This window comes from Pezoporus flaviventris, unplaced genomic scaffold (assembly GCF_033815535.1).
Source record: "Pezoporus flaviventris isolate CSIRO_AGI_PZ_B2104156 unplaced genomic scaffold, CSIRO_AGI_Pfla_v1 ptg000213l, whole genome shotgun sequence".
Taxonomy (NCBI): Eukaryota; Metazoa; Chordata; class Aves; order Psittaciformes; family Psittacidae; genus Pezoporus; species Pezoporus flaviventris.
Window position 1 is genome coordinate 7,490,789 of NW_026892761.1, and position 107,685 is coordinate 7,598,473.

The following is a 107,685-nucleotide window of genomic DNA, read 5'->3' on the forward strand; positions in this document are numbered from 1 at the left end:
CCTTTGCTATGAGTCCACATTTTTCTTGTCTGCTATACACATTTATGCTGTATAGTAAAAAGAGGAGGAAGGTGTTTAAATGATCAGTGGGGGACAGTGGCAAAATATAAAACTCGGTCTGCATCATGAACTTACATACTGCAATCGCACGCTGCAGCAGGAAGGTTGCCAGTGCATTTGCTGTGTGTTATCTGACTTCAAGATCAGCCATTCAGCTGCATACAGAGGACTATTGATAAGCAGTTGCTATGGACAATCATCAAATAAGCAGAAATATTTTTAAACTGCATCAGTGCGCCTTCTGATTTGAAAAGCCCTTAATGTTGTTTGATACTCTAGTTAAAATCCAGCAAGAGAAAAGTTTATGTATGTCACCTATTCGGGGATTTTTTTTTCTCTGAATGGCTTTTTGGTTTGTTTTAAATTTCCCCTACACTTTACAGGTTGGATCAGGAAAAATTAAATGGTCTTTTTTGGTACGTCCACAGCTTGAATGCTGTGAAACCAGCAGACACATTTCGTCTGTTCTTTGACTCAGCTGCAGCAAAGAACTCCTGACAGGCAACTTCTGTCCTGAGGATTTCTTTTAAATTGTCAAAACCATCAGATTGCATTAAAAATCCATACTATACATCAGATTTTGGTGCACTGGCAGTTTTAAAACAGTCCAAAGTAGCTAATTTGAGGCATGTGAGCCAGTTGAAGCCCTATACAAGTGTTGTATACTACAATCAAGAATTCCTCTGAGCAGAAGTCCTTTCAGCTAGTTCAGCCTCAGTTTTCTCTCTGTAGAAGTCAGCAATAAAAAAAAAGCCATTTTCACCTCTGCAGGCACTGTGGTACCTTGCCATTCCTACTCTGTGCAGCTCACAATATAAGCACCAGGATGAGACACTTTTTGGTGCTGGGATACAGGGAACTGACTCATTTTGTGACAGAAGGTTCAAATCTCACAAAGAAGACCAGCTTATTCTGGTGCTGTTGGTAGGTGTTAGCAGTACTTCCAGGGGAAAGAGAAGCAGCAAATCCCCCCCAAGCTGTGTTATTAATACCAGTTTGGGATGCGCAGTCAGGAAAGGCTCTGCGCTGGTTCTGGATCTAGGCTTGGTTAAATCAAGAGATTGGAGCTGGTCTTATGAAATTCAGATTTCTGTTTAAGATACAAGATTATAGCTAAGCCTACCTAGGTCAGGTGTTATGGAAAGTCTAATGCTACTGTCTCCCACTCTAAAACTGAAGACTTTGCAAAATTTAAGTACCAGCTTTTAGTGGTACAAAATACATTATTCTCAACACTCCTGAAATGATTTCTGTTCAACCAAGTGCTCTGCAGGGTTTGTGCGAGATCTTTCTGCACTATTGGGGAACAAATTATGCAGCTGCCCTTCTGGTCTGCTGTATTCATACAACCTAATTCCTGCTGTGAGCATGTGGGCACGTTGGTACTCAGCAAAATTTACTGTGAAACAACTGAAAACAGGGTAGTTCCACTGCATTTCCTAGAACAGAGCTCAGGCTCTGCACTCTTAAAAATATCAGCATTCCTCATTTACAAAACCAGGAAAGATTACTATGTTTTTCCTACAATATTATTGCTATCTTCTACTGTACATTGTTTATCCACTCATGATGCCTTTTTATCACACTGTGGTAGTAATGCCACACCAAAATGTTATAAACTTGCTAGCTGTACAACTGCAGATGGCAGCGGTTATCCTTTACTGTGATAAGCATGTGCCAGTACAGTATATTCTAACACATGAAGCAGAACATAACAAACATACTAACTCACATGGAAATTTAACCTTCTGAGAAATTGCTGGTAGCTTTGCAAAGCTAAAGAAACAAGGTGAATATAAGTAAGTGTGTATTTTTTTCTGGAACATACAGCTTCTGTAACATGCAATTGATGACTTCTGTAAGATGCAATTATTTTCCTCTGCAGCCTGTGTGGTTAAATGCTACAGCTGCTAAATGAGACAAGTTACAAGCCAATAGTAAGTTCTATAGGTAAAGAAACAGCAACAATTCATCAGAGAGAAAATAAGGTGTGCTCATACAATGCCTAAACATTAATGAGGATCAATCATAAACTCTTTGAATTGACTGGGACTCCTATATAGTAACCTCTGTTTTATCTGGGTTTATTTTACCTTGGGACAGGTGTTACAGCTGCTGAATTGTTCTCTTCACTGGTTCTTTGTGAGCACCCCTCTCCTTCACACTCCTATCCAGTCTGACAAGAAAAATGAAGAAAACTCCTGGATTCAGCTGACATCTACTGTTTGAAATCCTGATCACAGTGCTCAGAGTCAGAGAAAAATGGCTTTTGATCCCAGGTTGGATAAAGGCTCAGCAAGCTTGGGTTGCCTCAGTTTCCTACAGCAATAAAATGTCTTAAAAGGGCTTTGAGACCTGGAGGGCAAGTCATTGTTAGTGAACCGCAAATTGGTGTTATTCTTTTATAGAATATATTACTCTTTCTTCCCCCATTTCCCACCCCACCCAAATAAGCACTAAGATATAACCTCGCTTGCTTTGTGCTGTGTTCAGGAGTGACATATCCCTTCTCCCTTATTACTAAGATAGATTGATGTAGACAGATATTTTGCAGCAGGCTTGAAGAGTTTCCTCAGACAGATGCTCTGTTACATGAGAACAATACGATCTTTGGACGAAAGGAAGGGTGTCCTTCTCAATGTTTACAGAGAGAGGTGGCAAGTTGCTTAGTCAAGGCTGTCAGCTTGATGCCAATACATTGTTCCTTGCATTGAATCGGTGCCTTGAGATGAAGAGTTAAGGAAACAGGAGGTTGCAGGGGCATTGGAAGGATCTAAGAGGTCAGTTATGGAAGGATTCAGTAAAAGTTGTCTCACAGATCTCTTCTTCTATGTTTGATTTCTGGCAGGGAGTCCAGAAAATTCCTTCCTGATAATTTCATTAACTGTGAAATAAAAGAAGACAAAGAAATATTAGAGCGCTTTCCAAATCACAAGAAGTAAAAGCAATCCTTGGGCAGTTTGCTGTTCAGCTGAAAACATCCCTTCTGTATTTATAACATAACTTTATTAAAACCAAAAACTTTTAGTCCTGTTTACTCAGACTACATATTTTTGGAAGGCACAGGAGAAAGAGCAGAGAGAGGGGGTTTACGCTGTGTTCTGCATGCTTCGAGTACCATAAAAACACAACTGAGAAGCTGTACCATGTCTCCAGTACATGCTACATCCCTTATGTACACAACGCCTTCCCTCTTTCACAGACACTTCCTTTACACAACGTAAAAAGGGAAAACCTGCAAGTCTCTGAGCACTTTAACATCTTCAGTAGGCTGAAATAAAAATATTTTGAAAAGAAAAAGGCCAGGTTTGGAGAAAATAAAATGGACAGTGATGAAAATACAAAGATTGAAATTCAGGTGGAAAAGTGGCTTTTTTGTGGTTTTCTTGTTTGGTTGGTTTTTAAATATTGCTATAGACTCTGTTCACTCTACATTTTTATTACAGTTTGTTTGCAGACTGTAGCATAAGCAAACTTCCATGCACCACTGTCATACCGAGAGGCTTGTTAATAAAGCTCCAGAGAAGACACTGAAGAACTCTGTTTAAAAAATCAGAACAATAGTACATGTTAACTACAACAGCCATTCTCTCCTTTCACACTTACTCGCCTAAAGCATCCTCTGGTACCTCCTGGAACAGCAAATCTCTCTCTAGGCTGCAATTCCACTAGGAGAGACCTAGAACATGGGTATTTTTATTCAGGAACATCAGAACTGCCTGTTTTGGGGCTCCATCTCACATGCAGCTCCTTGGTGCTGTACTCACCAAGGGGGTCCACAGTTTGGAAACTGTTTCTCTACTATAACAAATTTGCCTTAAAACCAGAAGACCAAATTTTCTAAGGTTTCAGGCCCCAGATTTAAACGATTTCTTCCTGCTGATATTTAAGGGCTAAGACAAGGACTAACTCCAACCAAAGCTGACCCTCACCCAAGACTGATTCATCCTCAGGTTAGCTCTAGGACTCCTCCATATTTAGGCCCATATCTAACAAATGTTTAAGAAAAAAATTCACATAATATTTCACCACTTCCCACTATTAAAAGAAATGGTGGCCAATCTCTTATTGTCTCTGGGAAGGGAGAACACATGTATTGGTTTTTAATAGTTCTGACTAGTAGTTTGAAGTCTCCCTCCACTCTACATGCAATGTCATTTATCTCGGACAAAGTAAATTCTATGTGTTATGCAGAGCTCCATCTCATCGCTGTATGGATGTCTGCTGAGGTGGGCTGTACTCCTCAAGGACTAAGTATTCACACACATCATGGCTAGGTGCTTGCTTGATGGGGGGACAGGGAGCCTGCATATCCAGGTATGCTAAATTCTCTTGAAAGGACCTTGTAGCCTGTGACACGCATTTTCCATCCCTCCATGGTCAAAAATCCCACTGTTAACAGCCCAGAGTTTAGCTCTTTCTAATTCCAGCCTCTTGGAAAGGACATGGATGAAAAAGAATGGCTGAGAGCAGAACTCCTGTCTTCTCCTGCTGCCCAGCTTTCTACCTACCACAATCACCTACAGGCTTCTATGAGCCTTTTGGGTGAATTCTTGCTAATAAAGCGTGTTATGTGGGGTGTTTGGTGTGCTGCTGCTCTGCAGTGCAAGCAAGCAACCAGCGGGAGGTGAGGTTGGTCCACTTTCAGGCAAAACCCGTCCTTCAGCTCAGTCAGAAGAGCTTCCTGTTTGCTCTACCCAGGAAATGAGAGGAGCAGGTCTTCAATGGAAATTTTTCACAGCCTCAGCTAAAAATAGCAGTGAGGTAAAAGAAGTGGGCACCCACTCTTACAGGGTCATTTCCTTTCTAAAGACAAGTGGGCTGAGACTGCAGGCTGATCTATTTATCGACACGTTTGTTTGAGCAGCCAGCGTGCCAGAAGTGCAGTGTGTGACTGAATACATTTCATTTAACACAGCCACCACTGGTGAAATACCAGAGCCAACAGTCATCTTTGTCTAGGAAGGGTTAACTAGTAAGTGAAAAATGAGCAGGTAATTAAATGGAGTTACCATTAATTACCACAGCCTTTTGAGGGGCCTGGTTTTGGTGCAGTTTCTCAGCCTGAGCTTTAGACAAAGTGAAATCCATCATGCAGCAACAGTAGACCACAAGCCTGGAGCCCAGCTGGTGCAGGGACCTTCTCTTGCTGGCTCCAGGCAGGTTAGATGGTGTGGTGAAAGGCTTACTCAGCCCGCAAACTTCACTTTCCCTCCTGCATGCTGCATGGGAGGTCAGCAGTGGGTTTTGTGGGCTGAAGTTATAGGGGTACTACGGTCTGAAAAGAGCTGAAGAGTTGCGTGGGAACTGTACGAAACATTAACCCCATAGATGGGCCACAGGACCATGCTCGAGCACAGCCAGGCTCTCTCTGGGCAAGCTCTTACAGGCAGCAAATTGGGTTTTTGTTGTAACCATTTGAATAAACAGAGCTTCCTGTGTCAGTAGGCCCGAACATCCTGCAGTCATCCTGAATTTCACCTAAAGCCAAGTGGTGAGGGAGTTTAGTGGAGTTTAAGCTGGGCAACACTAGTCTGGGAGCTCTAAGGGAAAGATGTGGAAGTCAATGATTGTCCCAACACAAAAAGTCCTAATCTACAACCAGAGCCTCTAAATCTAATGAATATATAAACATAACAGGAATGGATCCCAAGGCAAGTATCTCTCTCACATCTTGGAATCACCTCCAGACCAAGTCTAGTGAAATCACACATCTTTGGAGATCTGCTCCAGATCCAGGTGTAATCTCAGTGACTTGGGCTTCAAAAGCAGATTGAACAAAATCAGTACTCTGAGACATATCTAAACTTCAGAGGAAGCTGAGCTCATGTGCTAAACTTGCTATACTGAACTCCCACCTATCTTTGTTGGTAGCATGGTTAAAATGTATCCCAAGTATCAGTTCTCATTATTTGCTCATTGCTACCTGAGAAGAAATGGAGATGATGTGATTAATAAATAAAATATTGTTATTTAAGGTGCCTGGCATGTGGCAGCTCTAGAGCACAGAGCTATTGGTCTATTTAATGATAGAACCGATTAAATGGAGCCATGAGGACATATGAAAAGATAATGAAAGATTAAATCATAAAAAAGGATATTGAAACTACAGCGGACCAAGGAAATGCCTAGTGAGGCCTGAATCTCTTCAGCATATCCTCTGTTAGATACTGCTGTTGTATAAATATTACAACAGCCCTGGTGCTTGGAGATCCCCAAGTTAACTGAATGCAAGGGGCTGGCTGAAATCATGGGAGAATGTCTGCATTCTACTAATCACTCATCTTTGATGGGTTAGAGTCAGTCTCTCAGGCTCCAGTCCTCAAAGACATTTAAGACTCTAATTCACATCCTCTCAGATAGAAATCTGGAGCGGATTCACTTGCGGGATGATAGTGGGTTGTATTAAATACCGAGCTTCGACTAGTAGTCCAGAGACAGAAAACAGCCTCCAATTTTAGCTGGCAATGAGTCAGGCTCCTTGTAATTGATTATATATCCGCACACACACTCATCAGCATGCATGCACACACATTCACACACGCATCGGAATAACGACTTCACTAGCGCTATTCCACATGTATGTCTGGAGTAACATCAATGAAGTCGATGCTGTCACAGCACTATACCAGTGGCAGTGGCTGGGGTCTTGTGCCCTTTGGGAATCCTGCAAGACCGAGGGTCTCATCAGAGGAGGCAAAGCTCAGCTCCAGCGGCTCCTCCCTGCATCAGGCAGGGATCCTGCGATATTCCACATTTGTGCCAATGACATGGCCAAGAAGCGTTTTACATGCAAAGCAAACACAAGGCACGCAGGGAGGAACTAAAGGCATAACAGGGGCTGGGGAGGAAAGTTGAACCCTGAATTTTTAGTGTGCCCTCCAAACATGACCAGGCAAACCATGGTCCTAACACAGGACCTTCCTGCTGCCAGGGAAGAACAGGATGCTTTAGCCCAGCATGCACAACCCCATCTCTCCTTCCGTGCCCACCAGGCCCCAGCTACTTCAGGACAGCTCTGTGGTACACAAGTGGGGAAGAAAAAGGATGAAAAAAACCTTTAAGCCAAATAAAAAGGGGCATGACTTCTTAATTATAAAAAATAAATAAAGGTTAAGAGAAACACACAGCTGGAGAAAAGGCAGAAAAACACTAATTACCTTTCTTTTTGATTGCTTGGATCAAAGATCACAGCCATTCTTTCTCATATAATGTTTTGTATCCAGCTAAGGTGTGTATCTATCAGCTCTGAAAAAGATTTGCAAAACCATTTTTGAGAAAAAAAGGTAACCTTTGACCTGTGTTGCAAGGCCAAATGTTACAGTTTTCAGCTACTCTTTCATTTGGTGGTTTAATTTATTAAAAGGACATTTCAGCATATACCATACATAAGGCAGAACTTAACCGCTGACCTTTTTGTTTGCTCAGATCCAGCACTAGATTTTACTTTTCCCCCTCTTTTCTCAACTGATATTATCTAAAAGTAAGTATGCAAAAAATTACACTCCGGAACTGATCACAAAACATGCAAAATGGTGATAATTTGATCTGAGACTTCAGAGGCACAGGAGGTCCATGCTGGAAGTCAGGTCAAAGACTAGTCACTGCCTTTTGCAAAATTCAGTTATATTAGCATCTTAGTGGCCCAAATCAAGCACGACACGTTTATGCCAGATCAAAAGTCAGTCCCTTTTAAATAACAGATCTAACCACAGTGGCCATGTAAAGCAGACTTTGCCTTAATTGTAAAGAACAGGAAAGATACATGCAAAGAAATTCCGGAAGTTACAGTCTTTGCTTCCAACAGAAATAAGGTGATTTTTATTTCTCATAAAATGGCAGTATTTAAAATTCTGTTTCAGTTTTGGCTGATCTTTTGAGATTTCTTTTAAATTCATCATCAGAGCATTTGGCACGTCTGCAAAACCATGTGGAAATTAAAGAAGTTGCAATATTAAGGAGGGAAAAGCGCCTCTTAAAAACTAAGCTAGTTTTGAGTGCAAGATTCAGAAGTATCTTTGCTGCTGGATTTCAGGTGACTATATATAGAAAAGAAATATTTTACTTGGCTCCCACAGATTGCACACTGGAACCTACCACTCAGTACACAGCCTATTTTATATTCTGCACCCTGGAAAATCAGCTTTTGCACATGCAAGCAGAGCAACTAACTGACTGGTAAATACAAACTTAGGTGTATCAGGCACAAGGAGCCCAAACCCAACAGACTGTGTTGGGGAAAAACACTGGGTGCATGTGTAGGGGTTGCTTTACAAATCAACAGCAATGAAAGGCTTTTTTTCTGGTAAATGAGGACATAGAACAACTATGAGGCACTTGGCTGTAAAGCTTTACATTTACTTTTCTTTACATCAAAAAAAATTTTACTCCTATTGAAATAATGCCCATAGATGCACCCCACATCCTTCCTTCCTTGTGCTGCTTGTAACCTATGAGGTCTGTGTAAACTATACACCTCTTCTACACCATCCAGCCCATCAGCAATCAGGTCATCTCCATGAATTAAGCAAACTCTTGGAAGATGTTCCTGATCTCAAACTAAGTGGCAATTCAAGTCCCGTAATGCATTTTTGCTATAATAGTTTCAATAGACTCAAAACCCATCGGCATCTTTCCATGAATTTAACAGCATAACATAGATATCTGATGGAAAACAGGATCTAAATAAAATGCATATTTTTGGCTGAAGCCTGTCCCAACTGAAATCAATATCTTAAGTTCCTTGTGATTCACAGGATCTGGATTTCACTGTTGACATTTACATATCCGTCCCTTATATTTCAAGCTAGTTACAGAGTAAGCTGCACAGATAAAATTATCAGTATCTATGGTACTATCCTACCCAAAATCTTTAACAGGAAGCTGTGTGTGCCTGTAAGAAAAGAGCAGAAAATAAAGATAGCATTTCTGCTAAAAAATTAAAAATGATCAGTGTCCTAAATGCACTACACAGCAAAACTATCAAGGAAATAACACATGACTCTGTCTGTGACACTACCCCAGAAACTGCAAGGATTTTCTAAGTACTTTCACTATTACCAGTGCAATTCCAGTAAAGACCCCAACAGCCTGCGTTAAAAAACAAGCAAGACCTAGTGGTTAAAGCAGAAGACTGGACAGTGGGACTCCAGGGCCCGGACCTCTCCTGTATCATCATCTTGCCATATGGCCCTGGCCAAGTCCATGGTAGCCCTGAAGGACCAGATTTATTATTAGCTTGCTTTGGTCTGAAAAACGCAGAAAGATTGTGAAGGTCACACTCAGGAAACTTCAATAATACATGCCTAGATAACAGAAAAAAGCCCAAAATGATGATGTTCATTGAAGGAGCCTATACTAAATGTGTGGATGTAGTAGAGAGCAATCATTTTCTGAAGTCCCTACAGGGATGTTTTAAAGTCCTTAAGTAGTCTAGATCTCAAACTACCAAAGGCATGAGGTGCTGAGCTCACCTAGGCATTCTAAAAAATACTAATAGGCAACAATTTAAGTTACCAGCCTAAAACCTTTAAACCTATAAATGCCAGTCAATGTTGCAGTCCTCATCTCTAAAAATTAGGTCATAAGTATTTGTATTAGGAAATTGAGCCAACATAGGTAACAGCGCTTTGGAGACAGTGATCTGTTCCGACTTTGCTGTATGGCACCTAAAGTCAGGAGACTAAGGAGCATCCCTCAGCCCTGGATGCCTTGTCCTGAGAGATGCTGGGGTATCACTTGTGAGAAGCTTCACAGATGTTCTCTCCACTGATTGTGCAAGAAGTCTGGGACTGGTGTCCCCAGACAGTAGCCTGAATAACTTCGACAAGCAACCCTTTGCTTTTGTTTATTCATGCATTATCCTTAGACAGAAGTTCTTACTCTGCAGTTCCCTCCAGCCAAGTCCTCCCCAGCAACACAAAGCAAAGTGACCAGTTACAAGGGAAGGGAAACAAAGCAGTTTGCAGCAGTGGAGACAGGTGAAATGTGTGCTGCTCTCCCTGTACGACTTGCTGCACACAGAGCTGTTGGGTGCCTGTCCTAGTTTGCCGTGCTTCACTTCAGCTTGTTACACAGGTAGCCACAATCTTGTAAATCAGTAATAAGTTGCACCTGAACCTGTAAGTGATTAGCAAAAAATCATTACACTTCCATGGCCAAAGGACTTTCACACAGTTAATCAGTTAAGAAAAGAATTGGGTGTTAACTGGTTGTTTAGTTCCCTGGAAAACCAGTTTCCTGAGACCCTGTAGCAAGAGGACTGAAATCTGAAGTGCAAGGTATATATGGGAGAACTACATAGCTTACAATTCACATACTCTCCTGGAGAAAGAGGTGCCAAATGTTGCCCTAAAATGAGCTGAATGGAGGACTTCTAAGAATGGGCTGGTGCCACTTGTGCTTTCAGTTATTTAACCCATTTGATCCCTGTCTGAGTCTATTGGAAATCAGTAAGTTAACTTTTCTAGGCATCTTCTTCATGAACCAGGAAGCTGGGGTTATGTGGCACTTGTAGGACACACATGCACACATGCTCGAGCTTTCTCATCCTGGGCTACTGGCTGGAACAGCAAGAGAAAGAGCAATTTTTGCTCCAGAGTGTGATTTCCTGTTTGCTTGGTAGATTTCAGTATTTAGTCATCAATTTTTTTATCAGAAGATTCTAAGGTAGGTGCAAACCCTGCCTACACATTGACTGGAGGAGGAAGGCACATCAGCTGGCAAGCAGGAAAGTGCACCTTTAGGCACAATTTCATGCCCTTTCACTCTTGCCCCCTTAGGCTGCAGCATATCACTGGAAGAAGCCCTTGGAGCCCATCTGTAGGCTCAGTCCCCCTGTTGTAAAAACCCTAATTTGCAGAAGTCACTGCATAAGTACAACGGGAAGAGGCATGCCATAAAACTGGGGTGTTTCTTTAAATCTCATTCTCAGAACTTTCTTTCTGCCTGGTCCACTGTGCTGCACATAAAGTGAACACATTCAGGGTGGCACCCAGTGCCAGGCACTGCCAATCTCATTCACGGGTTACCTGACAAAGAACTGGCTCTGAATATTGATGTTGACACTGCTGGGAACCATATGAATATGAAGCAAAAACTCTTGTATTATTAAATTTGCTAAGATGATGATAAATATCCTGTTTATTTGCTAGATAAACCCTTTAAATCTGTTTAGTGACTACATGTAAGGCATAAAGGAACTGCAAAAATATGTGCAGTTCTTTTACCAGCGTCAGCAGCCGCTCTGGGAAGCGTACCTTGAAAGTGGAAAACTAGATCAGCCTGGGTGTGATGAGGAACTCCAGGCCACCGTGGATTCGGTTTGTAGTAGCTTTCCATAACAAAGTCTTTTTTTAACTGACTTTCTTTCTGCTCACATATATTTAGATATGACTTTCATTCTGCAGTGCTCGGATGCCAGATAGTTTTGGCTGAAATTGCAAGGGAAGGGACACATGTTTGAGTCATGCAGTTGGCTCTTTCTACTTGATAGGTAGTGAGTTACTGAGAAGAGATGAAGCTTGTATTTAGTTTTTAGTTAACCAAGTGAAATCTCCCAAGTAGAATACGTACATAATAAATAAATATACAAAACTTATACCAGAAGGGGAAGGAGTTCATCTTCTTAAATCACATTACTTGGCTAAATCAATACAGGAACATTAGGCTGATGGACTGAAGCTGAAGAAAGTCTTCATTTTGCCAATCCTGACCCGATCTAACTCTGCAGCAGCAGCTGCTGCTGCTGCTGCTGCAAAGTACAGGGGTGAACTGTTCTCACATTTACTTTTGTGTGCACGGTGTGAACCTTATGAATTTGCTACATAAAGGCTGAGATAAGCAGTGGCATTTGGCATTAAGACATATTTCTTTTAGTTTAGAAACAGCAAAACCAAAGGAGTTTGGTGATGACTTTTTCTTACAGTAGCTTGCACCTCAGGGTTTAAAAGCTAATGAAATTGATAATAGATACCACAATGCCTCTAAAATAGGAACTGCTGGCAGGAAAAGCACGCAAGCAGTGGCACTATTTATTCACATGTCACTTTGCAGTTTCATCATTCTCCCAGACTTAACCTATTTACTAAGAGGAGATATGAGTCATTCAGCAAAATGCTTCAATAAAGAAGAGAAAGAGAATAAATGGGAGAAAGCTATTTTTTACAGGAAATAATTGGGGGGTAGGAATTGAAGAGGAGTTACAGCATGTTCAGGATTAGCTGAAAGAAACAAGAATAGGCAATGCTGCTGCTTTTTTATTTCTGTCACAAAGGAACTACCAGAACAAATATTTAATTGAGGGGAAACAAACCATTTAACAAATATTTAATTAAGGGAAACAAACCATATTACCCTTCCCTTTAGGCAGCTTTGCAGGGGATGAACAGTCCATAATATAATCTATTTTCCTCCCTTGAGCGCTAGCGCTTATGTCTATTAATCCACAAAACTATTTATTGGCTCTAACTCTCTGGCATCTTATCTTCTGCTGCGTCTTAACTTTGCAAGCATCCCCACTGAAGGGCTTGTGCATTCTTGCAGAATCTGGGCCTCTCCAGCAAACCGGGTTTCCCTCCAAACATGTCTGAACTGAATTTTGAGCCTGGTTCTCAGGAGAAAACAGCCAACTGAAAATCACTGTCCAAGGTAACAAGGGAGATGGACAAGTGGCTATGAACAATTCTGCCAGACAAACCAAACTCTCCCCTGGAACCAGCATGCAAATAACCTTCTGCTTGCAATTACTCTGCTTTCACAAACAACTTTGGAACGATGAGCGCGAAGAAGGCATATGTTTCTTATGTGCTTTATTTTAAAGAGGACTATGGGCAGTAGGCACACTGTTCCTAGTGAAAAACACATGAAATCACTTTTGTACACAGATTATTTTTCTATCATGACTCCACACCCTTCAGCAAATGAATGTCTGGGGTAAGATTCATCCCCCTTTCTGCTAGGCACTGAACGGTGAGCACTGTTTTAGGAGCCCTGGTTGCCTCTGCAGGCAACGGGAAGCAACGGGCACCACTAGAGAGGTCTGCGGGTCTTGGCAATGGGAGTCCAGGACAGCCAAGCCCTAACTTTGGGGCTACAGTTATAAGTCCCAGTTTAGCTGGAAAGAATCCAGACCATTAAATATTTAAGTGGTTATTGACAGAGTGTTATAATTCACATATAACAATGTCAAGGAGGTGCCACATACAGGATACTCTGTCTGCCCACATCCATCTGTTAACTTTTATTTTGCACTTTGACTGCCAGTCCTCTGAGGCAGGAACTGCTTTTTTTTTCCCTTTGGAGTCAATACAGCATCTGCCACAACAGAGTTCTCATTTATGCAGGCTTTCTAACAGAAAATAATGTAGTAATGAAAGTAATACATAATACTATGGAGTATATGTACCAATCAGAGACCATTATGAACGGAGAGAGCAAACTAATTATAAGAGACACCTATAACTAGAAAAAGGAGTGCAAAAGACTATGGGAGCAGATATTGTAACGGACTTTGCATCTCACCTCAAAAAGGCCAGGAACGTCTGTCAGTAAATAGCTTGAGAGAATAAGAAAAAGGTATATGCATCATCCAAAGACTTCAAACTTCCAATTTGACTCAATGGCACAAACAAGAAAACTATTTTTCTCAAAAAGAAGATAAAAGAAAAGGAAAAGAAAAAGAAAGAAATAAAAGGATTTAATTACGAGAAATAGAACTGAGCTCCTTGATGTCCAATAGCTGCCGAGGTGACTATCTTTAGCTGAAGTGCAGCTGGCGCTATTGAAGTTGGGCAATTCCCAACCTCACCACAACAGCAATAACCTACATTTGTTCAAAAATTAGCCCTCAATTATTTCCAGACCTCACATCCCAATTCCAGATCAAGACATAGGAACAACCACCCAAAGAGACTGCCCCAAGGAATCCTTCCCAGGATTTAATGATGAGCCATCCCAAATTTTCCAACTGTGAGGTCTGAGAGCTGTGTGCATCCCCATGCAACTCAAGCAGGACGTGAAATATTATGCTTCTTGCACTGTCTCAAGGGCATGCTGCAAGACACTGTAAGTACCTGGAAAGACCATCCTAATCACTCCCAAGTTCTCGTCAGCTGTATGGCAATGTTCCTTCTCCTACACAAGTTTGCACAGCCAGCTTACAGGCTCTGCATTTGTAGCTCATATTGAACCTATTAGTTTGCATTTAACCATCCATTGCTACACTTCCTGGGTGAATTCCAACCAAACAATGAAGGGTTTGGAACCGCATCATGATAAAACACCCTCTTGCCTAAAATAAAGATAAAACTTGCTTATGTTTGATATGATCTCATCTGACTACAGAACACATTCGGAAGCAATTGGCAGGCCATCCGCTCTGAACACAGACTGAATGAGAATACTGTTTTGTCCTAAAGTTGGGGAAGTAGCCACAGACAGCTGGGAGACACAGTAGTAGCGAAGCTAAAGGCCAAGATCACCATAACTCTTTCTGAGTGGTCCTGGAAGGAGAGTGATTGCCAACAGCAATGAAATGCCCCAGCTAACACACACACAGCATAATGAAACCGTATAAAGCCACCAGACATCTTCCACAAGGGCAGATTTTGGTAGATAACTCTCAACTAAACCACTGTGAATTATACATCTATCCATTTTGTAAAAAATCAAATACACAAAGAGACAAGCACGCATCACCTCTCAGAATCTGGCCTAGGCTGTACCCAACGTTTCCTAACAGATGAGATGGTACAAGTGCTTGGGAACACCAACAGAGGATGTCCTATGACAGGAACTGAGGGTTGTCCTTTAGGATGCTGAGTACAGATGAGGCAATTTTTGCAGTAGTAAAGGCTGATTCATGGGAGGGGATGTAATGCTGACTCCTCACACACTCTTTGCAGCATCATCACAAGGAAGGCTCACAGTGTGTTTATGCAGCACCATGTGACTTCACGATCACCACCATCATGGAGCAATGCTGCACAGCACTGCTGTAATCTCTTCTCTAGGGAACAGCTCTGATGGCTGACTACCACCAGCTGCTATGCTTTGCTCAATGTGTAGGTGAAGGACAGTGGTGACAGCCATGGTGAGGAGAAACCCAGCTGAAGCAACAGGACAGCTGTCCATCCTAACCTGTGCTCCCCCATAACTCATGAGGCTTAGAGAACTTGCTGTGGGCTGTAGCATGTGCTCTAGAGCCTGTCCCAGCTAGCACTGCAGAACTGCCTGGCAAAAAATGCATCTGCCACACTTCACACCACACTGGAATTACCTGCTGGCCACACCATTGCAGAGCCCAGGAGCACCAAAACAGGCTGGTGTCTGGTAAAGGGGAAGGAATACTCTAGGTACTATGAAAATGACACCTAAAAATGAAAGTAATTTATTGGTGGGAAAGAATAAACCACCCCAGAAGCTTTCCTTTTTCTGCTAAGAAGGTAAAAATGCGCTTGAGTTGAAGCAGGTGGCTAAGCCATAGTGACTTCAGAGCAGGCTTATGCTGCAGTGAGTGCTAGGAGAGGGCTGAAGGAGCATCATGGAACTGAAAACCTTCCCAATGTGAGCTGGGAGCAACCATTAACATTGGAAGAGTCCCATCAAGCAGAGATCAGTTATGCCTCATGGCCAAGCCAGCAGACAAGATCCCTGAGGGGCCCGTCAACACAGAAAGTGAATGGGGAACACGGCCTAACCTGGCTATGCCACAGATCACAAAACAGGGCTTTCCTCTCAGTGGGTCCCCTCGACATGACTGAAATCAACCCTAAAAATAACAGCACAGTTTATATTTGGGCTGGAATTCACCACTGTTAATAGCAACAGCTAGCAGAGTCTCCAGAGAGAATTTGGTCACTGTGACCCTGGTGGAGATCTGAAGGATGATCGGAATACAGATGGCTGCAGTTGGCCACAAAGAGGCAATCTGTACAGTTCAAGACAGTGATTGTCTCCAGTAGACACTCTTGCCCCTCTCATCATTTGTGATAGGTGCCCCAAAAACCTCCCCTAGTTGCATTTCTTCTTGTGCGATGTACTAGCCTGGTCCTGCCGCTGCACTGGGGTAGCATCAGAAGGGGGACAGAGAGCACTGTGAGAGCGGCTGGTTTGGGCTGGGCTTCCTTATTTTTCATGGATCAAGAAATGTCATCTGCATCCAGCTGTTAGTATTTTGGAAATCTGCTGGGTTTTGTTTTCCTCGTGGGCTCAGTGTGGCTGATGCTCCAGCTGCAAAACTCTTGGCAGCCACTGAGCCTGCTTAAAGCAACTGTACATGAAAAGCCACGTTCTGGCTAGCACCTCCTCTCCTGGGAGCATGCAGGGGCTCCCCTTGGGCAGCCTCCTCACTGCCGTAAAGGGAACGGTGCTTAACTCCATCACAACCACATCAGATGAGAGTGCACATCAGAACTGCACAAATAAGTATCTACATCAAATGATGTGGCAAAGAATATATTTTAGTTGCAGCCAACAGAATCCTGAGCCTGACTTCTGAATGCTTGGCAATGCTCACACTGTGAACTGCAGCATAATAAATATACTGTGAATCGATAAACTTCCAAAACACTACAGCATTACTATAGTGTTTTTCTATATATTTTCTGCTTTTTTTGCAGTTTGTTTTTTTAAATCCCATATTGTCATGAGTAAAATCTGTGTTTTGTATAAAAAGATCATGATTCAGCAACAGGGCAGGTATACATGAAGGAGGGTAATGCCTTTTACCCTTGCACCTTTTCCTTCCAGTATGCTTCTCCCATGCCTATTTCAGTTGCTTGCTCTCTCTCAAAGCCACAATAACCCGCTCTTCTTTCCCCTTATCCCAGAGCAGACACCCCTGCTAGAGGTGGAGAACGGCTGGATCCAGAGTGCCTACAAGAGAGACTGCAGTACGTTCGGAGGAGGTGGGGGCTTGCTGAGACTTATTTCCAAGAAACAAACTTTGAATGAGGTGCATGCTATACATGTGAAAAGGGAAAGTTAAGTGATGATAGGGTTTTATTATTTAAATAATTCTTCAATTTGACAGCAGAAGCCCAAACCCCCCATTTCCATCCACACAATTCTAATCCCATGCTCGGTTACTCAGCGACATGGACCATTACTGAATAGTCAGGTAAATCAAACTACCGCTAAATGTAGCCTGATCATGTAATTGCCCTTTATGGGTCTTTCCCTCCCAAGCAATAATGGAAGCCATGTCAGGTGATTAATAACCCATAATGATTATATTTACCAAGTAAGCTATAAAAGAAAGTGTAAGTGACACAAAAGCGTATTTGCTGCAGCAGAGGTGTTCAGTGGTGTGCTGGGGGGAGTGCTTCACCGGCAGGGTTAGGGCAGGCCCTGGAGGCAGTGATGCAGTATAGGGCTGTGCTCCTGCCACCCTGCCTCTGTGTGCCTAAAGCTCCAGGGGAAAGGGATAGACAGAAATCCTCTTTTGGGAATCCCTAACTCCTGCAAAATTATAAGCACACTGTAGTGGAAGTTAAACAATGAAGTAAAGAAAATACTTCATGTGAGCTGCTTGTACAGTCACTAAACCAGTGGAGAGGGGATTACTTTAATTTCCCTTTTATCTGGAAAGAAAAATAACCTGAAAAAAAAAATAATAACCCTATCACCTCTTTTAAGGGTTGGAAAAAACCTGTCTGAGAAGGGAGATAGTTGAAAACACCTCATTGAAATGTGTGCTGTTCTTTCATCCCCCAAAAGCAAGCCTTAGTATGTCTTTTACCACGGCTGGCCTGGATGCAGTGCGAGAGACAGGGTGAGGAGCAAGAGGACGTGAAGTTTGCTGTGCTGTCCAGAAGATGAAAACACTACTGCTGTTTATAGAGGGAAACCCAATTCGTCAGCCCAAATGAATTCCTGTACTAATCCATGCAGGCTTCATGTTTTCCACCAGCCCCAGCCACTGTAAAGACTATCTTTAGGAGGCACAGTGTGTTTGGAAAGGAGCAGCTGGAAAGAGGGGACGTTTATGCCAGCTTGGAAGGCGTTCTGGTATGGAAAAAGAGGAATGCTCTCTTGGGTCTCCCCACAAAATTAAAGCATCTTCATCCAGAGCAAAATGATGCCAAGCACAACAAACAAAAGCGGCTTTCCCCAACTCTCCTGGGCAGCCTCGCTCCAGGGTTCACAATGGTTTCCATAGAACTTGTTTTGCTATCATAACAAATTCGATCTATCCAGGCGTGATGGCGCGCACTGTTTTCTAAAGACAAGAAAACTAATTTCCTTGCTTATACGTCTGCCAAAGCATTTTTGTCCAGGTGCCACAGACAGGGACTCCCCAGATAACCAGTGCATCTGCCTGTTGGCTGAATGCAGCGTGAAGAGAAAAATCCTCGAGAGGTTTTGGTCTGTGTGGCACAATGCGAGTTACCTCTGCTACAGTGCTAGGGGAGAGGCTGCCCTCGGCTAATCACTCTCGTTCTCAGCCTCTGATCCTCCCAAACTGAGCTGGCCTCAGCAGAGTGTGCCTGTGTGCGGCAACGCAAGCTTCCTGTAATAAACCAGCCATCAACTGTGTGCATCTCTTGTTGCATACACTGAAGGAAATTAATGTCTTGTTACAGTGACCACAATCTGTTGAAATGCTAGTAAATATTACAGTCTAGCTGTGATTAAGGGCTAGATTATTTTCATGGCCCGATAGCTGCGCTGGAATGTCACATGCGGGAGAGGTTTCATCCAGCCTTCCTGCAGAGACACTCACGCTCAGCATCGGGTTTTGAAAGGCAGAGATGCTTTTTGGCATGACAGGAAATGCTGGAGGAGATTTAATGCCACATCTCAACTAAGACCATTACCAGAACAGCATGAACTCCTGACAATTCTTAATCTTGATCTAAAACTTGTACTAGCTTTGAAGATGGGAAGAACTATGAAATGTAACCAAGTATAAAACACATGGATATTCATTTCTAAAATAGACATAACAGTTTAGTGTGCTTTTTACTTTAATAATAGACTATAACATTTATACTGAGCTCAAATTTGCATTAAAATCGATGGCACTTTTTTAAAAAGGAAACATATCTGAAAACATAGTAAAAGCCATTTGAAGACATGAAGCTGCAAGATGATCGCAGGAGAAGAGTTCTCAGCCTGCCTACCTGAAAATCTCACCCTAGTGTTTGCCTGCTGGAAATCAGGATCTTAGGGTGCTTTCCAGGGAAGAAGACAGCACCGCTTTTAAAGCAAGTGAAAATGCATGGAGGAGAAACCAGACAAGAAAAATCTTAATGTAATTTCAAGGGAAAAAGACCCACAAAACACAATGTAATTAAAAAATGCAGCTGCTAAAAGTCCTCCTTTGATTTGCCTCAGTTCTGGTTAAAACCAAGTCAGTCTGCTCACCGGACCTACCCAAGGCCTAGAGTGGCCAGTGTTTGTAGACTACTGCCAGCCTTTGCAAACATTAATTTGTACAAAATTATAATTACTTCCTTTCCAGTGACTTGAATTGAGGGACTTCCCCAAGCCCTAAGGACAGGTTCCTAGGCTGGTGACCATTTATCTACAAAAATGCTGGGCTTTATTTTTACATGGCTTTGACAGACCCATGAAACACGAGGTTTAAGCACAGGTACAGCACTGCCCTGAGTGACCCCTGCAGTACCCCTTCCCCTGAAAAGCAGCAGCCAAAGGCACTGCCTGGGGGCAAGCTGGGTGTACCGGAACCACACAGAGCGTCTGAGGGCAGGTGCCTTTCAAAGTCAGGACCTCCACACTTTCAGAGAACAGCCCTGCTGTCTCCTGGTAAGAATCAGAAACCCCAAAGTGGCTGATGAAGACCCAGCATGAGCACCAGGAGGTATATGATCATAAAGGGATTGCAACGTCTGATACATCATCCTGCTTCCCCTGGCCTTGTGGCTACAGTCTCCTGGAATCAAGCTCTTACAAAATAACCAATGCTGTGTTGCTCATAATGACAGATATTTAGCCCAGGGAGGTTTAACTGTCACAATACTTTCACCATTGACTCCCATACTTCTGAAGTGGCTCCCCCTTCATTTAGTCATTCTCACTCTTTCCAAAGAAACTTAGAAACCACCTAAATAAACCAGCACCCATTGAGACACTGCAAATGTCATAAGAGTCATTCATGTGTCTCACTATTTGTCCTACATTTGACTCAATTCATTCACAGATGATGAAGTCATACATCATTAAGAAACCAAACCAAACCACACCATAATTTGGGAATCTTTGACTGGGCTCCTGTGGCATAGATGATCAAGAGGGAATGATTGTAAACTCACACTCCTCTAATTTACTGCTGCTTTCGCCCCAGCCCAAATTATTGTTTCTGCATTAAAGGGGAAGGTTCAGGGTCCTTCCAAAAAGGCAGAGCAAGTCAACACGTAAGCATTGAAAAAGGATTAAACTGTGCTGTCACTTTGCTGTGACATCATCTGGCTCCTTCTGCAGGGCCTCAAGGTTTCCTGGTCATGCAGTGTGCATTGCTTGGGTGCAGAGGCAGGTCTGGCACACAACCACCACACTGTCAGCACCCTCCCACCACCCACCATTCAAAACGTGCCCAGATGCACAGCTGGGTGGAAGCAAGGGACAGTCCACTATGACCTTTACTTCCACACCTCACAATTATCCACGCGGAAACATTCTCCCTTCAATGCAAACCTATCACTCCAACGTCCACAGGCAGAAGTCAATAGCACTGTTCTCACTACATCTAGTTCAACTACGGTTTCACTCTAAAGAAACTGTGTTTGTTCAGCTGAGGGCAAAGTTTCCAAATTAAAAACCCACAAAAGGACACGGCCCAATTAAAACGTGAACTGTGTGGATCAGGATAACCTGTGGGAAGATGGAGAGTATCAGACCAGTTTCTCAGAGTGAAATAGTGTTGCCCTGCTGAGTCACACAGACATCACTGTTGAAGCCCTTTGAACCTCAGTGGTTTTTCTCTAGTTACCTGTAGTTGAAGATTTAACTCTTCTATACCTAACACTGGTTAAATCCAACTCAAGACCAAGTTTTCAAAGTCACTGCTATCAGACCATTAGTCATGCCAGTACAGAGAGATCACAGTTTTAATTGCCAAACGGACTGTAGCATTTCTAGTAGATGTGCACCTAAACTGGAGAACGTGAATGTTTGCAAAGCTGGGAGTACTTGCATTTAGGGATTTTTGTGCAGACCCCTTTCAGAGAGAGGATCCATCTGTGAAATTCACAGCTGGATGTACGCCCAGATTTCTGCGCTTCCCAAATTGAAGCATGGGGACTTGGAGCGATGACTCAGACACAACTGCATTGTTTATACATTTTAGGTTGGCTTTTACCTTCCACTGGTTTCTTCTTGGTAAACACAGAAGAAAATACATTACAGAATGCAAAAAAAGTGTGAAAGCAGCAGCTGGTTGAAAATTCAAACTCCGAGCTAATGTACTGGGAAGGGAGTTCTGTGGTCTTCAAGTATTTGCTCTTCTTTCCCCCTGTCTCTGACTCTCCTATTGGCGCGACTACAGATGTGCTGCTTGTTTTTCAAATCAGAGAAGTAGGAATGACCTATTAGGTCATCTAGTACCTCTCACAGCCAGTGCAGGATTGTCTTCGTGTACATTTGTCCAGTCTGCTTTTAAAATTCCTCCAAAAACATACTGCATCCAAATTAGAGCTCAGAAGCCTCTTGGAACTGGTGAGTAAGCAGCACTGCAAAATGACTGGGGAGCAAAAGGCCATACCAGCTTCTGCTGGACAGAAAAGCTCTACTTAGAGTTCTCATAAGAACACTAACTTTGATGAGAAATTCATATGATTCATCATCATTTTTTTATTTAACAGTGGCCAGGAATTTATTATTAATAATAATAACAATATTTTCATAAGAAACAAAGTATGAAAAGCAAGCAGAAGAAAAATGGATTTTAAATCAATCACCTATAGGTCTTCATACTTGCAAGAGAAAAGATCTATAGAGACAACACGTCCCCATTAACTATCCATGCTGCATGGAAGGATGTGGCCTTAACTGGAAAAGTTCTGCTTGTGTGAATAATGCTGAGAATCCAGCCATTTTTCTATAGTGGAAGACTTTCTAACTGGCTTTCAGTTTGCACCATAACCAGACTGTACATCTTTAAGATGGTTATCCTTGCCAAGCATTTTATTTCACAATAGCTAGAGAAATGTGCAGATGTTGTCCAAACTTTTCAAAGCAGCAGGACTCTTCTGCAGCTGCTCGCAAGATTTCAGAAGTGCAGTTCAAAAATGGCCCAAGATGCCTTTTCACTGTCCATCACAGGAGGAGCCAAATCCTTCCAGTGTATTATATTGAGCTTTAAGGGGAGAAAAGACCCCTACCCTTTTCCCACATTTGCACATCCTTAGCATAAACACAGTTTGTGACAAATCAAACTGTGAGGAGCAGCAATGCCAAATCCAAGCGTTCAGCATTCATGACTCAGGCCTCTAATAATCATAAGACTGGTTTTAAAATCATGCAATCAATACCCCACCCCCTTAAGTTGCATCATTTTTGTCTGCCTGGATTTTGAAAGACCAAAACAACACGGTTCATATTTTTAATGGTTTGGGGTTTCTTGGACTAGACTTGAAAAGATCACTAAGAAAAAAAATTAACTCTTGTATTTTGTAGCAGTCACCTGCACGGGGACTTTTAAGCCACTATAAATATTCCAAGATTCACACTGAAATTGCAAAGAATTAGCAAATGCTTCAAGCTGCCAGTTCACTGGTTATACTTACTCAATTACACTGTGCACATTTTAAAGGGGAGGTAACAGGATAAACCGGGAGGACAAAGACGTACTTGAATACATGTTCCTTATATAGTTTGAGGGAGGGTACAACTCCCCTCAGCAAAGCTTCTTTCTAGTCAGTGAATTCAGCCCATTGCATCATCTGTGCTGGAAGTTACTAACAAGAGGATTCATTCTGAGGTGGTCAACATCCAAAGCAAGCAGGCTAAGCTTGTGCAGTTATTGCCCATGTGAAAACCCCTTCTATCACACAGGCTGGAGCTGCCCCCAGAAGGTTAGCCAGACTAGCAGCACTGGCATTGCTGCTGGAAACCCTCCTTCCAATGCAGACATAGTCATCCCAGTACAAAAGCCTTTCAGTGAAACAGCCGGTGGTGGTTCCCTGACTTGGCATAAGCTGTGCTGATTCCAGTGTTTTTACACCGACAGAGCTGTGTCTATACAAGGGCTTTTACCATATTAGCTGTGTTAGCAAAATAACATAAAAAAAGAAATCAACCACCTTAACCAGCACAGTTATGTGGTAAGCTCCTCAAGTGTGAAACAAGCCTTGTTAAAGGTTTCCAGAGAGCACTTCTCTGGTTCATTGTGAAATGGTGAATTTAGCACTGGAAGGAGTTAACCCCCTTTCCTGCTTTGAAAAGTTCTGTTATAAGCCATTTCCTATCTACACACTTCTTGCTTCTCATCTCCAAAGCCCCCATTTTCAGAAGATGTTGTCAAAACAGTTATGGTTTTGACTGGACTGAAAGAACTTCTGCATAAAGCACCCAGTGTCACCCCTACCTGGCAGGAAGACCACTGATTCCTTTTCCTTACATCCTGTACTTGCTTATACAGCAGCTTTGCTCTGTCTCCAGTCTTTGCCCTAAGAAATCAGGGTGTTCTTAATAAGGTGTTCCTGTTCTCAGCATGGCCAGTGCTGCCCCAGCTCCTGCACATCTGGACAACAGCTTCACACACCTTTGGTACCCTCACCTCTGCATGAGGGATGCAGGTGGGGAGACCTAGCAGCCTAGGATCCCCCCAGGCAAGTTACAGTTTTAGCAGTTGACTTTATTCATCAGCTGTTGCAAGTCACTTAAAGGCTCTGTACCCTACTTCACCCATGTGTAAGAGCTGGGGAATAGCTTGTCTGCTTCTTTCTGCAGTGGAATTACTTTAATTCACTACCATTTCTCTGCACTGGAGGAACAGTGTCACTGGACGAATAATGTCACTGGACTGAAAAATTTTATTGTTTTTATCCCTTTAAATTGAAAGTGTATTGAAGGAATAAAAGTAAATGTACAGTCTATTTTGGCAGATGTCTTCCAACACATGGGTGTCTATGGTCTTCTTTATAAGAGCTGTCTGCTGTCTGTGATTCAGACCGCCTAAGGAATGCCATGAGCATGGAGTAAATGGACAGCAAGTCTGGGAAAGGACTTTATTGTGGTTTAGAAGCTTTCAACTCCCAATTCCATGAACAAGTTCTTTATTTTAAGTAACTCTTTGCCAGTATTTCAAAACTATCACTGAAAAGTGCTTGATGCCTTCTGAAAACTAAGCGCTTTCTGCTGATAACAGTCCACTGGTGTAGCCTTCAAACAGTGGCATGCCTTCCACCAGCAAATGGCTAGAACTAGGGATTACTGACTCAGAGCATCAGTTCGTGGTGAGACCCAGCCCACTGAGGCACCACGTACCCATCCTGCAGTGTCAGTTCTTGGCGGCTGTGCCCGTGGTCTCCTAATGGAGTCTGCATGTTCTTTTGAACAGGAAACACTTTGTAACACAACTTGCCTGTGGGCACTTACTGCACCAATTAAAGATTCCTGAGCTCGAGAACAAAGAGGTGCCAGTGGAACTATGGTTTTAATCACTTGATTCATTTTCTTCCTTCCTCCACTGATTTCTTTTTCTCGCTTTGTTTTGGTTTGCATGTTTTTAGGCAGCAGGACAGGCGCTCAGAAACACTGCTGGGGAAAGCAGTCTTGAAAAGGGGCTGGATGCGTCTGAGGTTTTGAATAGCAAACTGTTTCTAGAGGTGAAGAACAGCAGATGCCAGCCTGCCATAGCAATACAAATACTTAGTTCGCGTTCAGGTATACAGATACTTTTATTTCTGAGAATCCATGGGAGTTTTAGTAACACGAATGAATTAAATGCTGAACTGTACTAGCGATAACAAGATACTTTTTAGTAATGGTAGACTGAGGTACAGGGAAGTTAAATACTCTGCTCAGACACAACCCAGGAGACCTTCCTCCTGATAGACGGCTCTTCCAGCTTCCTGCCAACACGCTACAGGTTGCTGGGAGCAGAACCACCTTTATCTTCTCTTTAAATACTGCCTCTAGAAAAGCAAGACTGACATATGACGGGGCAGTCAGATCCTAACGCAACACAAACCCACAATAGCAGTGATCCAAAATGAAAGCATGGAGTGCTGTAAGGTCCCAGTAGAGAAAAGAAAATCTGGAATAATATGAGTCAGAGCTTCAAGAATGACTCTGATGAATACAGAGATTTGCTAGAGCATTTGAGCAAAATGCTGTAGAGAACGTATGTGCTTCCCTCTTAGTCAAACTCTGCCTGAGCAGAAATGACCACACCTTCTATGAAAAGCAGTTCTAATTAAAAACAGAGCACGGCTCTTTTTGATGTAAATTATTGCTCTAACTGAACCACAGCCCATTTGCAACATTCAAATTCACTCCTGTCTCAAATGCCAGGAAACGAGAACATCCACCCCCCTTCCCTGTATTGCTGGTTTACTTTGCACGGACACATGATGATAACAACTACAAACCAAACTAAAACATGCTCTTAAGCCACCATCTTCTGTGCTTTCTGGGGATGAAATCAACCCAGTGTTAAGAGAGAGAAGTGGCTTCTCTATGGCCGGGGTGAGGCCAGACGCCTGGCCCCTGCCACTGCTGCTCCACTGTTCAATGCACGAAGGGCTTCAAACTGCCTTTATGGTGCAGCCAAGGCTCCCCGGCACAGGGAAATCCCCAGCTGGCAGCAAGCTGACAGAGCTCGGCTTCGTGCCATCCCCTCCTCCATCCGCTGTGCAGGGGCTGCGGAGGGCGAGCAGGATGCTCACAACGTGCTAGCACCCGAGCCAAAGCCACGAGGACCACGCTGGCTGTGAGGGGGAGGCCTGCATCCTGCCTTCCCTCCTGGCTGTACTGACCCTCTCCTCTCATGCACACACGCACGCTGGTCTCCCCAGGGAACACGAAGGACCGGCACGGGTGAATGGGGAGGGCAGCAAGAGACCAAAGCCGGCAGGAAAGAGCTCAGTCCCTGACTGCTGCTTACTCAAGGCTGACACAGTAGCTTTGATTCTTGGGTCCCCAGGAGACCCGGCGTTTCCTGGAGGTACACCCTGCTCAGGCTTGTGCCTAACAGCTACCGGCCTAAGGAGAAAAGAGCTGGTCAGAAAAGAAAGATTCTTCCTGAACACGGAGGAAAGAAGAGACTGAATTTCATTTTACACCACTCTGGGGACAGACTTTGGATTTTCTTGTTGTTGAATGAAAGAACACACACACAAAAATATAGGGACCTAGCACACTCCAAATGGTCTGGGATGAGACCCACGGTTAGGGCAATGGTTGCTGTAGTGAACAGAACAGCAGAAATTAACACAGGGCTCTTAGTGAAGGTGACTGAAAGCAATGGGTGATTTATGAGCATCACACTGGGCACCCTGCAGATCCATTTCCTAAAGAACTACCTGCTGTGTCTGACATTTTCTGTGAAATACAGGAGTTCACGCTGAAGCATCTCTGCTGATCGGCAGACTGATAAACCACTACACAAGCAGCTGCCTTGCTTTTCTCCTCCCCATTAAAGACTGCTGGTGCACCAAAAATAATTTAGAGCTGCTGTACAGAGCAGACAGTTCTGAGTGTCAGATGTGGTTAGTTACTGTTTGAATAATGACGATCGGTTTTCTTTGTAAAGTAAAAAGCATACGACATGACAGCTGAACTGAAAAGAAGAACTAAATCTAAGGCAGGCAAGTCGATAACATTCAAGACAACAGCTACACAACCATTATTTGTATATGGAAAGAGCCTTGTAACTCTGTGTTGCAGATGCGGAACTGTGGCACAAAGCAGCTGAGAGGCTTCTCCAGAGCTACACAGGAAACCTCTGGCCCTGCAGCATGAGCATGAGCATGAGCAGGCTAGGGCATGGCCAGTACCCCAAGCCCTCACCATCCTGCCCCACCAAAGGATTTTGGGCTGTGCTGCAAGTAACTGAATTTCTAACTAGATTTGTACTTTAAAGTGCTAATCCGGTTGCTCTGAAAGTCCTGGAAGAACTAAGTTCTATTTGTCAGCATATTTCTGTGGTTGTTTGTGTAACTTTTACCATTGTGGGTGGTTTTGGTTTTGGTTATGAATAATATTAAGATGAGGCCTTGGCTGAAACATGCTGAGCACTCTCTCAGAGAGACTAGGGCTTTCACCTGCATTTGAAGCTAATCACTGCTTGCCAGCATTAGCCTGGACACCCTGAAGGATCCTGAAGGATCTCCTGACCATGGCCTATCTTGACTTCCAGAGTATTTCCAACAGGAAACAAGGCAGAGGTGTGGAACAAAGGTTTCTCTGCTGATTTTTCATGAATAGTCCCTTCCTCTGGGGATTCATCTCACTACTATTTGATATAGTTGCAGATGGATATATTTTTTTGATGAAGAAATACGGAGATATATGGAGGAATGTGTACATGAAGATACACATACGTATGACAATGTCTAACCTGCATCAGTCTCCCTAATGGCTGCATTTCCAAAGGCAGCCTCTGGATTTCCAAAGCCTTCCTTCAGCAACCACACACTGTAATTCTGTCTGGGAGGAGAAAGCTGGAAAGGGGGCTGCATAGGCTGGGTTAGGCACCTCTTGCTCTAAGGCAGCACCGGCAAGAGGAGAACAGGGGCAAATGTCTCCTTTCAAGAAAGCACATGGCAGGTCTCTACATCTGCAGTACAGCCAGAAATGAGCTGCAGATATGCTAAAGTTACCATTAAGGTAGCCAGTATGGATTGTGCCAGTTGTGTGGCTTCTGCACAAAGAGGTCCTCACACATGGCAAAATCCACCTGAGAAGATGGGTAGATATTTGACAATACCTCCCTTAAAGTCCATGCTGTTTTGGCCTGACTGCTGGTGCTATTCAGCCTTCAGAGGTTACAGCTCTGTGAGCTATGGTGACACATTTGACTGTTAATCCTCCTGGACTGGAGGTGGAATCAGCTCCTGTCTTCACAAGGCAGGAGGTAAAGACAGGTTAAGTGTGCCAAGTCCCCAGTATTACGTACCCTATGAGCTCTGAGCAAAGAAGAAACCACGGTCTCAGGAAGAAGGAAAAATACCTTCTTTATACAGAAGGGAAAGTAAGAAAATAATGCAGGGTTTTGTCAGCAGTGGCAGCAGGAAGCTGGGTGAGGTAAAGAGAAATAGCTATTGTGTTAGCTATGAGGTGTTCTCTGGTCACTTCCAGAACAGCACAAAGACTGGATGAGCATACCCACTCTGAGAGGCAACAGCTTCAGGAATGAGGAACCGGCAGAGCAGGGCTTGTCCCAGGTCACTCAAGAAGTTTGTGACCAAGCTCAGAATAGAAGCAAAGTCCAGAACTCCAAGGCTGCACATGGAGCATGAAGGCAGAGGACAAGAGTTGATGAGCAGAGGTCACAACCACAGAAAGGGACGAAAGCTGGACAGTCAGCAGAAAATACAGAGAAATAAGAACACAGAATGGGGAGGAAGATGTGGAAAGGGAAGAAGAGCGAAGGGAAGTGAAAGACACTGAAATGGTGATTACCTAAGCCTGTGCACCAACAGCAGTGCTGTGCACTCATGCCAAGCTTGGCTGGGAACCTATCATCTCAGTATCTATCTGTGAAAAATCGCAGCAAGACCTAACAGCTCACTTTATCTCAGAAGAGCTTTCTGGATAAAGGGATTTGAGAGTAAAGCCTCCATAAGCCTTTGGAGTTGCTTTCCTTTAATGCTATAAAGCACAAAAATAAACTTTCTAGTCAGGAAAAATATGGCTTTTGTTATGTTCTGAGTCACTCTTCCCCAGCAGCAAACAAAGTGGCTTTTCAATTCAAGTCCTGAACAGTTCAGAATGAAATGTTTTGTGAAGTCCTAAAGTAAATCACAATTCTCCAAGTCACATTTCTAGCTAATGTAAACTCACTGAGGCCAGTAAAGAGACTGCATGAGACCAGTCCTTCCTGGCCTGACTTGGGTGGCATAACTGATAAATTAATCTCCAGCTGAAATCAATTCAAGATGATCCAGTCACCCCAGGAGAAGCCTGGAATTTCATTATTAACTTGATGCCATTCTGCCTAATGGCTTCTCTTAGCACAGAGGTCAAGTACATCCCTTGTGAGCTATGCTAGAGTTAGATGTTACTGGCCTGATTCAAAACCCAATGAAATTGATTTTGCAGTCCATTTTGGGAGTTCATTTAAATGGACACAGGCTTGACTTTGAAGTTTGCAAGCTTTTACCTATGTTTCTTTCTTTTTATTTATTTTACGATGTTTGTACCAAATATTTTTAGAAGCATAGAAGAATCTCTTAGCTTGTCATATTAAAATTACCTTAAAACACAGTGTTCAATTTTACTATCAGAAACACTATTTTGCTTTGTTATCATGCCCCATTCCCTGAATGGGAAGTGGATTTCACTTAGTTATACTCTTGCAAATCTCCTAAATCAGCCACTGCTAAAACCAGATTCAACATTGCTCTTCAGAGGCAAGGGGACAAGTAAAAACTCTCTAGATTTTACTGTGATGGCACCAAAGCTACATCAACCACATCCCAAACACAGACTGAAGAAGAAAACCATCCAAACTCTACTGTGCCCACGAAACCAGCAATAAAGACTGTACATGATACAACCACAGGGCACCCAGTACCTAAGTTGAAGAAAGTAAAGCTTTCATGGGCATAATTTCACAACTCTAGGTGAGTAACTGCAGTAAAAATTCCAGACCACTAGAAGCTTACAAAGCACATACCAGTACACATTCACAAGATCAAACCATGCATCCAGTTGCCTAGACTGAGAGGACAGCAGCAGTGAATATATATGAAAATTACATCTGTAGTTCATGCATAAGAACACTCCATATTTGCAACAACATACCCAACAACATCACTCTGCTCCCATGAAAACTGGTGTTAGGGTTGCTACTGGCCTTTACGATTTCAGCATCCAGCTGCACGAATAACCTTGCATTGATTTCCTCTTGCAAGGAACATACTTTAATAAAAGAACCAATCAACCAGATTGCCAATAGCTGCCTACCTAAGAATAAGCAGGATATATTCAAAGAAAGCTTTACTCTAACTTATGTTCATTCCTAAAGGCTAAATCTGCTGGCTCACAGCAAAGAAACAGCATTGTTTTACTTATCAATGTCCTACTGTTCATCTAGAACATCTGCAATAGTTTTGCCTGCAGCACTACCCCATTCATTACAGGCCTTGATAGACTGTTCAATGGGCTTTTTTTTTTTGGGTACAAAATGTACAAAAGCATTTAACAAAGTGGACTTTGCCATGATATGAATAATAAAAAAATAATTTAAAAGTGCATTTTGCTTCAGATTCTCCATTTTTGAACTAACAAAATGGAACATCTTAAAACCTGACAGTTCACTCTATAGCATGAAGCAAGACAGCAGGGTTTCTGCAGAACACTGTGGTTTTTGCTTGGTTGCCAAAGTGCACTGCCATCTACCAAAAATGCAGTTGAAAACACCGAACTGCAGCATGACCGAACAGCAGATAGCCACAACCACCAAAAGGAGGCCACACTGGTTTTGTGACAAGGAATAGGTGGGATTTGTAAGTCCTAAACCTCCCCCCTCCCTCCAACAAACCAACCCATACAAGGAAAAGACAATTGCTTACCATCATCCAGATATGCCTGGTCCAGATTCTGTTCCTGTTTAATAGTGACTCCAGCTGGTAACACCTCTTTCTGGTCGCTAACCGGTGGTCCATTTTTTGCTGCTCGCTGACCTGAGGCTGTCTGCTGCTGGATCACGGTAGGGTATGAACTTGGACTTAACCTTTGTGCTTGACTGACCTGGGGCTGGCTGGATCTTGCAACGTTGGATGTAAAATTTTCACAGCACATGATGTGCTGAAATTCTTGGTGACTTCCACACCTCAGCTGCTGGTTGGTTGGAGAATAGTGAATCACTGGAGAAGACTGCTGGTTGCCTGGAGAGTGGTGGAGCACCGCTGAAGTCTGGCCTGGAGAACCAGCATGCACCAGCACTGACCTATGGGCATCTGAAATAGCAACTGGTGTAGCCATCAGATTGGATTGCTGGTAGCCCAGTTGGCTTGGGCTAAGGCTCTTGCTTCTTTGGTATATTACAGCGGCTGGATTCTGCTGATGGTATCGAGAATCAGGAGAAGAAAGGCCTGAGCGCAACTGCTGGCAAGGAGCCATATTGGCCACAAGACAGGAAGGGGATTCGGTGACCATTGTATGCTGTGAATAGTAAGGCTGTGTTACTGTTCCCAGACCACTGTGTACTGTATTGCAGATTAAAGCTGGATCATAGTCATCAATGGGCTCTGTTTTGATTGATGGTACTAGAACAAAGCATGCAAAGGATATTATTCGTAACAAGCTGATAAGAAACAGAGGTTTTCCTTGAAGTAATAAGAGATATAAGCTGTTTACAAGATTTGCATGTGCAAGCTCGTATCTCCCAGGCATTGAGTTTAATAAATCACGTACATGCAATCATGGCAGAGTCTCTCTTGAAAGCACTCTGTACTAAGAGGTTCTTGAAAATCTTTAATGAACTATTTAACTACAAATTTCTAAAGCTGAAAAATTCAATACTTTAGCTCATATTTTAATTCATTTAAGGAGCTAAATAACCAAAACATAAGCAAAATAAGAGCCATAGATGGGTGTTTCATGTAGTACTTCCATCTCAAAGGAAGACTGAATAAATAGAAATCCCATGACATACAACTCCTAATTTTTCTGTCAAACATTTAAGTAGTGGCCAAAGGCAGAGTTTGAACTATTTTAGAGCTTTCCTTTTAGTTCCTGCACATAACTTCCTCCATACTGAGAGATGAAGACCTTTCTGACACCATCATTTAAAAGACTATGATTTACTAAGAGTTGTGTTGTCATGCAACAGGGTTCTTTTTTGGAAGTATAAGGATTCCTTCTCTGAAGTGGTCTATTTTAGACATCATGTGGAGATAGTTTTGTACTTGTCAATACTATCCCATAGCAGAACAATTTAACAACTATACAAAACCATCACATTGGTGACACCCTATATACAGTTCATAAATTCAGGAAGAGGACCAGAGATTTTGAGGCAGGAGGAGACTAAAATAAGAATAAGGATAAATGTTTGCCTGTCCTTAGAAACTAGTCAAGACATCATTTGAAGCTTGCATAAAGTCTGGTACTGTTATTTTATGCTTTCTGGTTTCCACAAACACAATACTCTGATTTTCTCACAATATTTTTCTCTCAGCCAAAGCTGAGAAATTCCGAGAATCTCATTAGTAATTCTGTTGCATTTATTGTGACATGGCTCACCAATTCCCAAGAGGAAGAACATCAGAAAAGCATTCATATTTTTCTCAACCAGCCTCATTCTGAAGAACATGTACTGCTCGTCTTCCTCCATACCAAGCCCTTGTTACTTTCCCAGATCTGATATTATCCTACTGCCGTACACGTCAGCTGGGGAAGGCAAAGCTTATGGTTTTCACAGGGTCATGTCATGTCACAAACTGAGTCGGTTCCCATTGAGGCTGTTGGCAAACTCCCACCAAGTGAATGGGGCAGCATCACCAAGGTAACTGTCCCCTTAAATTTATGGAAATTCGTGATCATAAATCACATGCATCATTTAAACCAAAGAGCTGTTGAGTGCTCATCTGCACTCAGTTGAATTAACTTTGTAAAATTCAGAACCTGAAATAACAGCAAGAAAACAACGTGGCAGAAAATATAATCTTGCTCCTGAGAACTAGGCAACAATTTGCTCTGTCCTTGAGAGTTACCTGGGTGATAGGTAAAATGCTGGGGTTGGCTTCTTTTTCTTTTCCCATTGATGACATAGAAATTCACCTTCACAGCTGTGCGAATGTGCTTGTTACGGTACTCTGGTATTTCTACAAAAAGCATGCTCTGAAACAACAAAAGGTGACAATGTAGGATCAGTAACTGAAGCTGACAGGAGATTTTGTGCGCATCTCCCCTCTTACATATTCAGGCATAAAGGAAGAAAAACCTTGCTACTCATCACTATAAAGTAGGGTACAAGAAGAAGGAAGGAAAAAAAGGCAGATGGTGAAAGACTTGAAGATTTTTGGTACTATAAAGCTGGTTTCTATGTACTGTATCCTCTCTTGTACTTCATGTTGTCCTGAACTTGGAGAAAGAAGTCTCAGCTACAAATAAAACACACAAGAATGGAGATAAAAGTGGGAGCACTGTTAATCATACTATGCTTGATGAACAAGTCTGTATTGCTGAGGTCTCTCTTCTTGTTAGAATAAACTTCATTATTCTATAGGCTTTTTACTTATACACAGAGAGATCCTGCTTCCATGGAAATTAACAGTGAGTCTCCCATTCTCTTCCGCAAGGGCAGGCATGGCCCATGGCAATGTAACTGCTAGCTCCTAAATACACTGAACAACTACAGTAAGGTCCCATTAAGCAAAGTGAACAAAGAAGCTCATTCCCTTGAAAGATTAGTGTTCATTTTAAATACTATAGTCCAAATCCTGTCCTGCAAAGTACAGAGCACCCAAGACTTCCATGCAGGCAAAAGGAAGTCAGGACAGCCAGCATCCTGCAGAGGACTGGGCTGATACAATAGAGTCTTCTGCAAGAACACAAAATCTAGCAGTTATTCAATTTGCTGTGGGTTACTGCTAAATGAATAGTTTCTTTTTGCAATACATTTACTGCTGAAGCTTTTGACATTTGTTCACCACAGCAATAAGATAGCTGCTCTTTCTGCTTTTGAGAAGCTCTTTGAAAACTACTCCCTGAATACAACTTGCTGTCTGAGAAGCTCAAGGAGAGGACATCCAATGTTTTGCATACTTACAGGCTGGCTCTTATCTTTGTCCACTGTTGCCTCCATTTCCCAGATCTGCTGCCCATCTAGAAGAATATTACAATATTAACCTCACTGCACTTTCATTAAATCATAAAGCTTGACTTTAAAAAAGGAAACAAATTAAGGGCATCAAGTTAGCAAAGCTCTTGAAATGGACTTAATTTCAAGCACCTTCCCAGTCCTAACTAATAGCATTTAATTTAAATACATCACTGAACACTTCTTTTGCCAAGAAAAAGCTTACATACATATTAAAATTAAATATTTATGTAGAAATTAGCCAAACCAAGGAATGAAATACTTAGCACAGGTGCAACATCTGCTTTTTACCAGACTTTACTTCAGCCAGCTTGACTGATGGAGGGCATCAGAAGGTCAGATAACTTGTTAATGGTACCATTTGGTCAGCAACTCAGCAAACTATCTGCTATTTTAAGCTAAGACCACATGGCTCCCCACCAGTGTGTAAGTGGTGGAATGGGTAAGGAGGTGAAGGAAGGATTAGCTAAAAATCCAGATCTTTTACGGGATGCATAGATGGAAGCAAATAAAGTGCGTTACTTCAGGGCTGACTTTTAGAGGTGCTGCACAGTGAAATTGCTCTGAATTCTCACAGGAGTATAGTTTTTTCCCAGAAGTAGTTCAACAGGGACATATCCTTATGGGTAATTGGGAAACCTGCTATAGGGTGCTTGTTGTGTGCGCCTTCTTACTATGTATGCTTTTATACGTGCAATAAGAAACATCAGCACATGATAACGAGCAGTACATCTCCTCTGATCAAGGAACATGCCCATCTCCAACAGTGAATCCATGCCTCAGCACTGCCACCACTGCGGGCTGTGACAGAGTGCCATCAGCCCTCCTAAAGTCACTACGTTCACTGTACTCAGTATAAAAGCACCTCATTGCATGTGTGACTCTACCACTGAACCACTGGGAGTCTTTCTGCTCTTAATTACATCCATGCAGCTTGTCTCCATTCTGAGTTACACATAACTGTATTTATAGAGGAAAATAAAATTTGATCCTCTTGTATGGAATACAACCCAAGTAACCCCATGCTATAACAGTATATCAGTATTGACAGGGTGTTTGTACAGAGATCGGGTACTTCATCTGGCTACAAATACTTCTTATATCTACTGTCACCTATACTTCCAGAAACATCCTTCAGCAATGCCTTCCTTACTGCTTTTTTTCTCTATATATAGGTTTTAATCTCTAGCCCTTTGATTTTTATATTCCACTGAGCCTTTTAGCCAAGAAATTTGCAGAATAAAAATACTGATGGGGAAAAACCCTTGCCTCATACCTTTCTGAAAGCTTGGTTTTAAAATGAATAGGGGACACATATCTAAACGAACCAATGTGACTTGAAATACTGCAGCCGCAAAAGCTGGTGTTTGCTTTAGAGAGGAGGAGGCAGCTCCTGGGTGCATTTCTGTGGGGGATCCCCAGACTGCACACCCAGTACAGGGGGAGAAGTCTCCTAAAACCAGTCCTTCTCACAGGACTTTGTATTTTTCCCAATTCTTGGAAATTCTGCAAGAGCTGCTTTTGTCCTCAGTTATTTAAGTACTTCTGCTTCTGGCGAAAAGGGAAATGAAAAAGTATTTTTAAATGCATTTTGCATTTTTTCTGTTGTTTTCCTCTTTGTTCTCCACTCCACACAGACAATGAACTGACAGATGTGCTCAGCTCCCTAGGGTGCCTCTTCCTAACAGGGATCAAGATGCCCCAGCTCCACATCCCTTCAGCCCTGGGATCCCTCCTGATGTGCCCACTGCCTCCCGAGCACCCCACACCTTAGACACCTCTGCTATGTTCTGGGCCCCAAATACACACAAGGAAGTCATCTGCCTGAAGCCATCACCAACAGCGAGCCCCTTCCTCCCTTAGGATAACTCAGCTCCCCAGGGTGTTTGGGCAGGGTGCCTGGCTTGTGGTGGGGCAGAAGTGGGCACACAGCACTGGCTGGGCCTCCTCACCCCCAATCCAGCCTGCTGGGAACGTGGAGGCAACTGAGGAATAGTTGGAAGTTTGGCTCCATTCATCAGCTACCTGGGACGAAAAACCTCACAAGGAGAGAGCGCCTGAGCCTCCAACACCTCACATCTCTACTACTGCCACAGCATTCCAGTGCAGGAAGGACAAGCCAAATAATTCTGCCTTCTCTTTCCTTAAGTGCTTCAAGTTTCCCACCGTCAGTCAGCTGTCTTTTCTACACTAACACGTGGATTAGTGACAGACTGCCAGAGCAGAGATTGCCTAACCAAGCTGTGCAGACAGAGCCAGCAAGAAGATGTGCTGTTTAGCTCTCGCATCCCAAAGGACCGCTGTGCAAAGGAATGGAGAATACTTGTTCAACAATAAGTATTCACTCTGGCCATGGCTCTGGACTGTTGAAGGTTAAATCTATACCTCTATTGATGCAGTGAACTCTTCACCGTTGTTGAAAAGGTAAACATAGAATCATTTAGGTTGCAAAGGACCTGTAAGATCACTGAGTCCAACTGTTAACCCAGCACTGCCCAGGTGACCAGTAAACCATGTCCTAAGCATCACATCTACAAGTCTTTTAAATACCTACAGGGATGGTGACTCTACCATTTCCCTGGGCAGCCTATTCCAGTGCTTGACAACACTTTCAGAACACATCGGAGAAGGGGGAAGCCAGCAAATACTGGGTGTTTAATCCAGCAAATACTAAATACATTGTCTGATGACAAGGCATTAAATACTTAATGGAGAGATTCCTCTTCTAGGTGACCTTTGTGAAAAGAAACCATCATAATGTGTGTTAAGGAACTTCCCCATATCCCCAAAATAACCCCAAAAGATGATTTTGGAAAAGAGGAGGGAAAAGGAAACAAAATAACATGTCATAAAATAAGAGCTCTGATAGATATACACATCAGGACCTGTCTAAGCAATGCAATATGAAGATGTCCTGACAACAAGGACAGCCAAGCAGGAATATTTGACACTGGTTTTCCTCCAGACAGAATGTTTTCATCTTTGTTTCTGTACTGCTAAATTCAAACAGTCTGTGCAGATACAACAGCACTAACTTCACAAAGAAGGTAGAAATCAAAAGGAATTGTTGGTCCAAAATGCATGAAATAAAGGACAGTCATCTGCTGTATTCAAGAGGCCTGTGAAGCAGATGCGGCCACAATCACAGTGGATTTGATTTAGCAACAGAGCCACTGAAATTGCACTAAAAGCTAATGAAGCCAACCATAAAAATCAAATGTTGTTTAGACTCGGTCCAAAGTCTGTGGGGATTAAGAGTACAAATGAAAATAAGCCCAAACAAACAAGAAATAAATGTATTTAGGGTTATCACTCTAACGATGATAGATGCTTGTTTGGATATATTCATGCTCATGGCAGCTAAACAGGTTTCTAACAAATTTGTCAGCAGCAGCAATCCCTGTTGTTTAAGCACGAAAGCCCTGTTGAATATAGCCACTCTGCAGCTCACTCCCTGACCTTTATGCTTAAATATCCTGATGTGGCTCCATCTGTCTCACTGACTCACTTTAGCTCAAGACAATCATATTCGCTTTTCCTTTAACCCCTCTTGATACAGACATTACGGTGAGCTTCAGGCAGAAGGATAAGGGAGGCTGTGAATAAAATCAAAAATACAACTGTGTTCAGAAATCTATTTTAACCTATCCTTTTTGCTGGTAATGAAATAATTTGATTATGCACAGTCAGAGTTAATAGAGAACAGGAGGAATAAACTGCAAAGTTTAAGCCCATTTGTGGGACAATTCAAAGAAATTTTGAACAGAGAAAACTTGTACCAAGCTGTCAACACAATTATCATCTTTAGAATGTGCATAAATTAGATTTTGGTTGGTTGGTTTTTTTTAACAGGAAGAAATTAAAGTGGATGTTTCAAGAAAGCCATCAAGAAAAATGGGATTTTTATTGTAAGGATATGCTAAAAATCATAATGCTAATATGATGGTAGAGAACAGCCCCCCAGTACATGTGTCACAACTTGGGTATATTAAAGTAGGCCTTTTTCTCCAGTGCCAGTGCTGCAACCCAGATGGTGCTTAAACACTAGAGATGCATTTTGCTTTGAACAGGAGGTTGTGCTCAACAACCTCCTCCTGAGGTCCCTTCCCAGCCTTCACTACCCTGTAATTCTGTCATGCCACAAGTGGGACAAATGCCTGGTCCCCTCCTTGCTTGCAAACCAAGAAGATTAAGCCCCAACTTGACTAATAATTTAATCTAAAGCCTACAAGGCCAGAAAGCTGTTTATTGCATATAATTAAACCTGCTTCAAAGTGGAGACGTAAGAGAACTGCAGAAAAGGAACAGCATCATTTCTGCTGAAGTACAGTAAAAGTGTGAGCATGGAGAAGCAGAGAACGTGCACTGTACAACTCACATCCAGCACTGGGCTGTCCTGACAGTGATACACGCCAGCCAGAGCACTGCAGGGATGTTCCATTACATGTGTGGATCACATGGGAACTTAGTGCCAGGTCCTCGTGTGTGGTGTGTCTCAAATTCTACCTCCGCTATGGGGAATTCAATCCGTGCCTCTGAAAAGAGTAGTAGCTCCACTAAAGACGATAAAATATTTTTGGATTTAGACCCTGAGGTCTTACCAGCCATGGCTGCCTCATGAAATATTTTTACTGTTGTGGTTCCCTGCTCATTTAATGGTTTGTCTTAGTTGGCAAGTCTTTAACACCACAGGTCAGTGAAATGTTCAGGAAATAGAGATTTTTGTGCTGCTTCAGGACTATGAGACTTAGCATTAAACCCTGATGAGAGATCTGATTGTGTCAGCACTCTTTGGAGGAATGAATGAGTTGTTGGAAGAAAGTAATTCTACCCTCCCTAACTCAAACTGTGATCATACCAAAAGTCTTGCTTCAAACTTTGGAGAAAATCAAAACGTCAGTCTGCATTAGGAACGTTTTGGGTGATTCTCTGCAGCCCCTTATAGGGCTTTTTTTAATTAGCCAATTAAAGGTTTTCTGAACCAGTTACAGCCTTTACACATTATTCATGGTCCCTTAGTCATGACTTTGGGGTCAGTAACTAGCAGAGAAACAAACTTACTACTTTATTTGAACAAGCATGACTGATGGACTGAGAGGTTCAGGAAATTTTCTTTGCAGTTCTCTCCAGTTGAAGACTAAGCATACAATTGTGCCAATTCTGTATGTGATTCTGTGCCTGGATGTGATTTTATGCTTGAAAATATGCATTGCTTTTCAGTCAAGCATTACACAAATTACTTAATGAACAACCTGTTACCTTTTTCCCAGGCAGCAAACCACACTAGTTCACCAAAGAAACTGAGCCTGGTAGTTAGTGGGACAGCTGCTCTGACAACACATTTCTGCCGAGTTCCCTTTGGGCTTGCAATGAACTGTCCCTATTCACAGTGTTTCCTGGAAGGACTTCCAAAAAACCACGGTAATTATCTCTGTCAGCTTTTATCAGCAGATAATAGCATCTCTGGAAAACAGTCAAGGGTTTTTAAAACCACCCCAAGAACAAAGTAAACAACAATGAATGCTTTCCAGCAGAACAGGCACCACTTCTGGGATGTGGAAACCTGATGGGTAGGGGAATGCTCACACAGTCTCTGCTGCTGTTTTCAGGGACAAAGTTTGATTTCAGTGGGAAGTTACTGTGCTTCATTGTCACTGCAAGGCTGCTCAGCATCTAGTCCTAAGCGGTTGTGTCTTCCTAAGTATTTACTTCAAACCTTACAGCAAACACAGCATGAATGAAAGAATTTAAAACTCAGAAAAGCAGAGCTATTGAGTTTTTCACTAAGCTTGACGTCCATGGATTTCTTTTTCTTTCTCAAACAAGACTGCCCACTGCAGCTAATAAAGCTCTGTTTATGGTGAGCAGAAGCCAGTGCCTTCATTTCACTGCGGACACAAGTTTGAGTCACCAAGGCCAAAGATACAAGTCAAGGTCTGGGAGGTAAAAGGCCAATGGATTAGTCATCCACTACCCAGCCCAGCCCCAAATCTGACATTTTGCACAGTGAGAACAAGTCTAGAGGAGATTTCTCCCCATCTATTGTTGAGGAATCCAATTCACACTAAAAGAAAACATAAACACAGTAGTTGAGTAGTGAAGCAGCAGGGGCAGTCTGTCATTCCACAGCTCTTCCAAATGATTCCTTATGCCAATTCATCAAAATAGATGGGTTGTTTTTGCAAGATTATACGTGTGTTTGTGTGTGTGTGTGTGTGTATAAATTCTTAAACAAAAGCTCCTCTCAAAATAAAACCACTGGGAACCTCCATGTAATAAAATGAGTCACACCAGGATGCGATGACTAAGTGGGAGAACAGGGAATTCCACTCCCCATGCCAGCTTTCTACATGATCAATTTTCTGTCAACAGGTGATGGGAGCTTGTCTCTCTGCCTTTTGTTTATTCCAAGAGTTATTATTTTTTAATATTCCCTTTAAACAATTAAGAGTCCAAGTTGAATAATCAGGACCAGGCATGCTTCCACGAGGCGCCCCCATAGTAAACAGTGAGCCAGGGAATCCAGGCCAGTAGTGGCTGCCTGTGTTAATAAGGATTTACCAGCTGTAAAATTCCAAAATCTTGTGTCATACGGGGAAACCTTCCAAAACACTGGATTCCACCCTGTCTCACTGAGTCCCTAACAGCTATGGCAACTCCATTTCTGCAGCCACACACTTTTGCATTTTTGTGTGTGTGATCCTTAGATTTTTTCCTGTTTTGCAGTGTTTTTTCTGGGATCCCCCGTTTAATGTCAGACAATTGCCCCATGGGACTACAAGAACACCTGCGGCAGACAGCACACTTCAGCCATGGGATAAACCTGGGGGCACAAAGGTTTGCTGGGTTTTCAGCAGTTATAATAGCAAGGAAAAGCAGAAGTTATCCGATTTACCCTGGAACTTTGTCATTTGCACAGCAGAAAAGGGCAAACTCTAATCCTCTTGATTAATATTTGTTACTCTTCAGTGTTCACAAACAGAGGGTTTTGCTGAGACACCTTCCTCTTTTGCTTAGGAAGAACAAACAAAAACTCAGAGAGAATAAAACCTCTCTGACTGCCCCAGTTCTGACATCTTTTTGCAAACAGAACTACCAAGCAGGCCCTGTACTGCAGCCGCTTTACTTTGGTGCACTGCAAGGCACAAGGAGGGAAGATTAACCTGGAAAGTGATCACCTTTAGCTAATGCAAAAATCAGGTGGGCCTCCTGACAGTGATAGCTGTAATTTATCCCCTGGTTCATCCTGTTGCTGTCCAGTTTTACAGTGGAGAAGACACGCATCCAGCTTGAAAGGCTGGACTCCAGCCAAAGACTGCCTGGAGCAGAGAAAACTAAATTACCAAGAAAATAGCAAGATAGCAAATTTATTTCATATACTTTCTGTAGAGCAAAAAAACTGAATTGCAAACAAATTGAATCACTTAGGATTACAGTACCACTCCTACTTTTGCTAACTCTGTAACTATTCCCAACTATGTTTTTTAATTTATCCTTTACCCTTAAAAGAAACACACAATAGCTTCTTTTCCCCAGATGCTGAGCTTTTGTCTCAGGTTAAAATGCCTTAAAAAACTACACTGCAAGGCATGTTCAGCAGTAGACTGCATCTGTGACTCAGTTATGATCCTAGTTTTAAGATATGTCCCATTCCTCTAGTCCTCCATAACTTAACCATAGAATCATAGAATTGATGGAAAGGACGTTAAGATCATCCAGTTCCAACCCCCTGCCATGGGCAGGGACATCTTACACTAAACCATGTCACCCAAGACTCTGTCCAACCTGGCCCTGAACACTGCCACAGGTGAAGCATTCACAACTTCCTTGGACAACCTGTGCCAGTGCCTCACCACCCTCACAGTAAAGAATTTCCTCCTTATATCTAACCTGAACTTCTCCTGTTTAAGTTTTAACCCATTACCCCTTGTCCTATCACTACAGTCCCTGATGAAGAGTCCCTCTCCAGCGTCCTTGTAGGCCTCCTTCAGATACTGGAAAGCTGCTATGAGGTCTCCAAGCAGCCTTCTATTTCAGTTCTTTAATTTAGGAAATTAGTGAGGGAACTGGAGCTTGAACTAAATATTTGAAGTTTGCTATCTGACTGGGGTCAAATGGCAAACATCTTTGGGATGGATCTGGGAAAAAAAAAAGTTTTTACTGTTTTTTGGTATCTCTTTTATCCTTGCCTGAGAAAACTGCATCATTAATTTTGCATCATTAAGTTCAAAGAGAGAATTGTTGAAAACAGTTTGCTATTTTTTGCATTCCCTGGGAATTTTTTGATCATTCATGAAACTGTTAGATTACTAACAGGCTTTAAGTTCCCTCTTTGGGGCACAGTGAGAAATTTCAGACTTGACACAGCAGAAAAGGGGAACATTGCTGTGGTCTGTCTTAACAATTTCCTTTCACATATCCCACAAAGGACCTCAAATACTATGCTTTGGGCCCCTCACTACAAGACTTTCAGGTGCTGGAGCATCTTTTCTAGGAGCTATGATTTGCTTTTAAGTTTTGCAGGAGAGGTACAAGAAGACTGATAGCATCACTGGGTCCAACTTATTGGGCTTTATAAATAAGACTTTTTCTAGAAAGCGGAAATTCCAAAACCAGAAAGCACTGGTGTGTTTATTTGCTAGCTTGTGGTGCAGCAGGAACATTGAAAAGTGCAAACTTGAGAGCTAAATCTCTCTGAAGCCTGCTTGTTTGCTTCTAAAAGAGAAAGTAGTACGTTTCAAAGACATGAAATGATTTGCTCAGAGTTAAAATAAAGCATATCTGCAATTAGAGATGTACAGAAGTGCTGGAAATCAGAGAGACACTGTGAAGTAATACAGCTATCATCAGAATAGTTATCATTAGTGTTGTTCTAGTGATAGGCAAGCCAGTGCAAAGAATGCAAATGAATATAGTGGGATACTGCAGGTACATGTGGCCATGGGTGCTTCTGAGCACGTGAGCCACTATACTTAGCACAGCTGGATGTGCAATGACAGTCCATCTCCTACAGCAATTCCCAACAGACAGCAACACACAAAAAGAAGCAGAGTCCCCAGCTTCAAAGAGGTTTGGCAAAGGCTGGACACCTGATGCACACCTCAAGCAGCACGATAACTGCTCCTGCTGTGCATGAAGGATGAATGCTACTGCCCAACCTGGAGCAACAAACTCTACAAATCATATTTCAGGTATGTTAGTAAAGCTGCCATGTATTCCAAAGGGGGTACAGGATGGAGCAAGAAGGGGTACAAGATGAAATGACAGGGTGGGAAGAGGAAAGGCTTCTGCTTGTGGTATCCTGGCACAGGCTTTGTGGTTCATTTCTAGGGCACAGAGGCAAGTGCCTCATTTAGACATGGCATTCTGGGCACCATGCAGATGAAAACCTCAACTCATTACCAAGACACTGAACACAATGGTCCTGATCTTGCCCTGTGGTGGGCTCTCCTGAAACCAGTGGACACTCAAGTATGTCCAAGCTCACTTGCCCTAGCTATCAGCACCCTAGGAAATCACTACCACAAAAAGACCACCTAGGTGAGAGACATGCAGAAACTCACAAGAAAAAGAAACTACAAGTCCATTGCTTGAATCTAGAGCTGATCAGATTTATTTTTGTCACACTTTGAGTGTCCATTCTTTAGAGGCCTTGACAGCTGCATCAGTTCAAAGGGCACAGAGAGCACCACCTCCTCTCTTCACACCGTATGGCTGAATTGAAAGATTTATGGTAGATCTTCTCCAAAGATGTACACTTTCTGTTTGGGTTGCTCCTCCACCACCCACATTGTCCTAGCGATGATTCATGATGTCCATGTGGCCACCATAAGAGTTTGGCAGAGGAAAGCACAGTCCAGTTGCACTTTTCTCCAAGAGAAACATGAGACTCCTCTATCACTTACAGCACAGCAGCAGTAACCAGTACACAAATGGGAGTAAACACAATGCAACCACCAACAGCTGACTTGCAAATTATTACATGACAATTAAAACAAAAGGGGGAATTCCAAACCTTTTCTTTTTTTAACTACATTGTAAGATCTGGGCCCCAACCAAACACTAACACCCTTGACCTTTAACGTATTCCAAATCCTTGATTTTTCAAACTCTCTCATCCAGATTAAAATTAAAAGAATACATGCACTTCAATATTTTCTGTTTGTACAATCCAATCTAGTTGCTTCCCCTATTTCTATTTAGCTGGGCTCGCTTATGTGTTTCTGAGTTCAGACCTTAAAACTGCTCCAGCCAAACTCTGCTTTGTGTGCTGGACGGACTGTATTGAATTCACGAGTTCTCCTGGCTTACAGCAGCTACAAGTTACAATCGTTCAGCAGGAAGAGATAACCTTAAAGAGAACTCAAAACTATAATGCTTGCATGTTGGTAAATTTTATCATTGAGAAAATGAACTCTATTTATGCATCAGCATTTCACATGCAAGTACTTTATCCCCTTGCTCACAACTGAGCACTGAGCTCCAGCCCCTTCAGCTCGCTTCCTGCTGCCATTTCCTGTCACAAGCCTAAAATGAGAGACTTTCTCAGACTTCTCATTGGCAAGCTCATTGCAGTAATTTGTAGTACATGTAATACAAGACAGTTATTTTTATAATGACATCCCAGGACAATCTGGGGAATATTTGTTTTCCAGGTATTTCTAGGGGAAAATATACCTATCTATAGAAGCATGTTGTATTTTGGTCACATATGAACACTTCTACATTTCTCTGTGTTGCTAGTACGTGAAGAATTGCCTACAAGATCCACAGGAAACTGAAACAGGTTTTGAGCATCTGCCTGAGGGATAAAACTTAATTTACAATTGTGAGGCCCAACAGCAGTTTCCTCTGTTTTGCTGACTGCTGCCACCTCAGCACCTGCTTCATTGCAGACACTGACCCAGACCCCGGGGTTCAAGCTGCACCCAGGTTCTGGAGTCTGTGAAACAACTAACAGGAGAGTATCTCACTGCACAAAGACACCTGCACAAAAGTTTTCTGGGGAAAAGAGTCTTGCTTCTCTCTCTTTAAACACCTGACAAACAAGTCAAGGAGCATTGTGGAGTAGAGCATACCAAAAGCTATTAGATGGTTATCATGCTCTCACCCTTGTGTGATTACCAGCAGAGCTAAAACTGGTGGCAGAAGTGGGAAATCAAGTACCACTTGCTAACACAGATAAAGCTTGTGCGCTGTTAAAATGCAACTCAAAGAAAACCATGCGAGCTTGGGGCATCTTCCTGCCTTCGCGAAGGTGCAACTGCTTCACAGGCTCCCCAGGGCCGTGTCACGCTCTGGAAGAGGGCGCAACAATGGCAGTGTGACACTAGCGAGGCACTATCCACCCACCGGGATGTTTACTGTGGCTTGCTTTGCTTTTGAGCAGCTTATCGGTGCTTTTTGCAAGGTGCTGTGCAGCCTGGATCTGCAGCGAGCGAGCTCCCCGAGGCGAGTGCAGGATCCACCTCCTCCTTCCACCCAGTGACATTTCTCCTTGTCACATCGGGCTGATGAAACGGGGCCTTTTGTTCCGTGTTCATGCAGCCTCATGCAATGACAACGAAGCATGGCCTTGGTAGTGATAATTAAAATGGTCTGCAATGTACAGTGAGGCAACCTGAAAGTTGCAGGTGCTTAAGACCGTAATTTTCATGCAAGCCTGGGACTCTCATTAACCTTGGACAACCCAAGTACAAAGGCTTATTTCTCTATCTGCTGCAGCCAGAGTCTGATCAGCCCCTGCACAATTTGCATATCCAGCTCAGCTTCTTAACCTTCCTCACCTTAAGATATACCTATTCAAGAAAGCAATCTTCACTTAAAAGCCCCTCAGAGTGTATCTGTAAGAGGTATCGCTGCAGCATAACACAGTGCGTGTATACACAGAGGATTAGCTTGCCTTCAGCAGGGTCCCCAGATAACCCACTGCAAACTACACAGACTTCTGATTCAGAGCAAAGATTTGACTCTGGGCCTCCCATGTTGTGAATTCCTCTCTGCCAGTCATTTATTCAAAGTCCAGCAGACTGAGACTGCCTGCAGAGACCGAAGGGTGGTGGGGAAGCCGGATATGGAACACCAGCATGCAAATCCCTGCTCCAGACTGGGCACTGCCGCTGGGATAAGGCATGGCTCTCCGCTACCAGGAGGTAAAAAAAGAACAACAAAAATGTAGTTTCCCCAGCAGTGAAGAAAAGCTTTAGATTTAGTGTGGAAAATATTGTTGTTCTTTTTACTTTCTAACATCTATTCCAGCCAGAGCCTTCTCTGCTCTTATATGGAAACATCCAAAACACCCTGCCCCTGTTTCCTCGAAATGGCATTAAAAGCTACCTCCTTTTAGTGTATCATCTCCTTTAGTTACTGCAAAACATTCTTGGGACAGGTACTGTCATGGGCTGCCAAGCATGTTCCCATGCACCTTCATGATTCACTGACATTGACGGAACAGTGGCAGCACAGTGGGAAGGAATTAATACACGGGCTTAAAAGGAAATACAGGGTGCCAAGAAAATTGCTCTGACTGCACAGGCTCATTGAACCTCCACAATTCAGAGGCCCAGAGCCTTTCATTCTCGCTGTAAAATAGCATGGCTTGCTGGTGGTGTGGGAAGAAACAGGGACCCACAACTTGATTCCTCCTGCCCCACCCCATGTCACCAGCTGATGTCCACATATGTTGATTTTTGGATCAATTCTTACTTTTTGCCAAAGGCATTACCCTATAAATCATACAGCTGCTGTTCACGTGGGCAATGCAATTTTTTTAATCCCTTGCAAGTCATGAGATCGATCACTGAAGCTGCCTCTACCTCAGTTTACTGACAAAAAAACCTTAGGAGCAACATGACTTTTTAATAGCACAAAGGGAACACAACGTCTACATAAAACAGGCTGATGCCTTTTGTACTGCAGAGTCCCTTGTCTCACTGGAATCAACAGGAGTAAAGGATGGCAGAGCCCAGCACTTCATATTTGCAAAGTGCTTTTTGGATCCCTGGACATTGTTATTATCCTTGCAGAGCACAGTATTTAGAATACAAAAATCAAGCCTAATGAAGGGTAAGTTAAACAAGTCCAGACCATTTACAAAGAAACAATGTCCTTTAGCAAAAGCCTTCGAAAATCCAATAAAATACACATACTGCCTAGTGAGCTGAAATGAAATGCCTGCATGCATATGATATTACAAACAATTCAGCTCTGAAAAAACAGGTAACTTCAGCAGAATGGATTTGTTTGTTCCTCCTGTATACAAGAGGACCTGGATTTCTGCTGCCCACCTTAACCATTAGATCATGCTAAGTATTTTTTCTGGGGTCAGTTACTCTTTTAGTTAGAGATCAAGTAATGTTCATTATAGTATGCCATTATGAAAACACAACATACAGAGCTCAGGAAAGGCAGTAAAGGTGATGCTAGGCAACTAAATAACTCCTGGTAACCATTCTTTATTCCTATTATTTATTTACATTCATCCAACACCAGTGAGGGCTTGGAACCATCATGTACTGGCTCTCTGCAAGTCAAGCAAATAAGTAGACTCATATGAAAGGGAAAAAGAGAGAGAATCTACAGTCTGCCACTCATTTCCCCTTTATGATTGCTCAAGAGCTTGCAAGGTTACCTGAAAACTTTGGCAAAACATGTTTTAAAAGAAGCAGCTCTACTGGGAAAAAAGCAGCACTAGGCTGTAACAGGAGGCCTTTGGCCTTTCTCTTTGAATTGGTTTTGTTTTGCTACAGTCTGAGCCTCTATAAAAATACCTGAAAATACCATGGAAGATGAAGTGATGTGTTCGTGTATCTCAGTATGTGTACAAAAATAATTTCACTTTGATAATACACATTACGTACATTTTCCACCACAGATATCTAAATGGAAGAAAACACAGTCTTTGCCTGGAGTTCACATCAATAAAAAATATTAACTCCAGTTATGATTTCTGCAGCACCATTCACTAAACATGAGACTGAACAAGCACAGAGAAACATGCAATGGTCATTTAATTTCTTTGATAACATATCCTGTTCCTGCTGATTCCCAGTGTCTGTATTCTTGTGAACCCATAAGACAAATACTTGCTCCCAGGTCTAATTTTACTCACATGGTTAGGTCAAGTGATTTGGTCTTACTTACACGAACCTGAATGGGACTACTCACTCAAGTAGAGTTACTCATGAGCACAAACCTTAGGATGAGACCATGGGACGCATCAGCACTACAGATTTTCCTTATCCTACTAGGGAAAGTTAGGAAAAAACCCTGCCTTACCTGATGTTTTTTCTGTGAACACCACCTTGGACTCTGCTGTGAAATTCTGTCCGGTCAGGATCATCTGTTGTCCTCCATAAACGAGGCAGCTATCAATATCTTGCCTTTCAACCATTGGAAGTTCATGAGCAGACCTTTGGGCTGTGGATAAATTGCAGACATGAATGAAACCAACTTCGTTTTACCAGGACTTTCCAAATCTTCCCAGAACTATCCACAGATCGATCTTGTCATCGTTACCATCCACTGACTGCCAAAGCAGCTTCTCCAGGGTGCTAAATTTAGGTTTGAGAGGGAAAAATAAACTTACTCAAGGCATTTTATTTGGAAACATTCAGGAGCTGGCTGCAGCGTTTCAGCTGTGCTGGCCTTACTCCTTGTCCTTGAGAAAGGACAGCTTGGATGAATGAGCTGGAACTTGCCCATGTCTGTTTCCAAATAAATGGCCAAATTTTCAAGTGCAGGCACACTGCAGCCCTGGAGCCCAAAAATTCCACCTGCAGAGAGGATTCCACTGAATAACACTGAATTCCTTCAGAAAAAAAGTAAAAATAAACCTTTTCTACAAAAGTCCACTGCCTCCTACAGAGCAGGGACTACCCTCGGCCTGGAACAGCATGTTTGCCAACAAAATCACTGTCTCCATGTGCAGGCATCGAGCCTTGTGCACACAACAAGAGGGGCAATCACAAAGCTGTATTTGCAAGCAGAAGGGGTCACATCAGGACTGCTGCAGCCAGGGCTTTTCAAGCATGTTATGCAGAGGCCTGAACATCTGGGGAGCAGGGCCTGTGCTGCAGACTGAGTATCATTATAAAAGGCAACGAAAGAAAAGGTAGGGTGGAAGCCAGATAGGCATGTATGTGATCAAGGTTGTCTGGTGTCTTTACTGTTCTTGGCCACAAACTTGAAGTGTGATTTCACCAAGTTATTCTCTATTTCCCCAGCCAAAAAACCAGGATAGCACCATCTCTCCACCTTCTCATCCCATTAAAACAGCCATCTGCATGGTCAGAGAAACAAAGTCCTGTTTCACCATCCCTGCAAGCCCATTTCCAACTGTTTGCTAAGAAGGCGCAGGAGAAGATGAAAGTGAAGATGCGAGAATTGCTCCCTGCAATGCAGACAGCTGGAAGATATCACAAGCTTCCTAGTGACGAGACCAGGTGGGCAGCAGTTTGGGTCTGGTGAGCTGTGAGTTCATGACCTGCACTCAAACTCCTCCAGATTCATCCACCCCAACTGGAAAAGCCTCTGGAGGATGCCGCTCATCGATTTAACAGCTGCCTTGGCTGCATTTTAACTTTCTCTGACAAAGAGCCTGCTCCCAAGAGAGACTCTGAGCCCTTGTGTCTTCCCTTTGCTGAACACCGTTGGCTGCTGAGCCAAAAAGAATTAAGCGCTATCCTATGTGTTAGCTCTCCACTTGCACACAGACAAGGCTGTGCTTTCTGTGACCTGGGCCCAGCACTGGTTTACTGCTGTGCAACCTTCAGAAGGCCAAAAACCCAGCAGGTCTTGGCCACAGTGAGAGCTGTACAAATTCTCTCACCATATGAAGAAAATGCTAGCGTATATGGTAGGAAAACACAAGCATTAAAGCTGTCAGACAGGTGTCTGTAGAAGTGGGGAGCAACTCTTCTAGCACGGACAAGCTCAGGTGAACTCCTTCTGCCAGTCGTGATATGGAAATATTGCTCTTGTTAAAAATATCGATAATTTGATATTTGTAACTTTCTTGTGACATTTGAGAGGCAGTTTTAAAGATCTATTTAAGACAACCTTATGACTCATTGTTTCCTTCAAATACAAAACAGCAGCTGGGCTAAGATACTGACAATTAAGAATATATATTCAGATTATTTTCACAGAAGCTGCTAATTTCTTTCACATGGACTCTGATTAATTCCTTTCCCTAAATCCTCAAATTTTTGATGAGTTCGTAATTGGATTTATCACAAAGAGAGATTTGTAACCTCAAAAGTTTAAGATTAAATAACAATAATCAAAACCATGTCTACAACAGTCAAGAGAAAATGTATTTAAGCTTTGCCCCGGACACTGTTTATTCCTACTCAGTCCCCAAATTTCACTTCCAAAGCATCCCAAATCATCAAAATTCCAGGTTAATTTATGTCTCCTTCAGATTTCAGTGTCTTAATAGAGAGCTTTATGCTGACATCCCACAGATCAGTGGTTCTCAAGGTTTCTTCAGGATGAGGAAGGACAAATTTTAGCCTGGAAATAACCGTCTGACTCATCTTAATTACTTTTGGATCTCGGCAAGTTGGAAATGACTGCTGAAGACCAAGCCTCTGTCCAACTTCCATAGAGCACAGTGTTTGTGTATGCTGCGACCTACCAGGGAGCCAGGAGGACAGCCGGTTCACTGGGAACATGCATCCCAGCTCTTAGGAAATGCCAAATACCCTTCTGTGCCCCTCAGCCAAGCTGGGGCAGCCTCAGCAGCGCTGCCTGGAAGCCTGCGATGGGCAGAAGTGTTCTGTGGGTTCCCTGGTGCGGCTCCAGACTTCTACAGCCCCATGGCCAGCAGCTTGGCTACAGCACAAGCAGGCTACGGGCATCTCCAAAACTGCTTCTGCCGTGACACAAATTTGGTTGTGCTTGTGGATGTCAAAAACCCACGTGTGCTTTACATGTGCTGCAGAATAATACCATTTGGAAGTGCTTCAGCTGAGTTTCTCAATGCAGGTATCATGCTAAAGGGAAAGATGGGAGACACTCGGGTACCTACTGAGCACCAGGTTTTCTTCGCCCATTTTACGTGCAATCTTCTCCCACTAGGCAGTTTGCAAACCCTTTCCTCAAAAATAAAAACCCACTTTTCATTTTCCAAGATCTTTTTTTATTTACCCAGGCCTACAAGAAGGTTTCACCCTATTTCTACCAGTAAAAAGGCTCAAAGTTCAACACAGAGTTGCCTCAATAGGATTACTTTTTTTGCCCTCTGCAAGAAATATTAATTGCCAATAAATCCCCTTCCTCTAAGACTCATGATGGGTGGACTGCATGCAGTAATTTCACACTACTCCTTCTCTTCCCCCAGGGGTTGGCACTTCATAAAGTGACCTATAGCTACTGGAGTTTATGAGCATTGAATAAACAAAACCCTGTTGATTTAACCAGTTGGGGTGTTTACTTTCAATGGCAACAGTTACTGACATAAGGCAGCAAAGCAAATGCTATAGAAATACTCACACTTGGCCTGAAGCAGTGTGTCAGCCTATTAACAGGGGACATTATTCTTCTATTTTATTTGACTGTCTGCAAATCAAGATGTCATGGATACATGGTGCCAAGAAATACAATGCATGCAGCGACACAAGAGAAGAAAGGGAGCTGCTGTCTCAGAGCACTGCCCACCTCCAACGACCCTCAACCCGAGATGGAAGCAGCCCCTTGCCCTGTTGCCCCTGCTCACATCACCCAGCCACTGCCCACAGCCCACCCAGGCTCACCTTAACCCAAAGGTTAAGCCTCTGTCCCCTTTCGCTGTGCCAGCACGTGGGGGAAAAGTTAAGATGGCCTAAACTTCTGAGTCAGCAGGCTGAACTCTTCACATGGGACACACAAACCTATAGGCTGACTGCAAAGAAGCATGCTACAGCAGGGTGAAGGTGTTTCTTGCTTCCCACCTGCCTGCAGCATCCATAACTGCTCCTTTTTTCAGCAGAGACTGTTTGGCTTCTAGGGAAAAGAAGGGATGTCTTGAAACAACTGATTACCTGGATAAGTCTGTTGCAGCTCCACATCTGCCCCAGGACAGTGTTATCCATTGCTGCTACCAGGTTCCAAGTGACAACCTCAGTTGTATTCCCTAATGTACTCCTTAGGTAATCGCAGCTCCACCTGAGAGCCCCTTTTCCCCCGTGCTGCCCAGCTCTCCCCGTCAGAGCTCCTCCTGCACATGTCTCCTGGGACGAGCAGTTCTAGCCCTGCCTGAGCAGTGTGCTTCTTTCTACGTGCCTGGAGGGCTTCCAGGCACTGCCTTGTCTTGCCCGAAAGCTGACTCGTTTTATGAGGAGTCTTAGCTGAAGCTAAATGTCTCTTAACAGCCTCCAGAGATGAACCGTCTCGGCAATCTCTCTCCCCACATGTGCAATAAGAACGATGCATCAGGTAATGCAGGCAAAGCAAAAACACTGACATGATCTTCCTCTCGGGAGGAACAGGCTTGTGAACTCTGCACTGTCTGACCAACACTTCCAGAGCAGAGATACTCTACAGCCTCCATCTATCAGTGCACTATCTCAGTGCCACCTTGTGCAGAGCAGCTTAAAGCCTCCATGCAAACCTCTGTGTAAAGAGAAGCCAAAGAATAGCTGCCAGAATGAAATATGCTCCACACAGTCTTTCTGACAGCTGCAACACTGAATCCAGAGCTTACCTGTTATCCCCATAGCTGACCAGAGTTCAGGAGAGAACTTACCCTGGGCGATCACAAGGAGAACCGAGGCTCACCTGCAGCTCAGTGGGATCAAAGCTAGCATCACCTCTTATGACCTCAAACTGCCATCACAAGCCAAGTAAACCCAAAAACGTGGCTACCTAAAAGAGGTGCAGTCTTGCACCCCAGTGCAGCGGTCTCCCCAGGCCACATGCCCAGGTCCCTCTTTGGACCCCCCCTGCCCTTACACTGCCCAGGGCAGCCCCAGCTCATCCCAGCTTGCTGGAAGCCCTCAAGCCATGACTCACCACTCCTGACTTGTCTTTCCAAACCCCCAAAGGCTCTTGGCTCCAGCCACTGATTTCTGTTGGATCTGGGAAGAGCAGATAGAGCTGGATGTCTACTGCTAACACCATCTCCCCCCTAAAAGCAATAGCAGAGGTGTAATTTGTAGTGGGATTAATTCTTCCACCTCAGTGCAAACCTGGATGAGCCAAAGTAAATATTTCATTCCTCCTGTCACACCATGTTTCATTACCACAACATGCCTGCCTGGGGTAGGATGGATAGGAGAAGAACTCCTGTGCCCAATGCTTATCCAACACATTAATGCCCTGAGAGACTTTGATCCTGTTCATCACATGCAGAAGTACCCTGAGCTCTCCTGTGGGAGGAGAGGCAAAGGCTGGGGAGCTGCAGTAAGAGAGCCAGGGGAGAACCGAGGACAGAAGACATCTCCAGCAGGCAGACAGATATTGGTAATGCACCCTTGAGGGCAGGAATCTTCTAATCAGAGGGATGGGATGATTTACCTCCTGGTTGGCACATGGGGCAGTGGAATGCTTAGGTGAGAATCAAGTAAATAAAGCAACCCTTGTGATTAGATGGGGAACCTTGAAAACCTAAAGCTATGAAAAGAAGAACCCAGGATGAATGGCAACAGTTTCCAATTTGTTGCCAGCAAGACTTATCCAGCAGTTTGTGTAGAGCCATCCAAGAAAAAAAGCACAAAAAACAGAGGGCTTTTCTCCATCTCTCTCTGCACAGAATTTAGGATGTCCTTGCAGAGGAGGAGTGACAACCATTGATGGCAGCAGTGTCAGATAACTATGATACTTTCTATGAACTGCAGCCAGCTCACCAAACCGGCGTGTGATTAATGACAGGAAAACCATGGCCTCGGTTCACTTCTCTGTCAATCATCTCTGTGGGTACGCACAGCATTTCCCCTTAATCCCTTGCAGAGGAGATCTGATGAGCTTCAGTTATGCTCAGAAATCCATGCTCTGCGTATTACGCTGGGGTGCTTGGTTTTACCAAGTGTGGTACTGCAAAGACAAGAAGTAAACAGGAGCTCATCCTCATAGCAAGGCTTGCAGCCTGCAAAAGGGCAGGCATTTTCCTTCTGTCTGACTCAGACCGTCCAGACTGAAATATTTTGGGTGCACATTAAAAGTGGCACATGTTGTCAGAATTAGCTTTCAAATTCTGTGCTGTAAGAGAGAATATTTTCACTTTAGGAAAAGCACCGGGTTTTGGGTCAGCTGTATTTAGGGCAAACTCTGTGACTGCCTGGCAGTTGAAATGAAGGAGGCAAAAGAAATTCCTTTAATTCAGCTGGAAACCATTCTACTCACATAATAATCATGGTTATGATTAAACTTGCAAATGGGTCTCTCGCAAGTGCAAAGAGACCATTCGTTTCTATTTTTTTGTCTCAATAAACTAGGGCTCCTTCTCGCCTGCCATTGTATTCCAACCAGCACAGCTCCCAGCCAAGGAAAAGCACTCGCTGGTTTGCCAAGACAACATTCTTCTACATGACTAGCTCTTTCCTCTGTAGTTATTAATGTTTCACATATCATAGAGTCAGATTGTCTAATATTATGGGAAAACCTACTAGAAGGAGAGAAAAATAAAGGAAACTTCCAGGGAAATTGATTAAAGGGAAATAAGATATTTGACCCAATTTAGTGGAACAAAATATGGTCAATAATAGAAACTATTTAAATTCCTCAGATGGACACACAGTTCTTTAGCAATGAGGTTTGTTTGTTTTGTTTTTTTAACACCTTGGGATTCTATTATAAGAACAAGATTTTAGACTCCATCTCTCGTGCCAAGTGCAACTGTTTGCATTTTACGGGATTTATGAGCACAGCCTGCTATCAGCAAACATAGCTTACACAAAACAAAGGAAGAGTTAACCAGGATCCATTAGAATAAAAGCCATCACAGAGTGTGGATGACAACTCCTAAGCCTTAAACCCACATCTCACAGACACTCACATAAAGCAGTTTTTGGTTGCTGACAGCATGGAGTAAACCAAGCTACCTTCCTGGTGCTTAAGTGGCTACTCTGAACTCCCTTCAACACTGCTCCTTCTGTGCTACATGGATGCTTCAGCTGAGGAGTAGAAACACTCTCCTCCTCTGGAGAAACAGAAACTCCAGAGAATCACTCACTGAGAAATGCGTTTCAGGTCATAGTGTAAATCAGAGCAAATTAATAGTTACAGAAATTTCCTTAATGGTTCGAAAGCAATGATCAGGTCTGCAAACAGCAAACCCCTCCTTGTGCGATTTGCTAAGTGGCTGATTGTTATTAGGGCTGCATTTGAAGGTATTTGAATACATGTGATTTCAACACCTTCTGTGATAGCAGCTCTGTGATAGCCCTGCCTGGCCCAGCAAGAGCTCATCTAACACAAGCTGGCTTATGCCTAAAGCCCAGCCCCGCACGACTGCACTGTGACTAATAGCACCAAGGTGTGCAGAGAAGCAACACGCTGCTGCACACACCCATCAGCTCTGGATCCCAGGGACATCTCACACAGTGCCTATAGGGCTTGCTGCCGTTTCAGCATGGAGCAACACCCAGGAGAAGGGATTCTTCTCACTTTTCCAGCACCACATCTGCCAGAGGGTGGCTTTTTGTCCCTAACTAATAGACGACCTGTTGCTACAATGATAAAGGCTTTCAAATGCCTTTGCCTCCTCAGTGGCTTTAGAACAAATCAACAGGCAACAGGAGAAAAAAGCTGCGAGCTGCTGAATGTGCAGGCTTGTCTGGATATGAGGTCCCTTTTAAGGCATAACTGATGGTTTAATAACATATCACCTCCTTGGTCCTCCCACACAGCTGCCTGGGGAGGAACTGGCTCCGGATGATGCTTTGAACCTGTGAAATCCCCTCCTAAAACCTGTCAAGTGCTGAATGTGACACAGATGAGGTGGAACCAAATCGCCCTGTGAAAAGCAGATACTTCACAGTTCTTGCTTCATTGCAGCTAATGATCTGCTGACACCAGTGGGAGTTTTTAGCCAGGATCAGCTTCTGCTGAGGAGAGCATTCAGATATTCTGTTGGTAGCAACAGTGCTCTCAGGGGAGCCCCACTGGTAGGGAAATGGCCAGTTATCTTAAATCTGCTACTTACTAGGGCTTTCCCAGAGGGATATTATTAACAACTACCAGACAGGAGAGATCTTATGGGACAGTCCCTGAGGATAAGGGATTCCCACGTGGCCAAAAGGAAAAGCAAACAAAGGCAAAAAAAAGAGAATCCCAGCAGCACACAAAGGTGGGAAGCGGGACACAAGGAGAAAGCCCCTTCTTGGCAGAGCACGTGAATTTACCTGAGTCTGAGCTCCGCCACATGTGCAGACTGTCTGGAAGAAACTGAGATTATCATCTCTAGGGTGACTTAGCCTGCATTACTAATGCTGGCTGAACCAACTGATGTTTTTAACCAACTTCCCAGAACCGGGCTGAGATCAGGAAGTCATACTGAAATGCAAAAATGTGGCTAAATATGCAACATACACACTAAATGGAAGCAGCTTATTACTCCAGATCACTTTATACTCTGCTTCCATGAGCTCAGAAATGAACAGTCCTTAACTTACCTCTCCAAACTGCCACTATATCCAGTACCATACAAATAAAACTGTTTTTTTTTTAACTTGGGGAACAAACACTTTTTTGTTGTGGGAGCTTTGCTGTCCTCTGTGCAACCAACATTTTCATATTTTAATTACAAAAAACAGAAAACCAAGCCACTTATCCTGGTATCTCCACACTTGGCTCTTCTTTATGCCCCTGAGACTCATCAAAGCAAACGCATCTCAGAATAAACACCTGGACATCTTAACCAAGCCACCGCAAATAGCAGTCATTGCACAGCAAATGAGGTGTGCACATACAGTTCAGAAAAATGTGATCTTATTCTGTAAACCATGACCAGATTTCTGCTTGAATAATCTTTGGTGAAGGGCGCAAATAGCAAGCGCAGTTGTGGAAGGGTCTTAGAAATGCCCGGCTAACTCATATTTGGGGTGTGATCTGCAGGGGTCCCTGCATGAGCCAGGGACCATCCACCCTCTGCTCTGGGCTTGTGCCACTTTCCTGTATGTCTGAGTTACACCTTGAGTTTCCCCACCCAAGTAGCTCCCCATTTCAGGCAGGAATGGGCTGTTTCCACTCAGAAAAGAAACTGAGGGAGAGACCAGGTGATCCTTTGCCACAATTGCCTTCCCATCCACAGAAGCTGCAGCTTACTGTTTCCTTTAGCAAATGGGCCTTTGTTTCAGCAGGGACACGTTTGGGGTGGAGGCCGCTATTGTTTAAGCCATCTGGTCCCATACAGGATCGTAACTGTTTCCTATGGAGAAAGGTGGTGGCTACTCCCACTCCTTTCCCCATCACAGTGCCCAGAGACTTCACTCAGCTGCTAAAATGGTCCAATAGTATCTTCTCAAACACTGCCAAAAGATCATACATATCCACCATCCTCTCCTTAGCCTTGCCTTGTTTTATTCATTTATACTGATTTTTAAAAAGCTGCCATCAGTAACTCACTAACCACAATTTCTCTCAATTTCCCATCCAAAATTGGCTCCCCTCGTATTCTAAGCAGTTATTTAGGTAAAGCTGCATCTCAATAAATAGAACTCACACATGAGAAACTCTTCAATGACTTTCTTCACATGACTTACAGCAAGACAGGTTCTGCTAAAGGGGTGAGTCATTTAGCAAAGGTAGAGGAAAACTGTTCATTGTGTATTTGTGAAATCCCCAAACCGCTGAAAATTTGCCATTTACCAACAAAAAGCATCACAGGATGCACATGAACCAGCAAGGCGGGTAGAGCCCTTCCAGAAATGACTGCAACACAGGTGGCACCTTATCAGAGGCCTCTTTCTCAGGATCCTGTACATTGAAATGAGTGGGAGGTGCAGGTTTCTCACCTTACACACTGATAGGATTTGCTCCTCAAATCAAACCTCAGGGTTTCTTTTATCCCTCAGGGGAATACCAGAACAACCCAGGCTTTCCCTGCTTCAGCTGCAGTCTCCTGAGCTGTACACCCCTTAGCACCGACATCTACACAAAACAATAACCAGGATGCTCTTGAGCCTCTACATCAAACTTGTTTCTCCATTTCAGTTGCATTCCTGCCACAGCTCACATCAAAGGTCACTCCTTCCGCAGGCAGGACTGGCCACAGTGCTGGGATCTGGCCCAGGTTTGAATTCAAAGCCCTCAACCACCTGCCAGCTTGCAGATAACAAGTTCTGGCTGTGCCTCCACTCAAAGTGAATCCCCTCCCAGGAAGGCAGACAGCTTGCATGCTCATACACAAACAAGGGGAATGCATATATGCCCCTGTATGCATACTCACACTGGCTCCCTGCTCCCAGAGAAGAGCCGCTAGCCAGCAACACAAACTCTGCAAAGCCCCAAAGTCCCTTGTCGTCCTCACAAATTATAAGCATCATGAAGAGCCACCTGCCACCAAAGCTTGTTTCAGGAAAGTGAGTGCACATAGGTAGGAGCTGCAGGTCACTCAAATGGTGGCACAGACCCAGTGTGCAGGAAAAACAGAGCACTTTGAGTCTATCTGAGGACATTGGGATTTTTCCACTGCATCAGCATGAAGCAGAGGGACATGACATTCGTTGTTACGAAGACAGAGAAGGATCAAATCTCAGGAGATACTTACAGCACTCGATGGGGTTTGATGCTGCTTGCAGAGAGATGATCCTGCCATTGGACTCAGGGATGTGCACACGGAAGACAAGCCGGACGCGGGTGTTCTTCCTGCCAATGTCTGTCTCTCCCTTGCGCAGCTCAATGTCTGCATTCCTCAGCTTCAAAATCCCTGCGCAGTCAATGCTGCCAAACACACATGCTGTTTAGCTTAACACTGCTGCTCTCAAATAGTTTGGAAATAGGTGACAGTCAAGAGGATTAAGCTGGTTTGCTTTGATCCCTGGGTTAAGAGCAGCTCCAAATACTGCTCAACTTAGGATCTAGATATTGCCATTTCAGCAATTCCAGGGGAAGAAATCCCAGACATACAGTGAGTGAGGGATGCTGCTGGACCATCCCCAAGGGACCTGGGCCTGGTGGCTCAGTGGGTCCCAAGCATGTTCCAGCTGAGGGCTAGGGGTGGCCTTTACCCTGGTGACAGCAGAAGCCACTCTCCAAACATTAAACCCCCAAGTCTTGTTTCCCCTCTGTGCTAAGCAGAAGGGAAAACATGGCAAAGCTCATCCCAGCATGCTGGGACAGGGAGAGTGAACCAGAACCAGAAGTGCACACTGGGGCAGGCAATAAGCTGAGCCTGTGCTGCAGCCCTCTGTGAGCTAGAGAGCATGAAAGCCTCCACCACCAGCTCTCCAAACAGCTCAGTGTCTAGAGACTGCACAGCAGCTATTGCCTGCATGTGGGCAAATTAGTTCAGCTCCACGGGAATCACAGCAGTTGAAGCAGCTAATTGTATGTACCACCCAGGCACATCTTCCCTCAGTTTGTAATGCAAGCACTGAATTCAACTCCAAAGCAGCAACTAGACTGCTCTCTCCTTCTCTGGGACAAAGTAGGTGCTACCACTAGAGCTGGCCTCTCCTGCCCTGGCCCAGGTCACTGTGTCATCCTCCAGAGCCCAGGAATGTTGTTCCCAGCAAAGCAATAGCCTGGCAGAGCAGAAAATGGTTCTCTGCTCCCATTCACCAAGTCCCTGCAGAAAGGGAGGGTGTAGAAAGCAGAATGGGGCTGAGCAGCAATAAAGAGATTAGGATTGCTTGAACCAGCACTGCAACTTAAAGTTGGTGTAAGTGCAGGTTAACTTGTTAAGAGTCCAGCGTAACCCAGCAAACACACTTGCCACACTTAAGAGAATGTGGCAATTAATATTTAGAGAACCTAAGCTCTTCAGCTCAGCAACACTCCTCAGAGGATGCAGTGAGCACTGCTATTAAACAGGCACTGACAAACCATTTTGATATCAATTTTAAAGACAGACCATTCTTCTTCTTTTGATATGAATTAAAATCACATTTTGGGAGGCATAAACCCCAAGCTGTTTCCTACACCCACGTTGTTCCTCACCATTGTTTGTGTGCAAGGGTTTATTACTCCGGGGTTACTTGTTAGGAATGAGGTATATTTTCTGACTTTTCTGACCAAAAAAAGTTTGTGTATAAAGAAAGAATGTGCATTTTGTGATGGAACAGGGGGCTTAAAAACACAGCTGCTCTGCTAATTTTGTCAGTATCCTCTGAAGGATGGAGATACAGCTCTTCCCTCTGCAGAGCAATCACTCTCTTGCTGCCTGGCACACGTTCAAGCCTGAAGTTTCAGTCTGGTGCCCGCCTCATCCCTCTGCCTCCATAAAACTGGAGGGAGTAATACAGAAAAGATGTGCCTGTACTTGCTTTTCTGTTAACCTATTACAACGGGAGACTGCAATTTCATGGCCAGAGAAACTTGGCTGAGTTCAGAAGAGATATTTTCTATTCCTTCAAATCCAAAATGAATTGCACACCTTTCCTCCACTGCCTACTGCTCCTTGCTACTCATTGTGTCCCTGCAGCAAAAGGACTTTAGATCAGAATCTTGTTTTCCTTGGTGCCCCATTCTAACACTGAAGATGACACATGATTGCAATACAGTCAATTGGTGTTAAGAGTAAAAAATACCTGCATCGTCAGCTGATGACTGGTAACTCTGTAAGCAGCTTTTACCTAGGTGCTTGTAACTGCTGCTTATGTGCTCTTAAAAAGGATCTTACACTCGTATATCATTCCAATGCTTTGGAAAGGAGAGTACGTCCAGAGCAGGCATCATTATTCATTTAAGTGACTCCTTCCAAGGAGAAGGAACTTCAAATGACAATTTAATCCTCCTCAACCTTGTTAATAAAAAGCAATGTGCTTACGTTGCTTTCATGTTGTTTTTGGGTTCCAATGGGATCTCTAAAACTTTGGTGTTGCCAATGATTTTTTCATAGCTGGTGGTGGTGACGGTTTTTCCCGTTATGCGATGGACTTGATAGAAAGCGTGAGGTTTAAGTATCCGTTCATCTGCTGTCCCAATGAAGATCTGAAGGCCCAAGGGTTTGCTCTCCATGTAACCGTGAAGCTGGCAAGACATTAAATAATCTATTATCACACACAGGGCTTGCAATGCCTTCATGTCAGGAAGCCAAATTATCTACAGACATATATACAGATATGGAGAAAAACATAAAGCTATCTGTAGTACAGACTCTCCTACTCTCAGAGACAAACATCCTCTTAAAAGTATTTGTTGGAGTCCACAATACATAGGGAAGCGAGATAATGGAAAACATGCAATTAATAGTTATTATACTAAATATATCAAGACAAAAAAATACCAGACAAGCTCTTGATTACCAGAAATTTGTTGTCTCCAAAACAGACTGATAAATCCCCTCAAAAGACACATTTTTGAGTACACTTGTGTAATTTGCAGTGACTGATTCCTAAATGAGGTTCAAAGGATTTTTCTCTGTGGGGTGGATAAAACTGCAAAGCCATGTTGACTCCCTCCACCTGCAGCCTTGGGCAGTGATTCCTGCTTCCTGTCAGCAGGAAACACAGTAAGGACAGAAGTCTCTGGCTTGCATTTATACACATAGTACTCTCATATGCACCCTCTCCAGACCTTGTCAAAGCTAATGGAAGATGCCTATTGACACAAGGGGCTTTAAACCAGTCCCTATGTGACACTCAACTTGCAAACCCTACTTTCTGTCCAGCCTAACATTCAGTAAAATTTCTTTGCCTCAGCTCAGCTTTTGATTCCTACTTCAACTGCAGTTAAAACAAATGACATTCTTTTCCCCCTTAAACAGGAAGTATCTAGTGAATGTGCCTGTGATTTTGAGGACTGAAAAGTTAAACCATGTATAAACATTTCAGAAACTAATGATCCCTGCCACATCCCTTTCTCTGGCTTTGGCACTCACAGCCTTGCCCCAGCTCAAACCCATTTCAAACCCAGCCAGAAGGATTGTGCTTCCAACCTCCCACTTCGCTCGTATCACCAAGCTTCCCAACTCTCCCGCTTCCCATCCCCCTCATACCAGACATAAGCTGCCTGCCTTCATCTTCAAAGTTCTACTCTTCTCTTTGCCCTCTGATGTCTCATTTTCTACCCAGTTATCAACACCTATTTCAAAACTTCCTAAATCCAGCCCCAAACACCAGCATCAACTTCTCCAACACTCACAGCATTACATTTTCTGCTCATCAGCCTCTTCGCCCAGGGAGGATGCTCCCTTTTAGTACCTACATCTCCACCCTACAAATCTCCCTGTCTGCAGAATTCTTAAGAGGTATTAACAGAAAGTATGTTCTTGTTCTCCTGAAATCACTTAGATGGACTGGTCTTGATTCACTGCTCTGAGAAACTCACCCTTCCTCCAGTTGTTGGCTCACCCTCAGCCATCCTCTTGCACTGCATTAAAATACCATCTGTATAGGTAGAGATGGCATTTTTGCTGTGACTGTACAGCACAAGGAGGTCTTAGTTGACCTTAGAGAGTGGGGCCTCTAGGGTTCAAGGACATAAACATACTCTTCTGTACTAAATAACCTTTTTATAAACAGCATTTGCTGCAAGAGAAGCAAGAAACCCAGAATGCCTCCATAGACCAGGAGACGAGGAAATTTCCTCTTCTATATTAACATTCAAAATTACAAATCAAACCATTCTCACATAACCAAAAATGAAAACCAGACATTTATCTACCGCACAGCTAGTGATCTAGCTGAAAGGGAACTTTATGGTCTGAGACATGCTAAATTTGTTTTCAATTATTCTGTCCACATACAAAACCTTGATGAAGCCATACAAAACAAATAGTACTGGAAGATCAGAGAAAAGAAGATTAAGCTAATGGTATTCATGGCTAAACCAGTTTTTTTTTTTTCTTTTCACCAGTCAGCAGGAGGTATCTTTGCACAGAAGGATTAATTCCCCCCTGGAAGGGGACCACAAGCAGCATCAGTGCAATCCTGGCAACCTTCCTCCAGTATGGCAAATGTAAAGCGACACTCACTCTTCTGAGCTATCATTACTCATCTAGCACATATTTGCAAGGCATACAAAGACAGGGCCTATGCCCCAGAGACCTTACAACCCAAGGGCCTGAATTTGTAGCCTCCGCTTACATGAATAGCCCCATTGAAGTCAACAGGCCTTAAGTGAGAGTTGTGCAAGAAAGAATTACAGAATCCAGCCCGGCCGCAGCTCAGGCACCTACGATAACTCACTCGCACAGAGCTTCAGGAGATGGTGAGGAGGGAAAACAGGGTACAAGGCTTTGTGCAGACATGCCAGTTGGCTCTGGGAGCTAGCTGGAGGAGTGGAGCCGGACTGCAAGCATAAGGGTTGGTACTGGAGAAGCAGCACTGCCAAGAATGTGATGTATACGATGGCAGCCATGGGGAGATTTAAAAATGGATAGAGTGTATGGAAGATTAAAGGCAACAGAGGTCAAAATGATAGATCTACTTGGAATAGGCATGAATGCAAGAATCACCCCCTATTTTTCCATGGAGGCACATTAAGCCCAGGTCCTCTGGGAGCCATACTGAAACTCATCCTAAGCATGGTACTTTCAAAATCCAAGATTTCCTGGCCTTCAATAAAAAGCCATTGTATGAGCAAAAGCCATTTTGTCTTTACAAGGGGAGAGGGAGGAGAGAAGAGCATTTTTTAAGTACTGAGCATGTTTATTGTCACGCCTGACAGAGTAATTCTTTGTGGATCCAGCTAAGATGACAAGAGCATCCTTTGGGCTGGAGCAGTTACTACAATGACAGCAAAGCAGCTTTCACTCTACCCTCCCTCCTGGCAGAGCAAAATCCCAGAGTTCTAGGTGAGAGACTGGAATGGAGGAAAACAGATAATAAATTACAAAGGAAAATTTGCCCCCAGTGAGCACAGTCAGTAGCAGCTGTAACAGAACTGGCTACATACACAGTTTTTAATACTGGCCACCTTTAAAAGTAATTTTGAGTGGTGTTTGCTCATGTATAGAATGAGTTCCCAAGGCAAAAATACTCATGGTCTTCTAATAATACATATGTGCGTGAGTGTGTGTCTGTATAAATGTATACATACTTAATGAAGAGAAGAATTGATTGCATGTTCATATGGCAATGTTTGTTTCATCTGCTGGACAAAGGGGTATAAAACACGTAGTAAAAGGATTTCTGTTCCTCTGGAGGACCAGATTTGAAATAAATTGTTTGATCAGTGGAAGAAAGTAATATAATTATTTGGTAATTTATGGCATTATGGCAATTCTTTGGGATGACTTCATTGTCAAATCAAAATAGCTTTATAAAATGAAATACAAAGAGAAAAATATATATGAAAGTGAAAAGCATCCCCATAATAAAAGGGTGTGTCCTTATCTTGAGCTAACTGATTAAGTTTTAAAGGATATTATAGATGATCATTTGCCATAAACATTTCCATCTACCTTTCACTTGCCAAGAACTCATCAGGGTGACTTAGGAACAAAAGACAAAGATGGACAACCCACAGAAATGCTCCAGGAACTTTAAAATCAGTTTTACACCCAGCTCTGCAACCAATTTACTACATAGCTTCAGTCATGTCATGCAACCTCTCTATTTATCAGTGTTACAGTGATGCTAACCCTACTGTGCAGGGACAGAAATTAGTGTTTTGTGATATATTTTTATATAGAAAAAAATCATCATGAGCTAGAATGAAAGAACACATTAAAGGTAGGTTTCAGATCTATGCTCCCTCCTCAAAAAAGAACTATGGTACTCTCAATAAACACCTCCACTATGCTAGGCAGCTGCTTTAGTATTTAACCATAATGCCAATCTGTTCTTTGGTAGAGCAAAGAAGTAAAAGTGGCCCTTAAAGAATCCTACAGAGAAGTGAAGACTGAAAACATTTTTTAAATAACTACTTTGAAATTCTTTTTCTTTCCTTCTTTAGCAACAACCACAATGCTCTAAAGTCTCAGGTTTTCAGTCCTACTCTTCTGCTCAGCTGACAGAAGGGGGACAGCAGCTTGCCCTGCAGCTGCCTGAGGGGAGCTGCAGCAGGAGATGCAGCACAGACAAGAACAGGGGACCAGCCCCACGCCAAGGTGGTCCTTCACTCTTTTTCACTCTTCTTTCCATGAAGAAAACAAAATCATCCAGATTTCAGTTTCTAGAGAGTGAGAATCGAGAGAGATTTATGAATACAGAACTCTGGGAGGAAATATTTTTGTGTATTATAAGGTGACCTATTCACAATAAAACTCCCCCAAACTGTACACAGATCGAGCTGGAAAAAACCCAACTCCTTTGAGTCACATTTGCCACAAGGGGAAAGAGAAGCCAGACATGATGTGTACCTTTCCATACTCTATTTTGGGATTTTAAGATCCTATTTCTTTCAGTTGAAAGATTTTTCTTAAACTTTGCTTTTGCATAACTCTTACAATATTACCATAGCCAGACATGGGCTGGTCTGTGACCTGAGGAAATGCAAAGCACTTTGGCAGATAAACAAATAACATCATTCAGAAAACAAGACTTTTCTTGTTTGGTTTGCTGCTACAATTTGGTTTCTAAACAAAATGGAAATGTGTGGCATGATTAAAATCATTGGCTCTCCTCTGCATAAATAAAATTCATTCATTCTGCACTCCACCTGTGGATCAATACCAGGCAAATTTGGGAGAGGGGGCTATTGAAGTGCCATTTTCAGGAATGGCACGTGTGTAATTCTGCATGCAAAAAATTTAGCTCCTGTGTACTGGCAGCCCAGTTACCCACCTGAACACAACTCCTGTGACAGTACCAGCAATCGCAACCATCGAGACCACACATGAGGCATATGAAACAACACTTTTTTTTAACCCTGTGCTATTTCAAAACCGAGTTCTTACAAAGACCCCAGCTCAAAATGCACAAGCACTTAAAGCCAGAGTTTAAAATTCACATCTAAATCATTCCCTACCTCAGCGTTCAGATGAACCAAACCTTGCATCCACACAGCTGGCACTGCCTCTGGCTAGGAGGTTTAAAAACACAGGGCTGCACAAACAGCAAATCCCTTTGCACAAGTGAAGCCTGCAACACTGCTTAGTTATAACCAAGTGATTAATTGACAGCACAGGCAGAAAGAGAGGTTAATTCCTTAAAGATTCTATAGGTAGTCACCTACAGATACAACATATGCATATACAGAGGGAATTTAGTAAAACCTGCAGAATTTAGATCTTTGAATCTTGGACACCTTTAGTTGAATTTAAATAATATTTTATACAGAATTATATTATTGGCAAGAGAAAGGAGGCTTCACAGGAGATAACTCCTTATTCTTACATGGGGAAGCAAGGGCAGAAAGGTGCAATGATTTTTCCCCACAGGGGATGGGCAGCCAAAGTGCAGTGAGAAACCAGAAGTCTCTGTCCCCCTGTGCTCTGTCTTGCTGCAGGCATTGCTGACCTCATTCTGCAAACAGCATGAGTGCGTGGTAACACATCTCACCAGCCATAGCACCTCAGCTTCCACTGGCACTGCAAGCTTCTGCCTTTGCCTCTTCAATTGACAGGTTTCAGAAAAGCCTCTAAGAACCTGTGTAATACAGAGGCTGATTTCCTTAGAGAGAAGAAGAGAGTAATTTGGTTCCCATTCATCCCAAAAGAGCTTTGTCTGTCAGGAATTTAGTTTTTTCTCCCCTGGGAGGTATAAAGCTGCATCTTTAAAGTTGATTGCACACATCTTCCTGTCTAGACAATGCAAGCTGCTGCCAGAAGGAAAATATAAAACTGGAGAATGAATTCTCTAGTCTTGGCGATTTTATTTGCTTGAAAGTAATCAGTTCTCTTGCTTGCTTCAGCTCACTGTAACACGAGGCTTACTCCATTAACTGCTGCATATTACTTGCTATCTCCCTGTGGAAGTCACTCCAGCTTCCCCCCAGACTGGGCGTGCATGTGTGTGGCCAGCTGTGAGAACAGCGCCGGTGTGATTCAGAGGGACCATCCCGGGCCAGTACTGAAAAGTGGGAAAACAGAGCTTGACCAGCAACGTTTAATTAGAAGCAAATACAAAGCCGCGTGAGAAATCACTTCCTCCTACTGCTTCCCTTTTCCTGCTGTACACAAGGAGATAAGAAAGCACCGAACAGCTCACCAGGAGCGGCACGTGGTTGTGGCACCACTGCCCTCGCAAGGAGGCCCAGCTCATCCAACGCCCACCTTCCTCTACAAACAGCAAGAGGTTACAGAGTTGAACCCCTGTCTCAGAGCTTTTGACACCACAAACTATTGCCCTGCTCAGACTCTTCATCAGCCCCGAGGCTGTTTTCTGAGCCAAAAAGTATTTTCAGACAGCAGACAAGAGGAAGATGTGCCCCAGCTTAGAACAGTGCTGCTGTGGTGCCCCTCTACTCCCTTCCTGGTGGAAGCAGCTTTGCATCTCGGATTTGATCATTAATTCTCATTATTAATACCCTTTGATTGCAGCAATTTCAAGCATTCTGGGGGAACAGCAGTATTCCTACCAAGATGGAAAATTTCACTGTATTGTTCAGGAAGACTGGTATATCAATAGCTGTCAGTAATTAAGACAAAGACTTCATCCAGACACCATATCATGTAGCAGCTTGCCTGCCTGCTTCAGTTAGAGCTGACATTGAGCAACAAACTTGAATCTTGTCACATGTTTTTGTTCAATTTAATGTACTTGGGACATAGCAAAAGAACGCAAACCAGAAGGAAATCTCTGCCTTGGTGCTTTTTGCTCCTTACCAAAGCAGTCTAAGAAGGCCTCCAAAGATAATTCTTTGAACATCTGATTCTGCTAAATGATGAGTTTTTATTATACTCAGTTTTAAGTGTTTCTTATTTTGGTGACAATTTTGTCAAAATTCCAAGGCCTGAATCTCATTTGCTCTGCTGCTCCTTACAGCAAATGACAACCAGACTCCCAGCGCCTAACTGGGATATCTGCTTTCAGATGGGGTTAAAATGCAGGTCTCAGACTTTGATGGCAGCTCTTGGGGGTTTTGTTCCCAACAGTCCGGATACTGACCTCACATTGCAACATAAACAAGTTGTTTCCTCTCTGTGCCTCAGTTTCCCTACCCTGTGAAGAGCTGATCCTGTTTTCAAGATGCTTTGACTACCTTGGCTGAAAGTTTAAAAGAAACACTATGCATATGACTGCTGCATATGTACATATACAGGGATTCAGAGATCAAGTCTGCATAGCTGGGTGTGATGCAGCCCCAGGAGCATCATGCTATGCAACCAAGATACGCCACAAAATTTGACAGCAACCACGCTGACAATGGGCAAGACGGGACAGCAGCAAGAGCATCTTGCAGTTACTCAGTTCAGCCTGAGATGATTGATATGGCTGCACTGAACCAGATCCCCTGAGCTGAGCCCTCTGCCAGGAGTTAGTGCTGGGCATCCTGAGAGGTGGGTTTGGGTCCAGGAACCATACCCAAGCTCTGGCTATTTGACTGAATGTCAGCCAGATTTCGGAAAGATTCTAGGCCAAAAAGCATTTTAGAGAGAAAAGAAAGAAAGAAGAATCAAAAAAAGCAAGTCCCAGAAATCTCTCTCCTCCCCAATTTCTTCCTCATGTTGAAACCCGTAACACAAGGCAAGCTCAAGAGGGAGAACAACTCAGGTCTGCTGGAAGCATCGGGGTTTCAACAGTTGTTTCAGAATGAAATAGAAACCCTAGAAAATTTTCACTGAGGAGCAGCAGCAGGAGGAGTCCAGTCCCCTTCCCCTGAACAGCGATCAGCCCCATGAGCACAACACCGCCCAAGACACAGGAGACCCAAGCACAAGTCACCACTTGGCATGAGCCACTTCCAGTTCAATAGATGCTGGTCTTGAGAGAGGGAGGGAGGCACTGGCAGTTTAGCTGTGTGGTGAAGCCCATGAACAGACAGCTCAGATGTGAGTTTACAGGACACTATCTACCCTGCATGGACTTCTGTGGATATTCAAGTGCATCCTGAACAGGATGAGTTATGTCAGTGTTACTGCTGTGCTGGAAGCATCCACATTCATGGCAAACAGCCACAAATTCCAGCTTGGGTTTACTGCACAGACTCCCCCATGTACATTCCTGCAGTGACAGCATACATGAAAAAGTAGCCTAAATCTTACATATGCCTAATCCAGGCATATTTCTAATCCTTTCTAATCCAAGGAATAACCCAAGCTTTCTGCATAGCACAGGCATCACCCTCAAACCAGTTGGTAAATCCTCCTTCCCCATACCTCTGCCAAAATTACTTTTTATGAAAAGAAACATACTCTGAAATGGGCTCAAAAGTTTCAATGAGAACGTGTCACTCACCTCTCACCCAAAGCAGCTTGGCACATGGGAAAATGCCACAGGTACTTGGTTCACTGCCCTGCACCCTAGAGCTATCCTGCCTATTCTTCCCTTAGGGGCAAGCTGCACTCACTCAGCCATAATATCTGGGTGACAGCATCCCTTTCACTGAGGGATGCAGACCCAGTTTAAAGACTTCAAGCAAGAGAGGGCACAACTTATCTCTGGTTAAATTCTCCCAGTAACTAATTATCTGCACTGTTACCCAGCAGTTCTCTTCTCACCTTAGTTGCACAGCACAAGCTGGCTCCATCATGCAAGTCCAGGACAGCCTGCCCATGGAAATGCAAACACACAGGGCTTCATCCCTTGGACTTCCCCTTTGCTGAAGGTGGGCAGAAAAGGACCAGTTCAACTCCCTTGATGTTGATGTACCAACAGTAAATCTTCCTGGGCAGGCTGGTTTGAATTGCAGCAGAAGCACATCTCCAGCCCAGCCCAACTTGTGAGAGTGTGAATCACAGTATCAAGCTGTGATTTGGTTTTGAGTTTCCATCAAAGGTTCTGGTTTCACTAACACACAAAGGAATTAGTTGAATGTTGGAAGTCACATACAGTTAGAAATCAGGGCCCCATGGGAAGCCTAGGCTAGAAAACAATGTCTCTTTTGAATTCAAAACCACAAGAAAACACACATGGCAAAATTCAAATATAAAAGGAAAGTAGAACATACGCCTGTTATTGTAAAGCAGCTCCTGTGTGCTCCATTGACAACTCTATTATTGCAGCTTCTTTTTAATAAAAAAGAAAAGAAATAAAACGAAGGCAGTGGAAGTCACCACAATTTTAAAAGCTAAAACCAATGGAAACGGTTGGGGCAGCTGTGCTGGACAGGAGCCCCCCTCCATACACCTCTCCTATTTCAAAGAGAAGCGAGCAGGAGACTAGCACACACAGGCACGTGATGGGTTGGGGTACCCTGTGCCCTCCGCTGTCCTCCACTTGAGCACCAGTTTTTGTAGACCTGGTCTATGGTTGGATGTTGTACTCAGTTAAACAGCTGGGTAATGTATTTAATTTTTACCACTACAATGAAGCCAGTAAAGGAGATTTAATTCTGGCAGTAGGATGATAGCTCATAGAAGAATTACCTCCTCCCCTTTCCTTCTGAAAATGGGAGGACATCCTTTTCCCTGTTCACTGCTGCCAGTGGAAGGCCAGCTGTGCCCGGTTTGCCCATTACTGCCATGCTGAAGGTTACTGTTCCTGAACCTCTGTTAGAGGAACTGTCAACAGCTTTTGACGCTGTGTGTGCAAAGAATAGAAGAGACTGAAGACCACAGTGATGTCCATGACATCTGCATTGGCAGCGCTTTTCTTGACTAAATACAACTCCCAGGTGATTTTAAGATAGCAGCAACAGGCAGGGACTGAAGTCTCAGTCCACTTGTGATATCTCCTCCTGCTGCAGAGTGAAAATGTGGAAGGAGGAGTCCCCAGTGCTCTGACTTGAAGGAAACAATCACTCTCTCTCCCAGCCCTGTTACTCAGTTTAGCCCACCACATCTGACTAAACAAAGACCCCAGAACGCAGCAGCTGCTGAAGCAGGTCACAGGAATGCTTCCTGGAGAAGTCCCCAAGCCACTGAGCTGTCACCTAAAGGCAGGAGGCAGTGGCTCCACCAGCCACCAAGACCTGAATAATATCCCAGACACGGACTCAACTGGCTCAGTTCAGGGCTGCCCGAGCACCTGAACCTCCACCTGCAAGAAGGTGCAACTTTTCTGGCTGAGGAGTGGGTTTTTCCCCACCCCAAGTCAGGGACCACTGATGCAGGATGTCCTCTGGGCAAAGTGCTGCCTTGGAAAACGGGGTCTCCAGTGACCAACATCCTCAGCTGCTTTCGAACACTGCAGCCTCAGGTGTACTGAATGGATTTGATTATCTGACACAAGCAGTGAGGGAAAAAAAGCAGGTTTGTTGATGTAGAATAGAGTTGATGATGTGGTTAAAGTGAGAGAAACAAAGTGAGAGATGCAAATGGGCTACTGATTACTTATGTGCTGGTTTTCATTCAGAAGTATTTGAGCCCTTTGTAAAGATAAGTTAGGAAATCGATGCATCAGGAAAAAGACTTGCTAAGACAGCAATAAAAAAAATGCCAGTTAGGCACAGTCCTTTGAGAATATGCCTAGAAATTACTGTGCTGAAGAGCTGTGTAAAACAGCAGCTTCCCCAAGGATTCCCCAAGGTGAGGCCAAAACCTAGATGCTTGGGGGAAAAAAACAGAAATAAGAAAAACAAAGAGTAAAAAAGCATATATTTACCCTTTGACCCTGAGACTTGGCTGAGTTCTCATAAACAGAGTTTTAACAAGTATACCTCAGCCTCTTTACAGCCCGTGACAGATGCACATCTGAAACTGATGCCCTGTGTCACTGCTCTCAATTACATGAGGTGAAGGCAGCAGTAAATTACACTTTCATCTCACACTGATCACCTCTAAGGACCCCTGATGACTTCAGAATGTGGGAAGACTGTGATGTGAAATGGGCTTGCCTCATTTATACCCATGGGCTGCAACATAAGTAAAAGCAACCACTTCTAATAAACTGAATACAGATCAACTAGCCAGAGTACAGCTGGACAATCATTTCCATAGATCAACTGCTCATCTTCCCTAAAAGCTTTTCCTTCCCCCTCCACTCTCCTAGAAGGAAGGACAAGAGCTCTGCTTAGAACTCCCTGAAACACCACACAACTGGGCAAAGAATGTGGCTTCATGCAAAGCAGTAGGTCAAAACCAGAACCGCTAGGTTTAATGATTATCTTCAAAATAGTGTTTTTATGGCTTTTAAGGTACCACAGATTCTGCTTGACCACGGGGTGAAGCTCATCTAGACCCAACCTTTGCTACTGAAGGTCTTTCCTTCTCATCACTGCCTTAAAGACAGGAGAACCTTTGATGAAGAACTGAAAAATCTGTCTCCCCTTGCAGCAGAGGTTCTTATCACCACATTTTCCTGTGGGCAGTAGGTGAGAGACATTGAGTGTTACTCAAGTGCTACCACATCCCCTGTTTCCCCTGGACAACAGGATACTGAGCAATGCCAACAACCCCAACATTTTACTTTCCTTTTAAGAGGTAGGAGCTCCTAGAAGGATAATTGAAAATAATGCTGGGAGAGATCTCAAGGAACCATCTAGTTCATCTCTCCTGTCCCAAACAGAATTCAAATATATCAATTCCTTCCTAGCAGCTGTTTGCTTAAAAGCATGCAAAGATGGAGATTTTTACTCCTCTTGGCAGGGCATGCTGCCGCAGGGTGAACTTGAGCAAAGGAAGATTTGTATTTGGATTGCCACCTGTATTCCAATCACATCCGTAAGCTCTTCTCATAGGAGCAGTCACTGCCTTTCCTAATGAACAGTCTCTCTCAGAAACTTGACTGGAGCAGTTGGGTACAAATAAGCAGCTGTCCCTCAACTCTGATGAAAAAGAGCTGGAATCCAATCATGCCTACCCTTCCTCTGTGGTCTCAATGACCAGATGGACCTGCAAGGTGGTAGGTGCATACAAACTTTGTCCTTGCTATGCAGCATTTCCTTGCTGTTCTCAATGACTTAACATCTCAGGGATACTCACAGTGGTATTCAACTTGCATCCCTAAAATAGAAGCTTGAGTTTCTCTATAGTCAACAGCAAGCTGGTTTCCTCTGCAGAGTGACTCAGAACACCTAAACTGGGAGCCTAAGCTTCTCCATGTGACTCTAGATGGTTTATGATTTAGATGGCGTGCAGCACTCCTCTCTTCCTCCCCCAGGCAAACAAAGTAAATGCCCTCTGGTGTGTGTCCCATCTAGTCAGAGGTTTTGATTAACCAGACTCTTCTCCTATCATACTTGGAGTGCACAACTGGTGCAGGGTCTCCAGCACAAACTCTCGGGGCTAGACACGTGAAGATGAGGAAGCAGCATCAGAAAGATAAACCACAAGATAAGGCCTGGAGGATATGAGATCTGCTGGTCTTTAGCTTCAGAGCACCCAAAAGAAGAAACTTGCATGCAAAATGCAGTTTACAAAAAGTAAGTAGTGCGGGCCAACACTGCACAGCAACAACTAGCCAGCATCTCTTCCTCCAGAAGCTTCAGCTGGGTAACTACTCATATAGAGGGTTAAGTTGGTTGGTTTTTTTACAAGATTCTATTTTAGAAAAGGTAATCAAAATAGTGGAAAAGCAGCATATCGAAAATGGGTGTAAAACGTGTGGGACATGATTGGGACATTCAGCCTCAGTTTAAATCCCATCAGGCTTCTCCCACTCAGGGCAAGCTTGGCTTCTCAATATTTAACTCCAAACGTCTAAGAGATAGCACTGGATTCAAGAAAGTTAACAAAAGTTGAAATTTCTTGGGGGGAAAGAAGGGGAAAAAAAAAAAAAAGAAAAGAAAACTTAAAGCCAAATGACTTATGACATGAAAGCTTTGGATTTTACAAGCCTTCCCAAGTTTCAGATGTCATAAACCATACAGGTGCAACTATCTCATTTTTCGGCAGCCATATGAACCTTGTTAAAGTGAATACAAATCCAATGAATACTTCCAGGTTTATAATAAGCCTTCATAAAGAAACTATCCATATTCTCCCCAGATGCAGGCACAGCTGTGCAGAGACACATCTGCTTGGGAAACTAACGTGGATTATTGAATTTATAGTTTAAGATCCTTAGCTTGATGGCAAATTATGACAAAGCTAGGGATATCAGTTCCTGTCCCCAACAGAAAATATAAATCCTGCTTTGATTGATATTGATTACAGGAAGGAAACAAAGCACTTATATTTCCTCATGTCACGAGAAACTCCTCTAGTGCAATAAACATCCGGTTGATAGGAGTATCTTGGGAAGGTAAATGATACTATACTTGTAAGCAAACTGAGAAAAGAACAAGTGCTGATTAGCCATGCAGTTCATACATCCATGTAGTGCCAAACACACCACAGCAGACTATGAGTTTGTCAGATTCATAAACCAAAGAGATTGCATATATTAAAGTTTGTATGTCAAATGTGATTGCTGTTTATTATAATCCTGCACCCTTTACTCAAATATCCAGTCCATACGTGTAAGTCCAGCTCAACCAAAGTAAACAAATTCATTAATTTAACGGTTTATGGCTTGATTTTTGTAAGGGAGTGAGGCTGCAGGGGACTATCTAACATATGTTTGAAGTTAAGCACAAATCAACCCAGTGAAATTAGTGGTATTTATCACCTGCTTAAAATCAAGCATAAACTTTAACATTTCCCTGGTTCATGCTTGCTTTAGCCAGTCCTGAGTGTGACAGAAACATCTGTAGGATGCACCCTAACTTTGCTTAGTGAAAGCTGTAGCTGATCTGTACAGCTGCCATGCATCATTACCAGCAGTATCACGCTGACACCTTTCAACCCCGACCAAAAGCCTAACTTTCCTTCCTGAATGGCACCGGCTGAAATGAGGAGGAAATGAGTGAAAAGACTGATGTGGCCCCACGTGGCCACAGTGCAGCTACTCAGACATTATTTTACGCTACCCTCTGAAAGGGGAAGGAAAATTCACCCTCCACAACAGAATAAGTGTTTAGCTCATCCACCCCTCAGCTCAGCAAAGGGCCAAAGTTTGTTACCTCCGTCACTGTGAGCTTGGGTTATGTTCACTGGTTTCAGTAGGATGACTTCCCTTCTCACCAGCATAGCTAGGACCAGAATTGGACCCTTTAGAGCAATATAAATAATACTTCAAAAGAGATGAAAAATTCTGTTTCTGTCGTGACATCAGCCCAAATCACAAGAGAGCTCCTGCCTAAACGACTCATTCACCCTTTTTCTATAGCATTACAACATAGAAAAAAATATGTCCTGTCTATATTTACAGCTTTAGAGAGGCCATTCTTGAGATCACCCCCACTGCTATATAACTACCTTGTCCTGCTGTCTGTCTCCTTATCATACAGCTACTATCACTAGTACAGGTTTCCCTTTGGTGGTATATATCCATGACAAAAAGGCAGCATTACCACAGATGACAAGCAGGACTTCATGCAAGGTGGGACACAATGTCAGCAAGTTACATATAAACCAGGCACTGGACTGAAATAGATGTACTGAGAGCTGGAATTACATGTGGGTGAAATTCTCTGACCTAAACTTAAATGGGCTTAAAATTAGAAGTTCTACTACATAACCAGAGGGGGGGGGGGAGGGAGGAAAATTGCTAAGGAAAAAGCAAACACGTGAAAGACAGTTCTAGCAAAAGGCAGCTGTTAACTCTAGAGAAACTCCAGTTTAATACCCATGCCTTCCTAATCCAGCTCCCATACAGGCCAATGAAGGCTGCTTTGCCTTTCTTTAAACTTCAAGAGAATGTGTTTGAGCCTTGTACAGCTTGGCTGTACAGATCAGAGAGCAGGAGGGGCTAGATGCATGCAGAAACACAGGTAGCAATTCTGCTGCATGGACTTGCTCTGTAGGAAGCACAGCTCCAAACCCCTCCCTCATCCCCAGCAGGAGGATGTGGTATCTCAGACCTAACACCATCTGCTAGTTACTCTATCTGAGTTTGGTAGGTTACTACAAACATGTAGCCTGAAAGCCAGGGTTGACGTTTGTACATTTTTAACTTCACAAAAAGCCCCAGTTTACGCAGAAGAGTCTCATCAAGGTAAAATGGGCTCAGCTGGAATTCAGGACAGCTGGGCATCTTGCAACAGGGTTGGGTCACAGGAGGTTTAACATACAGCCCAGAAAAGGTGGCAAATACTTTGCCTAAATTCCTGAGCCTTTGCAAGCTAATCAATCCAAACCAGCTTTCCAAACATCTAGGACTTCACCACAGTTCAACTTCAGACACTTTATGCACATCTACAAACACACCCAGGTTCACACGGTCCTCCTCTTTCATGCTCGGGCCCCAGCTTTCAGAAAACAACTCACCCTCCCATTGTTCCTCTATGGAGCTGTTCTCCAAGCCCTTACCTGCACGACGGGATGGCCTCCGGTTGGTGCCTTTACGGCCCCTCTGCTTCCCTCCGTCTCATAGTGCGCCCGGTGGTGGGGCTTCGGCTGTACCTCGATCCGCAGCTCGTACGAGCCGGACTGGCTGGAGAGTGGCCACTCGAGGGGCGGGAGTGACTGGACGGGCAGGCTGGGCAGAGAGAGACCACATCAGCTGAGATGCTTTAGCACTTGATTTCTCACCGCCCTGACCCCTCCTTCCTCCAAGTGCCCCAGCAGCGCTGCCCCCACTGAAATGTTTAGGGGTCTGCTATTAATTACAATGAGAACATGCTATCCTGCTCACACTTGATTACAAATTCTGCTGAAATTCAGGATGAATGCAATAATTTCTATGGGCCTATATCCTTGTAGAAGAGAACAGAATATTTCTATTTCTTCCATAGAAATATCTGTAGCAGTTATATTTTTCCAAAGATCCCCCTCTTATTTGACTTTTACTGTGCATCTTAAACTGTGATCACAGAATTTCTGATACTTCAAGAGATGTAACATTCTATTTCTGTAGTGATATCAGCCCAAAAGTTGAGAGAGCTCCTGCCTAAACTACTCATTTACCCTTTCTCTATAGCATTACAGCACTGATAAAGCATGTTCTCTCTGTATTTACAGCTTTTCTTCTGGAAGATCACATTTCATATATGTCCTGAAACAGTAAGTCCATTTATCCTTACGAGCTATGTACCTTAATAATCCTTATGATTTCCATAAATACTAAAATACACACAAATGAAATGCTAAATATTCTTACCTCTTGCTAGTTTTCCTGTCACCAAAATAAGCAAGAGTTTATAACATTAAATTCATACACTGACAACTACAGCCTGCACTGGATTTTAAACAACTCCTACTTTGTGAATACAAACTGCTGCCAGGACCCATCTAACAGGCCAAGGACAGTCACAGGCCATGGTGTTTCACTCACAATTTGTGTTTAGTGGGTCAGGAGCAGCACGGGATAACATCAGCACAGGGACAACCTTACTGCCGAGGAGGATGGCAGGACTGACAGGGTGCCAGTGGTGACTGCAAGTGGAGTCACCCATTTGGCAACCTCCATCCTGGCAGATCCACAGCACAGGGTCCAGCCGTCAGTGCCAGACAATGCAGGGAGCTGATGAGGGTAGTTCCAACTGAGATTTGGGTTAACCGACAATTAACAAATTAACAACCAACAATAAGTCACTTGGGGTTGACAAAATGCTCAGTCTGACTGGGAGCAGCATGCTCTATTTTGAATCAGGAAATACTTAAAGTATTTTCATCCTTGATTGAAATTTGCAAGTGAGACATTCTCTGACTTCAGAAATGCAATCAAACTATCTTCTTTAAAAGCAGCAAGATGGAATGAGAGCATTGAGCCTTTGTCAGAGGCTGTTTGCAATCAGCTTTTTAGACAAATAACCTGGAAATCTGAATTTATCATTTGCTGCACTACAAATGAACATTTTGATGGTATTTCTTCCAAATTCAGATTCTTTATTTCTTGGAATCATAATGGATTTGGCTTACAATAACCAGTGCTGCTCCTGAGCACTTACCTTTGGTTTGCAGTAGGTCCTGCCCAAGAAAACACTCCCTAGGGATCATCATGAATGACAGAGGACATCACACCGTGAGAAAACACACAGCTACAAGAAGCATTACATACCTGCAGATAGGTATTGCAGGCACCAGTTGCTTTGTCCAGGATGGAGGTACCAACAAAATTGATTCTGGGGCTGAGTTTCTCCTGTCTTCCTGCTCGCAAGGCCCATGGAAGTCAACACTCTGAAAGACGTGACATGGAATGCTGTTTTTGTGGGAAGGCATTGATGAAGGATCGGGGCTGGTTTTCCAAATTTTCGTGGGAACGCCGCAGGAAGGATCCGCAGGAAGGCTGCTCATAGCATCCATGGAAAGGGGAGCACTGGGCAACTGCGTGTAAGTAACTGAAGAGTTGTCTTCTCTCAAGGGGACGCGAGGAGAGGATTGTGGAGAGGGGGTCCTTGACTGTCGTGGAGAAGTGGAAGGCAGCTGAGTACTGTAGAGCTCAGTGCAAGAATACCTCCGTTTTGCACCGGGTGATGAAGACCTTGAGTTGGGACAGGGTGATGGTGAATGGCGTCCCAAGCAGGTTTCCTCCGTGATGCTTGTTCGTGGTGACATTATTGGAGAGGTTCTAGGAGAATAATGAGTATGGATGTTTTGAAACTGTGGACAAAGGTCATCACTAGGACCATTATTTGGTGAAACACATGGTGATGTGCAAGGAGATACATTTGTCTCTGAAATGAAACTTGCAGAGGAGCCGCTACTAGCTGGGCTCAAACACAGTGGTTCTCTGTAGCCCTCAAAGCCAGGGACAGGCAGGGTAACCCTTGGGCTAGTGGTAGCTGAGTTTGACTGATGTTCTACCAAAAGAACATCTGTGTCTCTGCTGCGGAAGGGACCCCCTGAATGAATCAGTTCATGATATGGAGTAATTTCAATCCTAGGGCTCGGAGCAGAGGCCCCTGCAGCGTTGGCAGGGTGTGTAGGTGTTGTCCCTATGCTATCTGGCTGTCCATATCTGCCCATGGGATCTGCAGAAAGGCTAGAAAAAGGCAGGGGGCATGGCTTGAGGCCACAGTCCAGGACATCATGAGCGTATGTAACTCCAGAGGGTGGGCTGTTGGTTTTATGTGGAGTCGGTTCTTCTGGAAAAAGAAGGGTCTCTTTAAGACTATAAATATTATTACAGAAGCCGAGCAATCATGGATTAAAAATAATGCATATTTATTTATAACCTGTTTGTGATCTGATATTAGGTAAATAATTGTTTAATTCCCTTTAACTACAATTAATGCTTGTGAAAAGTACTGGATTAACAGCCAGGGAAGCTTAAGTGCTCAGAGTAGATGCAGCATGGATAGAAGCACTGCAAACACCTCCACACCGCCCAGCTGGGCTCCCACTACCTGAGCCCTGAGCTAGAGGGATGATCCCGAAGGACTGGGCCTCTACGCCCGTTCCAATGCTGCCTTTCCTACTCCTTCTGCTAAATATACCACTTAGTGCCAATTGGGGCGTTGTGACTTTGATCAGCTTTTGCCAAGTAGGAGCTGGACTGAGACCATCACATCACAAAATCATTTCCAAAGAGGTCTATACAAAACCAAAAAGCTGAGGAACAGCTTTTGGTGAAGGGAGAAAACCCTTTCTTACACAGCAAATTCCAGCCAGAAAAGGCTTCATGAAACCAAAGCTGAGCTCAAGTTCTTAAATTAAGAAGTCAGTTCTGTGTGATGATTTGTTTGGCTCCATGTCAATGAGTTTTGGTGATAGGTTTCACATAAGTAAGCACCAGATGATCAGAAAACACATTCACAAATGTATGGTACAAAAGGGAGAAGTAGAAAAGATCCAGCCCCACAGTTACAGGCAATCACTTTCCAATTTCAGCTCAAGGAACATTTTGGCCAGAGATGGATTATAAACTACACAGTAACAGGTATATATTCAGCGCAGCACTTTCTCCTGGTGCAGAAAATACTCAATTTTCAGATATTCTCAGTCTTGCAAACTATTCCCAGGTTGTAGAGTACAGGGATACAGCTAGGCAACACAGAATCCCCACCAGCATCACTGATCTCTTCCCAGCACCCTATTGGGTGCTTAATGCCAGCAGCATCTGAGAAAGCAGAGTAATGCCAGGTATTATAATCCCTGGAAGAGAGCCCTCGATGCACATCAGCTCCTGTAGCTTCCCCAGCCGGGGAGCTGAATAATATTTGTCATTACACAAAAGCATGCAAAATATTGTTAGGATTTTTATATGGTTTGAAAGATTTCAATGTATTCAGCAGGAAATACCTGAAACAGCTCTGCAGTTTGAGATTAATTCAGACTGCATGCCCCGGGCACACATCAGTAAGTGTCATAGGCAGAGATTCATTTAAATATTTAAATAACTGTTCCAGCATTTCTCTAACTCCTATACTACATGAGGCAGAACTTCCCAACCTGGAGAAAACTCCACTAAAAGAAAAAGGTAACAGGAACTGCTGAGCCTTTGTGTTTAGCAGGAATCCCTGACAGCCGACCAAACAAACCAACACACAGAGTGTCTATGTGACGGGATGGGAGATGAATGGGAGAGTCCAGCTTGCAGATTTCTTAAGGTTCCCTCTGGCTTTTAATCCCAGCACACAGCTGTTCTGGGGATGGGAAAACAGCAACAAGGAACTTGAGTTCTGAGCCGAATGTATTTTTAGCATCGTTGATCTCCGATATCAGAGCTTTGGCATTCAAAGGAAGAGTGCGTCATTCACATCACTCAAACTCTGACGCATCGAGCCTAGATACTGATGCTACGATTCACTCTGAATTAAACTCATCACTCTTTCAGACTCAACAGAGCAACACACCCCTCCGCACACAACATCACTCCCATCACCTTCAGAAGAAATGCTCCGATTTAAGCTGATGCAAGGGAGCAAAATCAGCATCACACCAAGCAAGGCTTGATGCCAGGACTTGAAGCAGGGTTTGTACAGTGACCAGCAACTGCAGGAAAGCTCTGAACAGCTTCACATCAAGCAACAGGTGACTGTTTCACTTCCCATTCAACACACCTAAGTAAAAGCGGCTCCCACTATACTCGTTAAACCACATCATCTATGCCAGATACACAGACAACACATAAAGAATTAAAACTCCTCACACCAGACTGTGCAGCAAAGCTAGCATGTGTAAATTGGTGTTGAGGGGTATGGGAAAAGCAAACACATACTTGTACGTGCACATGCAATTTTTAAAGTCTGAATAACAACAGATGCCACCACCCATACTTCCTGCCCACTAAAAACTGGGGTTTAGATAACCTAAATCTCCTTTGCCTTTCCCTGAAATACTGTGTTTAAAGGAGCACTTTCACCCCTGGCATTCACCCTCCTGAAGGAACCATGTTCAAGCACAACAACAAGCTGCAACGTGCCCTTGCCTTCACACAGCACTCCCGGGCAGTGCTCTATGGGCTGTGCAGAGCCGAGTGCTCACAGGCAGCAAGCAAGGCAGGTGCCCTGTGCCAAGCAGACAACACCCACAGCCTTCTGTAGAGCAAAAATATTTAGTTTCCCCCACATGACAAGTTATCAATAGAGCAGGCAGCAGCACAGGAATGTGGGCAAGACTGCAGACAAGAAAACCTCGGCTCGTTTGAAGAGAGCCGGGGGAACTGTGCCAGGTAGAGATGCCCAGAGGCTGAGGCTGCGTCTCGGGCAGGGGAGAGGCTGCCAGCCCTGACTCATCGGCATGGCTTCGTCAGGACCTGGGGCTTGAGGGGTTTGGGGAGATCTCCTGACAGAGTCCCAGCCCTGCAGAGCTCGAGGTACAATGAAATCACTGTCCCGTGCGCTATTGCCTACGCCTGCAACATCAAGGTCTGTAGCCATGGAAATGCCGGTGATGCTACAATCAAGGCTCTGACCTCACCCCGGAAGGGAAAAGGGGCAAATGCTGCTCTCCAGAAACAAACAGTTCTTCCATCAAAATCGGGAGAAATTCTGCTTTTTGTTTCAATAGGAGGGGACCGGCTATCCCATTCCCAGCCAACTTGGCTAAGGCAGGCTGGTGTTTGGAATCTGCTTGAGAAAGGAGCAGACCACAGCCAACATCCCAGCTTCCCCACGTGAACATCACAGGAGTTTGGTTTTGTAAACAGTATCAAGCTCCTGCCCTTGCAAGCTGGGACACACACACACAGGACAAGGAGAGGTTGCTCCCCTGCAGCCCAGCTGCTTTCCCTCTGCAGATACCAGTGGGAATGTGGAGCAGCCCAGGGCACAGGAATGGCTCCAGGCAGATGACTCCGGCAATACCCATGCCTCTCCCTGGGCTGCCAAAGTGAGAGCATGGTTAGGGTGGCAAGAGCTGAGGGCAGCAGACCACACACTGCTGGCCCTCTGCTACACATCTGGAGACAGCAGAGAGCAGCCCAGTCACCCACTAGCTGGGCTCCGCAAGGAGATAAGAGGCCATTGCACCCCCTTACAAGAGAATAATCATGCGACGGATCACCCTGGTAAAGATGTTTTTTAAGAACTGAATCTGCTTTGAAACCTTTGTACCTCTGAGCATTCACACAGCTGTGGCGCCCCACCTTCAAGGGTTCATGCACTCCTACACAGAATCATAGAATAGTTAGGGTTGGAAAGGACCTTAAGATCATCTAGTTCCAACCCCCCTGCATATTGCATCCCAGAACACAGGCTGAAATACTCCAGCAAAGGACCATCCTCTCAGCTGTTTTTCTCAGTGAGCAGCACGTCAGTTCCAGCACAGCTCCTCCAAACACCCCTCTGTACAAGCAGTACAGTGCTTCCACGCCTCCTTTCAACCAGGCATTTCCCAGCCTGAGGTTTCACTGCTGAATCATCCTCTGAATCAGTACCAAAAGATCCTTCTTGTTTGACAGGGGGTTAAAAGAAAGTGAGATTCACACCCAGACAACACTGACACCTCTTCATGTTCTCAGGCAGCAAACAGCCTATTCCCCTATGTCACCCAAGTCCCATAACCACTGAAGCCCCCCTGCATCCTACCCCAAGCAGCCAACTCTTATTCCCTTCTTTTTCCATAGCCTTAACCAGTTACTAGTTCACAAAACCATCTCTCCCTACAATAGGGAAGAGAGGCAGGGCTCTGCACGCTACCATGTTGTAAACTAACAGCAAAGCAGCTCCTACAGACAGGCTCATGAAAACCACAGGCAGCTCTACCAACCATCTATCTGCTCACTGGGCAGCCTCCCCAGGTGGGTACCTGCTTTCAGGGCTGCCCTAAGTGCCCATAAGCAAGGAGAGACAAAACTCAGGTGAGAAAGATCAAGGGATTTAAGTTTCAAAGGACTTCACCCTTGATTCAAAAGCTCCTTTTCACACAGCTCTGAAAGGCAGAAAGGAAAACCCATGCCAGGTCCTGCCAGGCTCCAGAGACTCCCCAGGCTGGACAGGACACACACCAGTGTGTGCACACATGGCTCTGCAAGGGCCCACCCTCTGCTGTTTGTTAAACTAGGCAGTAACTTCAAAGCCCTTCAGTTAGCCAAATATGACCTTGCCAATTAGCATGAAATTAGGGAACAACAGATCACCCGGAGCAACTGCATTCCCCAATGGGCTTAAACAGATCACCATCTAGGGAAAGCTCAAGATAGCCAAGGGAGGGCAGGGGGAGAAGTTTGGATTTGACTTCACACCCGTTTGCTGCAGTGCAGCTCCTGGGATCTGAACGGAGTTCCTTATTTGCATAAAAGTCAATGGTTTTTAATGAATTTGCTTATTGTCACTTGAAGGGGCCAGTCCAGAGCTTTTTGCATTTTTCAAGAGCCGAGTCGTCTGGTATTTACACTAGCTGCTTGGAAGCTCAAAGTGAAAGTTGGTTTCCTGAGTGAAATCTGGTATTCTCTGTTACATGTGCATATTTGTTTCTTCACTGCAGGGCTACCGCTGAACACTGCCTCCTGTGTTAGCGAGCCAGTCACCAGGACCGGGCTGCAAGCATTTATTTTTTCCTTTTAATAGCTTTGCATTGGGATGGAAAGAAGGAATGAAGCAAATTACACAGGGCTTGACACCTATAAGACGTGGCAACATCCCTGGGAGCCTGTCTATGTACAAACAAGCATCTAGAGGAACATTAATATTTATGGCTGCTCCCCCTCTATTATATATACATCGACCTTGCAGATTCATATCACCAGATGCAATGTAAGGGTCTGCTGATCTACAGCAAAGGCTTGAACCTACAAGAAAATGCTTCTTCCCATTTCCATTCTCACCTGCTGTCTTAGGGCAGGAGGGTGTCTGGTTTCTTGTTTAAAGATGGGTTTTGTATAGACTTTAAGTTTCAAAATACACCTCAGAGGATCAGTTCTCAGAAGGGCTAACCTCAAATATTAAAAACTGTGTGGCAGCTTTACCTATCAGTGGATCATCCCACAGCAAACACAAAAATACATGGAGAGAGCTGCTGAAGTAGAGCAGTTGTCTGGCTTTTCAGTATTTTGTCTCTCATAGTGGCCAACAACAAGTATTATGGTATGCAAAAGCAGTTATCAGAACTTACTCATCTGGGAGTCCTATTTGCAGGAGCTAGTTCAAATGCTCATTAACTGTCTATCAATCTTTTCCACTGATGAACAAGGGTATTCAGCACCTGTCAAGTTTGAAATGAGCTAAAACCTGGGATACCACCAGCAAAACCTCACACATTATCTCTAGGGAATGCCTCTAACCTTTTTTTCTTCCAAAGGAGACAGAAAGCATCCTCAGTGTCTATGTAAAATCACAGCTTCACCCTAACAACACAGGACACCTGCTTTCCCCAAGCCTCCCAAAGCCTGTTCACCTGGGCATGCCTCTGAGTTCACTCTGTTCAAGGCAGGTGTTTCTCATTTGCAACTGTTAAAATGATCATAGCTAACTGAAGTCTGGCTAGTGAGGGTAAAAGTAAAAGGCACATGGAAAATGGCACTTTGTACAGCACTCCTTTTGAAAATGGCTGGCTTAGAAAGGAATATCTAATATTAATAATATTGACTGTAGGATTTTTATTTACTCTTTTTTTCCCCTGCTGCTTTTATGGCAGTCCATCTTCCTGTTGTCTCAGGCACACATAAGCACTCTTGAATGCCAACTGCTTTCAGTAAGGATATTTCTGGTATTTCCATGGCAACAAGTTGTGATATAGATCCTACTTTTAAAATACAAGCTTAGGTGGGTAGTGCCAAATCCCAACCTTTTAAAAAACTGTTCATCAGAAATAAACTTTCATCCCAATTCATTCCCAGAATTTGCTTTTTCTTAAAAAAAAAACTAATTAAAAAAAGAAAATCACTTTCAGCATGTTTATAAAGATTTGTTATTACAGGACTTCTTGTGAGCAGTGGGTGGAGGAAACCAGAGCCTCTTTCAAACGGGCTTTGAATATAGGAACCAGACTTAAGTGCTGGGATCCACAGACACTCCAATGGTTTTGGTTCCATTTTGAATCCTCCATTGAAAAGGACTTGTTTTCTCAACTGTAGTTCAGATGAGGCCAGAATCGTACATGAACAATAAGCATCACTTACCACCGGCATGTGGATAAAGCCCTTTCTCAAAATTTGAACATTTTCTGTTCTCGTGTAAACATGCTTTAATCTTTTGTACATTAAAGGTCACGGATGTATGCTGGATTGCTTACAGACTCTAGCTGGTGCCTTTTCAAAGTGAGGGAGAATGTTCTCCAGATTACAATGCTAGTATATATGGTTGTGATCTCTCTTTTTTTTTTATGCTAACGATTTCCATCTTTGGAACAAACAAAATTACTACTAATTATGGTTTCCAGTCACTCAAATGTGGAGAAAGCAGGCTCAAGAAGGAAGTTACTTCTACAACAAGCATATACTGCTCTGCATTTATGTGGTTTGAAGATTAAACTTTCTACCCCCCACCTACGTACTATTACATTCTGTGGAACTTCCCACTTAAGGCTTCACAGTAGTAGTCTCTACTATGAAGATGTGAAAAAAAAAAAACCAACAAAACCCAACCCAGTATCTGAAGCTTTCACTAAGATTTAATGTATTTTCATTAAAAATCATTGACTGCTCCCCATCATGGACTTATTTCAGCATGGCCTGAGCTACATTAAACCTTGAAAGAAAATTGAGCTCCCTACATTTGATGACATTAACCATCCTCACTCGGCTTTGATGCTGGTACACATCCTGTATATTTAAACAAGTATACAAAGAATAAAACTCAGTAACAACTCTCCATTTCACTAATGATGCCACGATTCAGGCCTAATAGATTCCCTCCTGCGCTGTCCCTTAGGAACACAGCATCTCTTCCTTCAAATGCCCTAGAGAAATGCCACCTCCTGACTGTGCAGAATCAAAACCAGTGTATCTTGGAAACAGTATCCCAGCAATTCCTTCCTCTATGTTCTTTTAGCTTTGTTTGGTTTACACAAATCTGTATTTTACAGAATAGAAAGTATCACTTTTCAGTATCAACAGAATTATCATTTAGGAAGTCTGGGAACACTTGTCACGGTGGTTTTGGTATCACAGACTTGTATGAACTCAGAAACAAGGAGAACAGTCAGCAAATCTTTCTCTTTTTGATTTAACTTAAGCTTACGGTATTGGGTACCAAACTGGAGACTAGGTCTCTGCAGCTCTCTGCCATCTAAGCAGGATGGTCAGACTCACTGGACTTAGCTAACTCCTTGGGACTCCTAACCCCGATGCTCACGTTGCCTTTCTGAGCTTCCAGAACATTCTCTACCATCACGGTGGCAATCACAAGGTGACCAGAGCTGTTCCCTCACACCCGGGAGCACGGCTCTGTACATGACAGCAATGCCGCACTGCCACGTTCACATACTCCATCATCCAATGGAGCCCCTTGCCGTCAGTGCTGGTGCCCATTCCCAAGCACCTGCAGGCTACCACGGCCCCGCCACGCCGGCGCTCGGCCCCGCACCACACCGCAGCCAGGACACCCGGCTGCCAGGCCGAGGCACAGGCCCGGCTAGACTCGGCGGGGCTGGTCCAGGGCAGGGCTGGGCCCCGGCAGCACCCCGGCTCTCCACCGCCCTCTGAAGGGCTGCCGGAGGGCTCAAGCAGCGCCCGGCCCCCGGAGCCGCTCGGTCCGGCAGAGGCGGCCCCGCCGCCCCGTCGGGGCGCAGCAGGGACTGCTTCTGCGGCGGCTCCTCACCAACCTTCGATCGGCTTCAGGTAGTCGTAGTCGAAGAGGATGGAGAAGTCAAACTCCTCCTGCGGGCTGCCCTCCGGGGCCGCATCGGGGCCATGCCCGAGGCCCCCCTCTTGAAGGTCGGGCTCCGGGGCCTGGGCGGCGCTCATGCCGGCCTCAGCCTGCCCGGCAGCGGCAGGGCAGGAATGGGGGCTCGCCCGGGGCCGGCCGGCTGCAAAAGGGGCCCGAAGTGCGACCGGCGCAGCGAAGCCCGCTGATATCCTTCCCAGAGCAAGTGGAGAGGAGGTAGAGGGGAGGCAAAAAGAGGGAACAAAGCGGAGAAACAAGCGAGAAGGTCTCCCGGGGGTCGCCGAAGCGAGCGCGGCTGCCCCCGACGACGGGGCTGCGGGCGAGGAGGCCCGGCGGCGACACACGAGGGGACCGGCGCGATTAGCGGTGGCAGCTTCCTGCTCCCGAGCAGCCACCTGCTGCCGGGGCCGCCCCCGGGGGGAGGAGCCCGGCCCGAGCCGCACCGGCCCCGCCGCGGGACCGCAGCCCGCGGGACAGGGGCATCCCCGGGGAATGCCTGCAGGGGTCGTGGTGGGGAAAGCGGAGGATGGGGCCTGGGGCGGGACTGCATGGGGGTGGGAGCCTGCAGATCATCCCCCGTTCGGGAAGCATCTGCGCTGTTAACTCTACGTCCAGCATGACTTGCTGTCTTCCATGCAGCCGCCTCCTCCCCAGCAGTCGGGCCCCTTTCTGTTGAGGTTTCCAGGGTCTCCAGAAACTCCAGGCGGCCCTGACGCTGCCCTCGCCTTCTCCACACTTCATGTGTCTCACGCCATGTGCTCCTGCCGCCCAGCACAGGCTGCTGCTAAGGCGGCAGAGGGCAGATTTCTGGGTGTGTCTCATTCTGCAGCCACAGGCCAACCTCTCAATTGAAGCACCTTGAGAAACATGAAGTCCATCAAGCACAAGGTCTCTGTTCTCCTCCTGCCTTCCTCACAAACAGCGTTTCACAGAATGGACTCTTGCCATGTTCCCTGCTGACCACAATGCCAGCCCTGCCAACTTCCCCAGGTACCTTCGGCCACATTGACTCTATTCATCAACATCTACCCCAGGCTCTTCACAGAGTTCTGGTCACTGCCTCCCAACAGCCTTCTACCCCTCCAATGGCTGTTCCAACCAGCAATGATTTCACTTGTGGGTAACTGGAGATCCTAAATTTGTGTGTTCAGAGCATCTGTGGTCAGAAGACTCTGTTCCCTCGCTTACCTGCTTGTATGGTTCCCTTTATTAGTGTACTGATGGCTGTCAGCAGGTCTCTGAGTCTGAAAAATGCTTTTAGTCTGTACACAGGGAAGGAAGGCAAAGGCAGATGGACCAAGATCATTAAAGAAGTATTTTGGTGTTTACTTCAATTTGTTTATATTTGTTAAGCTTGTTAGCGCAACAGCATTAACCACATTACATATCTGACTCTATGTTACTTGTCTAAGGTCACACAAAGCCTTTTACAGCACACACAAACCAGAATCTACGTTTAGGCTCATACCCTGTCACCTTTATCATTGATGTGGCCAGCCAAGTAATGAGAAATCACACCTTTTTACACCATCCTTTGCCAGTCCCGTGTGTGAGAATTCAGACTTTTCCTAAGCTTTGAAGTTTCTATACTGAGCTTCTGAAGAATCCTAGCAGCAACCCTTGTACTGGCCATTACCCTGCAGCAGCTGCCAGGAGACATTAGAGGCATCTGTAGGTGAGCAGGAAGAGTGCACAGTGCTTTGGGAGTGAAAGAGGAGTAAGGAGACTGCAAAAACCACTGTTGCAGCTGCATGAAGGCAGATGCAGAACTATCAGACCAGAACGAGGCCTTTCCATGATTCATCTGTTGCTGGGAAGTGCCAAGGGATAAGGAAACCTGCCTTTCAGGAAGGGCAGGTGATCCTGCAGATGGGATGTGTCAGGAAATAGCATGAGCCCTACTGGTATATTTACTCTATACACTTCCCACCAAAGAGAAACACAATTTAAATGGAGAGGGAAAAGCCTCTATCCCATATTCATAGTCACTAGATTAATGAGTGATTGCACTGCAATTGATGCTATGCTTTAACTTGGCAGAAACTAAAAGAACAATTTTTTTTCTCATTAATGCGTAATATGCATAGTAACACAATGACTTCCTTGGACCAAAGTGTTTGAATTTTCTCCTGCACACACTGCAAAAACAACCATGAGTGGTACTTTGCTGGGTTTCCATATGGGCAGCACACAGCCCTGCGTGCGTGTACACACGCACATGTGTAAGTGGCATGAGAAGGTCATGGGCTTTTCAGAGATGCTCAGATGATGCTCTTCCTTGCAGAGAATCATCTCTCAGAGATGCTGCTTCCAGACCTGATGTGGCAACGGTGCAGGGACTGCTGAAGCCTGTTTTGAAAAGTTTCCAGTGCTCGCTCTGTGATTGAGCTGGAGACCACAGTTAAAGCCTATCTCATCTGCTGCAGCAATTCTTAATACTACATGAGGCACTTGCGCTCTGTAGTTTCGTAGTGTCTGGTTCAGGCAGAGACAGGGCTCTGCTGCCACCAGGCACAGACAAGGAAGTCAGAGCACCCAGTGAGTAGCGGTCTTGGCTACCAGCATTCAGAAATGAGGCCACCCCAGGAAGCTGCAGATGGGGTTGAGCTCTTACCCTCAGGAGTGTGAGTGGGGAATGGAGGCTGCTGGCCCCTTGGAGAGCACATCCTGCTCTGTCTGAGAGCTTGACTCCTTCTGAATTGTTTAAATGTGAAGAAAACATATATTAAATCAGCCTATTTTTATATTTGTTCTAAAATGATGCTTACCGTTTGCCAGAGCGCTAGCCTTTTATCATTGGCCCTTCTATTTAAAATTCATTAGAAAAAACAAATATACTCGCTGATCTTGGCTTAGCACTAAAGAGAGCTGTCATCTTTGCAGCTAACAACACATGGAGCATGATTGGGTAGCATCATTTGTATTAGCCAGAAAAAGAAAAGACATGAACAATAACATTGGCCTTTTTAAGTAAGAAATGGGTGACGGGCAGGAAAGCATGGGGAAATGACCCCAACTTCTGCTAAATCTTTATCCAATCCTTTATTTCCTAGCTCGCCTGCAATCCATTAAGCATGTGAAGTTTCAAACTTATCCTCAGCTACTCCTAGAATTAGTAATACTCCACAAATGGAAAATGTACCTTTTGCTTTCCAAGATGACCATGTCATCTGAAATAGTTTCACTGCTAATACATATAATCATAAATTCTGACACTGGCGAGGAATTAGGTTGACAAGACAGCAATGAGAAAAGTGTTAGAGAAATGTAGGAATTAGCTCAGCTTATAGGATTCAACACTTTTGCCCAGCAACAACTTGACAGATGCAAGCAGCAATAGCTACCAGGCATACCATCCACTCGGTTCCCCCTGCTCCCTTCTGCAGCTCTCAGGCCACATAAGGACATCGGTCCCTTATGACCACTATGGCATAATATATAGGCATAATGATTTCCACATGCTTTGAGTGCACAGAGGTGTGAGTTATAATGCACTGTGGGAGGTGTTGGAATCTACCAGTGTGTTATGTCACAAAATATGGATCTGGCCTAAACAGTAGAGATGCATGAACCCATTACTAGGCGCAAGCAGCTGCAGAATTCAGCTGAAGTGACAGCTGTAGATTTTGGAGCCCTCCAAGGGCTGAGCGTTGTTTAGACCCAAAACATGCTCTTGAGCCCACAATGAGAATGGAACATTATAAATGGTTCAAGTTTAAGCTGTTATAACTACATAACTGAGAAATACTACCCACAGTCTGTCAATAATAATTAGCGATGAAGAAAAGGCAGGGAAGCTACTTAGACTTGAATAGACTGTGGACTCTTCAGCTCAATACATACACTCAGAAAAAGCATCAAGCCACTCCAAATCAAAGGAAAAACCCAAATAATGTGATAAATACTTCTCAATGCTCATTTTCTATTAGGGCTCAAGTGAAAGGCTGGAATACAGCATCCACAGACTAGAAATAGTAGCTACTTTCCCTAAATCTCAATCTTTTTCATATCAGAAACACTTCCTTTCTACAAGGATCCCCCATTTGTTTCTCATTACCACTATCAAAAGGCTGACATGATCACAACCCCAGCAAGTGGTCACAGCTTCACTTGGACTCACAGCACCCACCCAAGAAATCTGGGAGTCAGCATTAACTCCTTTTTTTTTTTCCCTCTAAAGCTGTTTTTATGAGCCAAAAAGGTGTTTCAAGAACTTAAGCAAAGTCTGTCCTTGGCAGCATTAACAAAAATTGCAGCCACGTATACTTGCAGCAGGCTCTACACAGAGCAGAACTGGAAATACATTGTGCTGCCATTTCAGGGAACTGGAGAATGGAAGGACTCCTTTTCCACATGGTTGGATCAGTGCTTGCATTTGGCAGGGCTTTGATTTAATAAACTTTAAAAGTATGTGAATACTGGGCTACCTAGGTACTAGGGGACAAGGAATCCAAAAACAAAGCAAAGAAAGAGTAGTTTCCAGTGTAATCCAAACTATGATTTTAAAAGCACTTAACATAGTTCTCAGTGTTTAAACTTACTGCAAATGTAATCTGTCATTTACTATTTTCAGTTCCTGCTTAGACTATCCCATTGTATTCCCTGTACCAACAACTTCACTAATGCAAGAGATCAGATGATGCTCTGAGCTGAAGGCAGTTTTGGATGATCTTCTCAGTGACTTTGCTAATTATTATGTGGCCTACAGGACATGTAATTTACACCGCATCTGTAATACTATAATACCCCCATACTAAACTCTTTAAAATAAAGAGAGGTAGAGAAAAGTGGATTAAAAACTAAGAAGCTGAAACCCAAAGAAAATACGAGTCAATGAAAAATCTAAGTGTTCTAAGGGTGTATGTGGCAGGCATTAGAAATTTAACAGGCAACTCAAACTTGCACATGGACTCCATCCAAGCTCTTTAAAATGAGCTCAGACTGTGAGTGACTAGTTGCTTGGTTTGGTGTGTGGGGAGTGCTATTAGAGAGGAAAAAAAAAGAGCAAGGGGGAAAGAAATATCCTGGTACTTCCTTTGAGAGGCACACATACTACTATGCAATTTTGGGGTCAGGTTGAGTCAGAGATATTACCCCCCAATTTCAGGCTTAAGGCGGTTTGGCAAGAAAGGACAATGGAAAAATTGCTCATATCGCCATGTTCCCATTAAGTACTGAAGTCTGCTGTGCAAACCAAAGGAATGCACATATCATAGTTTAAAAAAGTAGATTAAGCCAGTAGTGGAAAAGAAGTTCTAGGATATTATTATCCTTGGCTATTTTAAAAAAAATGAATGATGAAACATTTCAGTTAGAATAGCTATTGGGCTGTTATAGAAGAGTGCTCCAATTATGTCACCATCCCATCTGTGAATGCAATTCCTGCCCTGTACGAAAGGCTCTGAAATCATCTGCTGACTGTCAGCTGGTGTGACAGGGGAGGCTCACAGATAGAGAGGGGCTACCTCACGTAACAGAGCAGTAACAAATGTGGGACAACAAGATGACACAGGGACTCATGAAAATCTCTGGTGGGAAAGACCCAATGAAAATCTCTGCCTTGGCTTGTCTTGCATGAACCTGGAGAAGCACAGCTCAGGGAGCAAAGCTACTGAAGCATCTTTTTTGCTAGCAGGATGTTAGGCTATGCAAAGACTTCCCTTCACATTCTGAGCCTGCTCTAAGCATAAAAGGGGGCTAGGACCTAAAATTATTAACACATAATTTCCACACCCTACATTAATGAGACTCCTGCACTTTGTTATACAAGGGTGCAGAAATCCTCCAAAGCCAGGTGCTATTAACTCCTAGCAGCCTCACGCTGAATTGGTGCCAGGGTCTGCTCCCATTCCCCCTATGCCACTGGCAGAAGCACGTATTTCATGTAAGGGAAAAAGGCATGCTGGGGCCCAGGAACATTTTCTTTGTGAAGCATCTCTGGGCTCTGCTGTGCAGCTGACTGCCCTGCTCATCTGGCTACTGTGGTCTTCAACATTGGATCTGAAAAAAGATTAATCCGTGCCTTTCACTTTGGTGTGTGACTGCACAGCTCTGGGGAAAGCAGAGCTGCGGAGCAATCAAAGGAGTTGTGGCAGCTGGCACTGGAGCACTGCCTTGTGCTTTGATCCGCCGCTATCCTACAGCAGGTGAGAGTGGGACCTTGCCAGCACTGAGAAAGAAATCTCCTGTCTTTCCCTTTCCTGCTTTCTCTGCAGAAAAATAACTTCTCCGGAGTGTTATGAGAGTGACTAAAAGCAGCTGAAGCTCTCAGGGGAGAAGGAGTTCTGTCTGGAGAAAGCCGCGATAGACGAGGCACGGCAATGGCCTGATCCTGAGGCGGTATAAAGCCGCTCAGCGGCTTTCCATTGGCTTGTCCTAGGATCGGAGCTCTCGGGTGATCCGCTCCGGGTGTGCGTGTTAACGAGTGTGTTTTGGCAGGTGCCTGGGGAGCCTGCTACGGTGGGAGAAAACAAACAGCCGCTACGAAGGGCCGGTCAGACGGAGCCCTGAAGATACTCGCCCCCCAGCCCGCCCCCCCTCCGCCGGCCCCGGGGCGGTTCTGACTCAGCGGTGGGGCCAGCGCTGGCGGCGGGTGGCCGGAGGGCGGGGGGGAACTCTGAGATGGAACGAGTCGATGGAAAAGCGCTTCCCGGCTCCTCCTCCTGCCCCCCGCACCGGTAGCCCTGTCAAACTCGCAACTCACCTGCGGTTCCCGCCCGGCCCGCGGGGCGCAGCGCCAGGCACCCTGGGGGAACGGGCAGGGCTCGGTGGGAGCAGCCGGGCTCGTTGGTCCACCGGTGCTTTACAAGCGCCGGGCTGTGGGCGGCGAGGGGTGTTCCTCATGCGGAGCATCCTCCGCTAGGACCCGCCGCTAGCGGCCACACCGACCCCAGCAGCTCCAGGCACGGCTGCGCCCGGAGCCCCCAGAGCCCCCAGCCCTGCCTGCCAGCATCTCCCGGGGGATGCCCCTTCCCCCGGCTCCGCTCCGGTCTTGCACAGTCGCTGCCGTGCCTGCAGCCCCTCCGCGTCCCCACGCGGGGCCGCTCCCGGCGCCGCGCCCTCCCCCGGGGCCCGCAGCCTCGCTCGCAGCGGCTAGGGAGGACGGGGGATGCCGCGGCCCCTCCTAGACGGCTGCCCCCCGCCTCTGTGGGGCCGGGCTGGCAGCGAGGAGACCTCCGCTGCAGAGGCGGGGGTTGGTTTGGGTCGGAGTGGACCCACGGAGCGGGGCGCCGGGGGCGCGCACCGAGCCCTGACAGCGGGGCAGACTCCTCCTCTCTCCGCGCTTAACTCTTGCCGGCACCAGCACACCGCGGCGGGAGGGGAGCGAGCCCCCTCCAAGCCCTCCACGGTTTGCCCTGCCCGCACCCCCCGCGACGGTGCCGGCCTCGGCGGGAGCCTCCGTTATCCCCGCGGGTAGCTCAGCAGCCGAGCCGCCGGCCTCAGCCCAACGGAGCCCCAGAGCCGCCGGGCCCGGACGGAGAAGCCGCCTGCAACGCTCCCAGCCCCCTACCCAGCCGGGCGGCGGAAGGGTTAAGCTGTCGGTCAGCGAGACCCCGGGGTGACAGCGTGGAAGAGGATAGTCCCTCTAGCTGGAGTTCAAAGGTTTCTCCACGCGGATTTGTACCCGCCGTCGCGGAGCAGTTCAAAACCAAGCCTAAAGCCAGTCCCTTCCCAAGGGACTTTCTCTCCATGAACGTTTTCCGCCTCCCCGAGAAGCCGGCGGGATAACCCGGGGAGCGACCCAGAGGGACCCCCGGAGCAGGGGAGTGCATGGGGGATACGCACACAGACACACAGCGCGGGAGGAAGACCCTACCTTGATCCATAGACCTCATGATGTGGTGGTAGTGTACCAGCCTGCAGGCAGCTTCTCTCTGCATCAGGAATTTTATATATATATATATATATATATATAAAAAAAACAAAACACACAGTAGCAGGGGAAAAAAAAAAAAAAAAGGAAGAAAAAACTCTTCTTTAAACCATGTTCAACCAGTGCCGCCCGGACAGAGGGAGCCCCTCTTGCTCGCCTCCTCCGTAAGTGTTTGGAGGTGCAAAGAGGGATCCGAACTGGGCTGAGCTTGTTCCTGAAGTGAAGTCAGTTCTCTGCTCTGAGATGAGGGTTACTAGAGAGGGAAAGGCCACTTCCTTCCCTGCTCCGAGTGTTTATAGTCTTTGAATGCTGTAAAATAACGGGATTCCCTCACTGTTTCCTCCTGTTTATCCCAGTGCCATGGAAACCCCTGGATCGCCTCCATATCCCAAACTGAGGGCTTTCCTGCAAACTTCACACTCAGGAATCCATGACGTCTCCCAGCTCCGGGCCAAGGCAGCTCTGCGGCTTTCTCAGTCTGCAGCACAAGCACTTAATTGTTGAGCAGAAAGTTAGAGAGCGAGAAAGAAAGAAATATGGATGATGTTAAAAATCCCACTGTGTGCTTTTTAAACAAAACTTGCAGGAACTGCAAAGCCTTTCAAAGCAACGGGGCTTCTGTGCAGAAGTTTTCCTTCTTCCCAGTAGGGACAAGCTCGGGCTGCTGCTACCTTTACCTTTGAATAAATCATTCAGAAAACCGAAGTCCCCAGCTTATATTTATGTCTTTTAAAATCGCCAGCACCCTATTAATACCCATCTTGTTACTGGCAGAGGTTTTGGCTTCTAATTGCCACTGGCTCAGTTCTTCATACAGAAGATGAAAAGAAAGAGAGAAAAAAAAAATAAAACAACCCTGTTAATTTGTTTAGTGGCATTTCACAGACCTCTCTCTGTTTCTATTTTTAGATCCATTTAGAAGAGAGAGGAGCAACCCCATGGATTTCCATTGATACACGTGGAGCTTAGCAAGAATGAAATAGCCAAGGAAGCCTCCGAAACCAAGACAACCCGCGTGTGTTTACACGTCCTATGTATAAACAGGAAAATAAAGCAAAAGAAAACAGGAAAATAAAGTCGGAGATGTCATGAACCGTGTGCTGCCTTGCAATGTATAGCTTTACCAGCGTGACAGCGATGCCGCACTGGGCTCAGCACCTCCGTGCGATGGAGCTTGCACGCCGCTATTGCGGAGAGGTGAGGAATTCACGTGTAGAAAACGCGGGGTGCCGCAGTCCCGCGGCCCCCGGGGGCCGATCTGCGCCCCCAAAGGAGGCGGCCCCGGGGTCAGCGGGAGCCCCGGGCAGCAGCGGGGTGAGTCACAGCGGCGGGACTTGGCCGGCCCGGCGCGGAGGGCTGGCTGGCACCCGCACCGGCGTTTCCATTTTTCACTCCCTGAGTCCCAAAATCGACTCGAAGGAGGTATCGCAATCAAACTTTCTGCTTCTCGAGTTTGTTGTCCTGCAGGCTAGCAACTGCAGGCAGGCCAGGGAAACTCAGCGCACCTCACTTTCCTAACCCTTGTCATTTTTGGACGTGCCGAGGCGGAAATACCTTCCGTGGGTCCATTATGCAACCGACCTCCACCGGCCCCCCGAAGCTCCTCCCGGGAACCCCGCAGCTCCCCCCAGCCCCCGGCAGCGAGCATCCCTCCTCCGGTGCTCGGGGGGAGCCGGTTCCTCCCGGCCACCGTGCAGACTGAGCACCGCCCCCCCGCAAACCCAGCAGAGATGCCGCTTGAGAGCATCGCCCCGCGGGGGCCTGGGTCCTTCCCGAGCCGCAGGCGGGCAGCGAAGCGCCGAAACGCTGCACATGACATGGACCCCCAGCCAGGGTCTTCACCCTGTAACAGCTCTCATCATGAGGAGCTTTGAAGCTAAAACCTTTACGAGGGAGAGCATGCAAAAAAACCCGGCCCCAAGCGGGATGGAGCCCAGCAGCTCACCTGGAGCAGTATCCCGTCCAGGCTAATTGGAGTGCTTGATTGCACCCACTATTGTCATCAGGTGAAATGAAGTCAGAACCAACTGATTTCTATTTAGAATCATTAAAGGGAAACCAAGGTTGCTGCTTTGCCTGCAGAGCAATTGTTAATTAATAGTGAGAGAGCAATTAGTAATCTCGCCCGACTTCCAGCTCCACCGCCCAACCTCCTCATTGGGGCAGTACCTGGTCACCCCAGCACCAATTGCATTGAGGGATGCAGAGAGGAGGAACTGGGGAAGAGGCTTAGAGGAGTGGGTGCACCAAAGAGGAGCTGGAAACTGGGGGCTTATGGTGAGCAGCTGGGTGCAGGGGAGGGACACACACACACGACTTGGGGGGCCCCAAGGCACGGGGCCCTGCCAAAGGGCATCCCCGAGCGAATGGAGAATGGGCGACCCCGACGGAAAGCTTCGCCTCCTCCCACGGCCGGGGGAGCAGCCCCAGCTCGGCGGTTATGGCACACAGGTTGGCTGCCCTAGTCTGGACCGTTTAAAAATACAATATCTTTCTTTTAATAGCTCGGTTTGATCGGCTCCCGCTAGTTCACATGACAGGGTTTTCCTAAAATATCTTCTTCCACCAAGATTTTTCCAATTTAAAAATGCTGAATCCTGCTACCCAAATTAAACTCAGTGCAAAGCGAAGAGAAAAAAAATAAAGAAGTGAAAGAGGGCTGGCGGCTGCCTCCGGACTGCTCGCATTCCCCAAACCAGCATATGACACAACTGTAAGATTTCCAAGGCTTTTGGAGAGTTCAGCGAGAGAATCGTGTCCTCCACTGGCTGCAGCTTCCCCGCTGAGTTAAACTTTCCTGACGGAACCTTCCTCCATCTGGCTCCGGCCCCCAGCGCGTTGTGAGCGGCCGCGAAGGAGCGGGGGATGCGGTTCAAGTCTTATATAACTGTGCAGGCTGGATGCGGGGGCAGAGACTTTCCCTAGAAACGAGAGATTTTTATATATATATAGTTATTTTTAGCGTCCTTTTTCAAAGGAAGGCCAAATACCTCCGACTTTCCTTTGCTTTCTTATTTTGGTATCACTAAGGGATTTTATTTTTGGAGGTACGGAGCTATTAATAGCTAATATTTTTAGCTATTTATTCCCTCTTTAGGAGAGTACTTCCTCTTCCTTTCTGGGGCACATTCTGGACCGCATCCCTGCCCCCCAACACGGACCCACCTCTCCCCTCCATGCCCATGGCACCCTCAGATATTTGCCAGCGAGGTGCTCAGATTTCGGGGACAGAGGAGGGGGCGCATGGCCCGGCCCGGCCCGGCGCGGGGAAGTTTTGGAGACCGGCCTTGACCTGAGGAGCAGCTCAGTCCGTCCCCAGCACCGGGCTCCAGGCAAAGGGCTCCCTGCTCAGGGTAGAAGAGCTCCGGGAGGCCAGGGACAGCGGGGCCTCCGGGAAGAGCCCAGGGTTCCAGCTCAGGGGGGTGCCGGCTTCCCCCCGCAGCATCGCCCCGCCGCCGGGCAGGACCGCTGCCCCTCCCACTGGAGAACGAGCTCGGCGCGGGAGGCCCCGCGCTGTCAATTGGCAGTAAACCTGGTTTTTAAATGCTACTTTTAATTTCTCATGGTCTCCAGGAGATAAGGCATCGAGGCTTCCTGAGGATGTGCTCTCAGGCCATTGGGGCAGCTGGCGGGGTTTATCATCACAGACTTCATGGAGACATCTCTGTTTTCCACTTGCAAAAGGTATTTCAGACTCACAGTAACAATAAGTAGTTCTGACAAAAGCTCCCCACCCTTCCAAAGTAAATAGTGTTCTCCCTCAGTCTGCCACCGCGTACAGTGCACTCCCCTGCGCAACCTTGGCGCGTTAAAGCCGTTGAGCAGATCGGTGCTCAGACACCAAGTTTACACACCCGGCTGCACTTACACATTCACAGAACTCCCGACCGGAACCCAGAAAGGACCAAATCCCTCCCCAGCTGCAGCTCGGCCTCCTGGAGTCCAGCGAGCCGGCACCTCCCTCCATCCCATGAACAGTCCTGGAGCATCCCGACTCCATGTCACCAACCCAGGCTTAGTTCTGACGATGCACTTGTCTAAATAACATATTCACTCCCCTAATTAAGTTACAAAAGGAGTGTCTGATCTTGTAATGAGCTCCACGTGGCCAGGGGAATCTACCCACATAGAGCTCGCCGAGATTGGAACTGGGACTGCTTGAATTTTTCCCATCAAAACATTTTTTCCAAATGAGAAATAGCTTTTCATCTACAATGAAAATTGGTCGATTTTTTTTTTATATTTTTTTTCCTTCCCTCCCTCCCCAACAAAACTCAATAAAGGCAATTTTTTTTAGTTAAAGTAATTTTGCTGCTGAGGTTTGTTTGGTTGTGTGTGTTTGCTGGGTGGTTTTGTTTTTTTTTTTTTCCTTTTATTTTTTCTTTTCTTTTTCTTTCTTTTTTTTTTTTTTTCCCTAAGAACTGGCTTTTAAAAACGGATTCTATTTGTGAACATTAAAAGATTTTTTTTTTTGTAATTGAAGAGCAATTCTTTTTTTTTAATTTTACCTTTTCCTCAACAAAGGCAACCTCAGAAAACAAAATTACAAATACAAAAAGATACTGAAGAAAGTGCAGAGAACATTCTTTCTCTTCCCTCTCCTCTCGAAAATTTCCTGTAAAGGAAAAAAATAAACGTATTTCAGCTCGCTCATAGAACAATAGGACCCCGCTCTCGCTGTTTTCAGTAAGGCAGCTCCCGAATTAGAATCCTCATATGGGACTAGGAGATATAATTAATTCAGATGGGATGATACGATACCATCCTGGGCTGCAGTTTCCCGGTTTACCCGTTGCAGGAACCTGGGGCACTGCCCGCAGTGAAGCACATTCCCAAGGTAGTCACCCAAGTTCATCACCACTCGTGCATGGAAATTCGTGCTATGTGTGAAAGGGTTACCGGGGCTGCACCTGCCGCTGGAGGAAAACCTGTTCCGAGCCTCAGCCACCTGAGAAGCCAGACCTGGTTGGGGTTTATCCAGGGAAATGTCAGTGGCTCCACCTGCCCCGGAACGCCGCATCCTCCGGCCCCTCTGCATCCCGACTGGTCCTGGCCTCGCCGCATCCTCTGGCCCCTCTGCATCCCGACCCACCCCGGCCCGGCCTCCCCCGCGACACCCGCCTCCGGCACCTTCACGCCGCTCCACTCTGCCCTGGCTCCGTCATTATGCCAAGAGCCGCGCTGATTCTCGGATCGGGAATTTTAGAGGCTCGGAAATTCATTTGCACGAGAGGGAAAACGAGGATTCCGGGCAGAAGGCAAACCCGAGCATCCGAGCCGAAAACCTGTAAATTTACATGTATTCCCCATAATCACAGGGAAAAGGGGAATGAAGAGGGACTTTTGACAAGGGCACAAAGGAAACGGCTTTAAAGTGACAGAGGGACTGGCACAGAGAAGCTATGGCTGCCCCATCCCTGCCAGTGTTCAAAGCCAGTTTGGATGGGGTTTGGAGCAACTTGGTCTAGTGGAAGGTGTCCCTGCCTGTGGCAGGGCATTGGAACTGGATGAGCTTTAAGGCCCTTTCTAATCCTACCCATTCTAGGATAATTTACTGTCTGTGGTACAGTGCTACATACTCCAATTAGTTTCTTGCCAAAGATATTTTCTCTTTAAGATTGTAAACCCATATGTGTTTGGGTTCTTTTATTTCATTATCCAAGATTTTAAGATATGGTTCAGAAAGAAGAAGAAAGTCAAATAGAGCAATTACTTACTCAAATAATTAGGAACAATTAGTCACACTGGGAGCTGGAGAGGTGCTTCCCCATGTGGGCAAGGCAAGTAAACAGCATGTTTCCATTTACCTCTGTGCTGTAGAGCTTAGGCGACAGTAAGTGCAGTGACCAGGCCACACTTGGGGAAGAGATCACCAACAAACAGCCATGCATGAGAAGTGACAATTCTTCTTCTTAACACTGGGGGTTTAGCCCCATAAAAAGTTGCTATGTGGGAAATTCCCATTAATGGTCATACCGGGATCAGAAATGGCTGATGAAGCTCGCTCTCTTTGCTTAGCACCGGAAAAAAAAGGGAGAAGAAGAAACTAGACTTGCTGGTCAAGACCTGGTGGTGCAGTCAGCTCAGCCTACAGCAGCCCTCAAGCTGCTCTCTCCAGTGTCCTTCCCAGGGCAGATAAGCACCAGGAATTCTTTCTGGCCTGCTCTGTTATGAGAAGCTGGGTACAACTGTCCCCTAAATTTTAGTTGTTACAACAATACAAGGAAATAGCTGGTCACTTTTACACATTGCTCCCAGCTCACAGAGAGTTTGTGGAATGAGAATGGCATCATTAACTGTTTTATTCCCAGCTATTCAACTCACCTTCCCCTTCCAAGGAGTTACTGTAGAGAACCAAGGTTGAAATTTACAGAGATCCTTCTGACTGCTGGTGGTTAGGAGCAGTTTTCCCTGGCTGCTCCTTTTAGGGGATGGGTTCAACAGCCCCTGGGTACATGTCCGCACACCAGCAGCTTCCCAGTTCTCATCATGGACCTTCCTCCACACAGCAGCAACCACTTCTCGAGGCAGGGGTGGCATGGCTGGGAGGGGGTGTTTGAAAGCTTTTGGAAAGGGAAAGCATTGACGGCTGGTTGAAAGCGTGTTCAGGAAGCACTTTGCAAACCTGGACCAAGAAGACAGCTATGAAACCCATCACTGGACTCAAACGCCCACACCTATTGACTCCTGACTCAGCTGGAGAATACAGCAAAGTGATTATTTCACAGAAGTTCAGAGTGAATTGCAGTTTAGAGTGATATTGTATCCAAAGGCAGATTACCGCCCACTGTCAGGGCACTGGCAAAAATGCATGTATAAGTAGGTAGCATTTGTTTCAGTTCTATTAGGACATAAGATGATTTATTAATAATAAACCCACAAACTAATCCAGTTGGACACCTGTACCTTAGGTTCTTGATGGAAACACTGATGCAGTCACTCACTACATCATATGGTGGCAAATCTAAATAAAGATCATAAAGAAAGGTTATGACTGTTTTGAAAAGGTGGTTTTATCCCTTTAATATCACTGCCCAGGCAAGGGAATCTGATATTATATCCTGAACACAATTTACAGTTCATTACTGGCGCTCTGGCCACACCCGGCAGCTAATCTGGAATTTCACACATTTAATGAACTTCAGACTTGAAATACATGGTCTGTAAAATCTGATTTACACTGTTGTTAAAAGAGTTGGCATTTGAAAGAAAATATAGTTTAAAGTATGTATTTGTGCACAAAGTTTGTTGTGTTATTTTTTTTCCTAAACCCCAAAACCTGGTCATTAATTTACCCTAAAGCGTATAAAGCGCTCCCTACAGTGTAATTCCTAGTGCAATATTTCTTTCAGCACCTCAGATTGACTCGCTACATTTCTTCAGGAGCAACTGCATTCAGTTACACAAAGGAGTAGAAAGCCCCACAATGTAATTGTAGGTACTTCAGTCAGTAAGTTAACTTGACAAGTCAGTTCATGATGGAGTCCAGGGTCTATAATTAGTCCTTACCTGCCACCATCATAAAACCTCTGCATTAGGTCAGTCCTTGCTTGGGCCGTACAAGAGGTACTTTGCAATCCCGGTTCATTCAAGCGTGTTAGTTTTTTATTAGATGTTAACACCTGATATTTCCTCCAGGCTCTGGTTTTACTGAAGGCTTTGTGGCATTATGTTCTTCAGAGATGGAATGGCAGCAGGAGCTGAAAGAAAGAAGAGTGGGAACCTGTATAAATCACTGCCCTGCACAGCATCCTGATGGTGAAAGATCACAAAAGACACCTAGGCTGTGGAAGGAAATAGCTGTCATTCACATGTGAAATACAAGATGTTTCTTTCTGTTGAAGGCTATTTATGGTGAACACTGCACCTGCAAAAATTAGTTCCACACTTCAGTAACAAGGACTCACAAGAATCCAACTTGGACTTGAACAAAACCCAAGAGTTGGGTGAGGGTGTGGATGGATGTAACCTGTTTACACCAGCCACGGGTATTCCACAAAGACACTTAACATAATGCACTTCTTCCCACCTGATTTAGGAAAGACTTTCTCCTTACAGGTTAGTGTCACAAATAGTGATTTCACTTAGAAAGTTTGTTTTCTTCCCCATTTCTCCTCACATATAAGAAAGTTCAGATATCAAAATCTGATTAGCAGGAGGCTTGAGACTTCCTATAAGCAAAACTGGGCAGCTTCAAATCAAACTTTAGTCTATAGGCAGTTGCTTGAGAAATTCTGGCACTAGCTTCAGCCTAAAATGTAAACTGCCACTTTGGTTAGTTTACCTGGATCCAGCAAAAAGGCAGCAATGCATCTTGACAAATAAAGAAATGGATAATAAAGACTGTAAAGATGCCTACCTGCAGAAAGATAGGTAGATGAAGGATTGATAACATTTAACCTTGGTCTTTTAGAAACTTTATTCACTTTGCAGCCCAGCTGTCAGGGTGAGGAAGGTCCAAGTCCCTATGCCACACTGGAAACAACAGTTCATAAAGGCTTCTCTGGAGTAGCTCACAGCAGACAATGACAGTGTAGATCCTATTTAAAACTTCCCTTCCCTTTCTCCAGGAATTTCACTTACCTTGGACTCAGAAAGAGTTAAGGAGAAGAACCAGTGTTAGTTTCCAGTTCACACTTTAGGTGAAAAGATCTCAATGCTCTTGTTTAATTTTATTCACTATCAACATTAAAATCATTTTTCTGTTTGTCGTTGGGCTTGAAATAACTGTTCCAGGCTAGGAAAAAGCCAAGATGACATACTACATAATTAAAGCTACATTAATAAACAGCAGGATGTAACTGCTCCACTTAGCATTAAAAATCAATCTAAGAAAAGGATCTTATGTGCAAATCAAGTGATTTGTAACTACATCTACATGAACAGAGAACATGCACACACAGAGGGAAATCAGGCACGATGCTGCCCAGGGGGAATTCAGGAGGTGAACCTTGGCTGCGCAGGGTGGTGCTTGTGCTTCCTGGGGCTTGTTAATCACCAGCACAGCTCCAACAGCAAGAGCTCTCCTCACATTGCAGGCTCCTGCCAAGGATGCCTTGGCAAGGGAGTGGTTAAAACGCTGGCTGCTCTTCACTTAGGGCTCTGAAATTTTACAGCGCATGGTGTGCTGGTTGTCAAACATAAGGAGAACAGGATGGAGCCTAATAGAGGTGCAGCTGGAGAGCAATAAACATTTCCAGCAACATCTCTGGGGCAAAGATCCTGCCTCGCAGGGCTGAGAGGCTGGCTGGCAGAGCTGCTGCCCTTGCAGCAAGATGACATGCTGCTCCACCATCTGCTGCGGTCCAGAGGTCTCTCCTCAAAGGTCCTATCCATTAACTCTTGGAACAGGATGAAAGCCAAAGGTAATAAAAACATGACACATCGGAGTTCCCAGCACCCTGGCTGGCCCAGGAGAGCCAACCTCCATGTGGGACCTTCCTGTCTAGAGTGACAGTGATGGCTCTGCTGGTCCAGGACAGTCACACCAACAGCAGGAGGTAATGATTCATTGGAAACTGCTGCACTGGAGCAGAGATGCTGTCTGACCGAGGGAACACCGATCCTTATAAATGTGCCTTTTATTCAAAACCTTAATCCCAAATTTACAAACAGCACAGAGCAATTCTGCGTCTGCGGGCAGCATCCCCTGCCTTTCCTATAGGCTCCTGCTGAGCAGCATTTCTTTCTACGGCAGGAGCAGGTAACATGCTTCATGGAGACCATTACATGGCATTTCATGTAATGGTACCACTGACACATGGGTTGTTCTCATTTTAAGTAAGAATCCCAATCATTCTCAATTTGCACCATTTTTTGACAAGTCACATGTTGGTGAAATCTGGCACTGCACAAAATGAATCCAAAGTGACACATCTTAAAAAGAGAGGAGCCAGCACAGGACAGATCCGTGTCTAGCGGCACAGAAATACAACGCCTACAGCAGAGCTACAACACAAGCTTTGCTGAAGCAGATGTGAAACACATGAGTAAATATGCTGCCTGATGAAATCTCAAGCACAGGAGACACCCACCTCCCACGTGCCCAAGGTGAGCTCCGGCAGTACTTCTGAGCTGACTAAGCAGAATCACGCAGTACAATCAATTTACCTCTACTCATGCTATTAATTTATACTGTGGGTAATTCTACTTTTACCCTGGTAAACAAGTTTCTGGATATGGTTAAGCTACTCAGAGTGTACATTTAAAATAAAATCTGTTTCACATAAAAGGACAAATGAGAATGACTATTGCCCCCATCTTTAATGCGCTAAATTCTTTTGCACAGATTGTTCTTGTTACTACTTCTTTCTGTGAGAGAATCTGAACAGCACAAAATATTCCTCCTTACGTGCACAATTACAGCAAGCCAAGAGAGGGAGGCTTTAAAGTGGGAATGCTATGATTTTACAGTCCTTTTTTGTAACCCTCTCACCCAGTAACAGTTAGGTCTTAGGCCACAAAGGGAGGAAGAGCAGCAGAGGGAAGGCCGGATCCTGCAAGATCCTCATCATCCATAAACTTAATTACAAGCAGCAAAAATTCAGACATTCACCATGTAGCCTAGAAAGCCCCACGCTACCCAGAGAGTTTTAGTGCCTGGAAACACTTGCGTGGGCTTGTGGCCCAAAGAAGCCACATCAGTTTTGATACTGACCTTAAATAGGTGCTGGACCAAGACTTAGTGCTGCTAGTAACTGCTGTTACTCTCAGAAGTTTTTCCTTGTGCTACCTTTCTGCAGTTGCAGCAATGCTGTTTCTGCAGCCAGCTCTGCATGATCCAAGGACCAAGCCTCTTGTATGAGGAAAGGCCGAGAACTGGGTTTGCTCAGCCTTGAGAAAAGGTGGCACAGGGAAGACCTTATCACCACGTTCCAGTATTTAAAGGTGGCTACAAAGAAGACGGAGACTCCCTTTTTGCAAGGAGTCACATGGAAAAGAAGAGGGGTGATGAGTATAGGTTACTTCTGGTGACATTCCAATTGGACACAAGAGGAAAGTTTTTCAGAATGAGAACAATCAGCCATTGGAATAATCTCCCCAGGAAAGTGGTGGATCCCCCAGCGCTGGATACAGTTCAGCTGGACAGGGTGCTGGGATACCTGCACTTTGCAAGAAAGGTTGGACTAGATGAGCCTTGAGGTCCCTTCCAACCTGTCACTCTGTGATATGATTCGACAAACGGGTCATGCTCGGGGCCATGCGTAAGATACCCAGTTACCAACCAGCACCTATTCTTTTTTGGGGGGGGCTATTTTTTAGACAAAAAAAAAAAGAAGAAATAAAAAATAAAAGGCACACTAGTGTATAATACAACCACAATTCGAAAAATAAGGCCACTGGCATTCTTTGGTAAAGCCTAGGCTGAAAACTTATCCCAGGATGCATGATCTTCCAAAAATCTGCCAACCCCTGCAGTGTTCAAACTTCTTGTATGACCACAGCCACATGAAGAATGAAATTAAACCCCATGGAAATCTTTGACATTTCTTCTATTATGCAATGTTTGGGTGAACAAAAAAATATTGCAGAAATTCTCCTTCCCTTTCCAGAGCGAGTTCAGAAAAACTATTTCTAGCTTTTTTTAATTACACATTTCACCATTAAAAAGAAACCATCCATAAATTAAAAGAACCACTAACTAGGGCTTATGTAACCTATTTAGAGTGGGAAATTGGTACCACTTGGGAGTGAAGTCTGTTACTGTAATTTCTGGAGTCTACACCATCCATTTGATGTGTGCAAACATCACAAAAGTTGTTTATTTAAATATTTGCATCAAGTATTTTATACAAAGAAGTTAATAATGGGAGAAGTTAAGATGCAGCATCCTACAGAAACTGAAAGAAAAGCTTTAATAGATGTTTAATGATCTAACGGAGAGCTTATCACTGCTTTAGTAATAGATTTAGTTACAGATTTATTTAGTTATAGAGTTATTTTATCAAATTCTATTTTTGTTCTGAGTGTTTATGGTAGGGAACTGTTGTACTGTGGTCCCAGTCAATGTTACTGCAGTTTCCCCTGTGGAGAACACTCCAGTGTTAAAAACTCCTGTCTCTTCCCATTTCTGACCCAGGAGCGGGGCAGCCAACCCCAGCCGTGGGACTGCTGTTGTGCTGAGCTAGTTAACTTAAATTCGTGATGAGAACATTCCAAAAATAGTTGTTCCTAATACTATTGCATCATTGCTTTTCCAAGAGCAGCTTATATATGTTTCATACAAAAGACTTTCTCCCAGTTCCCAGCAACAGGGACCAGCAGAACAACCATCTTCTCCCTACTTTGGGTTGCACCAAAAATTGAGAGGACAATTTGACCTGAATCTTCCTGAATGAGATGAGTCTTTTCAAACTGAGTTTACAAATTACAGGTTTACAATCCTTGGGACAGTCAGGTACTCTGGGACTAACTAGTTGTAGATAAGGCACAAGCAAAGCAGCAGCCTGGGGCTCATTCTGCCCATGGACCACAACAGCCATGTCCTCTCACAGGGGTGAGCTGGGGCAGTGGCAGGATGACACAGGGAGCAGGAGCAGCCTCTGCTTCACACAGAGCTAATCCACACCATTAAATTGCAATGATGATGTGCAAA

At 44.6% G+C, this 107,685-nt stretch overlaps 1 protein-coding gene and 1 long non-coding RNA gene across 7 annotated transcripts; both read right to left on the bottom strand.

Annotated features, from left to right (window-relative positions):
* Positions 1-2,501: 2,501 nt before the first annotated feature.
* NFATC2 (nuclear factor of activated T cells 2) lies at positions 2,502-87,920 on the bottom strand. 6 transcript variants are annotated; one of them, XM_061442094.1, is made up of 11 exons: positions 87,156-87,592; positions 78,070-79,096; positions 76,380-76,548; positions 60,927-61,129; positions 58,707-58,879; positions 48,296-48,436; positions 33,968-34,023; positions 32,910-33,036; positions 30,765-31,460; positions 7,221-7,308; positions 2,502-2,944 (listed from the first exon to the last, which is right to left on the bottom strand). In XM_061442094.1, the coding sequence occupies exons 1-10, from the start codon at positions 87,295-87,297 to the stop codon at positions 7,265-7,267; spliced, it is 2,778 nt and encodes a 925-aa protein (XP_061298078.1). In that variant the 5' UTR covers positions 87,298-87,592; the 3' UTR covers positions 2,502-2,944; positions 7,221-7,264. The 6 variants fall into 6 exon arrangements, with proteins under 6 accessions (XP_061298078.1, XP_061298077.1, XP_061298076.1 ...); XM_061442093.1 differs by lacking the exon at positions 7,221-7,308; XM_061442092.1 differs by lacking the exons at positions 2,502-2,944; positions 7,221-7,308 and adding an exon at positions 17,079-17,520.
* A 9,644-nt stretch (positions 87,921-97,564) lies between these two features.
* LOC133262549 (uncharacterized) lies at positions 97,565-99,334 on the bottom strand. Its single transcript, XR_009741349.1, has 2 exons — positions 98,959-99,334; positions 97,565-98,011 (listed from the first exon to the last, which is right to left on the bottom strand). It is a non-coding gene; the product is annotated as an uncharacterized LOC133262549 (long non-coding RNA).
* Positions 99,335-107,685: the final 8,351 nt, after the last annotated feature.

What these genes read in the sequence shown, in the direction of transcription:
- NFATC2 (XM_061442090.1), bottom strand. Translation starts at nt 87,297, where the DNA reads ATGAGCGCCGCCCAGGCCCCGGAGCCCGACCTTCAAGAGGGGGGCCTC. An exon ending in AAAAACAACATGAAAGCAAC is followed by an intron (nt 58,880 to 60,926) that starts GTAAGCACATTG and finishes TGTGTTTGGCAG; the next exon opens with CATTGACTGCGCAGGGATTT. An exon ending in CCAGGCATATCTGGATGATG is followed by an intron (nt 18,572 to 30,764) that starts GTAAGCAATTGT and finishes GGTTTATTACAG; the next exon opens with GAAGCTTGCGTTGCCGCACA.